At 38.7% G+C, this 140,370-nt stretch overlaps 24 protein-coding genes across 24 annotated transcripts; 9 read left to right on the top strand and 15 right to left on the bottom strand.

The window, feature by feature from the left end:
- Positions 1-65,822: 65,822 nt before the first annotated feature.
- Positions 65,823-68,143, bottom strand: K441DRAFT_49422 (HET-domain-containing protein). The gene is made up of 2 exons (XM_067641993.1): positions 66,188-68,143; positions 65,823-66,128 (listed from the first exon to the last, which is right to left on the bottom strand). The coding sequence occupies exon 1, from the start codon at positions 67,962-67,964 to the stop codon at positions 66,321-66,323; it is 1,644 nt and encodes a 547-aa protein (XP_067506050.1). The 5' UTR covers positions 67,965-68,143; the 3' UTR covers positions 65,823-66,128; positions 66,188-66,320.
- A 19,108-nt stretch (positions 68,144-87,251) lies between these two features.
- On the bottom strand, positions 87,252-88,670 carry K441DRAFT_657238 (uncharacterized protein). Its single transcript, XM_067648144.1, has one exon. The coding sequence runs from the start codon at positions 88,618-88,620 to the stop codon at positions 87,508-87,510; it is 1,113 nt and encodes a 370-aa protein (XP_067506049.1). The 5' UTR covers positions 88,621-88,670; the 3' UTR covers positions 87,252-87,507.
- A 203-nt stretch (positions 88,671-88,873) lies between these two features.
- K441DRAFT_657237 (uncharacterized protein) lies at positions 88,874-89,668 on the top strand. Its single transcript, XM_067648143.1, has 3 exons — positions 88,874-89,111; positions 89,176-89,287; positions 89,383-89,668. Exons 1-3 carry the CDS (start codon positions 89,046-89,048, stop codon positions 89,568-89,570), a joined length of 366 nt encoding a protein of 121 aa, XP_067506048.1. The 5' UTR covers positions 88,874-89,045; the 3' UTR covers positions 89,571-89,668.
- A 323-nt stretch (positions 89,669-89,991) lies between these two features.
- K441DRAFT_49265 (uncharacterized protein) lies at positions 89,992-91,389 on the bottom strand. The gene is made up of 3 exons (XM_067641988.1): positions 91,157-91,389; positions 90,693-91,097; positions 89,992-90,593 (listed from the first exon to the last, which is right to left on the bottom strand). Exons 1-3 carry the CDS (start codon positions 91,170-91,172, stop codon positions 90,109-90,111), a joined length of 906 nt encoding a protein of 301 aa, XP_067506047.1. The 5' UTR covers positions 91,173-91,389; the 3' UTR covers positions 89,992-90,108.
- Positions 91,390-91,449: 60 nt separating this feature from the next.
- On the bottom strand, positions 91,450-92,806 carry K441DRAFT_657235 (uncharacterized protein). The gene is made up of 4 exons (XM_067648142.1): positions 92,712-92,806; positions 92,642-92,659; positions 92,384-92,587; positions 91,450-92,326 (listed from the first exon to the last, which is right to left on the bottom strand). The coding sequence occupies exons 1-4, from the start codon at positions 92,754-92,756 to the stop codon at positions 91,706-91,708; spliced, it is 888 nt and encodes a 295-aa protein (XP_067506046.1). The 5' UTR covers positions 92,757-92,806; the 3' UTR covers positions 91,450-91,705.
- A 54-nt stretch (positions 92,807-92,860) lies between these two features.
- Positions 92,861-94,005, top strand: K441DRAFT_632972 (augmenter of liver regeneration). Its single transcript, XM_067646364.1, has 3 exons — positions 92,861-93,051; positions 93,136-93,836; positions 93,900-94,005. Exons 1-2 carry the CDS (start codon positions 92,951-92,953, stop codon positions 93,602-93,604), a joined length of 570 nt encoding a protein of 189 aa, XP_067506045.1. The 5' UTR covers positions 92,861-92,950; the 3' UTR covers positions 93,605-93,836; positions 93,900-94,005.
- On the top strand, positions 93,937-94,937 carry K441DRAFT_675947 (uncharacterized protein; the record flags this gene model as incomplete). The annotated part of the gene is made up of 3 exons (XM_067650899.1): positions 93,937-94,334; positions 94,640-94,743; positions 94,861-94,937. 3 exons carry the CDS (start codon positions 93,937-93,939, stop codon positions 94,935-94,937), a joined length of 579 nt encoding a protein of 192 aa, XP_067506044.1.
- A 422-nt stretch (positions 94,938-95,359) lies between these two features.
- On the bottom strand, positions 95,360-96,645 carry K441DRAFT_686028 (putative mitogen-activated protein kinase; the record flags this gene model as incomplete). The annotated part of the gene is made up of 5 exons (XM_067651945.1): positions 95,360-95,388; positions 95,440-95,787; positions 95,840-96,221; positions 96,274-96,469; positions 96,539-96,645. 5 exons carry the CDS (start codon positions 96,643-96,645, stop codon positions 95,360-95,362), a joined length of 1,062 nt encoding a protein of 353 aa, XP_067506043.1.
- A 315-nt stretch (positions 96,646-96,960) lies between these two features.
- Positions 96,961-98,274, bottom strand: K441DRAFT_714467 (uncharacterized protein; the record flags this gene model as incomplete). The annotated part of the gene is made up of 4 exons (XM_067653959.1): positions 96,961-97,496; positions 97,603-97,885; positions 97,993-98,191; positions 98,221-98,274. The coding sequence occupies 4 exons, from the start codon at positions 98,272-98,274 to the stop codon at positions 97,241-97,243; spliced, it is 792 nt and encodes a 263-aa protein (XP_067506042.1). The 3' UTR covers positions 96,961-97,240.
- Positions 98,275-99,231: 957 nt separating this feature from the next.
- K441DRAFT_657223 (uncharacterized protein) lies at positions 99,232-99,969 on the bottom strand. Its single transcript, XM_067648141.1, has 2 exons — positions 99,344-99,969; positions 99,232-99,267 (listed from the first exon to the last, which is right to left on the bottom strand). The coding sequence occupies exon 1, from the start codon at positions 99,641-99,643 to the stop codon at positions 99,347-99,349; it is 297 nt and encodes a 98-aa protein (XP_067506041.1). The 5' UTR covers positions 99,644-99,969; the 3' UTR covers positions 99,232-99,267; positions 99,344-99,346.
- A 295-nt stretch (positions 99,970-100,264) lies between these two features.
- K441DRAFT_551412 (mitotic spindle assembly checkpoint protein-like protein MAD1) lies at positions 100,265-102,482 on the top strand (the record flags this gene model as incomplete). Its single annotated transcript, XM_067643098.1, has 2 exons — positions 100,265-100,582; positions 100,638-102,482. 2 exons carry the CDS (start codon positions 100,265-100,267, stop codon positions 102,480-102,482), a joined length of 2,163 nt encoding a protein of 720 aa, XP_067506040.1.
- A 610-nt stretch (positions 102,483-103,092) lies between these two features.
- K441DRAFT_657220 (flap endonuclease 1) lies at positions 103,093-105,043 on the bottom strand. The gene is made up of 4 exons (XM_067648140.1): positions 104,820-105,043; positions 104,764-104,768; positions 104,152-104,713; positions 103,093-104,097 (listed from the first exon to the last, which is right to left on the bottom strand). Exons 1-4 carry the CDS (start codon positions 104,916-104,918, stop codon positions 103,582-103,584), a joined length of 1,182 nt encoding a protein of 393 aa, XP_067506039.1. The 5' UTR covers positions 104,919-105,043; the 3' UTR covers positions 103,093-103,581.
- A 348-nt stretch (positions 105,044-105,391) lies between these two features.
- On the top strand, positions 105,392-107,048 carry K441DRAFT_632962 (glutaryl-CoA dehydrogenase-like protein). Its single transcript, XM_067646363.1, has 4 exons — positions 105,392-105,672; positions 105,726-106,641; positions 106,692-106,801; positions 106,857-107,048. Exons 1-4 carry the CDS (start codon positions 105,465-105,467, stop codon positions 106,901-106,903), a joined length of 1,281 nt encoding a protein of 426 aa, XP_067506038.1. The 5' UTR covers positions 105,392-105,464; the 3' UTR covers positions 106,904-107,048.
- A 531-nt stretch (positions 107,049-107,579) lies between these two features.
- Positions 107,580-108,870, top strand: K441DRAFT_49102 (ubiquitin-conjugating enzyme E2-16 kDa). Its single transcript, XM_067641981.1, has 5 exons — positions 107,580-107,723; positions 107,868-107,913; positions 108,024-108,053; positions 108,160-108,343; positions 108,402-108,870. The coding sequence occupies exons 1-5, from the start codon at positions 107,680-107,682 to the stop codon at positions 108,539-108,541; spliced, it is 444 nt and encodes a 147-aa protein (XP_067506037.1). The 5' UTR covers positions 107,580-107,679; the 3' UTR covers positions 108,542-108,870.
- A 328-nt stretch (positions 108,871-109,198) lies between these two features.
- Positions 109,199-110,905, bottom strand: K441DRAFT_695034 (cytochrome P450; the record flags this gene model as incomplete). Its single annotated transcript, XM_067652777.1, has 2 exons — positions 109,199-110,635; positions 110,690-110,905. 2 exons carry the CDS (start codon positions 110,903-110,905, stop codon positions 109,199-109,201), a joined length of 1,653 nt encoding a protein of 550 aa, XP_067506036.1.
- A 281-nt stretch (positions 110,906-111,186) lies between these two features.
- On the bottom strand, positions 111,187-113,440 carry K441DRAFT_632957 (uncharacterized protein). Its single transcript, XM_067646362.1, has 3 exons — positions 112,655-113,440; positions 111,845-112,601; positions 111,187-111,794 (listed from the first exon to the last, which is right to left on the bottom strand). Exons 1-3 carry the CDS (start codon positions 112,993-112,995, stop codon positions 111,501-111,503), a joined length of 1,392 nt encoding a protein of 463 aa, XP_067506035.1. The 5' UTR covers positions 112,996-113,440; the 3' UTR covers positions 111,187-111,500.
- An 858-nt stretch (positions 113,441-114,298) lies between these two features.
- K441DRAFT_49003 (glycosyltransferase family 20 protein) lies at positions 114,299-118,042 on the top strand. Its single transcript, XM_067641971.1, has 5 exons — positions 114,299-114,397; positions 114,543-115,013; positions 115,225-117,163; positions 117,228-117,509; positions 117,599-118,042. Exons 2-5 carry the CDS (start codon positions 114,567-114,569, stop codon positions 117,811-117,813), a joined length of 2,883 nt encoding a protein of 960 aa, XP_067506034.1. The 5' UTR covers positions 114,299-114,397; positions 114,543-114,566; the 3' UTR covers positions 117,814-118,042.
- Positions 118,043-118,839: 797 nt separating this feature from the next.
- K441DRAFT_551731 (uncharacterized protein) lies at positions 118,840-119,198 on the top strand (the record flags this gene model as incomplete). The annotated part of the gene is made up of 2 exons (XM_067643115.1): positions 118,840-118,867; positions 118,984-119,198. The coding sequence occupies 2 exons, from the start codon at positions 118,840-118,842 to the stop codon at positions 119,196-119,198; spliced, it is 243 nt and encodes an 80-aa protein (XP_067506033.1).
- A 3,415-nt stretch (positions 119,199-122,613) lies between these two features.
- K441DRAFT_714450 (ankyrin repeat protein) lies at positions 122,614-122,997 on the bottom strand (the record flags this gene model as incomplete). The annotated part of the gene is made up of 1 exon (XM_067653958.1): positions 122,614-122,997. A coding segment is annotated over one exon (384 nt), but the record flags the coding sequence as incomplete, so codon positions are not given.
- Positions 122,998-124,465: 1,468 nt separating this feature from the next.
- On the bottom strand, positions 124,466-125,347 carry K441DRAFT_552209 (RmlC-like cupin; the record flags this gene model as incomplete). Its single annotated transcript, XM_067643134.1, has 2 exons — positions 124,466-124,974; positions 125,032-125,347. The coding sequence occupies 2 exons, from the start codon at positions 125,345-125,347 to the stop codon at positions 124,466-124,468; spliced, it is 825 nt and encodes a 274-aa protein (XP_067506031.1).
- A 374-nt stretch (positions 125,348-125,721) lies between these two features.
- Positions 125,722-127,154, bottom strand: K441DRAFT_714436 (uncharacterized protein; the record flags this gene model as incomplete). The annotated part of the gene is made up of 2 exons (XM_067653957.1): positions 125,722-126,347; positions 126,398-127,154. 2 exons carry the CDS (start codon positions 127,152-127,154, stop codon positions 126,130-126,132), a joined length of 975 nt encoding a protein of 324 aa, XP_067506030.1. The 3' UTR covers positions 125,722-126,129.
- Positions 127,155-128,444: 1,290 nt separating this feature from the next.
- K441DRAFT_552032 (Coatomer, alpha subunit) lies at positions 128,445-132,835 on the top strand (the record flags this gene model as incomplete). Its single annotated transcript, XM_067643127.1, has 11 exons — positions 128,445-128,471; positions 128,526-128,575; positions 128,635-128,766; positions 128,845-128,872; positions 129,017-129,048; positions 129,108-129,178; positions 129,235-129,254; positions 129,312-129,342; positions 129,433-130,756; positions 130,810-132,235; positions 132,299-132,835. The coding sequence occupies 11 exons, from the start codon at positions 128,445-128,447 to the stop codon at positions 132,833-132,835; spliced, it is 3,678 nt and encodes a 1,225-aa protein (XP_067506029.1).
- A 2,805-nt stretch (positions 132,836-135,640) lies between these two features.
- On the bottom strand, positions 135,641-136,702 carry K441DRAFT_675933 (uncharacterized protein; the record flags this gene model as incomplete). The annotated part of the gene is made up of 1 exon (XM_067650898.1): positions 135,641-136,702. One exon carries the CDS (start codon positions 136,700-136,702, stop codon positions 135,641-135,643), a length of 1,062 nt encoding a protein of 353 aa, XP_067506028.1.
- A 1,343-nt stretch (positions 136,703-138,045) lies between these two features.
- On the bottom strand, positions 138,046-138,663 carry K441DRAFT_657209 (uncharacterized protein). Its single transcript, XM_067648139.1, has 2 exons — positions 138,191-138,663; positions 138,046-138,139 (listed from the first exon to the last, which is right to left on the bottom strand). The coding sequence occupies exons 1-2, from the start codon at positions 138,393-138,395 to the stop codon at positions 138,054-138,056; spliced, it is 291 nt and encodes a 96-aa protein (XP_067506027.1). The 5' UTR covers positions 138,396-138,663; the 3' UTR covers positions 138,046-138,053.
- Positions 138,664-140,370: the final 1,707 nt, after the last annotated feature.

Raw genomic sequence — 140,370 nt, 5'->3', positions numbered from 1 at the left:
CTCTAAATTCTTCTATAGTTTCTTTCTTTTTATATCTTATAAGTAAATCCTTAAAGTCTTCTTACTTCTTAATCTTAGTATTAACTTTTTAATCTTTAGGCCGAACACTATATTCCCTTAGTAAGTCCTCTAGGTTTATATATCTATCTTCTAGTTTAACTGCCGTTTGTATTATAGATTCTCTAATCTATAAAGAAGCCTCTTACCTCTTATTTATGGGTGTCCTTATTCGTACTCCGAATTTTTAACCCTTTTAGATTTATAATCCTAAGCTTGCTTCTGTCTTAAGCTTTACTTTAGCCTTAGTTTAATTAGACTTACTTAGTGTTCTTATCTCGTCTTAAGAGTCTTAAATCTTACTTATCTTATCTTAAGAATCTTATATTTATAGGAAACTTTGTCCTAAGCTTATTCGTATATCTTTAAACTAAGCTACTGCTCTGCTTTATCGGTTATTATCTATTATAGGTCCTTAAGCTTGCCTTATCTTATCTTAAGAATCTTAGTCGTCTCTTATCTCGTCTTAAGAATCTTAAGCCTTTAGCTTTTTGCCTTTATTAAGTGCCGAAGTGGCTCGCTATCCTACTTCTCTTGCGTCTTATAAAGCAATAGACATCGTGTCTAGTGGGGTCTTAATCCCTACTAATGTTCCCTATTCTATAGTGGAATTATTCTCTACTTTTGGTATAATATTTCTAAGGTCTATGTGCTCCTAGTAAGCCGCCTTTATTGCCTTATTGTTATAAAATATTTCGCCTACGTTAAATTTATTGTCTTTAATATCCGATCTGCGAACTAGTTTATTAGTTCCTTTATATTCCGCTAAATATAGCTCTTATAGCTAGTAGCTTACGCCATACTTAGCATTCTTATAAATTTGGTATACGTTGTTATAATAAAACATAAAACTTTTAATTAAATATTCTTTTGTTCCTTATAGTATATTATTATCCCTCTATATATATATATTGTCTGCTAGTAGTTAGGTTCCCTTTATTATATAGTAACTCTAACTATCTTTATAATCCCTTGCGAAATAACCCTATTTTCCGCAATTTATATAAGCTCTATCTTTAAACTATTAACTTTATTATAGAGTCCGCCTAAACATCTTCTACTATTAAGATTCCTAGTTTAGCTTCTACTCCTTAGTCCTATAATTACTAGATCCTTAACCTCTAGGTTTTTACAGTTTTTTACTTTATCTCTTATAGGCTTCTTTAGTACTACTTAGGTCTATTAGCTCTGCGCNATANNATAGTTTNTAACTTAGCTTTAGTCGNTNNNTACTNTANNCCTTATATAACTATANAACTNTATCCTANCCTCTNTTAGCCTNTTCCCTTTAGTAGATCTAATTATTAATCTTAATCGCTTAATCTATTAGTTCCCTTAGGGTATCCGCATCTTTTATTAGGATAATCGTGTCCTAGACTTTAGCCTTAAGTCCTTATTTATACTGTGCCATAAGCACCCTATTATTCCACTCTACTTATATTACTAACGTTTAGAACTACGTTATATACTTAATCGCTAAGGTTTATTATATAATGTCTTAGAGTTTTCTTTCTACTATAGTTACTACCTCCGGGTCTCTAAATATCTATATTAGTTATTCCGTAAACCCTTTTTAGCTTATAAACATAAACTATACGTCTTAATTAGTAGTTATTATACCATTTGCTTATATCTCCGTAAGGTAAGGCTTAAACTACTTAAGTGCCCTTCCTAATAGGAATAATCCCGCATACGCTATTCAATCTATAGGTATTAGTAGCTTAGCTCCTTCTTACGCAACCTTAAAATACATTTATATAAGGAATCCTTTAAGCTTTAATCTTTCTCCTAAGAATCTCTTAATTAATAGTAGCTTAACCCTTACCGCTTTTATCCTATTAACCCTTTCTTCTAGCGCCGCATTATTAGTTATTAACTGGTTAATTACCTCTTATAACTGTCCGACCGTTATAGGTTGCTATAAGTTAGTGTTTACTATACTAGTGTTGTTACCTAACCTTAAAGTAGTTACCGCCGTTAATAGCGTTATAGTTAGTGCTTTTAGTGGCATATTGTTTAACTTTTTATATTTAATACCGTAACTAGGTAGTAATTATATAACAGAACCTTATAGTAGGAACTATAATAGGCTTATTAATAGGCTAGGTATATAGGTAATATAAATTAAAGTTAACAACGTAATAATAACTAGTGGAGTAGTTGCCTAATAGATTAACTCTAATTATATTCTAAGAATTATTATAAAGAAGGAACTATCTAGGTAGGGACTAAGGATCCTTAAATACATAACCGTACTTCTATAAAATCCTCTTTATACGTAATATACGTCTTATATATAAGGTACGTAAGTTCCTCTTATTCCTTTTATTTAATACATAGCATATTATATAACCTTAGTTACTATTCCTCGTTATATAGTTCTACCGGCTCCATTCTAGACCGTGCCTAAATTAACTAACTAGCTTCTTCCGACTCCTCTTCTAATAGTTATAACATCGTACTTAAAGCGTCCGTAACACCTCTGTTAACTTATTACTGCATTAACTTATTGCCGTAAAGACTGCTAGCGCCTATACGTTGCCTACTAACCTCTAAAGCTTAGGCTAGATTAATATAGCAGCTTTAGAAGTAAAAGAGAATAGGCTCTAGTATAGAGGCCGCCTATTTATTCCTAACTTAGAAAATCTACAACAGCAACTAATNTAAATGGCNTACGACCTCTNATTAAGCGGCTACCTAAGTAGAGGAGGAACCTACGAGCTTCTTAGCCGATACTACTTCTGGCTAAAAATAATAGACTTAGTTAAACGCTTTATAGGCGCCTACTACGGTTATAAGCGCGCTAAGGCCTTTAATATAAAGTACTAAGGATTACTACACCCTCTACTAGTACCTATATAATAATGGGCAGATATCGCTATAGATTTTGTTATTAACCTACCACCCTATAAACGACATGGCTGTACCTATAAGAACATCCTTATAATAATATACCGACTTATAAAAGAGCGCCACTACGTCCTAACCAAAGGCGTAGCCGTTAGCGACGTTACTAACGCCTTTTTCCGCGAAGTTTACTAACTATATAGGTTACCTAACTTAATTATGTCCGACCGAGGCATATAATTTAACTCTGATGTATAGAGACGAATCTGCTAACGCCTTAGTATCTCTATTAAGATATTTATATCCTTCTATTATAAAACTACTGGGTAACCGGAAAACGCTAATGCTAGTATAAAAGCGTACCTATAATAGGTAGTCGCCTATAGTTAAGATAACTGGGTAGATTACCTCCTACTAGGTAAATTTATAGTAAATAATTATATCTTAACTACTACAGGACTTACCCCGTTCTTTATACATAAGGGTTATTACCCCTAATCTGGTATAAAGCTACCAGAACCTATTGATAAGAAACTACTATATAGAAAACGCCTTAAGATACTACTTGCTAACTAGTATACAGACTGTATAAAAAATCTACTTAACTACTGCAAGGGAGAAATGGCCTAGGCTTAAGTAAAGTAGGCCTACTTTGCTAACTGTTATAGAACGCCACCACCAGAGATGCGTGTTAGTAATTAGGTATAGCTAAATATACATAATATCTCTACGTAGAGGCCTATAAAGTTACTTAATTATAAGAACCTCGGCCCCTATTTAATTAAATAAGTTATTAATAGGGGAGCTGTATATAAGCTAGAACTCCTACCTACCCTAGCTACCCACGGGATATAGCCCGTATTTTACTTATAGCTACTATACCTCTATTAGCCTAACCCCTTATAGGGGCAGATATAACTAGAACCCCTACTAGTACTAATCCGAGATAAGAACGAAGATAAGAACTATAAGGAGTGGACCGTTAAACAAATTATTAACTCTAAATACTTTGGCAAAGGTAGAGGACGATAGCTCTACTATAGAGCTTTATATATAGGATTCGATATAAATTAGCCAGAATAGCAACTATAGAAAGACTTTAAAAATGCAAAGGATCTAATTAGCGACTTTTACTACGCGAACCCATAGAAACTAGGCCTAAGTAAAGACTTTATACCTAATCCTCTATAGGAGCCCTTATAGAGTTAAACTGTTATACATTACTACGTAAGGGTAAATTGCGGTTAGATTGCGGTAAAGTGTAATTACGTAACCGGAATATTGTTAAAATATCTAGGAACTTTAACCGGCGGTTAAAGTTATCTAATTAGTCGGATTCTTAGATGCTCAGCCCTATTATATAACGTTGTTTTAAGCCTTTAGCAATACCCCCCTTTTTCTTCTTTCCTATACCTTAAGTGTCTCTTCTATATGTATATAGTAACTATAGCGTCGCCGGAGCTCCGCCTTTATAAAAAGGGGGGTAGTGTTATAGAACCCTACCGTAGGGGCCTCTATAGGAGAGCCCCGTACTTTTACATACACCTCACGTATAGCTTATGTTAGCTACGCGTAGGTATATCACCTCCTTACGCCCTCGACCCTTACGATCGATTGCGTAACGTCTTATAGACTCCTTAAATATATACGCTTTATAGCTACTGCCCCCGTCCCGTAACAAGGGTAAAGGGTACTTATCCTTTTAAGTAATGCTATTTAACTATTTATAGTTAATATATAGCCTAAGTTTCCCGTTTTTCTTTAGTATAAATAGTACTAGACAACCTACTAATAATTATAATAGTCTAATATATTCCTTTTATAGGTTTTCCTAGATAAACTCTTTAAGCGCTTTTAACTTCTCTTAAGTAAGCTTATAGGTTAGAAAGAACCTTAGACTTATTTCTAGTTCTAACTCTATTTTATAATCCTATACTATATAATCTACTAGCTTTTTACTTTCTAGACTCTATAACTTCTTACCATATTTATAGTATCTTTTTAGTACGTAACTTAAGCCTCGCTTAATCTCTTTATATATTACTCTAACTTAGTACTATACTAACTTGGTTTATTATTACATCTTATATTATTAAGTATCTTTAATATTAACCTATCCTATAATCCAATTAATTCTTAGGTTATATTTTTTTATAACTAAGGCATTCCTAATACTGCCTTATCCCGTCCTAATGGTAGGATATTAAAAGATATCTTAATTTATCTTTCTTTAATGGTTATCTAAATAGGTCCTATTTTAAGGTTAATAATACCTCCTCTATAGGCTATTGGATCTCCTAAAATCGTAACTAATAAGTAAGGTTACTTCTTTTATCTATAAGGTAATCCCATTTTTTTTTAACTACTACTAGTAAGATATGGTTTTATATTGCTCTATTATCTATTAGTACTTTAAACTGTTAATCTTACTATTTAACTTATAAATTTAAATATTGTCCTTAAATTCCTTTAAGGGTTTAAGGCTCTACTACTAGCTTCCTCTAGTCCCGTAGGCCTCTACTTTTCCTAACTATTAGCTATTTAATCCTATTACACTTAGCTTATTCTTTGGCTAATGCCTAGTTCGTTTTTTATCTTTAATATACTATAAACACGTATTTTCTAGGTATTCCCACTACTATTATTTGTCTAAGTATTCTTCCATAAGGAATCTTTCTAGTTAAAGTATTAAGTCTCCTAATTCTTAAACTTTTATTAGATGCCATCTATGCATATATTTAGCATTTTTATACTATTACTTATCTAGCGCCTAATATATCCTTATAGGGTACTTCCAATTTTTTTCTTTTAAATTTTTGTGTATTTTATACATATTATCTACGTATATAATCTATAATAGCGTATAGTATACTAGGTGCTTTAGGTTAACTCTTAACTTATTTTTATCTTTAAGTTTAAACCTTTACCGTATTAATCTAAACATTATAACTTTATTTGTAGGTATTAAGATACGTCTCTTACTTTTCTAGTCCTCTAATTGTTTCTCTAGATCCTTTAACATTATAATTAAGGCTCCTTTAATATAAGTTATGGCCTTCTTTGTAATTGGGTAGTCCTAGATAACTTATTTATCCAACTATAAATAGAAATCTTCCTACTTATCGTTATATTGTTGCCTATACTACTTTTAGTATAGCTACTAGAGTATATACAGCTTATTTATAAGGAAGTATCTTCTTATTACTACGTCGTAATAGCCCTTTATATATTGCTCTTTAAACCTAGTAGGGATCCCTAGATCCTTTTTATTTTCCAATTTAGTAAGCCACTTAGTTCTTAGTATGCCTACTCTAGGCCTATTAGTAATTCTTTATACTAGTGCTTTGTCCCTTATACAACCTATTATACTAGATCTTTTATCTAGTTTTTGTTCTTACTATACAATAATTTTTTATCTAAATTCTTCTATAGTTTCTTTTAGTTTACGTGTTATAGATAAATCCTTAAAGTCTTCTTACTTTTTAATCTTAGTATTGGCATTTCAATCCTATTACTAAGCCTTACTCGCAATTTCTTTAATAGTCCTTATCCTATTACTAAAATCTTAGTCCTATAAGATTCTTAATCCTAAGCTTGCTTCTATCTTAAGCTTAGCTCTAGCCTTAGTCTAACTAGGCTTTTATAGTGTTCCCTTTTTATTTTAAGAGTCTTAAGTCTTACTTATCTTATTTTAAAAGTCTTGTACCTTTAGGAAACTTCGTCCTAGGCTTATTTATATATTATTAAACTAAGCCGTTACTCTACTCTATTGGTTATTATCTATTATAGGTCCTTAAGCTTGCCTTATTTTGTTTTAAGAATCTTAGTTATTTTTTATCTTATTTTAAAATCTTAAGCCTTTAGTGTAACGGAACCTTGTAGTAAGTACTACAATAGGCTCGTTAATAGGCTAGGTATATAGGTAATACAAATTAAATTAACAACGTAATAATAACTGGTGGAGTAGTTGCCTAATAGATTAACTCTAATTATATTCTAAGAATTACTATAAGGAAGGAACTATCTAGGTAGGGATTAAGGGTCCTTAAATACACAACCGTACTCCTATAAAATCCTTCTTATATATAATATATATTATACGTATTATATATACGTCCCCCTTATATACTGCGTATACTGCGTATAACGTTATATAACCTTAGTTACTATTCCTTATTATATAGCTCTATCGGCTCTATCTTAAACTATACCTAAATTAACTAACTAGCTTCTTCTAACTCTTCTCTAAGTAGTTATAATATTATACTTAAAGCGTCTATAATACTATCTCCCTCTTCCTTATCTTTATCCTTAAAGATCCTAAATATCTCTAAGTTATTTACTAGAAGTGTAATATCCGTCTAATTAATTTAGTTAATATTATTACTTATTATACCTAAAGCTCTTTCTTCTTTATAAGCGCAACGTCGTGCTTATACTATTGCTGCGATATTATCTCTTAGTAAGATTATACTATCTCTATATTCTTGCTGTTTAAAAAAGGGGTTCGTTTATATTGCGTTAGCAAACCCGTTTTTACGATAACTATCCTTTTACTTAGAGTGCACTAAAGCGAATATTTGCTTATCCTATAATATTTACTCTATCTTTAATACTAAATATACGCGATTTATTACCCTTAATAGTTATCTAGTTCCCTAATTAATTTATTTTAGGGTTTTATATTTAATTTACTACTACATAGCTAGATAGTAAACTATTTTAGGCTTTTATTAAGCTAGAATATTCTTATAATATAGAGCAGAAGGCCCTTAAAGCCTATATTACAGCGTCTACTTAATTACTTTATCTTAAAAAGGTTTATAAGAAGGTCCGTTTTAAGGAGTAGAAACTTATAGAATAAGATCTATAAGAACTTAGTAATAAAAAAACAGATTCTCTTTTAACTAAAAAGGAAATAGATCTAAGTAGTTCGGCAACTACTCTTCTTAGGTCCCCTTTAGGTAGCTTATTTTTTAGCGATCTTTTTTTATTAATACTGCCTAACCTAATTTCTTTTAATACTCCTATACCTTTTTTATAGTATTCTTTAAATTTTCTAATAGTTTCTAGGTAGTTTTGTTATAGCCTATCTACTTTACCTTACACCATATTTTATTATTAATGTCCTTATAACTAACGATCTTTAAAATTTACTATTTATTTTCTTCCTATTCTTTATATATATTTGCTTTATAGACTAATAGCTTAATATTTTTATATACCGGCTCTAGTATCGCAATATGCTATATAGGGTAGATTTTTATCTTAGCTAGTAGGTTTAACTTAAATATAACCGGTAAAATCCTTTATTTATTTTTAAAAGGTCTTAGTCTAATATAATCTAACTTTTTACTTAGTTGTTAACTCTTAAAAATTTTATATAGTAGCCATACTTTATCTCCCTCCTTAAGATCTGGCCCCTTAGATCTTTTAGCATTATAGTACTTTTTTATTCTCTATTATACTGTTTTTACTATTTCTATAAGGTCCTTATAAAGATTTATTAACGTCTCTATTCTCTATTTAGCTATAATACTTATTTTCCTTACTTATTGTGGTAACAATAATATCCTTAGCTTATATCTATAATTCGCCTTAACTAGTAATATGCCCATTCCTTTTTATAGTGTTATATTATATATAAACTATATAACTAATAATAGTAATACCTAATTATTCTATATATAGTTAATATAGTGTTTTAGATACTATTCTAGTGTTTAATTTAATCTTTCTGTTTAACCGTCTATCTGCGGATAATATATAGTAGAAGTTACTACTCTAACTCCTTATTCCGCTAAGAATACCTCCTAAAATACTGCTATAAATCTTAGATCTCTATCCGATATAATCTTACTTAGTGCTCTATATCTTATAAATACTTCTTTAATATAGATTCTAGTAATATCTTCTGCTAATATTTCTTCTATATATACTATAAAGTATCCCTACTTTATAAGCTTATCCACTATTACTAAAATTATATTATAATCTTGTCTAGTAATAGGATCTTTTAATTTTAGCAACTTTATAATAAAGTCCTATAATATAACTTCCTATAGTCTCTCTAGTATTTTAATAGGTTGTAGCCCTCTATATAGCTTATACCTTATTAGTTTATTCCTTTAGTAATCTAAATACTCTTTTATAACTTTTTATGCTAGGCCCTGGATTCTATTAATAATATACTCCTCTTAAAGTCTTAACACTAAGCCTATAGCTCTATTATGTTCTTAAGTTATTTCCTTATAAAATTCTTCTATAAAGTATTCTGCTATACTTCTTAGGATGTACTTTACCTCTCTATACTTATATAGTATTTCTTCTTTTAGATATTCTAATTATTCTTTTAGCTATATTTTAAAAATCCTTTATACCTAAAAGCTTTTTAGTAACTTATAAACTCTATCTAGTTCTTCTTAAGTTGCTATAATGTTTAGATAATTATACCTAATTAGTCCATCTATATCTTTTCGCAGTAAAGCCCCTAATGGCTTTTTATTATTTTATAGTTTAGCTTTTTAACTTAGAGCATCTACTTATATATTATCTGTACCCTTAATATACTAAATCTTAAAATAGTATTCTATAAGCATCTCTACCTATTTAACTTATCTTTAGTTAAGTTCCTTTATTATTAGGAATCCTATTAGGTTTTTATAATCCGTCTTAACTATAAATAGTTTTTTTTATACCTTATAAAAATGCTCTTTATTTTTTTAATACTATAACTATACCTAATAACTCCTTATTATAGATGTTATAGTTTAACTCTAGTAGTATTATTTTTTAACTATAATATACTACTAGGTACTACCTATTTAAATATCTCTATATAAAGTATACCCTTAGTATAAAGTTTAATACATTTATTTTTACAACCGTCTTTAGTTTTAGTGTCGGAATGTTAGTTATGTAACGTGGTTATAAGACTATAAAGCGAGACTAGCTAATCTAACCTTGGAGCAAACCCCTATTTCTAGACATTATTAACTACTAACTTTAATACCGCATACGTACCACTACAAGTGATATTCGTGCACGTTGATAAAGCGAGTATACCGACACTAATTAGTAGACGTATAGATTAGGAAATACGCAATAGCAAAGCTCGAAACCACACATTAGCTTAACTACTAACGCGTTAAATCGCAAAGCTATCGCCCTATTTTAGTTAAAGGAGAAAACTATATTACCCTCGAAGCTCGAGACTACGTATTAGCTTGCTAATGCGTTAGATCGCCTAGAGAATCGTATTTTTACTTAGAGAGAGCTACGTTATCCTTAAAGCTCAAAACCACGCATTAGCTTAACTGTTGACGCGTTAGATCGCCTAGAGGACCCTTAAAGCTTGAAACCACGTATTAACTTAACTGTTAACGTATTAGATCGCCTAGGGGACCATATCTTTACTAAAAATCGTCTATAGTTTCTAAGAACTATAGATTCGTCAATAGGACATATATACACCTTTACATCCTTACCTTAAACCTTAACTTCTTTAAACCGACAACTACCCTTATACCTACCCTTATACCTACCCTTATACACAAAGACACGACAATATAGAAATTGACTAGAAGGAAAGAATTACTAAATACGGCTACAGAATCAACTTGGAGACGGCTATAGATAACGACCTAACGGAGTATATAGAGACTAAGATGCACCTATATATACGATCTAACCTTACAAACTTTACATTATAGATGGTATTTTAGGAAGACTTTAAGAACTTTACGCTAGAGACCTTTAAATAAGTATAATCTAATATTAGAATAGAAATCCGTTAATACCTAGTTAAGAGAGGAGTATATATTATTAAGCAAGATAAGAGATACTCCCTTAGCAAGGTGCTAACGGACATCGCTAATAAAGAAGAGTTTTATAAATGGACGGATAAGGAGCTTATTGCGGCCCTTACAAAGGTAAAACTAATAATTACAACAACTCTGCAAGACCGACTTAATTCGACCTTAAATAAGCTTGCTACATCTCTAGCCCTACCACTAGCTACTCCACTAACTCCACTAGCCATCCCAGCTGCCGTACCACTAGCTACTCCGGTTACTGCACCGCCAGCTACTCCAATTGCTACCCCCGCTACCCCTACTACCCCTCCCGGTCCTTAATCCTCTAATTATAACCAAATCTATACTCTTATTGACCAACTGCTATAGATAAGAGAGTAGTAGCCGCAGTAGCTATAGTAGCCGCAGCAGCCACACATATATATACCACCTAAACTAGCCGTGCCTAGTATGGAGCAAGGACCTAGATACAGTAAAGAGGTGGCTATAATTACAAAGATCTACACAGACGACTAAAAGTACGATGGAGTTAATAATAGCTTTAACTTTAAGCTAACCATCTTCTATAACATCTATAAGAGATCTGGCTTACCACTAAAAGGCTATATAGTAGCATTCCCTAGTATATTAAAAGGGCTTACTTAGGACTACTACTATAATAGCAACCTTAAGTTAAGACCTTTTACGGAAGCCTATAACTATATATAACAGTTCTTTAAAGGGCCAGAATACTACCGTAAGAACCTTATAGAGTAAAATAGTATGACCCTCTAAGGAGTTATAGACGAGAACCCTAATAAGTTAATTTATTAAAACTTCTAACTACTTATAGATAAACTACTAAAGCAATATTATAAACTACACCTAGACTTTTATACGAACCGCATTTTTATAAATAAGTTGGTTACTACTTACTAGGGAGTGCTAGTATGCCGTATTGCTGTCTCTAACCCTTTAGAAGACCTCTCTTAGTTAATTAGTAAGCTATAATCCTCTATTATTGCGTAGGAAAAAGAACACCCCCTATAGGCCTTAATAAGATCGTCTTACCAAGCCTTTTTTACGGATTAATGTTACTATTAAAATGACCAAAATTAAGACCAAAACACTAATTGCTATAGTAGCAATCGCACCTATAGAACTAACGGCAGACTAAAGGCTAAGTACTATATCTACAAGAAGGAGGACTGCCGTTTATAGAAATATATAGAGGAGGAGCGTAATCGATCCAGAGACGACTATAAGAGACGTTTTATTGATATTAAGGGCCGCAATAAGGGCAACTTTAATAACCACTTTAAATAATACGTCGCCGCCTACGAAAGAGATAAAGAGGATAACTTAGACTTTAAAGCCTATATATAAGACACTAATAACTCTAGGAGCAATGCCGGAGAACCTAACAATAGTTCTGCCTATATTACCACCTTCAGAATACTTACTATAGAGGAAGCAACCTCTATAAGCGTAGAGCTAGCTAATAAGGCTTATATATACCTACTTATGGCTTTAGAACTTACTATAGAGTCTGCTATAAAACCTTATACGGAGACTAACCCATTTACCTGTAATACGACCATAACTATAGCGTTATAATACACCTCGACGGTCTTTATAGGAATTATAATCGATATAGGTGCTTCGCATAAGTCTACGGCTAGCTATAGCTAATTTTAAGCCCTATAGGCCGTAGATAAGTCTATAAGTCTTAATATATTAACTAAGGGCTAAGTAACTATCTAATTCGGGATTAGAGCCTTTACGTCTATTAGAACTATAGACGTTAATAGCCCTATAGGCAAGGTATAATTCCATATTATTAAAGCAGATACTCCTTTCCTACTTTGCTTAGTAGATATAGATAGACTCTATATTAAATACGATAACCTAAAGGACGTCATTATCACTCGCACTAAAAAGGTGCTAGTAGTTAGATAATTTAGCTACCCGTTTCTTATATAGAGCTTCTCTTTATAGTCTTATCTGGTTAAGTCCTTTAATGCAAACCCTTGCTACTTAACTAATATAAAGCTACAACGTCTACACCGTTAATTTGGTTACCCGTTAGTTAATAAACTGCAAAAGCTTCTTAATAAGACTAGCCACGGCCATAATACTAATAGATCTACTATTAAAGAGCTAACTAGACTCTGCTACTACTGCTAGAAGTTTAGCAGATCTCTAAGTAGATTTTACTTTACTTTACGAGACGATGTTAATTTTAACTATAATATCATCGTCGACGTTATGTATATTAGCGGCTCCCCCCTACTACACATAGTTGACAAAGTAACTTAATTTTAAACTGGTAGATAGCTATAAGATATTAGCGCTAAGCATACTTAGGACGTTCTATAAATATGCTAGATTAACAGCTATTTAGGACTACTAGACTTAATTACCACAGACGCTAAGAAGAACTTTATTAGTAAGGAGTTTAAGCACTACGCTACTACTATAGGAGTAACTATAAAGTTAGTTCTAGTCGAATCACACAATTCCATTAGAATGGTAGAGCGCTACTATGGTCCGCTATAACGAGCCTACTAAATCATTATATCTAAAATCCCTAAAATTAGCAAAGAGATGGCCCTATAAATAGCTTTTAAAGCTATTAATAACACGGCTAGCCCAGAAGGCCTAGTCCCTACACTTTTAGTCTTTAGAGCCTACCCCCAAATAGTTAAATTGGACGCACTATTACCTTTAGTCGCATAGCGAGCTGCGGCCGTTAAGAAAGTAATGGTGGAAATTTAGAAGCTATAAGCTAAACGATAGATCGCTAACGCTCTTAATACGCAAAATGGATAACGAACTAACGCTATTTATAGCCTCCCACCTAGTTCGCCTGTCTTAGTCTAGAGAGAAGGCAATACTGGCTAAAGCGGTTATTGGGACGGGCCATATATACTGCTTACTGTTAACGGTGAGACCTGCACCGTAAAGCTACTAAATAGGCCTACAACCTTCCGCTCTATAGTCGTAAAACCTTACCTACTGGACCTATAAGACTTAGTTAAACTACAAAAGTCTATTAAATTAGCTGAACTAGTACCTATACCAGCTAAACCTTAACCGTTACCTAAAGCTGAACTATAGCTACCGCCAAAGCGAGGTAGAGGTCGCCCCCGCAAATACCTATTACTTATAGCCGTCGTAGACACAGCTGTTACGGACGCTACAATAGATATAGATGCCCTTACGGGTAATATTGCAGATATAGCTGATATCGCTATCTACTTACAGGATAACGATACCGCAGATATAGCTAACACTACTATTTACTTATAGAACGATGGCAATACCCAGTTTAGCGCTTTATGGCAAAAGGAGGTCATAGGCCTACTTAAGAAAGGCGTCTTTAAGATTATTAAGCTACACGATATACCAAAGGGGGTTAGACTTTTTAATTTATAGTTTATTAATAAGATTAAGAATAAGGGAACCAATAAAGCCTTTAAGAAATTACGACTTGTCGTATAGGCCTATAACGATTTAGAGAAAGAGCTAGTCCTTACTTAGTTACTAACAATTTAACGAGTTAGCCAGCGGCTAATTCTCTATATCGCTGCTACGCTACTGTAGACTCGACTCTACCTCTAAGACATCTTATAAGCTTATATCCAGTTTACTACGAACCTAAACCGTAAGTTCTATATATAACTACCACACAAGCTAAATAAATAATTGGGAATTGATAAGGACTCCGTTCTAAAGGTTATAAAGCTACTTTACGGAGTGCCTAAAGCTAGAAACCACTAGTTTAAGACCTACCATTTATACTACGTTAATTAGCTGCGAATGGACCAGTCTATATACGACCCTTACTTGCTTTACAGTAACAAACCTTTTAGAATCGTCGGCTTATAGACTAATAATACGCTATTCCTTATAGATAATACCTTTATAGAGGCTAAACAAAGCGAACTATATAAGGCTGAATTTATGGCTAAGGAGTAAGAGTAACTGACCACTAATATACCAGTTAAGTTTAATAGAGGACTTATTTAATTGGTATAAGACGAGAGTATTACGCTAACATAAAAGCGCCAGTGTAAGAACCTTAGTATGGTTAACACTATACTAGCAGATAGCACTAGCTCTAGAGGAATTACACGCGGCCTACTTACGCTAAAGGACTAGTATATCGCTTAACGCGCTAGAGGAGCCTATATTGCCTTAGTCTGTTAACTAAAAGCTTTATTTAACTTATCCTTTACTGCCCAGGTAACTAATCCTAAAGAGGCAGACATAAAGGAGTTAAATAAGCGCCTAAGTTGGCAGATTTAGAACTTATATAGAGGTCTTAAGTTTGTTAAATTAGAGGCTAAAACCCTATAGCTCTTAGTCTTTACGGACGCTTCCTTTGCTAATAATAAGGACCTCTCTTTATAAGTTAGCTATGTTATTATACTAGCTAACATAACTAAGAAGGCTAATATTATCTATTAGAGCTTAATTAAGTATAAAAGAGTTACTAGAAGCGTTTTAGCTTCTAAACTCTACAAAATAGCTTATAGCTTTAATATCGCCGTCGCTATTAAGTCTACGGTAGATAAGGTCCTATAGATTAACCTCCTACTTATACTTTATACCAATTCTAAGTCACTATATAACTATCTTATACAACTTAGAACCACATAAAAGAAGCAATTAATAATTAATATAATGTGCCTATAATAAGCCTATAAACGTTAGCAGATTACAGAGGTTAAATAGATTAATAGTAAAGCTAACCCTACAGACATGATAACTAAGGGGAAGCCTTACGTCGCCTTATAGCGACTTATTAACACGAACTAAGTCGATATATAGGCTGTAGGTTAGGTGGAGCGTAAGGAGTAATAGAAGGTAGTTTCTAGGTCGTGACGGTGCTAGGGTATACTACCCGCTATATTCTACGGACCCTAAATTTAACCAGCTAATTAGGATTTTCTATCCCCAGAATAGAAAATCGCTATTAGCTCGCTTACTACTAGCGCCTTAGCGGCCCTTGCAATATATTAACCTGCTACCCCTAACAATTCTTCTCCTTCTTTTCCTTAGCTTAGTGTCCCCGTAATACAGCATTCTACAAGCTTTAGTTTAGAGGTATTAGTATAAGCCGTAATACTAGTTATATAATTACGGACCTATAAGAGGAGCGTAGAAACTATTGCGTATTAATTAGATCTTTAGCTATTACGTATATACTACAAATAGTCTAAAAACAGACTTAGCCTTAGAGTATAGATTAGCCTTCTTCTTAGAGTTGCTCTAGTGTCGGAATATTAGTTATATAACGTAGTTATAAAACCACAAAGCGAGACTAGCTAATCTAACCTTAGAGCAAACCCCTATTTCTAGACATTATCAACTACTAACTTTAACACCGCATACGTACCACTACAAGTGATATTCGTGCACGTTAATAAAGCGAGTATACCAACATTTAGTTAATAGATTTTAAGAACTGGCTCCTAGGTAAATAACTCTTTAACTTTTTTTTTTTTAAATAATTTTCGCTATTCCTCTCCCTATGCCTATAGTTCTTCTTTCTTTATTAATTGCGTAAATGGTTTAATATCCTTTAACTATTATGCTATAAACCTTCTGCAGTAATTATAAAACCTTAAAAACAATCTTAGCTGCGTAATATTCTCTAGTTCTTACTAATTTAATATAGCCTTAATCTTTTTTAGATCTATATTAAGTTAGCCTAGCTTAATAATAAATTTAATAAAATTAGTCTTCCTAGTAAAGAATTTGTATTTCTTAATTGCTACTAATATCTATTCTTTTTATAGTCTCCTTAAGACCTATTTAACGTGTTCTCCGTACTCTTCTTTAGTTATTAAGTAGATAATAATAATATTAAGGTATACTATAATAAATTTATCTAAGTGTTCTCCTAATATATTATTAATATACTTTTAAAAGGTTGCTAGTGCGTTTATAAGCCTAAATTATATAACTAATAGTTTATATAGTCCTTCCTTTAACTTAAAGGCTGCTTTTTATTTATTGCCTTCCTTAATCCTAATCTAATAGTATACCTATCTTAGATCTATCTTTATAAAGATTTATACATTACTTATCCTATCTTAAATTTCGCTAATTAAGGGTAAAGGATACCTATCCTTTTTAGTAATGCTATTTAATTATCTCTAGTTAATATATAGCCTTAGTTTACCGTTTTTCTTTAGTATAAATAGTACCGGATAACCTGCTAATAACTGTAATAGTCTAATATATCCCTTTTATAAGTTTTCTTAGATAAACTCTTTTAATACTCTACCTTCTTCTTTAGTAAGCTTATAGATTGGAAAAAACCTTAGACTTATTTCTGGTTTTAATTCTATCTTATAGTCCTATACTATATACTCTAATAACCTTTTACTTTTTAGTAACTATAGTTTCTTACTATAATTATAATATTTCTTTAGTATATAGCTTAATCCTTTTTCTATTTCCTTATAGGTCGCTCTTACTTAGTACTATACCATTTTAGCTTATTATTATATTTTACGTTATTAAGTATTTTTAATATTAACCTAACCTATAATCTAATTAATCCTTAGATTATATTTCTATAACTAAGGCATTTCTAATACTGCCTTATTATTTCCTAATGGTAATATATTAAAAGATATCTCGACTTATCTCCCTTTAATAGTTAACTAAATAGGTCCTATTTTAAGATTAATAATACCTCCTCTATAGGCTATTAGATCTCCTAAAATTGTCACTAATAGGTAAGGATGCTCCTTCTTTCTATACGGTAGCCTTATTCTTTTAACTATTATAGGTAAGATATAGTTCCTTATTGCTCCACTATCTATTAACGCCTTAAACTATTAATCTTGCTACTTAACTTATAAGTTTAGGTATTGTCCTTAAATTCCTTTAAGGGTTTAAGGTTTTACTACTAGTTCTCTCTAGTTCTATAGGCCTTTACTTTTCCTAATTATTAGCTACTTAATTTTATTTATACTTAGTCTACGTTTAGCTAATATTTAGTTCGCTTTTTATCTTTAATATACTATAGATATATATTCTCTAGGCATTCCTACTACTATTATCCGTTTAAGTATTCTTCTATAAGGAATCTTCCTAGCTAAAGTATTAAGTCCCCTTAGCTTTACACTTCTACTAGGTGCTAACTATATATATACTTAGTATTCCTATATTTCGCCTTATCTAGTGCCTAATATATCCTTACTAAGTACTTTTAGTGTTTCTCTTTAGGTGCTCTATATATATTACACGTATTATCTATATATGCAATTTATACTAATATATAATATACTTAGTGTCTTAGGTTAACTCTTAGCTTATCTTTATTTTTAAGTTTAAACCTTTTTTATATTAATCTAAGCGTTATAACTTCGTTTATAGGTACTAAGATTTACCTCTCGCTTCTCTAGTCCTTTAATTACTCCTTTAAATCTTTTAACGTTATAATTAAGGCTCCTTTAATATAACTTATAGCCTTCTCTATAATTAGATGGTCTTAGATAACTTTTTCATCCAGCTATATATAGAAATCTTCCCACTTATTATTATGTCGTTGCCTATACCACTTTTAGTACAGCCCCTTAAGTATATACGGCTTATCTGTAAGGAAGTATCTTCTTATTACTATATTATAACAGCCTTTAGTATATCGTTCTTTAAATCTAGTTAGAATCTCTAGATCCTCTTCTTATTCCAGTTTAGCAAGCTACTTAGCTCTTAGTATACCTACCCTAGGCCTATTAGTAATTTTTTATACAAGTGCTTTATCCCTTATATAACCTAGTATACTAAATCTTTTATTTAGTTTCTAATTTTGCTATAAGGTAATTTTTGCTCTAAACTTCTCTATAGTTTCCTTTTTTTTTATATCTCGCGAGCGGATCCTTAAAGTCTTCTTACTTCTTAATCTCGTTAATAGTCCTTATTTATATCTTAAAGTCTTAGTCCTATAGGATTCTTAATCCTAAGCTTGCTTCTGTCTTAAGCTTTACTCCTACCTTAGTCTAACTAGGCTTAGGTGTTCTTATCTTATCTTAAGAGTTTTAAATCTTACTTATCTCTTCTTAAGAATCTTATACCTGTAAGAAACTCTATTCTAAGCTTATTTATATATCCTTAAACTAAGCTATTACCCTACTCTATCGGTTCCTATCTATTATAGGTCCTTAGGTATACCTTATCTCATTTTAAGAGTCTTAAGCCTTTAGCCTTTTGCCTTTATTAAGTGATAAATTAGTACTAGTAGTTGTCTGCTTATTTAATCTCTATAAGATACTCTTCCTTTTATCTTATAAAGCGATAGATACCGTATCTAACGGTATTATAATGCCTATTACTAAACCTTACTCTATAGCGGTTTTAGTCTCTACTTCTAATATAACTTCTTTAAGGCTTACACGCTCCTAGTAAGCTGCCTTTATTGCCTTATTGTCTATAAATATTTTACCTATATTAAACTCGTCGTCTTTAATATCCGATCTACATAATAGTTTATTAGTTCCCCTATATTTTAAGGATTTTGGCTCCTATAGCTAATAGCTTATACTATACTTAGCGTCTTTATAAATTTGGTATACGTTATTATAATAAAACGCAAAACTTCTAATTAAACACTCTTTTGTTCCTTATAGTATACTATTATCCCTTTATATATATATATCTTCTACTAATCTAGTTCCCTTTATTATATAATAACTTTAACTATCTTTATAATCTCTTATAAAGTAACCTTATATTCTATAATTTATATAAGCTCCGTTTTTAAACCATTAACTTTACTATAGAGTCCGCCTAAATATCTTTTACTACTAAGATCCCTGGTTTAGCCTCTGCTCTTTAGTCCTATAATTACTAGATCTTTAACCTCTAGGTTTTTATAGTTTCTTACTCTATCTTTTATAGGCTTTTTTAGTACCGCTTAGGTCCATTAGCTCTACGCTATACTATAGTTTTTAATTTAGCTTTAGTTATTATATATTTTACGCCTTATATAACTATAAAACTCTATCTTACCCTCTCTTAGCCTGTTCCCTTTAGTAAATCTAATTATTAATCTTAATTACTTAATCTATTAACTCCCGTAGGGTATCCGTATCTTCTATTAAGATAATTACATCCTAGACTTTAGCCTTAAGTCCCTATTTATACTATGCTATAAGCGTCTTATTATTCTACTTAACTTATATAGCTAACGTCTAGAACTGCGTTATATACTTAATTACTAAGGTTCGTTACATAATATCTTAAAGTTTTTTTTTACCGTAGTTACTGCCTCTAGGTCCCTAAATATTTACTATTAGTATAACTTTTACAATGTGTAGAATATATATATTACAATAATATGTACTATACGGTGTTGTAAATAGATGATTAATTCTCTAAGATCTACGCGTCGCGAGAGGTAAGGCTTGTCGCGTGTTCTCCTATAACCTCTATTAACCAATTACGATTTTCTATACCCGGCATGGAAAATCGCCATTAGCTCGCTTACTACTAGCGCCTTAGCCGCCCTTACGATGTGTCTAACACTTCTAGCTACACTGGGAATACTTTAGAAAACGTGAAGATCCGGTATCCTACAACTGTGCAATTTAAAAATCTATATACGCACTTCTCCTTCCTTCCTTGCTATTATAGTATAGGTCGCGATAGTACTAGGTAGTATTACAGGTACAGGCAGATTGCTATAGGTTGCCGCAGATTGCCGTAGATTGCGGTTATATAGCATAAAGATCGTATATACCCTCTTTACCGTATTTACACGTTAATTAACTAGGTCGCTAATATAGTACGTTTTACCTATTCCACTGTCTTTAACTCGATTCGGTTTGTATCGATAAGTCGCTTAAGGGCTAATAATGGTTTACTTTTAGTCATAGCGTCTATAAAATTACTATCTCCGTTAATCCATTTAACTTCTGCTATTTTGCGTCTTTTATATAACTGGCGTAGGCATATAACATTAATTATAAGTCTCTTTTTTTATATAGTTCCTAGTTTAACAAGGCATTTATAAATTAACTTAAAATCAGTATAAAGAATAAGCGGGAGGCTAATATTAAGTTGCAATTTAACTATGGCTTTAATTGCAGCGCCGATGTTAAAACTATGGGCTATAGTATATAATTCGGAGGTTAGTATACTTCTGGTAATTCTCTTACACTTAACTAAGGACCAGTAGACAATATTCGCCTTATTTAATAAGTCTGCTAGTACTAGGATATATCTAATCTATAATAAGAGGTCCTTATTATTTGCGAATAAGGAATTAGTAAATATAAGTAGTTAAAGTGTTTTTATGTTAAGCTTAACAAAGCTTAAGCCTCTTATTAAGTTCTCAATTTGCTACTAAATTCTCTTATTAAGTAATTTTGCGTCTTTCTCGTTAGGGCTAATTACCTAGGCAGCGTAGAATAAATTAAAAGAAGCTTTAGGCTGGCATACGGACGCAATAAAAGCTCCTCTTACTTATTGGGCGATATATTAGTCCTTAGGTATAAGTACTATATAAATAGTGCCTCTAGAACTAGTTATTATAGTAGCTTCCTTAATATTAATAAGGGTTAGGTTCTAGCATTGGCGCTCTTATATAAGCGTAATTATATAATCCTATTATTGGACAATACCTCCATTAAACTTAATTAGGTATTCCGGTGTAAGTTACTCGCATTCTTTAATTAGGAACTTAGCTTTTTTAATCTTTTTCTATTCCAAAGCTGCAAAAACTAAGTTAGCTAGTAGGAGGGTATTATTAGTCTATAAACCAACTATTCCGAAACTTATAGGGTTATTAAGGTAAAGTAGGTAGGGGTTATAAGTGGATTGGCTCATGTTTAGTTCTTTAATGTAGTAGTTATAGTAAGTCTTAAACTAATAATTGCCTACCTTAGGAATGCCGTATAAAGGTCTAATAACCTTTAGAATTATGCCTTGTAAGACTCTAAGTACTATACTAAGTTTAAGAGGTGCTTTAATATAAAAGTCTTAGTTTAGTTTCGTAGTTAATTATATATAGGCCTATAAAATATCTCGTAAGTAAAGATATATACTATTGTTCTAAGTTATAGCTGTAATGCAAAGAATAAGGCGTTGGCTGACTTATTAAATTATAGGTAATTAGGTTAGTATAAGGTCTTTTTTTAGGTCGTTATAGGCCTATATAACTAGTCTTAACTTCTTAAAGGCTTTATTAGTGCCGAGGTTCTTAATCTTATTATCAAATCTAGAGTTAAATACTCTATTACCTTATGGTATATCTTTAGGGTTAACTAGTTTAAAAACTCCTTTCTTAAGCAATCCCTTAATCTCCTTCTGGCGTAATGCTGCAAACTAATTAGGATTTATAAGTTAATCATTATCCTTATCCTATAGATAAATTGAGATGTTCACGGTATTTATTTTAATAGGGTACTTACGTAGTCTACCTCTTCCGCGTTTAACGGGTTAAGGTCTAGGCTTAGTTTAAGGTTAAAGTCCAGGCTCGGTTTAAGGTTAAGGTTTAAGTAGTTTAATATCGTTATCTTCTAGTTACGTATCTTCTGTGATTTCGGGGTCTACCATATATAGTTTTACAACTATACTGCGGAAGTTAGTGGGTCTGTAGGGAAGTTATATAGTATAGGTCTTATTTTTAATGCTAAGTAGGTTATATGGACCAGACTAGTAGCCGGGTTGGCCTATAGGTCCTTCTCTCTATACTAATATAGGTGAGTTAAGTGGTAAGTTATAAATCGCGGTTGTCTTGGGTCTGTTGCATATGTTAAGGGCATTTACTACTTAGCGCTTAGCTCTAAGCTTCTTAACTTCTTTTATAGCCTTTTTAAGAGTTACTGCTCGTTTTATAACCGTAGAATTGGGTATATTAGATTCTACTATATATAGGTAAGCTCTAAATACTAATAAGGTAAGTATAAGACTATTAGGGCCTGCGGAGTCGTTAATTGCTTTAAAAGCCATTTGCAAAGCTATATCTTTATTAATATCCGGTAGTTTTGTAATAATAATATAGTATATGCGACGGAGGGGGCTATAGTAACATTCTACTATTCTAACTAAATTATAGGCTTTGACGGGTATGCCTTTTATAACTATTCCAAGTATTATAGCGTATTGTTTAAATTCTTTACTTATAAAGTTCTTGCCTATATTATATGTGATAATATTAGGGGGTCCTAGGTATGTGTTAATCTAGCGTATTCGTAGTATATCCCGTATATGCTTGGCGCTAATACTTTACAGCTATCCACCGGCTTAAAATCGTGTTCCTTTATTAATAATATACAGTAGAGGTATGCCATTAATATACATAATATTAACCATAATTAAGTAGTTAAAATTAATATTATTATATAAGGTAAATCTGAATCTACTAGGCGACTTTCTATGTTTTTAATAATAGTGGCAGTAACGTATAAGATAGTCTAAAGTCTTGCTATTAATGTTGTACCTTAAGCGTTTAAGTATCCGTGCAAGATATTTAACTAAAGGGTGGCCAAAGCGACAATATAGTCGTCTTAATTTAATATTAGTTAAGTAGTAAGGGTTTTAATTAAATAATATAGTTAAGTAGTTATATAGGGATGTGTTTTAAAGGAGGAATAAATAGCTAAAGCAACGTATAACTGGTACTTCGCTCTAAGGGGTAATTAGCATATTTTTTAGGTTATTAAAGTATACTTATAGTTAATCTATATCTGCCAGGCAGAGCAAAAATAGGGTGTTGACTTTAATAATATAAAACTCGATTATGCTAATTAGGGTAGTTACTTTAGTTAATCTAATTAATAAGGTTGGTCTAATACCGAATTGTATATTAATTATGCCTTATATAGTGGTATTAAGTTATACACTAGTATCAAGTCTTTAAAATGCTAGGAATTGGCCGTATCCTACTATAGATTGTTTAGATGCTCCTATATTAATTATTATGCCTATAAAGTAGTCTATAGTATAGTGGGACGTAGATATAGTTGTATTATAGGTAAAAGGGTCCTAGTTAGTCATAAGAGGTGTTATATTATCTATAGTTGTAACTAAATAGCTAAAGGCTTTATTAGCTAGGGTAGCAGCTATAGAAATTACTTTATACTATTCTACTAGGCCGAAAGAGGTATAGAAGTAGTTAATATCTAGTTAAAAGTTCTTATTAGTTGCCTTATAATTTGTGTTAATAGTTAGTGCTTAGAAAGCTTCCTTAAGCTCTTTTTTTAAGTTAATATCGTTATTCTTGTAGTCCATAATATATTAATTAAGTTGTTTATTAAATTAGTTATTAAATTTACTAAACTTATCTCTGTTAGCGGTTCTAAACTTAGCTTTAGACTCTTCTTATTCTTCTTAGGTATAGTTCTATAATTAGCAGCCTTCCTTATTATATATAAAGCAACGTAGTTTATAATATAGAGAGAAATATGGGCGGGTGTGGTCGCGGTTATAGTTTCGATTATAAGTTTGGTTTTAATATTAGTTATAGTTTTAATACTAATTATAGTTATTCTCCCTTCTAAAGTACTAACGATCTATATAGTAAGCTTAAGTTTAAGCTTACTCTAGGTTCTGTTTTTTATAAGCCGTAATTAAGAACTGTAGTTTATTAATAAGGGGGCCTAGTCCTTAAGGTGGGTCTAATATAGCGAATTAGTATATATAAATTCCTTAGTAAGACGTAACAAGTTTATTAGTTAGGAATAGTATTATTTATAGTTCTGGGGTAAGGCTATGCTATAGTTGGGAGAGTGTATTAATTAATATTTAGAGGCAATCGCTAGTCGATTTATCTGTATTCTTGTCCATTATTATCCTTAATAAGATTATATTCCATTTACTAAGGTTCTTGCGTTCTAAGCTAGGGCCTTTAAAGAAATTGCGAAGGTGCCTATAAGCGTCTTTAAATACAAGATTACTAAGTCTACTATTAAAGTACTGGTTTAAGGCTAGACCTATTAATATAATTGGTAAAGCTTTATTATAAGCCTCTTGTAAAACATTAGATCGGCTATAAATACTATAGAAGATGGTAAGTTTATAGTCGAAGCTACTATTTATACTATTATATTTAAGTTCCTCTGTATATATCTTTACTGTGTTAGAAATCTCCTTACCCTATCTTAGTATAGTTAATATCTGTAGGAGGGAAGCGGTTTAGGGTCGTAGGGTTACATACGGTGAAGGTCCTACTAGTATTCCTCTAAATAGTGGTAGGGTTATAGTCTAGATACTTAATAGTTGTTATAGTTAAAATGGGGTTATATAAACTATTGGGTCTTATAATACTTTATAGTTAAGACCGCGCTTAAGTATATTATTTATTTTATTTAACTAAAACCTGTTTCTATCTAGCTTATTATATACCTTATCTAAGTTCTCTTAAGTCTAAGAATATTAACGTTCTTCTTAGGTTAATTTGAATAAGAGTTACGCATATATTGTGCGTTTCTCCTTTATATATATATATTCTCCTTTATATATATATATACTCCTTTATATCGCAGGAAGGTATATATACTTTAAAGGTGCTATACATTTACTTTTAAAAATATATTAACACTAAATGTTTTAAAATTGTCTTGGAAGGAAGACCAAAGTCCATTATCTATTAGTTTGTACTCGTTATATTCCCATAACTTAAATAATATAAAGTCTATAAGGTCTTTACTAGTTACCGTTTATATATTAATCCCATTTCCCTATCATTCTGCTTCTACCTTCTAGTCTATAGGTATAGCCATTTTAAAGGGATAAGGAGGGTATATAGGATGGCGGTTTAGGGTGTAGTTTAGGTGGTCGTTTTAAGGGATAGTTAGGGTAGTCGCGTTCTTAGTATGGTCGCGTTCTTAACGTAGTCGCATTAACTACTAGTACAGTAGTCAATATCTCTGGTTAAGGTGGAGCGTTAAACGTCTTCCAAAACCAGGGTAGATTTAAGGTATTTCTGGGTAAGGTAGAGCGTTAAACGTCTTCCAAATCTAGAGTACTTTAATTCTCTTTAACTGAAATAGTGCCTTTACAAGGTAGAGCGTTAGACGTCTTCTAAGTAAGTACGTATCTCCTAATCTATGCGCGCTCACTAATTAGTATTAGTATAACTTTTATAATGTGTAGAATATATATATTACAATAATATGTACTATACGGTGTTGTAAATAGATAATTAATTCTTTAAGATCTACGCGTTGTAAGAGGTAAGGCTTGTTACGTATTCTCCTATAATGTTATAGACGCTTTAAGTACAATGTTACGACTACTAGGAGAGGAGTTGGAAGAAGCTAGTTGGTTGATTTAGGCACGGTCCAAGATAGAGCCGATAGAACTATGTGACGAGGAATAGTAACCGAGGTCACGTAGGGTAATCTGTATAATCTGTGGGATCTATATAATCCGTAACAAAGTAGATAGAGTACACGTATATTACGTACAAGAAGGATTTTATAGGAGTACGGTTGTGTATTTAAGGACCCTTAGTCCCTACCTAAATAGTTCCTTCCTTATAGTAATTCTTAGAATATAATTAGAGTTAATCTGTTAGGCAACTACTCCACTAGTTATTATTACATTGTTAACTTTAATTTATATTACCTATACACCTAGCCTATTAATGAGCCTATTGTAGTTCCTACTATAAGGTTCCGTTATATAATCACTACCTAGTTACGGTATTAAATATAAAAAGTTAAATAATATGCCACTAAAAGCACTAGCTACGACACTATTGACGGTGGCAACTACTTTAAGATTAGCCAACGACACTAGTATAGCAGATACTAACTTATAGCAACTAGTAACGGTTGGATAACTATAAGAGATAGTTAACTAGTTAATAGAAAATAATACGACGCTAGAAAATAGGATTAATAGGATAGGCGTAGTAAAGGTTAAGTTACTATTGATTAAAAGATACTTAGGGGAGAGATTAAAGCTTAAAGGATTCCTTATATAAATGTACTTTAAGGTAGCATAGGAAGGAGTAAAGCTGGCAATACCTATGGATTAAATAGCCTATGCGGGACTGTTCTTAATAGGAAGAGCACTTAAGTAGTTTAAGCCTTATCTTATAGAAATCTAGGTAAACAGAATAACGACTATAAACTAAGAGGTACGGTTTATGTTCTTAAGCTGGAATGGATTTATAGAGTAACTTATATAAATATTTAGAGACCCGGAGGCAGTAACTATGGTAGAAAGAAAACTCTAAGACATTACGTAATAAACCTTAGTAATTAAGTATATAACGCAGTTCTAGACGCTAGTAATGTAAGTAGAGTAGAATAATAAGGCGCTTATGGCATAGTATAAATAAGGACTTAAGGCTAAAGTCTAGGATATAATTATCCTAATAGAAGATGCGGACACCCTAAGGGAACTAATAAATTAGGTAATTAAGATTAGCAATTAGATCTACTAAAGGGAGTAGGCTAAAAAAGGCTAGGATAGAGTTTTATAGTTATATAAGGTATAGGGTATATAACGACAAAAGCTAAGTTAAAAACTATAGTATAGCGCAGAGCTAATAGACCTAAGTAGTACTAAAGAAGCCTATAAGAGATGGAGTAAGAAACTATAAAAACTTAGAGGTTAAGGATTTAGTAATTATAGGACTAAGGAGCAGAGGCTAAACTAGAGATCTTAGCAGTAGAAGACGTTTAGGCGGACTCTATAGCAAGAAAAATAGTTTAAAGATAGGGCTTATATAAATTGCAGAAAATAAGGTTACTTTATAAGGGGTTATAAAGATAGTTAGAGTTACTATGTAATAAAGGGAACTAGACTAATAGTAGAAGATATATATATATATAGAGGGATAATAGTATACTGCAAGGAACAAAGGAATATTTAATTAAAAGTTTTGCGTTCTGTTATAATAACGCATACCGAATTTATAAGGACGCTAAGTATGGTGTAAGCTATTAGCTATAGGAGCTAGTACCTATAGGATATAGAGGAACTAATAAACTAGTTCGCAGATTAGATATTAAGGACGATAACTTTAATATAGGCGAAATATTTTATAACGATAAGGCGATAAGGGCCGTTTACTGGGAATAAGCAGACCTTGGAGATATTATACTAGAAGTAGAGGATAATTCTATTATAGAATAAGGAATATTAGTAGGGATCGAGACCCCACTAGATACGATGTCTATCGCTTTATAAGACGTAAGAGAAGTAGGACAGTGAACCACTTTGGCACTTAATAAAGGCAAAAGGCTAAAGGCTTAAGATTCTTAAGATAAGATGCAAGATAACTAAGATTCTTAAGACGAGATAAGGTAAGCTTAAGGACCTATAATAGACGATAACCAATAGAGTAGAGTAACGGCTTAGTTTAGTAATATACGAATAAGCTTAGGACGAAGTTTCCTAAGGGCATAAGACTCTTAAGACGAGATAAGTGAGATTTAAGACTCTTAAGATAAGATAAGAACACTAAGTAAGCCTAGTTAGACTAAGGCTAGAGTAAAGCTTAAGATAGAAGTAAGCTTAAGATTAAAAATCTAAAAGGGGTAAGAATTTAGAATGCGAATTAGGACACCCATAAGTAAGAGGTAAGAGGCTTCTTTATAGATTAAAGAATTTACAGTATAAACAGTAATTAGACTAGGAGACGAATATATAGATCTAAAGGACTTACTAGTAGAACATAGTATTCAGACTAAAGATTAAGATGTCGATACTAAGATTAAGAAATATAAAGATTTCGAGGATCTAAGCATAAGACGCAAACCAAAAGAAACCATAGAAGAATTTAGATAGAGAATTATCGTATAGCAAGAATAGAAACTAGATAAGAGATTTAGTATATTGGGACGTATAAAGGATAGAGTACTAGTACGAAGAATTACTAATAGGCCTAGGGCAGGCACACTAAGAGCTAAGTAGCTTACTAAACTGGAGGATAAAGAGGATCTAGGGACCCTTACTAGGTTTAAAAAACGACACATAAAAGGCTATTACGACGTAGTAATAAGAAGATACTTCCTTATGGATAAGCCGTATATACTCTAGTAGCTGTACTAAAAGTAGTATAGGCAAAGGCACAATAATAAGTAGGAAGATTTCTATATATAGTTAGATAAATAAGTTATCTAGGACTACCTAATTATAAAGAAGGCCATAATATATATTAAAGGAGCCTTAATAATGACGTTAAAGGATCTAGAGGAGTGTTTAGAGGACTAGAGAAGCGAAAGACGCATTTTAGTGCCTATAAACGAAGTTATAACGTTTAGATTAGTACGATAAAGGTTTAAACTTAAGGATAAAGACGAGTTAAGAGTTAACCTAAAGTACCTAGCACACTATACGTTATTATAAATCGCGTGCGTAAACGATATATATAAGATATATAAGAATCTAAAGGAAAAGAATTGGAAATACCCTATAAGGATATATTAGATAATAGATAAGTAATAATATAGGAATGCTAAATATATATATAGATAGCATCTAGTAGAGGTCTAAGAGGAAGGAAGTTTAGTACTTTAACTAGGAAGATTCCTTATAGAAAAATGCTTAGACGGACGATAGTAGTAGGAATGCCTAGAGAATATATATCTATAGTATATTAAAGATAAGAAGCAAACTAGGTATTAGCTAAAGAGCGAGCTAAGTATAATAGGATTAAGCAGCTAATAGTTAGGAAAAGTAGAGGCCTATAGAACTAAAGGGAGCTAGTAGTAGAGCCTTAAACCCTTAAAGGAATTTAAGGACGATACCTAAATTTATAAGTTAAATAGTAAGATTAGCAGTTTAAAGCGCTAATAGATAGTAGAGTAACACGGAACTATATCTTATTAGTAGTAGTTAAGAGAATAGAACTACCTTACAGATAGAAGGAGTAACCTTACCTATTAGTTACGATTTTAGGAGATCTAATAGCCTATAGAGCAGGGATTATTAATCTTAAAATAGGACCTATTTAGATAACTATTAAAGGAAGATAAATCGAGATGTTTTTTAATATCCTACTATTAGGACGGGATAAGGTAGTATTAGGTATACCTTAGTTATAGGAATACAATCTAAGGATTAATTGGATTATAGGTTAGGTTAATATTAGAAATACTTAATGCCGTAAAACGTAATAGTAAGCTAAGTTAGTATAGTACTAAGTAGGAGCGACCTATAAAGAAATAGAGAAAGGCTTAAGTTATATACCAAAGAGATACTATAAGTATGGTAAAAAACTATGGTTACTAGAAAGTAAGAAGCTGTTAGAGTATATAGTATAGGATTATAAGATAGAATTAGAACTAGGAATAAGTTTAAGGTTCTTTCTAATCTATAAGCTTACCAAAGAGAAAGGTAGAGTACTAAAAGAGTTTGTCTAGGAAAACCTACAAAAGGGATATATTAGACTATTATAGTTATTAGCGGGTTATCCAGTACTATTTATACTAAAAAAGAATGGTAAACTAAGGCTATATATTAACTATAGATAGTTAAATAGCATTACTAGAAAGGATAGGTATCCTTTACCCTTAATTAGCGAAATCTAAGATAGGATAGGTAATGCGCAAATCTTTATAAAGATAGATCTAAGATAGGTATACCATTAGATTAGAATTAAGGAAGGCAATAAGTAAAAGGCAGCCTTTAGATTAAAGGAAGGACTATATAAGCTATTAGTTATGCAGTTTAGGCTTATAAACGCACTAGTAATGTTCTAGAAGCGCATTAATAATATATTAGGAGAACACTTAGATAAGTTTATTATGGTATACCTTAATAATATTATTATCTACTTAATATCTAAGGAAAAGCACGAGGAATACGTTAAATAGGTCTTAAGGAGACTATAGGAAGAATAGATGCTAATAGTAATTAAGAAATATAAGTTCTTTATAAGGAAGACCGATTTTATTAGATTTATTATTAAACTAGGCTAACTTAGCATAGATTTAAAAAAAATTAAGGCTATAGTAAATTAGCAGAAACTAGAGAACGTTATACAGTTAAGATTATTTTTAGGGTTTTGCAATTACTATAGGAGGTTTATAGCGCAGTAGTTAAAAATATTAAGCTATTTACGCGATTAATAAAGAAAGAAGAACTATAGGCATAGGGAGAGGAATAAAGAAAACTCTTTAAGAAAGTTAAGGAGTTGTTTACCTAAGAGCTAGTTCTTAAGATCTATTAACTAGGATTAGAGATAGTTGTAGAGATAAATATATTAAACTATATACTAGGGGTATACTTTATGCAAAAACATTAAAATAGATAGCACCTAGTGATATATTATAGTTAAAAGATAACACTACTAGAGTTAAACTATAACATTTATAATAAGGAGTTGTTAGGGATAGTTATAGTATTAAAGGAATAGAGAGCATTCTTATAAGGTATAAAGAAACTATTTATAGTTAAGACGGATTATAAGAACCTAATAGGGTTCCTAATAATAAAAGAACTTAACTAGAGATAGGTTAGATGGGCAGAGATGCTTATAGAATACTATTTTAAGATTTAGTATACTAAGGGTACAGACAACATATAAGCAGACGCTCTAAGTTATAAGGCTAAACTATAAAACAATAAAAAGCTATTAGGGGCTTTACTACAAAAAGATATAGACGGATTGATTAGGTATAATTATCTAAAAATTATAGCAACTTAAGAAAATAATAAGTTAAAAAGAGTCTATAAGACACTAGAAAGCTTTTAGGTATAGAGAATTCTAGAAGCATAACTAGAAGATTTATAAATAGATATATACGAAAATTAAGAAGCGACGTATATCCTAAAAAGCGTAGCAGAACAATTTATAGAAGAATTCTATAAGGGAATAACTTAAGGATATAACGGAGCTATAGGCTTAGTGTTAAGACTCTAGGAGGAGTATATTATTAATAGAATCTAGGGCTTAGCGCGAAAAGTTATAAAGGAATGTCTAGATTATTAGAGAAATAAACTAATAAGGTATAAGCTATATAGAGGGCTATAACCTATTAAAATACTAGAAAGACTATAGGAGGTTATATTATAGGACTTTATTATTAAGTTGCTAAAGTTAAGAGACCCTATTACCGGATAAGATTATAACGTAATCTTAGTAATAGTAGATAAGCTTATAAAGTAGGGATACTTTATAGCATATACGGAAGAAATCTTAGTAGAAGATATTACTAGAATCTATATTAAAGAAGTATTTATAAGACATAGAGCACTAAGTAAAATTATATTAGATAAAGATCTAAGATTTATAGTAGTATTTTAGGAGGTATTCTTAGCGGAGTAAGGAGTTTAAGTAGTAACTTCTACCGCATATTATCCGCAGATAGATAGTTAAACGGAAAGATTAAATTAAACGCTAGAGTAGTATCTAAGGTATTATATTAATTATATATAGAATAATTAGGTATCGCTATTACTAATTATATAGTTTGCATATAATATAACACCTTAAGAAGGAATAGGTATATTACCATTTAAGGCAAATTATAGATATAAGCTAAGGACATCGCTATTACTATAATAAGTAAAGAAAACGAGTAGCATAGCTAAAGAAAGAATAAAGACGCTAATAAATCTTTATATAGACCTTATAGAATTAGCAAAAGGAGTATAAGAAAAAATAAAAAAGTACTATAATATAAAGAGATCTAAGGGACTAGATCTTAAGGAGGAAGATAAAGTATAGCTACTATATAAAAATTTCAAGAGTTAACAACTAAGTAAGAAGTTAGACTATATTAGACTAGGACCTTTTAAAATTACGTAAAGGATTTCACCGGTTATATTTAAGTTAAACCTACTAGCTAAAATAAAAATCTACCCTATACAGTATATTATAATGCTAAAGCTAGTATATAGGAATGTTAAGTTACTAGTTTATAAAGTAGACACGTATAAAGGACAGGAAGAAGATAAATAGTAAGTTTTAAAGATTATTAGTTATAAGGACATTAACAATAAAATATAGTATAAGGTTAAGTAGATAGGCTACACTAAGACTACCTAGGAGCTACTAGAAAATTTAAAGAATGCTATAGGAAAGGTATAGGAGTATTAGAAGAAATTAGGTTAAGTAGTATTAAAAAAAAGATTACTAAAGAATAAGTTACCTAAGGGGGACCTAGAAAGAGCAGTTGCCAAACTACTTAGATCTATTTCCTTCTCTATTAAAAGAGAATCCGTTTTTTTATTACCAAGTTCCTATAAACCTTATTTTATAAGTTTCTACTCCTTAAAACAAACCTTCTTATAAACCTTCTTAAGGCGAATTAACCGAGCGAACGTAGTAAAATAGGAATTAAGGGCTCTTTACTAAGCTTTAGTAGCCTTATATTCCGCGTTATAAAAACGGCATAACTTTACTAGAGTAATAGATGGTTTATTATCTAGCCGCGTAGTAGCAGATTAAATATAAAACCCTAAGATAAATTAATTAGGGAACTAGACGACTATTAAGAGTAATAGGTTATGTATATTTAATATTAGAGGCAAAGTAAACGTTACAGGACGAATAAATATTTGCTTTAGTATACTCTAAGTAAGAAAATGGTTGTTGCGAAGATAGGTTCGCTAATATAATATAGACTAACCCCTTTTTTAAACAGTAAGAATATAGAGATGGTATAATCTCACTAAGGGATAATATTATAGCAATGGTGCGAACATAACAAGCAGTTAAAGAAGAAGAAATTGCTTTAGGTATAATAAGTAATAATATTAACTAAATTAATTAGACGGATATTATACCTCTAGTAAACAACTTAAAGATATTTTAAATCTTTAAGGACGAAGATAAAGAGGAGGGAGATAATATTACGGACGCTTTAAGTACAATATTACAACTACTAGAAGAGGAGTTAGAAGAAGCTAGTTAGTTAATTTAGGCACGGTCTAAGATAGAGCTAATAGAACTATATAACGAGGAATAGTAACTAAGGTTATATAGGGTAATCTATATAATCTATAGAATCTATATAATCCGTAATAGAGTAGATAGAGCACACGTATATTATATATAAGAAGGATTTTATAGGAGTACAGTTGTGTATTTAAGGACCCTTAGTCCCTACCTAGATAGTTCCTTCCTTATAATAATTCTTAGAATATAATTAAAGTTAATCTATTAGGCAACCACTCCACTAGTTATTATTACATTGTTAACTTTAATTTGCATCACCTACACACCTAGCCTATTAATGAGCCTATCGTAGTTCCTGCTATAAGGTTCCGTTATATATGACCTCTATTAACCAATTACGATTTTCCATACCCGGTATGGAAAATCGCCATTAGCTCGCTTACTACTAGCGCTTTGGCCGCCCTTACGATGTATCTAATACTTCTAGCTATATTTATATAAGTTGCTCTATAAACCCCTTTTTAGCTTAAGAATATAAACCATATCTCCTAATTAGTGGTTATTATTCCGTTTACCTATATTTCTATAAGGTAAGGCTTAAACTACTTAAGTGCCCTTTTTAATAGGAATAGTCCCATATATGCTATTTAATCTATAGGTATTAGTAGCTTTGCCTCTTCTTATATAACCTTAAAGTATATTTATATAAGAAATCCCTTAAGCTTTACTCTTTTTCTTAAGAATCTCTTAATTAATAGTAACTTAATCTTTGCTACTCCTATCCTATTAATTCTATTTTCTAGCATTATATTATTTTCTATTAACTAGTTAACTATCTCTTATAACTATCCAACTATTATAGGTTGCTGCGAGTTAGTATTTACTATACTAGTGTCGTTTCCTAACCCCGAAGTAGTTGCCGCCGTTAATAGTATTATAGTAGCTGCTTTTAGTGGCATATTATTTAACTTCCTATATTTAATACTATAACTAGGTAGTAATTATATAACAGAACCTTATAGTAAGTACTATAATAGGCTTATTAATAGCTAGGTATATAGGTAATATAAATTAAAGTTAATAATATAATAATAATTAGTGGAGTGGTTGCCTAATAGATTAACTCTAATTATATTCTAAGAATTACTATAAGAAAGGAACTATCTAGGTAGGGATTAAAGGTCCTTAAATATATAACCGTACTCCTATAAAATCCTTCTTATACGTAATATATGTGTTATATATATTGTATGTATATCCCCCTTATATACTATATATACTACGTATAACGTTATATAACCTTAGTTACTATTCCTTATTATATAGCTCTATTGGCTCTATTCTAGACTATACCTAAATTAACTAACTAGCTTCTTCCGACTCTTCTCTAAGTAGTTATAATATTGTACTTAAAGCGTCCGTAACATTTAGCCTTTTGCCTTTATTAAGTGCTAAAGTAGTTTACTGTTTTACTTCTCTTATATTTTATAAAGCGATAAATATCGTGTCTAGTGGGGTCTTAATCCCTACTAATATTCCCTATTTTATAGTGGAATTATCCTCTACCTCTTATATAACATCTCTGAGGTTTATATACTTCTAGTAAGCTACCCTTATTACCTTATTATTATAAAATATTTCGCCTATATTAAATTTATTGTCCTTAATATTTAATCTACGAACTAGTTTATTAATTCCTCTATACTTTAGTAATTCTAGTTCTTATCCCTTAACCCGCCAACGTCCACAAGGTAGGTGGTCCGTGCGGAACAACAGAATTAAAAGTACGCGTATGGTCACGGAGCCTTGATCTTATTAATTCTATTAGCTAGCCCTTATCGATAACGTGTGGACGAATTTTAGCGGGTTAAGGGATAGCTAATAGCTTGCGCTATACTTAGCATCCTTATAAATTTAGTATGCGTTATTATAACAGAACGCAAAGCTTTTAATTAAACATTTTTTTGTTCTTTATAGCACATTATTATCCCTCTATACGTATATATTGTCTACTAATCTCGTTCCTTTTACTATGTAGTAACTCTAACTACTTCTATAGTCTTTAGCGTAGTAACCCTATTTCTTATAATTTATATAAGCTCCTTTTTTAAACCATTTTTCTTGCTATAGAGTCCGCCTAAATGTCTTCTATTACTAAAATCCCTAGTTTAGCCTTTGCTTCTTAAACCTTTAATTACTTAATTCTTATCCTCTAGGTTTTTATAATTTCTTATTTTATTTTTTAAATTCTTTAGTACTGCTTAGGTCTATTAGCTCTACGCCATACTATAGTTTTTAACTTTAACTTTATTATTGCGTATTCTACGCCTTATACGACTATAAAACTCTATCCTAACCTTTCTTAGTCTGCTCTCTTTAGTAGATCCTATTATTAATCTTAATTACTTAATTAATTAAATTCCTAAGAGTGTCCGCATCTTCTATTAGGATAATTATATCCTAGACTTTTACTTTAAGTCCTTGTTTATACTATACTATAAGCGCCTTATTATTCTATTCGACCTATATTACCAATATTTAAAACTACGTTATATACTTAATTACTAAAGTTCTTTATACTAGATTTTAAAGCTTTCTTTCTACTATTATAGTTACCTCTGGGTCTCTAAATATTTATATTAACTATTCCGCGAACCCGTTTTAACTTAAGAATATATACCGGACCTCTTAGTTAGTAGTTATTATACCATATTCTTATATTTCCGTAAGGTAGGGTTTAAACCACTTAAGTGCCCTTCCCGTTAAAAACAATTCTGCGTAAGTAACTTAATCTATAGGCGTTTCTAGTTTAACTCCTTCTTACGTGACCTTAAAGTGCATTTATATAAGGAATCCCTTAAGCTTAGACTTTTCTCCTAAGAATTACTTAATTAAGGGTAACTTAACCTTAGCTACTCCAATTCCACTAATCCTTTCTTTAAGTATCTTATTATTGTCTATTAATCGGTTAACTATTTCCTATAGCTATCCAACGGTAACTAACTAAGAGTTAGTGTTTTCTGCTATACTAGTATCGTTACCTAATCTTAATATAGTTGCTGCCGTTAACGGCGTCGTAGCTAATACTTTTAGTAGCATATTGTTTAACTTCCTTTACTATAACCTTGGTAGTAAATATATAACAAAGCCTTATAGGAAGTACCACGGTAGACTTATTAATAGGCTAGGTATATAGGTATAAATTAGTTAAATAACGTAAATATAACTAGTAGAGTAGTTACCTAATAGATTAACTCTAATTATATTCTAAGATTTACTATAAAGGAGAGAACTATCTAGGTAAAGACTATAGTCCTTTAAATACACAACCTTATTCCTAAGAAATCCCCTTTATATATAAGGTACGTATTATATATATTATATATACGTTTCCCTTATATACTGCGTATACTACGTACAACGTTATATAACCTTAGTTACTATTCCTTATTATATAGCTCTATCGGCTCCATCCTAGACTATACCTAAATTAACTAACTAGCTTCTCCTAACTCCTCTCTAAGTAGTTATAATATTGTACTTAAAGCGTCCGTAATAATTATATTGGTTTCTCTAATCTTTAACTATTTTACTAACGTTAGAGATATTCTTAAAGATTAATATAAATGCGTCCTTTCCTAGAGATATTTATAGTCTATTATTTTAGTTAATAAAATTAACTACTATACTAGTAGTATCTATATAGTTTTCTTATAAGAGCAAAATCTTATTATAGATTTGGATAAGTATTACTTAACACTAATTAACCGCGAAGCCTTTAACTTCCGCTAAGACGGTACTAATTTATTGCTTAGCTTTTTTATAGAGAACTAGTAGTCTACTATATCGGAAAAATATAGTACCCTACCAATGGCCTCAATGGTTGGTGGTTGACGCAATTGGCGCGCAGTTGAGGGCATTTGGCAACTCGACCGACTAGCCTATGTCGTGTTTTTTTGACACGCAGCCTGCGCGCAGCCTGCGCATTTGGCAACCACAATTGTATTTACCTCTTTTAAATAAATAAAGGCTACTTCAAGGCTATTTATAAGGCTAGCAAAATAAATATTATTATTTTAGATAATTTAATATAATATAGCGATGGTTCTCTTCTACCTATCTACCTACTGACTTACCTACCTGCCTATCTACCTACCTGCCTGCATCGCCTACCTGTCTACATCGCCTACCTGTCTGCATTGCCTACCTGTCTGCATCGCCTACCTGTCTGTATCGCCTACCTGTTTGCATCTGCCTACCTGTCTATATCTGCCTACCCGTCAGCATCTGCCTGCCTGTCTGCATCTGCTTGCCTGTCTGCATCTGCTTACCTGTCTGTATCTGCCTACCTGTCTACATCTGCCTACCCGTCAGCATCTCCCTGTTTGTGCCTACCTGTCTGTGCTGCCTTGATTCGATCGATCGATCGAATCGTTTATAGTGTTCGCTGGCTAGTCGTTGTCGTCTGGCTCTGGCGACGGTCGTCTGGTTCTGGTAACGGTCGTCTGGTTCTAGCGACGGTCGTCTGGCTCTGGCGACGGTCGTCTAGCTCTGGCGACGGTGGTCTGGTTCTGGTAACGGTGGTCTAGTTCTGGCGACGGTGGTCTGGTTCTGGCAACGGTCGTCTCCTACCTACCTACCTACCTACCTACCTACCTACCTGCCTGCCTGCCTGCCTGCCTGCCTGCCTGCCTGCCTGCCTGTGTCAGTATATGATTCAATTTGGGGAGGGTCGGCCCGATTGAAGGCCCTGATTACATTCGAACGGTGGTCGTCTAGGGTGCCTCCCTAGGAGGCCTTGATTCGATTCGGTGACGGGCCAATATCAAAGCTCTGGTTCATTCGATCAATCGATTAATTGAATCATTCGTGGTGTTTGCTAGCTGGTCATTCAAACGGTCGTCGTCTGGTTCTGGCGACGGTCGTCTAGTTCTGGCGACAGTCGTCTAGTTCTGGCGACGGTCCTCTGCTGGCTGCCGTTCTGGTGCCTCCCTAGGTAGGGAGGATGTAAGGAAGGAAGGGTAAAAAAAATAAGGTGGCTACATAGGGCAGAGGTTATCTCATGAATCAGACGCTCCGCAAAAGATTTGTTCCGTGACACGGGATAACGCATAGACCCTCTTGGACCAATTAGAACTGCGCACTAATTTCAACCCCCTGCGCACCCCTGTCACCTGACAAAATCTTCTGCGGAGCGTCTGAGAGCTTATGGGCCTCGCTTTGGTGCGAAATGAATTAAATTTTGTGTATTTCTACGAGCGACGTCTTAACCACGAGAGTTATAATATATATATTTGATGTAATGGATTCTTTAGGTAATTATATCTTTATAAATATATACTATAACCCTATATTTAGAATACTAAGGGGCGAGATACATCGTCGCAAAACGTAAGTTAGATTTTTAACGGAATCTTCACTAAAACTCAACTAACTACCTATATCCAACTTTTTATATAATAAAGCTATAATATTACCGCAACGTGGAGGCGATAGAGAAGACAAAGAGCTTTTACTTTGTAGTATTTTAGAGATAATTAGACCTAGAGAAGTACGTAAGTTTTAGCAGTGAGGCAAAATCGCGATAAAACTAGACTAAAACTAACCGACTACTTATCTCATAAATCAGACCCCTAGGGAGAAATTGCGCCACGGCGCAGCGCTACTCCTTAGCACCACACCTGCGAACTCCTGAGCCAGTTAGATAAGCGCACTAACTCCTACCAAGTCCTGCAGGCTCCTGGACCAATTAGATCACACTAAGAGGAATTTCTCCCCGAGGGTCTGAGAGCTTATAGGAGCCCTTTATATGCGAAATCATTGTTTCTTATTAGGCGATAACTCTTCTATTATAACGCTCTATCTTAACCCTTTTATAATGTCTAGTTATTATAAAAATACTATAAGGTAGAAGCTCTTTAATTTCTCTATCTATTGCAATAAATAACGACGTCGTATCTATATTAGTTAGTCGTATTTTCGTTGGTTGTATTTTCGTTGGTTGTAAAAATCGTCAGTCGCAAAACTCGTCGGTCGCAATCTTACCTCACTGCTCTGCTCGAAGCTCTGCACGAGGCTCTGCTCGAAGCTCTGCTCGAAGCTCTGCTCGAAGCTCTGCTTAAAGCTCCATACCTTATATACTTCTCTATGTCTAATTATCTCTAAAATACTACGAGCTAAAAGCTCTTTTTGTTCTCTATCGCCTCTATATTATAGCGATATCGTAGCTCTATTCTACGAGAAGTTAGATATAGGTAGTCGGTCAGTTTTAGTCTAGTTTTATTGCGATTTTGCCTTACTGCTAAAACTTACGTACTTCTCTAGGTCTAATTGTCTCTAAAATACTATAAGCTAAAAGCTCTTTGTCTTCTCTATTACCTCTATATTATGGCAATATTATAGCTCTATTATATGGAAAGTTAGATATAAGTAGTTAGTTAAGTTTTAGTAAAGATTCCGTTAAGAATCTAACTTACGTTTTACGACGATGTATCTCGCCCTTTAGTATTCTAGATATAGGGTTATAGTATATATTTATAAAGATATAATTACCTAAAGAATCTATTATATTAAACATATATATTATAACTATTGTGGTTAGGATATAGCTCATAGAAATATATAAAATTCGATTTTTAAAACATTCATTTCGCACTAAAGCGAGGCCTATAAGCTCTTAGACGCTCTATAGAAGATTTTATTAGGTAATAGGGGTGCGTAGGGGGCTGAAATTAGTGCGCTGTTCTAATTGGTCTAGGAGTTAGTAGGAGGGTCTATGCGTTACCCCGTGTTACGGAACAAATCTTTTGCGAAGCGTCTGATTTATAAGATAACCGACTACCTATATCTAACTTCTCGTAGAATAGAGCTATAATATTGCCATAATATAGAGGCGATAGAGAAGAAAAAGAGCTTTTAGCTTATGGTATTTTAGAGATAATTAGACGTAGAGAAGTATATAAGGTATAGCAGTAAGGTAAAATTATAACCAATAAGTTTTGCGACCGATAAAAAGGTAACTAATAAAAATATGACTAACAAAAATATAACTAACTAGCTATAATATTATTATTTAAAGCAATAAATAGAGAAATTAAAGAGCTCCTACTTTATAGTATTTTTATAATAACTAGACGTTATAAAAGGGTTAAGATATAGCGTTATAATGGAAGAGTTGTTGCCTAATAAAAAATAATGAGTTTGTATACAAAGGGGGCCCATAAGCTCTTAGACCCTTAGGGAGAAATTCCACTTAGTGTGATCTAATTGGTCTAGAAGTCTATAGGACTAGGGTAAGGTCCATAAGCGTAGTGCTAGTCCTTCTACGTCGTAGCGCAATTTCTCCCCGGGGGTCTGATTTATGAGATACTAGTGGTCCTGGGCTTAATGCAACAACCGAGCTTAATGCAACTTTTATATTTGTATGGCGTCTTATACAAAATCGACCTTTTTCTAAGTTGAATAACTTAATAATACTACATAGAAATTATATAAGAATTTAAAGGCTTATATATAATCCTTTAAAAATCAATAATATAACTTATTTAAAGCTGATATTTATTGTATTTATTGTATTTCTATACTTTTTATTATTATATTTTATTTAAGGCTAGTAAATACTAAAACTTCTATAAAATAGAAAATTAATATTAAAATTAAGTTTCTTTATACTTATTTAGGTATAAAAAAAAGAAGTATATATATTTAATAATTTATTATAGCGTTNTTGTTNAGTTATTNAACTTNGAAAAAGGTTNATTTTNNATNAGACGCCATACAAATATAAAAGTTGCATTGAGCTCGGTTGTTGCATTGAGCCCGGGACCACTAGTAAGCGCTGCTTACTAGTGGGTGCCACGAGTAAGGCATGTGTAGAGGCTATTGGGAATATAGCGGGGACCCGATGCAGAGCTTTGTGTAGAGCCTCTGTACGCAGAGCTTTACGTAGAGCTTCGTGCAGATCCTCTATGCGCAGAGCTTCGTGCAGAACCTCTATGCGTAGAGCTTCGTGCAGATCCTCTATGCGCAGAGCTTCGTGCAGAACCTCTATGCGCAGAGCTTCGTGCAGAACCTCTATACGTAGAGCTTCGTGCAGAACCTCTATGCGCAGAGCTTCGTGCAGAACCTCTATACGCAGAGCTTCGTGCAGAACCTCTATGCGCAGAGCTTTGTGCAGAACCTCTATACGCAGAGCTTCGTGTAGAGCCTCGTGTAGAGCCTTATGCAGAGCTTCGTGTAGAGCCTCGTGTAGAGCCTTATGCAGAGCTTCGTGTAGAGCCTTGTGTAGAGCCTTATGCAAAGCTTCGTGCAGAGCTTCGTGCAGAGCTTCGTGTAGAGCTTTGTGTAGAGCTTCGTGCAGAGCTTCGTGTAGAGCTTCGTGCAGAGCTTTGTGCAGAGCCTCTGTACGCAGAGCTTCGTGTAGAGCTTCGTGTAGAGCTTCGTGTAGAGCTTCGTGTAGAGCTTCGTGTAGAGCTTCGTGTAGAGCTTTGTGTAGAGCTTTGTGTAGAGCCTCGTGTAGAGCTTCGTGTAGAGCTTCGTGTAGAGCTTCGTGTAGAGCTTCGTGTAGAGCTTTGTGTAGAGCTTTGTAGAGCTCGTGTAGAGCTTCGTGTAGAGCTTCGTGTAGAGCTTCGTGTAGAGCTTCGTGTAGAGCTTTGTGTAGAGCTTTGTGTAGAGCCTTATGTAAAGCCTTGTGTAGAGCCTCGTGCAGAGCCTTATACAGAGCCTCTAAGTAATAAAACTATATAAGATTGTATAAGATTATATTAGATAATATATAATAGTTAAATATATAGTATATAACTTTACCTTAATTGTATATTAAGAAATATGTAGTTACCTTTTAAAGTTGCTAAGTAGGTTAACTGCGTGTTAAGGAATATACAGTTAGCTTTTAAAGTTGTTAAGTAGGTTAACTGCGTATTATTTAACTTTTAAGTAGGTTAACTGCATGTTAAGAAATATATAGTTAGCTTTTAAAGTTGTTAAGTAGGTTAACTGCGTGTTATTTAACTTTTAAATGTGTTAAGTTGGTTAATTGCGTGTTAAGTTAGTTAATTGCGTGTTGAGTTAGTCAAATTGCATGTCAATTACGCGAAACGCGAAAACCAAAGTCTACTTAAATCTCATCCTGCGAATATTTTCCTAATGTAGATAAAGATATAATAAGTATACTATTATTCTTAATTCTGCTTAGTTTATACTTTAGCTAATTATAACTATCTCTAAGGTTTATTAAGGGTAAAAAGGTAAAGTTCTAAATAGGGTTTTCTAATCTACATAGTTTAGTAAATCTGGGTGGTGGTATAGAGTTTTACTAGCTTTAATTATTAAATAGACCAATTATAATTCCCCATGCCGGTATAGAAAATCGCTATTAGCTTAGTAAAGGCGGTAAGCGGAACTAATATCTTTATAGTAAATAATACTAGATAGTTATACGCAAATATTTTTCTACCCTTACTACATCGGGAAAATATTCGCAGGATGAGATTTAAGTAGACTTTGTGTGGCGCGTTTCGCGTAATTGATATGCAATTTAACCAACTTGATACGCAATTGACCAACTTGACACGCAATTGACCAACTTGATATGCAATTTAACTAACTTAATACGCAATTGACCAACTTGATATGCAATTTAACTAACTTAATACGCAATTAACTAACTTAATAACTTTAAAAGCTAACTGCATATTTCTTAACACGCAGTTAACCTATTTAACAACTTTAAAAGCTAACTGTATATTCCTTGATATGCAATTAAGGTAAAGNTATATGCTAATTACGCAATCTTATATAATCTTATATAGTCTTATTACTTAGAGGCTCTGCACAAGGCTCTATATAAGGCTCTATATGAAGCTCTACACGAAGCTCTATACGAAGCTCTACATAAGGCTCTGCACAAGGCTCTACACGAAGCTCTATATGAAGCTCTATACGAGGCTCTGCACAAGGCTCTACACGAAGCTCTATATGAAGCTCTACACGAAGCTCTACACGAAGCTCTATATGAAGCTCTACACGAAGCTCTACACGAAGCTCTACACGAAGCTCTATGTACAGAGGCTCTGCACGAGGCTCTGCGCGAAGCTCTGCGTACGGAGGCTCTGTACGAAGCTCTACGTAGAGGCTCTGCATGAGGCTCTGCGCGAGGCTCTGCGTACGGAGGCTCTGCACGAAGCTCTGCACGAAGCTCTGCACGAAGCTCTGCACGAAGCTCTACGTATAGAGGCTCTGCATGAGGCTCTGCGCGAAGCTCTGCGTACGGAGGCTCTGCACGAAGCTCTACGTAGAGGCTCTGCACGAGGCTCTACGCGAGGCTCTGCGTACGGAGGCTCTGCACGAAGCTCTGCACGAGGCTCTGCACGAGGCTCTGCGCGAAGCTCTGTGTTACGGAGGCTCTACACGAAGCTCTGCACGAGGCTCTGCGCGAAGCTCTGTATACGGAGGCTCTACACGAAGCTCTACACGAAGCTCTATAACGAAGCTCTACGTATAGAGGCTCTGCACAAGGCTCTGCGCGAAGCTCTGCGTACGGAGGCTCTACACGAAGCTCTGTATGGGTCCTGCTATATTCCCGATAGCGTCTACACGTGTCTCTGCCTATGTAGCCGCCTTATTTTTTACCCTTCCTTCCCTCCTTACATCCTCCCTACCTAGGGAGGTACTAGAACGGCAGCCAGCAGAGGACCGTTGCTAGAACTAGATGACTATCGCTAGAACCAGACGACCGTCGCCAGAACNAGACGACCGTTACCAGAACCAGACGACCGTCGCCGTCGCCAGACGACCGTCGCCAGAACCAGACAATCGTCGTCAGAGCCAGACGACTATCGCCAGAGCCAGACAACTGTCGCTAGAATTAGACGACCGTCGCTAGAACCAGACGACCGTTACTAGAACCAGACGACCGTCGCCAGAGCCAGACGACCGTCTCTAGAGTCAGACGACTGTCGCCAAAACCAGACGACCGTCGCCAGAGCCAGACGACCGTCGCTAGAACTAGACGACCGTCGCTAGAACTAGACGACCGTTACCAGAGCCAGACGACCGTTACTAGAGCCAGACGACCGTTACTAGAACTAGACGACCGTCGCTAGAACCAGACGACCGTCGCCAGAACTAGACGACAACGACTAGCCAGCGAACACTATAAACGATTCGATTAATTGATTGAATTAAGGTAGCATAGACAGGTAGGTATAAACAGGGAGATGCTGACGGGTAGGCAGATGCAGATAGGTAGGCAGATATAGATAGGTAAGCAGATGCAGACAGGCAAGCAGATGCAGACAGGTAGGTAGATGCTGACGGGTAGGCAGATATAGACAGGTAGGCAGATGTAAACAGGTAGGCGATGTAGATAGGTAGGCGATGCAGATAGGTAGGCAATGCAGACAGGTAGGCAATGTAGGCAGGTAGGCAATGCAGACAGGTAGGTAATGTAGACAGGTAGGCAATGCAGATAGGTAGGCAATGTAGATAGGTAGGCGATGCAGGCAGGTAGGTAGATAGGCAGGTAGGTAAGTTAATAGGTAGATAGGTAGAAGAGAACCATCGCTATATTATATTAAATTATCTAAAATAATATTATTTATTTTGCTAGCCTTATAAATAGCTTTAAAATAGCTTTTATTTATTTAAAATATGCTATTAGTATAAAAGAGGTAAATATAATTATGGTTGCCAAATGCGCAGATTGCTGGTAGGTTGCGCGCAGGTTGCGCGTAGGTTGCGCGCAGGCTGCGTGTCAAAAAAACACGACATAGGCTAGTCGGTCGAGTTGCTAAATGACCTCAACTGCGCGCTAATTGCGTCAACCACCAACCATTGAGGCCATTGAAAGGGTACTATATTTTGCCGATGTATACTGTTAATATATATTAGATTCCTATAACTAAAAGGTAGATAAAAAGGCGTAATAGAAAGAGCTTTAGGAAATATAGTAAATAAATAGATAGACTACACGGCTGTTATCTACGTCTCTTCCCCCACCTTAGAACTTAACTATCCCTTAGTTAAACATTTTATACTTAGTTTTATTAAACAATCTTTTTAAATACATACTTTTTAAAATACGCGGCGTTGTAATACTAGTGGATCTTATATAACATTTTCTTTAGGTTTTAGCTCTGCTATTATTTCTTATAGTATAGTTCCGCCTAACTAGTCGGGCCTATCCTTTTAGCGGACTTTAGATATCTATTATTAATATAACCTCTTTAATCTATTCCCTAGAGTTTAATTATAAAATGGCGTACTATTAAGATCTCTAATTAAGTACTATCCTTTATAAGGGTAACTCTTACGTATATAGAACAGGCCTAGCCCCTTTAGATATAACTTATAACTACTAAAATAGTCTTATTTAAGCTGCGTATTATAAAGTATAACTATATCCCTAACCTTAAATACGTCCTAGTAAATACAGCAGATATTATTAAAATATTCTTTATTTACCTCCTATAGTCGTTTTATGCGCATAATAGCCTCTTTTATATCTACGTCTCTTTAGTTAAACTGCTTTATATAAAGTGTTAGCAGCTCTATAGTAGTCTAGACTGTTTACTAGGGCAGTATTTGTTAAGTAGGTATATAGAGTTTAATAAGAAGGATATGCTTATATCCGCATATAACTCTTACTGGCGTTATTCCCGTAGGTTGCTTAATAGTTATTTTATCTACCCACAAAACAGTATAGAGATTATCCTGCTATAAGCCATCTATCTTTACTAAAGCGTCTACTATAGGCTTATATCCTTGCTCTATTAATCTTTATCCCTGCGGGTAATATGCGGAAGCTATAACCCTTTTAATATTATAAAGCTCCGCGAGCGTAGCGGTTATATTAGTATTTTCTCCGCCACTATCTATAGAAAGCTGTCTAAATACTCCCTATCTGTAGATAACGTCTTTATAAAGGAACTTCGCCATACTTTTTATATCCTTTTTCTAAAGGGCTTAAGCTTCCACCCATCTAGATATATATTCTTAAGTAGTAGCTAGGTATTAAAATCTAAGACAAGTTATTAGCATAAACGTAATATCTACGGTTACTTAGTGCTATAAAGTGGACTCCTATATAGGGTACATTGCTTCTTCTTTTTATCTTAGCTATTATCCCTAGTATTATAGGCACGACTTAATATACTATAATATCTAATCCTATAATCCTAGCCACTAATATTAATTTAAGATGGGGGGTAAACACTCTAGGGCTCCGAGAAGGCCTAACGAAGGCAGAAAATACAATGGCAACACTCTTAAGAACAGGAATAATAGGACTAAAAGACTGGCTCTACTGGGTAGGTGTCCCAGTAGGTAGCCCGAGATGCGAATGTGGCTGGCCAAAATAGACACCAAAACACGTAATACTATTATGCCCCTTACGCACCAACCAAGAAGCAATGCTCTTAGTAGCTGGCATAGAGAACTATAATATACTGCTCTTAATATAAAAAGGCCTTAAGGCGGTTACCTAGTGGCTTATTAGCTAAAATATACTAAACTAGTTCTGGGTTATAAAGGAAATAGTAATAAAGGGTAGGGGGGGCGAGTAACGGGCGCCCCCTAATGACTCTACAGTAGTAGAGTAAAGTTTGCGATACTAGCGCGTCCGTAGGCTTATTACGGCAGCAGTAGTTCCTAAGGAGGTTAAAAAGTAAGGTAGTAAAGCACTATAGGTAACTCGCAGGCGCCTTATAGGCGNCTTATAGGCGAGTCCTAAAAGGTGGGGAGATAGATTACGGGGTTTTCTTAAATAGAGTTTTCTCCCCATATGTATATAAGGAGTAGTCCGCGTAGGCCTAATAGGGATCCGAATTGGACGTTAAGCAATGAATAATATTAATATTAATATTAATATTAATTTAAGACTCTTTAATATATTCCTTCTTATCTATAATATCCACTCTAATTATAAAGGTTCTTAATAATCTCTTACTAAGTATTTTCGTTATTAATTACCCTTTATATTAGTATATATTTTTTAAACTATCTATAAAAAAGAGCTATTAATTGCGCACTAGGAATTTTAGTATATATTATTTAAACTTTTTAAACTCTTTAGTATTTATTTCTTCTAGACATTATAAGGTTACTAACTATTTTATAATTTTTTAAGATTCCTCCAAATATAAGTCCTCTAGTAGTAGATCCACCTCTATTTTAACTAGGCTAGCCGTATATTCTAAAGCACTTAGCTTATAGTTAATAAATTCTTTAATATCCTTAGTCGGCTTATTAGGCTATTTACTATCTAGTAGTTATTATAACAGTCTATTAGCTAAGCTATTTTTCTTCCCTAGTATATATCTGATATTAAAGTCCTATAGCTAGATCTATGCTAGCTATTGTATTATTAAGGCTCCTAGTAAATTAGTAGCGGCACGATTTAGTTGCGCGACTAAGGTATTTATATCTATTTTAACCGTAAAGTGGACGCCGTATAGGTATACTTAACACTTCTTTAATATATATAGTAGTGCCCGATATTTAAGCTTCCCTAAATTATACTTCTACTTCGCTTAAGACTAAATACCGCTCTTATATTAATATAGGTGGCAATAACCTTATATATCTAGTTATATAAGACCGCATCCTTATCTATTCTTATACCTATTAACGGCGAGAATAATTAACCTAGCCCCCTTACTATAATCTAGCTAAAGTAAAGCGGGTACTATAGTAATTGCATACTTTAAAGTCTCTATAGCGGTTATCTACTCTATACCCTATATAAACGGAGCGTTTACTTATAGTAGCTAGAAAATTAGCTCTGCCTTTATTGCGAAGTCTTTTACCCATATTCAGTAATATATAATAACTCCTAGGAATACTTAGGCAGACGTAACGTCTTTACAGTCTCTTTAGTAAATAATCTTTATAACTTTTAACTCTTTTAAATATCGTCCCTTTCTTATAAAAATAAGACTTTACGCCTAAGATTGTATACCTAGCTCGTTTTAAATCGGTAAGTACTCTGTCTAGCCATATAATATATTCTAGAATATATCTACGTACGCCTAAAAGGCTCTCTTCTCTATTATATATTATCTATCGTCCTTTTACTATAATATTATCTAGAAACGGTAAGGTATAATATAGGATATGTCGCTTTAGAATTTTAGTAATTGTCCTTATAAACTAGGCTACTAAATTTATTCGTTTTATAGGTACCGTTATTTATTATAAAAGTCCTAGAGGTATTATAAAGGCTATTAAGTTCCTGCTTTCTATATCTAGCTCTAATTAGTTATATCTAAAGAAGAAGTCTACTAGAGATATAACCTTATACTCTATAAACTTCTTTAAAAACTTATTAGTATATAGTGGCAGATTTGCATCCCTAATAGGTACTTCTTGTATTCCTTTTTGCTTATAAGAAACCATAGATTTCTATATAGGCTTTTGTAATATTCTAGAGTCCCTTAAGCTAGTCGTTCTTATAATATATTTATTACTTTCCCTTATAGGGCCCTTAGTATTGGAAAGTTTAGCACTTATTATACTTTATATGGTATAGTCTTAATCTTTAATAGCGGAGTTATATCCCTACTAATATAACCTATCTTAGAGAACTCCTATACTAGAGCCTCTTCTTAGTTAAATAATATAGCCTTAAAGATTTTTTGTTCTCTTAGCTAGAGGTCTCTTATAATTATACGCTTTAATTATTCTAGCTTTAGTTATATACTATAGGCCAACTTAGTATACCGCGGCTTAAGGAAATAATTATATAGACTAAGGGGTAATCCTTAAATGGACGCCTTTTGCTAACGCAAGGCCACTTTTCGCTACTTTATTATTCCTTCTATAACCGTTCTATCTAGTACTAACAAATTAACTAGGCGGACTTTCTCTGCCTTTTATTTATATATAGTTGCTATACTTATAGCGTTCTATTAGGCCTTACTTCTATAGCCTTCTATTTATATTATAAATAGATTTATTATCTTTTATATTTAATATATAAGGGATTTAGCCTTTGCTTTAAATACTAGCTTCTACCTTCCTTTTAGGTGCTTCTTTAGGACTTCCTTTAATATTTTACTGTAAAGCTCTCTCTATCTAGCGTTATGCTCTTCTTTCTATTAATAGCCCTATTTAGCGGATATTTAAAATAGTAAATATCCTTATTAAAGTCGCACCTTATTACGAACGCTTTAAGTATAATATTACGACTACTTGGAGAAGAGTTGGAAGAAGCTAGTTAGTTAATTTAAGCACGGTCTAGGATAGAGCCGATAGAGCCATGTGACGAGGAATAGTAACTAAGGTCACGTGACGTAATCTGTATAATCTGTGGGATCTATATAATCCACGATAGAGTAGATAGAGTATACGTATATTATATACAAAGAGGATTTTATAGGAGTACGGTTGTGTATTTAAGGACCCTTAATCCCTACCTAGATAGTTCCTTCTTTATAGTAATTCTTAGAATATAATTAGAGTTAATCTATTAGGCAACCACTCTACTAGTTATTATTATATTGTTAACTTAACTTGCTTTACCTATACACTTAGCCTATTAATAAGCCTATTATAGTACTTACTATAAGGTTCTATTACACAATTACTACCTAGTTACGGTAATAAGTATAGAAAGTTAAATAATATTCCACTAAAAGCAGCCACCACAACGCTATTAACGGCGGCAACTCCTTTGAGGTTAGGAGGAGACACTAACTCTTAATAACCTATAATGGTTAGACAGCTATAAGAGATAGTTAACTAGTTAATAATAAATAATACGGCGCTAGAAGAAAGGGTTAATAAAATAGGAGCAGTAAAGATTAAGCTACTATTAATTAAAAGGTACTTAGGAGAGAGATTAAAGCTTAAAGGATTCCTTATATAAATGCACTTTAAAGTTATATAAAAAGGGGTGAAGCTACCAATACCTATAGATTAAATAGCCTACGCGGGACTATTCCTGTCAGGAAGAGTACTTAAGTAGTTTAAGCCTTACCTTACGGAAATACAGGTAAATAGAATAATAACCACTAATTAAGAGGTGCGATTTATATTCTTAAGCTAGAAAGGGTTTACGGAGCGACTTATATAAATATTTAGAGACCTAGAGGCAGTAACTATAGCGGAAAGAAAACTCTAAGATATTATATAATAAACTTTAGTAATTAAGTATATAATATAGTTTTAGACGCTAGCGATATAAGTTAAGTAGAATAATAAGGCGCTTATAGCATAGTATAAGTAAGGACTTAAGGCTAAAGTCTAGGATATAATTATTCTAATAAAAGATACGGATACCCTAAGGGAGTTAATAGATTAAGCAATTAAGATTAATAATTGGATCTACTAAAGGGAATAGGCTAAGAGGGGTTAGGATAGAGTTTTATAGTTATATAAGGCGTAGAATACGCAATAACTAAAGCTAAGTTAGAAACTATGGTATGGCGTAGAGCTAATAGACCTAAGTAGTACTAAAGAAGCCTATAAGAGATAGAGTAAGAAATTATAAAAACCTAGAGGTTAAGGATCTAGTAATTATAGGACTAAGAAGTAGAGGCTAAACTAGGGATCTTAGTAGTAGAAGATATTTAGGCGGACTCTATAGTAAAGTTAATGGTTTAAAAATAGAGCTTATATAAATTGTAGGAAATAAGGTTATTTTATAAGGGATTATAAAGATAGTTAGAGTTACTATGCAATAAAGGGAACTAGACTAGTAGTAGAAGATATATATATATAGAGGAACGATAGTATGCTATAAGGAACAAAAGAATATTTTATTAAAAGTTTTGCGTTTTATTATAACAATATATACTAAATTTATAAAGATGCTAAGTATGGCGTAAGCTATTAGCTATAAGAGCTATATTTAGCGGAATATAAAGAAACTAATAAACTAGTTCGTAGATTGGATATTAAGGATAATAAATTTAATAAAGGCAAAATATTTAGTAACAATAAGGTAATAAGGGCGGCTTATTAGGAGTATATAGACCTTAAAGATGTTATAAAAGAGGTAGAGGATAATTCTACTATAGAATAGGGAATATTAGTAGGGATTAAGACCCCACTAGATACAATGTTTATTACTTTACGAGACGTAAGAGAAGTAAAATAGCGAACCACTTCGGCACTTAATAAAGGCAAAAGGCCAAAGGCTTAAGATTCTTAAGAAGAGATAAAAGACGACTAAGATTCTTAAGACGAGATGAGGTATACCTAAGGACCTATAGTGGATAGCAACTGGTAGAGTCGGGTAGTAGCTTAGTTTAAAGATATATAAATAAGCTTAGGATAGAGTTTCCCATAGGTATAAGACTCTTAAGATAAGATAAGTAAGATTTAAGACTTTTAGGACAAGATAAGAACACTAAGTAAGCCTAATTGGACTAAGGTAGGAGTAAAGCTTAAGTTAAAAGCGAGCTTAGGATTAAGAATCCTATAGAACTTAGACTTTAAAATATAAATAAGAACCATTAATAAGATTAGAGAATCTGCGGTATAAATAGTAACTAGATTAGGAGATATGTATATAAACCTAGAAGACTTACTAGGGGAATATAGTATTTAGCCTAAGAATTAAAAAGTTAATACCAAGATTAAGAAGTAAGAAGACTTTAAGGATTTACTTATAAGACGCAAAAAGAAAAAAACTATAGGGGAATTTAGAGCGAGAATTACCTTATAGCAAGAGCAGAAACTAAATAAAAGGTCTAGTATACTAGGCCGCATAAGGGATAGAGCACCTATATAAAGAATTACTAATAGGCCTAAGGCAGGTATATTAAGAGCTAAATAGCTTACTAAACTAGAAGATAAAGAGGATTTAGGGATTTTAACTAGGTTTAAAGAACGATATATAAAAGGCTATTATAATATAGTAATAAGAAGATACTTCCTTACAAACAAACTATATACACTCTAGCAGCTATACTAAAAGTAGTATAAGCAAAGGCATACTAATAAGTGGGAAGATTTCTATATATAGTTAGATAAGAAAGTTATCTAAGACCACCTAATTATGGAAAAGGCGATAAGTTATATTAAGGGAGCCTTAATTATAATATTGAGAGACCTAGAGGAGCGTTTAGAGGACTAGAGAAGTAAAAGATATATCTTAGTACCCGCGAATAAAGTTATAACGTTTAGATTAATATAATAGAGGTTTAAACTTAAGGATAAAAATAAACTAAGAGTTAACCTAAAGCACTAAGTATACTATATATTAGCATAGATCGCATATATAGATAATGCGTATAATATATATAAAGCACTAAAGGATAAGTATTGGAAATACCCTATAAGAATATATTAGTTAGTAGAAGAATAAAAGTATTAAAACATTAAGTATATATATGGCTAGCATCTAGTAGAAGTTTAAGAGTTAGGTAACTTAATACTTTAGCTAGGAAGATTCCTTATAGAAAAATGCCTAGATAGATAATAGTGGTAGGAATGCCTAAAGAATACGTATCTATAGTATATTAAAGATAAAAAGCGAACTAAGTATTAGCTAAAGATAGACTAAGTATAAATAGAATTAAACAGCTAATATTTAGGAAAAGTAGAGGCCTACAGGACCAGAGGGAGCTAGTGGTAGAGCATTAGACCCTTAAAGGAATTTAAGGACAACACCTAAATCTACGAGTTAAATGGCAAGATTAATAGTTTAAAGTATTAATAGATAGTGGAGTAATAAGGAACCATATTTTACTAGCAGTAGTTAAAAGAATAGGATTACTATATAGAGAAAAGGAGTACCCTTACCTATTAGTAATAATTTTAGGAGATCCGATAGCCTATAGAGGAGGTATTATTAACCTTAAAATAGGACCTATTTAGTTAACTATTAAAGGGAGATAAATTAAGATGTCTTTTAACATATTACTATTAGGAAATAATAAGGTAGTGCTAAAAATACCTTAGTTATAGGAATATAATCTAAGGATTAATTAGGTTACAGGTTAAGTTAATATTAAAGATACTTAATAACGCAAGATGCAATAATAAGCTAAGTTAGTATAGTACTAAGTAGGAGCAACCTATAAGGAAATAGAAAAAGGACTAAGTTACATACCAAAGAGATACTATAAGTATGGCAAAAAATTATAGTTACTAGAAAGTAAAAAGCTATTAAAATATGTAGTATAGGACTATAAAATAGAGTTAAAACTAGGAATAAGTCTAAGGTTCTTTCCAATCTATAAGCTTACTAAAAAAAGAGGGTAGAGCATTAAAAGAGTTTATCTAGGAAAATTTATAAAAAGGATATATTAGACTATTATAGTTATCGGTAGGTTATCCAGTACTATTTATACTAAAGAAAAATAGTAAACTAAGGCTGTGTATTAACTATAGGCAGTTAAACAGCATTACTAGAAAGGATAGGTATCCTCTACCCTTAATTAGCGAGATTTAAGATAGGATAGATAACGCGCAAATCTTTATAAAGATAGATCTAAGATAGGTGTACTATTAGATTAGAATTAAGGAAGGCGATAAATAGAAGGCAGCCTTTAGGTTAAAGGAAGGACTATATAAACTATTAGTTATACAATTTAGGCTTATAAACGCACTAGCGACGTTCCAAAAGCGTATTAATAACGTATTAAGAGAATACTTAAATAAATTCGTTATAGCATACCTTAATGATATTATTATCTACTTAATAACTAAAGAAGAATATAGAGAGCACGTTAAATGGGTCTTAAAGAGACTATAGGAAGAATAAATGCTAGTAGTAATTAAGAAATGCGAATTCTTTACTAGGAAGACCGATTTTGTTAGATTTATTATTAAACTAGGCTAACTTAATATAGATCTAAAAAAGATTAAGGCTATAGTAAATTAGTAAGAACTAGAGAATGTTACACAGTTAAGATTATTTTTAGGGTTTTATAATTACTGTAAAAGGTTTATAGCATAATGGTTAAAGGATATTAAACCATTTATATAGTTAATAAAGAAAGAAGAACTATAGGTATAGGGAGAGGAATAGCAAGAATTATTTAAGAAAGTTAAAGAATTGTTTACCTAGGAGCCAGTTCTTAAGATCTATTAACTAGGACTAGAGACGGTTATAGAAATAAATACATTAGACTATATACTAGGGTATACTTTATATAGAAATATTAAAATAGATGGCACCTAGTAGCATACTATAGCTAGAAGATAATACTACTAGAGTTAAACTATAACATTTATAATAAGGAGTTATTAGGTATAGTTACAGTACTAAAGAAATAGAGAGCATTTTTATAAGGTATAGAGAAACTATTTATAATTAAAACGGATTATAAGAACCTTATAGGATTCCTAATAATAAAGGAACTTAACTAAAGATAGGTTAGATAGGCAGAGATGCTTATAAAATACTATTTTAAGATCTAGTATACTAAGGGTATAGATAATATAAGAGCAGACGCTCTAAGTTAGAAAGCTAAACTATAAAATAATAAGAAGCTATTAGGGGCTTTACTATAAAAAGATATAGACGGATTAATTAAATATAATTATCCGAAAATTATAATAACTTAAAAAGAACTAAAGAGGATCTATAAGTTACCAGAAAGCTTTTAGGCACAGAGAATTCTAGAGGCACAACTAGAAGATCTATAGATAGATATATATAAAAACCAAGAAGCTAAATACATCCTAAAAAGCATAGCAAAGCATTTTATAGAAGATTTTTATAAGGAAATAACTTAAGGACACAATAGAGCCACGGGCTTAGTATTAAGACTCTAAGAGGAGTATATTATTAATAGAATTTAAAGCTTAGCGCGAAAAGTTATAAAGGAGTATTTAGATTACTAAAGGAATAAACTAATAAGGTATAAGCTATATAGAGGGCTACAACCTATTAAAATACTAGAAAGACTATAGGAGGTTATATTATAGGACTTTATTATTAAGTTACTAAAATTAAGAGACCCTATTACCGGATAAAATTATAATATAATTTTAGTAATAGTAGACAAGCTTATAAAGTGGGGATACTTTATAGTATGCATAGAAGAAATATTAGCAGAAGATATCGCTAAAATCTATATTAAGGAAGTGTTTATAAAATATAGAGTACTAAATAAGATTATATTAAACAGGGATCTAAGATTTATAGCAGCATTTTAGGAGGTATTCTTAGCGGAATAAGGAGTTAGAGTAATAACTTCTACTGTATATTATCCGCAGACAGACGGTTAAACGGAAAGATTAAACTAAATACTAGAGCAGTATCTAAGGCACTATATTAATTATACACAGAATAATTAGGTATTATTATTACTAGTTATATAGTTTATATACAATATAACACCATAAAAAGGAATAAGCATATTACTATTTAAGGCAAATTACGGGTATAAGCTAAGAATATTATTATTACTATAATAAGTAAAGAAAATAAGTAGCACAGCTAAAGAAAGGATAAAGATATTAATAAATCTTTATATAGACCTTATAGAATTAGTAAAGACAATATAAAAAAGTACTATAATACTAGGAGATCTAAGGGACTAGATCTTAAGAAGGGAGATAAAGTATAGCTACTATATAAAAAATTTAAGAGTTGACAACCAAGCAAGAAGTTAGACTATATTAGACTAGGACCCTTCAAAATTATATAAAGAATTTCACTAATTATGTTTAAGTTAGACCTACTAGCCAAGATAAAAATCTACCCTATATAGTATATTGTAATGCTAAAGCTAGTATATAGAAATATTAAGCCACTAGTCTACAAAGCAGACATATATAGAGGATAAGAAGAAAACAAATAGTAAGTTATAAAGATCGTTAGTTATAAGGACGTTAATAATAAAATATAGTATAAAGTAAAGTGGATAAGCTACACTAAGACTACCTAGAAGCCACTAGAGAATTTAAGGAATACTATAAAAAAGATAGAGAAGTATTAGAGGAAATTAGGTTAGGTAATATTAATAAAAAAAGATTGTTAAAGAACAAGTCACCTAAGGGGGACTTAAAAGGAATAGCTACTAAACTACTTAGATTTATTCCCTTCTTAGACAGAAGAAAGTCTATTTTCTTATTACTAAGTTTTTATAAACCTTATTTTATAAGTTTTTACTTCTTAAAACGGACCTTCTTATAAACCTTCTTAAGACGGATTAACTAAGCAGACGCCGTAAGACGAGACTTAAGGGCCCATTGCTAAGTATCAGCAGCCTCCTATTTAGCGTCCTAGAAATAGTATAACTCCGCCAGAGTAACAGACAGTTTATTATCTAGCCGTATAGCAGTAGATTAAATATAAAACCTTAAGATAAATTAATTAAGGAACTAGACAACTATTAAGGGTAATAAGTTATATATATTTAGTATTAAAGATAAAGTAAACGTTATAGAACAAACAAATATTCGCTTTAGTGCACTCTAAGTAAAAGGATAGTTATTATAAAAATAGGTTCACTAACGTAATATAAACTAGCCCCTCTTTAGAATAATAGGAATATAGAGATAGTATAATCTTACTAAGAGATAGTATTGTAGTAATAGTACAAGCACGCCGAACAGTTAAGGATAAAGAAATTGCTTTAGGTATAATAAGCAATAATATTAACCAAATTAATTAGATAGATATCACACCTCTAGTAAACAATTTAGAGATACTAGAAATCTTTAAGGACGAAGATAAAGAGGAGGGAGATAGTGTTATAAACGCTTTAAGTACAATATTATAACTACTTAGAGAAGAGTTAGAAGAAGCTAGTTAGTTAATTTAAATATAGTCTAAGATAGAGCCAATATGTCACGGAGTAAGTATAAGTGGTAATAATATATAACGAAGTAGATATTATTAAGCTATGTACATAAACTATATGATAAGGTTAAGACGTTACGTAAGGAGAGAAGGTAGGAGATCGGGAAGAAAGGGTATATATCGTTAACTAGGTTGCTTAGTTAATACGTATATAGGGCAGAATAGGGTTTAGGTTGTAGTCCTGGCAGAACTTAGCAGAATTTAGTGGAACTTGGCAGAATATAGCAGAATGCCGTAGATTGCCGTTAGATTGCCGTTAGATTGCCATTTTATAGTTGGTCTCTAATTGCTAAGTTAGTAGAAATAGGTAGACGTGTGCAAGGTGTCGCGGGGGTATCCCGTAACAGTACCCCCCCTTTAAACTCGAGCTTCTGCGAGATAGGGCTGTGGTAGTTCTAGGTAGAGTTTGTGAAAGTCTTCTACGGCTTATATAAGTCCTATAGAGTTAACGGGTTCCTATAAGGACTTAGTAAAGCCTCTCTATTTTATAAGATATATATATTAGCGTTTCCGTTTATTATACTTAATATTATTAATTCTTTTAACAAAGTACTCGTTCTTACTATCTACTTTAACTGGCGGGGGAGGGTCCTATATTTGTCTAGGCAGGGCGTCTAATACGGGGGCAGTAGGATAGAGGACTGACGTGTGGAATACGGGGTGGATTTTAACTGTATTAGGGAGCTTCAATTAGTAGGAGTAAGAGGAGACGACCTTCTTAACCTTATAAGGGCCAGCGTTCTTCTAATTAAGTTTCTTAGTAGGTCGTTTTATGTTTAGATTTCTTATATCTAGCCAGATAAAGTTACCAACTTAGTAGGCCGGTGCTGGGGTTTGTTTCTTATTCGCTGCGGCTTTATAGACAGATTAGGCCTATATTATTTCGTTAGTAAGGAACTATTGCAGTTCCTCTATCTTTTCTACGAATTTATTTGCTTCTGTAACTTATAAGGCTTAATAAGCGGGACGAGGAACGTTGCTAAAGGGTTTAAAGCCTATTTGTGGATGCTGGCCGTAGTTAGCTAGGAACGGGGAGACCTTTATAGTTTCCGAAATGGAATTATTTACTATAAACTCGGCGAATACAAGCTAGTTAATCCAGTTATCCTATAAGTACAACGTATATATCCGGATATACTATTCCATTATAGCATTTATATATTCCGTTTAACTATCCGTTTCTAGGTGGTATGCTATAAACAATAGTGCTTTAATATAGAGTTGGGTAGTTAGTTCTTCCTAAAATATAGAGATAAACTAGCTACCTTTATTAGAGATAATCGTTTCGGGGAGTCCGTGGAGTTTCTATACGTAATCTAGGAATAGTTAGGCGATGGTAGGTATTAATATATTGGGGTAGGCGATTAAGTGTCTTATTTTGGATAGTCGGTCTATAACTACTATAATATTTGTATAGCCTTTACTTACGGGGAGATTAACAATAAAGTTGATTGAGATATCCTTCTATCTTCGGTCTGGAATAGGTAGTGGCTTTAGAAGGCCGTTATACGTCTTATGTGAAGCTTTGGCTCGTTAATAGATATGGCAGCTAGAGACGTGCCTTTATATCATGTTATATATATTCGGCTAATAATACTCCCGTTAGAGTAGTTCTAGGGTCTTTCCTTGGCCCGGGTGGCTGGCGATAGGTAGATTATATACGTATTTAAGGAGTTTAAGCTTAAGCTTATCGTAATTAGGGATAACTAGACGGTTCTGGTAATATAAGCGGTTTCCGCGGGCTTTGTATTTACTTAGAGAAATCTTTTTAAAGCGTCTAATGCTATCTTGCATTAGCTTAAGCGTCTCTTAAATAAACTCGTTATTTAGGTATTCGTTAACTATAATCTATTTAATTAATTAATTAGTTATTTTAAGGACGAGTACCGTAAGATCTTTAGTAGGAGGGTTAAATAGTTTAGGGCGAAGTAGGGTCTGATTTTGGTAAGAGTACGCTTCTTCTAGGGCTAGCGCGTCTTGCGAGCGTTAGGTTAGGGTATTAGGCTTCTAACTTTAGACGCCTAGGCGGTATATAATTAAGAATTAAAAATGAGATAGATATTCTAACTAGCGGGCCTGATAATAACTTAGCTGTTTTGTGGTTGTAAAGTACTGTAGGTTCTTATAGTTGCTAAGGACCTTAATTGGAAATCTAGCGCCTTCTAGTTTGGGTTGCCATTATTTAAAACATCTAATAATAGCTAATAATTCCTTATTGTAGATCTCGTAGTTGCATTCGGCTAGGCTTAGTTGTTTTAAGAAGTATACTATAGGGTGCAATACTCCATCTTTGTTATATTAAGACAGGATACCTCTAGTAATATAGTTAGATAAGTCGGCTTCTATAATACTTATTTGATTTAGGTTAAAGTGTTAGAGTACGGGCGTAGTAGTAAACATGACCTTTAGATAGGTAAAGGCCTTCTTATATTCCTTGTTAAAGATAAAGACTTTATCCTTTTAGGTTAAGGCTATAAGGGGTAAAACCAGGGCAGAGAAGTTATTAATAAACCGTTGGTAGAAATTAGCAAATCCTATAAAGGCTCTTACATCCCTAACGTTCTCGGGTTCTTACTAGTTTATAATTACTTTAACTTTCTTTAGGTCTATTTATATACCGTTTATAGAAATAAGGAGTCTAAGGTATAGGACTTCCATTTTATGGAACTTATATTTATCTATATCTAATTATAGACTAGCTCCGTGTAGGGCTTATAGGATAAGGTTAACGTATTTCCGATATTTGGTTAGGTTATTACTATATATTAGGATATTGTTAATATAAGTAGTATAGAAGATGTCTAGGTAGGGGCGCAGGGTATTGTTTATATAATGTTGAAACGAGCTTAGAGCGTTTATAAGGCCGAAGGGTGTTATTAAGTATTTAAATAATCTATATCGGGTACGAAATGTAGTGAGCTATTTATCCCCTTTTGTAATACGGAGACGGTTGAATGTAGAGATGATATTGAGCTTCGTGTAGTAATAAGCCTTACTTAGTTAGTTTAGCGTCTCTTATATTAACGGGATTGGATATTAGTTCTTAACGGTAACGGCGTTAAGAGCTTGGTAGTCTATATAGAAGCATAGACCGCCGCTAGGTTTCTTAATAAAGATTACTAGTGCGGCTATAGGCGATGAGCTTGCTCTAATAAATCCTTTACTTAGGTTCTCGTTTAAATACTTTTATAGCACTTAGAGTTTATTTTGGAATATTCTGTATAAGGGTCTAAATCTAGACTGCTTTCCTTTTTTAAGTACAATCTTATGGTTATATGGTCGGTATTCTAGTAGCTTATTGGCTTCTTTTTGTAAGAATGCACCTAGGAGATAATAATACTCTATTAGTACCTTCGTGGCAGGGTCGGTGTGCTTCTTTGGTACTAAGGCCTTCTTAATATCGGCTATTGTAACAGCGAAGATTATATACTTGGGTTTTTTAGCAAGTTGCGCTAATAGGGTAGCTCTAATTATATAAATATCTAGGGTGCTGAGCTTGCTCGGATTGCTTATAGTTTCTTGCTTAGGTTTAGGTTTAGTATTAGATATAGAGTTAGTATTAGATTTGGGTTTGGGTTCTTTAAGAATCCTTTTTATAGTAGAATACTAGTCCTTTTAGTATTTTTGTGTATTAAGCTTAAGCTTCTGCTTAGCTCGGGGTGGTATAGTACTTAGGGTCTATTTATGGGGTTTAGTGGAATTTTTAGATCCTTAATAGATATTGGTGGAAATCTTACGTTGGTAAAATTTGGTGGAATTCCTGGGTTAGTGGAATCTGGTGGATTCTTTAGGCGCGGGGTAGACAGTTGTGGAAATTTTAGACTGGTAGATTCTGGTGGATTTTTTAGATTTTAGTTTTGGGTCTAAGTAGCGAGTTATAAGGCACTTCTACTTGTAATAGGAGGCGGTAAATAGAAGCTTAAGGTTGTCCTAATTAATAGTTACCTTATATAGCTTTATCTAGGGTTATTTAAGGATTACTAAGTGACCTAGGGTGGTAATAAAAAGTTTAATTAATTCTTTATGGTTTAGGTATTGGAGTCTTAGGAATACTATATGGGTAATACAGCCTAAGACGGTGCGTTTACCGTTAAATTTAAATACGTTAATGTGCTGGTTAAGGGGGGTTAGGGTAAAACTATTATCTTATATAAAGATCTTATTAATAAATCCTATGCCGCTAGCTCCTATGTTAATTAGGATTTAAGCGTTAGCCTATTAACTATTCTACCAAAGACGGCAGTTAATGGTTATGCTATGGTCCCAAGAGTTGGAGTTTATAACGTTAAATGCGTTTAATAAGATCCTATAGTAGAGCCGTCCTAGAGAGCGACTTAGCTCTAGGACCTTCCTTTTGGAGGTAATTAGGGTAGGGTTCTTATAGGACGTCGGCTATAGCTTCGTCCTTATAAATAGTGCTTACTAGACGCGGGGCTGGAACTAGGTGGAGATTGGGGACGGTAACCGGAAGATTAATGCGGTAAACGGCTGCTAGTATTGGCCGTTCGTAAATCGTTTTGGGGCGTAGGTAAGGGGATGAGATAATATTTTAAGATATGGTCCTTACTTCCGTACTTAAAGCAGAGGCCTAGCTTAATGCGTCTTTCTTATTTAGGGGACCCTAGTAGGGCGTACTCTAGGGTTCTAGTGTTAATATCTATAGCGTTAGGGTGCTTAGGCTGAGACGACTTAGTAGACATTTGCGGGGCTATTGTATTATATTAAGGGGCGTGTTTCGGTGTTAGGCGTAGTATATTATTATACTGTTTGTTAATAACGTTTACATAGGCGTTAAGGGCTCCTAGTAGGTCTACGCCTATTAGGGAGGTTTTTAGTTTAGGGCTTAGAGATTTAACGAGGCTGTTAATTAGTGCGGAGTCGTTTTAGCCTGTTTCCCTTGCGTAACGGTTGAATTTAGAGAAGTATACTAGGAAACTTTTTGTTCCTTAAGCCATGTGGTTTATCTTTCTTTAGGTAGTAGCTTAGCGGTTTAGGTTACCGTATAAGGCTTTAAGAAGTACAACTAGGCTTTATACTAAGGTTGGCTAAAGAGGTTTAATAAGGTTAGCTGCCTCTCCTTCTAGTTAACTTAGGGCGTAACAGAGTCGGTTGGCTTCGGTTAGGTAACGGTTGGCGTTACTGGTTAGCTTATTTTTTAGCTGGCTTAGGAATAATTAGAGCTCTTATTGTTTACCAGTAAATACTAGGGGGTTAGGTAACCGCTTGGATTATTATAATATAGTAGTTGGTTTGGGGTAAATAGCTACTATAGGTTCGGGACTCGCGTTTTGCGTATTTATCTCCGGAAATAGTGTTTAGTCTTGGGGTTTTGGCGTAGGTATCTTAAGGGTACGGACTTTTTCTTAGAGGGCTTCTATTATTTTCTAATGTTGTGCTTCTTATTTGGCTTATTATTAAGTTAGGGTAACTTATTGTTGTTTAAGGGCCTCTATAAAGGACTTCTGCATGCTTGCTATTTGTTTTTAGAGGATGGATATAATATTGGCGGCTGTTACGGGGGCTTTAGGTGCGTTTTTTATTTCGGGTAGTAGTGGTTAACGTAACGTAGTGTTACGGAGTGAGTATAAGTGGTAATAATATATAACGAAGTAGATATTATTAAGCTATATATATAAACTATATAATAAGGTTAAGACATTACGTAAGGAGAGAAGGTAGGAGATTGGGAAGAAAGGGCATATATTGTTAACTAGGTTGCTTAGTTGATATATGCATGGGGCAGAATAGGGTTTAGGTTGTAGTCCTGGCAGAACTTGGCAGAATTTGGTGGAACTTGGCAGAATATGGCAGAATGCCGTAGATTGCCGTTAGATTGCCGTTAGATTGCCATTTTGCAGTTAGTCTCTAATTGCTAAGTCGGTGAAAATAGGTGGACGTGTGCAAGGTGTCGCGGGGGTGTCCCGTGACACAATAGAGCTATATAACAAGGAATAGTAACTAAGGTCACGTGACGTGATCTATATAATCTATAAGATTTATATAATCCGCGATAAAGTAAATAAAGCACAAGTATATTATATATAAAGAGGATTTTATAGGAGTATGGTTGTATATTTAAGGACCCTTAATCCCTACCTAGATAGTTCCTTCTTTATAGTAATTCTTAGAATATAATTAGAGTTAATCTATTAGGCAACTACTCTACCAGTTATTATTATATTGTTAACTTAACTTACTTTACCTATATACCTAGCCTATTAACGAGCCTATTATAGTACTTACTATAAGGTTCCGTTATACACCTTATTTCCCTTCTCTCTATCCTTAACGTCCTTTTTATTCTAATACGCCGGGTTATAAGTAACCCTAGATATAATCCTAGCGGTTATACTAGTTATACGTTTCCTAAACTACTACCTATACTAATTCCTTTATTTAGTTTAAGGAATATTGCATCTTTATAAAATATTAAGAACTTTATTTTAACTTTAATATCTTTTAATTAAATAATATAAGATACCTAGCTTATTACAGTTTACTATATTACTAGTCTAGCCCTTACTAACTATAGCTTACTAAGTATTACCTTATATAGCATTTCTCCTATAATAATAAAATATATAAATATTAAGATATTACCTATAACTATAGGAGCTATATATACTAATCTAATAAACTTAAACTAAGTCCTATTAGTAGATATTAAACGTACGCCCTATAACTGTGGGGGTAGACTTAATATTAGTAAGCTGTATTATAGAGCCATACTTTTCTTAATAAGGTTAAGCTCCGCTCTAAAGTTAATTAAGTACTTAAACCTTTTATCTCCTATTTATACTTCTACCTTTAGATATTATTATTAAAACTAGGTAAATCCTACTTCCTATTTAATCTAGTCTACCTCTATAGTTATTAGGCCAGCTTAATTAGTATAAAATATTAAGTATGCCAATAATATAGATGCCTTAACGCCCTCTTGCTTTTATTAGTAAGACTTTATAAAAGGTAATAAAAAAGGCTTAAAGAATAACCTTATAACTTTAGGCATATATATAAGGCAGTTACTAATAATAACTTTAATAGTTTTTAACAAGATCTTATCCGCTATTATAGTTAGGCTTAGGACGTTCCCTTTTAGTATATCTATTATTCTAACTCGTTAGGGAAGTAGTCTATATTAACTTTAAGCTTATCCCGTAATTAAAGCTTCTAATTATTAAATATAGGGTTAGTTCTATCTATAAGTAGTAAGGAATCCGCGACCTTTGCCGACCGATTTAGTGCTATATAGGCCTTAGTGGATCTACTAAGGCGCTAGGATAGGGCCTAAAGGACTATAGCAAGTCTTTAGTTGTCTAATAATGACTTATTATTAGATATAGGGGTATCTCTAGCTTTAAGCAGCTCTTATAGTTGTTTAATTTCGGTATTAGTAGCCGCAAGCTCCGCCTAGGGGGTTAAAACGTTAATTATTTCTTCATCTAAAGTATTTAAGGGTCCTACAGCTGCTTTACCTACTACTATGTTTTATGGCATAGTGGTAGGGGTATTAGGTAATTCTAGGTAATTTCTTTAGGGGTTCTAGTCTATGCGTATCTTATAAGTCCTTTCCTTATAGTTCTATTCTTTTCTTTTAGGTCCTATCCTTATGTTCTTATCCTATTTATATTCTTTTAGATATTTTTAAGTTCCTTCTTAGGAAGAAAGAGTAGAGTAAGCTTTAGATAATGTTAGCGACTCAGTTAATTAAGGTATAGGTACGGCAAAAGGGACGCGTAAGCCTATACGATTGGATTGTCTATAAACGAGAATCTAAAGCTAAAGAAAGGAAAGGAGAAGAAGGGGAGCGCCGCTCGAAGCTATATACGATCCTCTGGTCACGTGATTGCAACTATATGAAACTGTCTGAAATTGTCCGCCACAATCCACCGTTTTCCATCAGTGCCGTAACATAAGGGGCGTCCGGGGTTTGTCCTAAGGGCAACCTAAGGTGTCCGCGATAATATCCCTTAAACTATACAGCTAAGGGGGTATTTTAGACTTGCTTACTATTTTTAGCTACTAACTCTTATATATCTTACTACTTAGCTACTTACCCTTATAAGTCTTACTGTCATGGAAGTGGGCACGAGCTGGAATACAATGTACTAAACGGGGTAGTAATTGAAGAAGGCTACGTACGCGTAACTATGCGTGGTTGATATAAAGACATTTGGATGCAGAACAGAACAGAACAGGTCAGGTACGGGTATAAATAGGGGTTGTAGGGGAACGTGCGTAGGTGTCTCGGGACGAACGTGAGCACGGGTCAAGAACGTCAAAGCGCGCAGAGACGTGAGAACGTGTGAGTCCCGTGACACTTACTACCTATCTCTATTATATATACCTACCTTATATATATAGAGGCTATAGAGCTATATTTAATAGATAGAGTTCTTATTCCTAATCGTCCGTTTAACATTCGATCTTATTATTATATTTACCTATATACCTAGCCCATTAACAAGTCTACCGTACTTTCTACTATAAGGCTTTGTTATACTTATAACTATTAAACGGATAATTAGGAATAAGAACTCTGTCTATTAAAGAGGGCTTTAGAAGCTCTCTATATATATATATAAGGTAGGTCTAGGCAACTAAGATAAATATTATAGGCAATTAAGATAAAATAGAAAATAGAAATAGATGGTAAGATATAGGGTACTAGGCATCAAAAACAGTAGTAAGATAGTAGCAATGAAATCCGATTCAGGTTGACACGAAGGCCTTAGTATTAGGACTCTGTAAGGGATCTTTCTCTCTTAAAGGACAATTATCTATACCTGAGACTCGTTGTATTGGTTTTGTACCTCTACATATAAATGCAAGAGTGGGCTCGAGCCTAGTAATAGTAAGTATCAAATTTTTTGAGGAATCAGCACTTTAATAGAGCTAACTAACCTTCTAGTAAAGCCGGTGTGGGTACGAAGGCCAACTTGACGTTAGAAAAAGAGTAATTTTTTCCAAATTCGAAATCAGTCTATCGCACGATTGTTTCCAGCGTTATGGAGGTTTCCGGCTATAGACTCCATTATCATCTGTTCTGAAACGTACGACTCTTCCTGTGCTCGACTAAAACGGATTTCAGGATCAGAACGAATACTCGTTGATCAAACCCCATTCTTTCCTTCAATGAAGCCGTAATTCGAACAAGTGACACCGATTCATCATCATGGGGTACCCACGCGCTCACTGAATCTTCTCTGGTTCGGGGCGTGGCTTTCGAAAGGTCCAAACCACCACTCACGAGAAAGTAAGAGGCCTTATCTTGCCCCGAGATGGCTCGAATGCCACAAACTTCGTCCGTTGAGAATCTGGAAAGAGAGAGTACTACTAAAACACAGGGTCCTTCAACTAGACTATGAGTCAACTCGACACACATAAGCTCGTTCCCACTAAAGATGACAGTTTGTGTCTCCGGATCTAGCTCCAATGGTTGGAGAGGAGTGTCCGCAAATACTCCTCCGACATTCAAGCTGTGGCGTTGTAATGTATTGGATACCACATGAACAATCGGAGAATAACCTGACTCTAAATGCCATAAAAGAGGCACCCTCTCGAGACTCAAATATACTTTTTGCAGAGGTTTGTCCACGGCGTTCTCAATGGGAATGTGGAATGGCGTTCCACCAAAACCCCACAAACGCATGTAGGTATCCCGAGGCCCAGCCTGGAAAAGAGGCAGTGCAAGAACAGTAGACTCTTGTCGCTGGTCCTGGCAATCCAGAATCGCCAGCACCCGGCGGCCCGAGCTCGAGGAGGGGGGAGGGTCCCTTAAATCTGGAATAAGTGGAAGCACCAGTTGGATGCCTCTGCTGGTAATTAAGTTGAGGGAGGAGTCCGTGTTATATGGCAAAGGCACAACATCTTCAGAGCCCTCAAAGTCGGAGGGGTCATCTGCTAGGATGCTCCCCGCGTCTATGGAAATCTCGCTATAACGCGGTGCTATACGAGATGCAAATAGGGAGTGATCTCTTGAACTTTTCCAGATCTCTTGTTCCAGCCTCTGGAAGGCGGCATTCCCCTCTCCGTAAAGCAACGGCATCGTGACACCAAAGATGCCCAGAAGGGAGTATGCTCGATCTTCAATTCTTGTCGTTTGTCTTTTTGCCGCCCATGACATACGGCGGGCGACGCTATGAGCTGATAGACCATAATGGCGATAGAGAACGGTCTTCGGTATTCCAGTGATTCGAGAGATTGGGCCGGCTAGATCGTGCTTGTAGCCAATACGCCACCAGCCGGATCCAAAGAGATGAACCGTAATCGGAGCTATCAGCTCTTGCAGTGTCCATCCTCGCGTAAACCACCTACTCTTTTCTAAATCCGTTTCAGAGGAGACATCCTGCAGGTAGGCGTAGCACATCAGCGACTGTTCGTACCACTTGTACATGGAGTTGATCGCCTCGGACAACTCGGCGCTACTACTTTTGTCGATACAGCAGGTGTCAACCCATAAGTATTCATGCCCATCCTTGAGAGTTTGATCTTTTGCAAAATTGATTTTCTGGTAGCCCGCTTTTTTGGTATACGGCTTGCTTCCTGGCTTTGCTGTGCCTTCGAGATCGGAATAAGTTACCTCTTCTTCACCCCATGTGTGCGAAAGGATGCAATAAGCCGGAATGTTGTCTCCGAAAAACTCTTTAAGCTGATGTGTCTTGACATTAATGAGGCGCATCTTGGTTTAAGTCCCACCGAATGTCAGGTGTGGACTAATTGTATGTACTTTGGGTTGAATAAAGTTCGTATTGCCGATAGCTGGAAGAGAGGCCGCAAAAGCCGCGGGGCATGCAAGATTACCATATAAACACCCCATAAATACCAGAGAGCCTATTCCGAGGGGGCGCTGGGGTTGTTCGCGCCAAACGAGGTCCTCCAAAGGCAAACATCCCTTGCCTGCCTCCGCTGGCCCACGCGCTAACTAAATCGACGCCAGCATGCTTCGCGGCTAAGCCCGGTAGTGTGCGAGGGCTCACTCTTTGCACCAGCTCAGAGCTTCCTGTACTCTGTGCTGTGCCCCCCCTCGGACTGTTTTAACCAGTAAGCAGTGATGTAACCGGTTTGGACCGGTTCTAGAATTTGCTCTAAAACCAATCCAAAAATCAAATCAAAGCTCCAAACCGGTTCTAGAACCGGTTCAACCAGATAAACCAGATAAAATAGTATATATTTAAGTATAATATAGTATATAAAGTAGTAGAGGAGTATAAGGGAAGGAGTAGTTAAATAGAGTTATAAAACGGTTTAGGGACCTATATAGCTTAAGCAACGTCAGCAGCTATTACTAGTCTTGGCATAGTGTTGAGAAGCAGCTTAGTTGTTAATAAGCGTATATTTAACAGTGTCGCTCTTAGCTTCCTTATCTTCTATATCTTCCTTACTGCTATCCTTATCGCTATCTTTATCTTCCTTATCCTTCTGCTTATCCGCTTCCTATATATTTACTACCGCATCGTCTTTTACTTAAGCCTTTCCTTTGGCGGCAGCCCTAGCAGCAGCCTCTTCCTTATATTGCTTATTAATATTAGGATCTACGCCTTTTATAAAGGCCTTTACTTAAGGGCGCCCAAACTAGGACTTAAGGCACTTGTTTGTGTAACGGAACCTTATAGCAGGAACTATAATAGGCTTGTTAATAGGCTAGGTGTATAGGTAATGCAAATTAAAGTTAACAACGTAATAATAACTGGTGGAGTAGTTGCCTAACAGATTAACTCTAGTTATATTCTGAGAATTACTATAAAGAAGGAACTATCTAGGTAGGGACTAAGGATCCTTAAATATATAACCGTACTCCTATAAAATCCTCTTTATACGTAATATACGTCTTATATATAAGGTATATAAGTTCTTCTTATTCCTCTTATTTAATATATAGCATGTTATATAACCTTAGTTACTATTCCTCGTTATATAGTTCTACCGGCTTTATTCTAGACCGTGCCTAAATTAATTAACTAGCTTCTTCTAACTCCTCTCCTAGTAGTTATAATATTATACTTAAAGCGTCTATAATACTATCTCCCTCCTCTTTATCTTTATCCTTAAAGATCCTAAATATCTTTAAGTTGTTTACTAGAGGTATAATATCCGTTTAATTAATTTAGTTAATATTATTACTTATTATACCTAAAGCAATTTCTTCTTTATATGCCCAACGTCGTGCTCGCACTATTGCTATAATATTATCTTTTAGTAGGATTATACCGTCTCTATATTCTCGTTATTTAAAAAAGGGGTTAGTTTATATTACGTTAGCGAACCCATTTTCGCGATAACTGTTTTTTTACTTAAAGTGCACTAAAGCAAATATTTATTCGTTCTATGACGTTTGCTTTACTTTTAATGCTAAATATATATAACCTATTACTCTTAATAGTCGTCTAGTTCCCTAATTAATTTGTCTTAGGGTCTTATATTTAATCTACTGCTATATAGCTAAATAGTAAATTGTTTTAAGCCTTTGCTAAGTTAAAACGTTCTTAGGGTGCGGAATAGAAAGCCTTAGATACTCGTATCGCGGCATTTACTCGCCTACTCCGTCTTAAAAAGGTTTATAAGAAGGTCCGTTTTAAGGAGTAGAAACTTATAGAATAGGGTTTATAGGAACTTAGTAATAAAAGAACGGATTCTCTTTTAATAGAGAAGGAAATAGATTTAAGTAGTTCGGTAACTGCTCTTCCTAGGTCCCCCTTAGGTAACTTATTCTTTAGCGATCCTTTTTCTTTAATATTACCTAACCTAATTTCTTTTAATACTTTTATACCTTTTCTATAGCATTCTTTAAATTCTCTAGTAGCTTCTAGGTAGTCTTAGTATAGCCTATCTACTTAACCTTATACTATATTTTATTATTAATATCTTTATAACTAATAATCTTTAAAACTTACTATTTTTTTTTCTTATCCTCTATATATGTCTACTTTGTAAACTAGTAGCTTAATATTCCTATATACTGGCTCTAGTATTATAATATGCTATATAGGGTAGATTTTTATCTTAGCTAGTAGGTTTAATTTAAATATAACTAGTAAAATCCTTTACGTAATTTTAAAAGGTCCTAGTCTAATATAGTCTAACTTCTTACTTAGTTGTTAACTCTTAAAATTTTTGTGTAATAGCTACACTTTATCTCCCTCCTTAAGATCTGGTCCCTTAGATCTCTTAATATTATAGTACTTTTTTATTCTCTTTTATACTTTCTTTACTAATTCTATAAGGTCTATATAAAGATTTATTAATGTCTTTATTCTTTTTTTAGCTATACTACTTATTTTCTTTACTTATTATAGTAATAATAATATTCTTAGCTTATATCCATAATTTGCCTTAAATAGTAATATGCCTATTCCTTTTTAAGGTGTTATATTATATATAAACTATATAACTAGTAATAACGATACCTAATTATTCTATACGTGATTAATATAATGCCTTAAATACTACTCTAGTATCTAATTTAATCTTTTTATTTAATNGTCTATCTACGGATAATATATAGTAAAAGTTACTACTCTAACTCCTTATTCCGCTAAGAATACCTTCTAAAATACTACTATAAATCTTAAATCTCTATCTAATATAATTTTACTTAGTGCTCCGTATTTTATAAATACTTCTTTAATATAGATTCTAGCGATATCTTCCGCTAAGATTTCTTCTGTATACGCTATAAAGTATCCCTACTTTATAAGCTTGTTTACTATTACTAAGATCGCGTTATAGTCTTGTCTGGTAATAGGGTCTCTTAACTTTAGTAACTTAATAATAAAGTTCTATAATATAACCTTCTATAATCTCTCTGGTGTTTTAATAGGTTATAGCCCTCTATATAGCTTATACCTTATTAATTTATTCCTTTAGCAATCTAGATATTCCCTTATAACTTTTCGCGCTAAGCCCTAGATTCCGTTAATAATATACTCCTCTTAAAGTCTTAATACTAAGCCCGTAGCTCTATTATATCCTTAAGTTAATCCCTTATAGAAATCTTTTATAAATTGCTCTACTATGCTTTTTAGGATATACTTTACTTCTTAATTTTTGTATATATCTATCTATAGATCTTCTAATTATACTTTTAGAATTCTCTATGCCTAAAAGCTTTCTGGTAACTTATAAACTCTTTTTAACTTATTATTTTCCTAAGTTGCTATAATTTTCGGGTAATTATATCTAATTAATCTGTTTATATCTTTTTGTAATAAAGCCCCTAATAGCTTTTTATTATTTTATAGTTTAGCTTTATAACTTAAAGCGTTTACTTGTATATTATTTATACTTTTAGTATACTAAATTTTAAAATAGTATTTTATAAGTATCTCTACCTATCTAACCTATCTTTAATTAAGTTCTTTTATTATTAGGAACCCCGTTAGGTTCTTATAATCTATCTTAACTATAAATAGTTTTTCTATAACGTATTCCACCATCGAGCCGGCAGAACCATCGAGCCGGCAGATCCATTTCCCCACCAAAAATTATAAAAATCACAATATAATATCTTAACAACCACTTAATAATAAATTCTAATAATTTAGATTTAGACTTTTATATACACTCTACAGCTTCTATTAAAGTTGCATAGTAAATAGTTTAGTAGTTTTTAAGATATAGTAATTTGGCTATATTTTGGCCCCCAAATTTTAATACCTTAAAAACTACTAAACTATTTACTATGCAACTTTAATAGAAGCTGCAGAGTGTATATAAAAGTCTAAATCTAAATTATTAGAATTTATTATTAAGTGGTTGTTGAGATATTATATTGTGATTTTTACGATTTTTGGTGGGGAAATGGATCTGCCGGCTCAATGGTTCTGCCGGCTCGATGGTGGAATACGTTACCTTATAAGAATACTCTTTATTTTTTTAATACTATAACTATACCTAATAACTCCTTATTATAAATGTTATAGTTTAACTTTAGTAGTGTTATCTTTTAACTATAATATGCTACTAGATGCTATTTATCTTAATACCTTTATATAAAGTATACCCCTAGTATATAGTCTAATATATCTATTTCTATAACCGTTTTTAGTCCTAGTTAATAGATTTTAAAAACTAGCTCCTAGGTAAATAACTTTTTAACTTTTTTAAAGAGTTTTTATTACTCCTCTCCCTATACCTATAGTTCTTCTTTCTTTATTAATTACGTAAATGGCTTAATATCCTTTAACTACTGCGCTATAAACCTTTTATAGTAATTATAAAACCCTAGGAATAATCTTAACTACGTAACGTTCTCTAGTTCTTACTAATTTACTATAGCCTTAATCTTTTTTAGAACTATACTAAGTTGGCCTAGTTTAATAATAAATCTAACGAAATTGGTCTTCCTAGTGAAGAACTTATATTTTTTAATTGCTACTAGCATCTGTTCTTCCTATAGTCTCTTTAAGACCTATTTAATGTGTTCCTTATATTCTTTCTTAGTTATTAAGTAGATAATAATATTATTAAGATATACTATAACAAATTTATCTAAGTATTCTCCTAATATATTATTAATATGCTTCTAGAACGTTACTAGTGCGTTTATAAGCCTAAACTGTATAACTAATAGCTTATATAGTCCTTCCTTTAACTTAAAGGCTGCCTTCTATTCGTTACCTTCCTTAATCCTAATCTAATAGTATGCCTATCTTAGATCTATCTTTATAAAGATTTACGCATTGCCTATCCTATCTTAGATTTCGCTAATTAAGGGTAAAGAATATCTATCCTTCCTAGTAATGCTGTTTAACTGTCTATAGTCAATATACAGCCTTAGTTTACTATTCTTCTTTAGTATAAATAGTACTGGATAACCTGCTAATAACTGCGATAGTCTAATATATCCCTTTTATAGGTTTTTCTAAATAAACTCTTTTAGTGCTCTACCTTTCTCTTTAGTAAGCTTATAGATTAGAAAGAACTTTAGACTTATTTTTAGTTCTAACTCTATCTTATAGTCCCACGCTATATATTTTAATAGCTTTTTACTTTCCGGTAATTATAGTTTCTTACCATACTTATAGTATCTTTTTAGTATATAACTTAAGCCTCGCTTAGTCTCTTTATATATTGCTCTAACTTAGTACTATACTAACTTAGCTTGTTATCGCAACTTGTATTATTAAGTATCCTTAATATTAACCTAACCTATAATCTAATCGATCTTTAGATTATATTCCTATAACTAAGGCATTTTTAATACTGCCTTATCCCGTCCTAATAGTAGGATATTAAAAGATATCTTAATTTGTCTCCCTTTAATAGTTATTTAAATTAGTCCTGTTTTAAGATTAATAATGCCTCCTCTATAGGCTATTAGATCTTCTAAAATTATTACTAATAGGTAAAAGTGCTCCTTTTTCCTATGTAGTAAACCTATTCTCTTAATTGCTACTAGTGAGATATAGTTTCTTATTACTCTACTATCTATTAATGCTTTAAACTATTAATCTTACTATTTGACTTATAAATTTAGGTGTTATCCTTAAATTCCTTTAAGGGTCTAAGGGTCTACTACTAGCTCCCTTTGGTCCTATAGGCCTCTACTTTTCCTAACTATTAGCTGCTTAATCCTATTTATACTTAGTCTAACTTTAGCTAATACTTAGTTTGCTTCTTATCTTTAATATACTATAGATACGTATTCTTTAGGTATTTCCACTACTATTATCCGTCTAGGCATTCTTCTATAAGGAATCTTTCTGGCTAAAGTATTAAGTCGCCTAACTCCTAAACTTTTACTAGATGCCAACTATATATATACTTAGCGTTTTAATACTTTTATTCTTCTGCTAACTAATATATTCTTATAGGGTATTTCTAATACTTATCCTTTAGTGCTCTGTGTATATTATATATATTATCTACGTATATAATCCACGTCAATATATAATATACTAGGTGCTTTAAGTTAACTCTTAACTCGTCTTTATCCTTAAGTTTAAACCTCTCCCTTGTTAATTTAAACGTCGTGACTTTATTTATAGGTACTAAGATATATTGCTTACTTCTCTAGTCCTCTAAACGCTCCTCTAAATCCTTTAATATTATAATTAAGGCTCCCTTAATATAACTTATTACTTTTTCCGTAATTAGGTGGTCCTAGATAACTTTCTTATCTAACTATATATAGAAATCTTCTTACTTATTATTATGCCTTTGCCTATACCACTTTTAGTATAGCTGCTGGAGTGTATATAGCTTATCCGTAAGGAAGTATCTCCTTATTACTATATTATAATAGCCCTTTATATATCGTTCTTTAAACTTAGTTAGAATCCCTAAATCCTCTTCTTATTCTAGTTCGGTAAGCCACTTAGCTCTTAGTATGCCTACTCTAGGCCTATTAGTAATTCTTTATATTAATACTCTATCCCTTATATATCCTAATATGCTAAATCTCTTATCTAGTTTCTACTTTTACTATAAGGTAATTCTTGCTCTAAATTCTTCTATAGTTTCTTTCTTTTTATATCTTATAAGTGGATCCTTAAAGTCTTCTTGCTTCTTAATCTTAGTATTAACTTTTTAATCTTTAGGCCGAACACTATATTCCCTTAATAAGTCCTTTAGGTCTATATATCTGTCTCTTAGTCTAACTACCATTTATATTATAGATTCTCTAATCTATAAAGAAGCCTCTTACCTCTTATTTATAAGTGTCCTTATTTATACTCTAAATTCTTAACCCTTTTAGATTTATAATCCCAAGCTTACTTCTATCTTAAGCTTTACTCTAGCCTTAATCTAACTAGGCTCACTTAGTATTCTTATCTTATCTTAAGAGTCTTAAATTTTACTTATCTTATTTTAAGAATCTTATATCTATAGGAAACTTTATCCCGAGCTTATTCGTATATCTTTAAACTAAGCTACTACTCTACTTTATTGGTTATTATCTATTATAGGTCCTTAAGCTTACCTTATCTTATCTTAAGAATTTTAGTCGTCTCTTATCTCATCTTAAGAATCTTAAGCCTTTGGCTTTTTGCCTTTATTAAGTGCTAAAATAGCTTACTATCCTATTTCTTTTATATCTTATAAAGCAATAGATATTATATCTAGTGGGGTCTTAATCCCTACTAATGTTCCCTATTCTATAGTGGAATTATCCTCTACTTCTAGTATAATATCTCTAAGGTCTACGTGCTCCTAGTAAGCCGCCTTTATTGCCTTATTATTATAAAATGTTTTACCTACGTTAAATTCATTATCTTTAATATCCGATCTACGAACTGGTTTATTGGTTTCTTTATATTCCGCTAAATATAGCTCTTATAGCTAGTAGCTTACGCCGTACTTAGCGTCCTTATGAATTTAGTATACGTTATTATAATAAAACGCAAAACTTTTAATTAAATATTCTTTTGTTCCTTATAGTATATTATCGTCCCTTTATATATATATCGTCTACTAGTAGTCGGGTTCCCTTTATTATATAGTGATTTTAACTATCTTTATAATCCCTCGCGAAATGACCCTGTTTTCTATAATTTATATAAGCTCTATCTTTAAACTATTAACTTTATTATAGAGTCCGCCTAAACATCTTCTACTATTAAGATCCCTAGTTTAGCCTCTACTCTTTAGTCCTATAATTACTAGATCCTTAACTTTTAGGTTTTTACGGTTTCTTACTCTATCTCTTATAGGCTTCTTTAGTACTACTTAGGTCTATTAGCTCTGCGCTATACTATAGTTTTTAACTTAGCTTTAGTTATTATATACTTTACGCCTTATATAACTATAAAACTCTATCCTAGCCTCTCTTAGCCTATTCCCTTTAGTAGATCTAATTATTAATCTTAATTACTTAATTTATTAGTTCCCTTAGAGTGTCCGTATCTTCTATTAGGATAATTACGTCCTAGACTTTAGCCTTAAGTCCTTATTTATACTGTACTATAAGCGCCCTATTATTCCACTCTACTTATATTGCTAATATTTGGAACTACGTTATGTACTTAATTGCTAAGGTTTATTGCGTAATATTTTAGAGTTTTCTTTCCGCTATAGTTACTGCCTCTAGGTCTCTAAATATCTATATTAGTTATTCTATAAACCCTTCCTAGCTTATAAATATAAACTATACGTCTTAATTAGTGGTTATTATACCATTTACTTATATCTCCGTAAGGTAAGGCTTAAACTACTTAAGTGCCCTTTCTAATAAGAATAGTCCCGCATACGCTATTCGATCTATAGGTGTTAGTAGCTTAGCTCCTTCTTATATAACCTTAAAGTGCATTTATATAAGGAATCCTTTAAGCTTTAATCTTTCTCCTAAGAATCTTTTAATTAATAGTAGCTTAACCCTTACCGCTCTTATCCTATTAACCCTTTCTTCTAGCGCCGCATTATTAGTTATTAACTAGTTAATTACCTCTTATAACTATCCGACCGTTATAGGTTGCTATAAGTTAGTATCTGCTATACTAGTGTCATTACCTAACCTTAAAGTAGTTGCCGCCGTTAATAGCGTTGTAGTTAGTGCTTTTAGTAGTATATTGTTTAACTTTCTATATTTAATACCATAACTAGGTAGTAATTATATAACGGAATTTTATAGCAGGAACTATAATAGGCTCGTTAATAGGCTAGGTGTATAGGTAATATAAATTAAAGTTAATAACGTAATAATAACTGGTGGAGTAGTTGCCTAATAAATTAACTTTAATTATATTCTAAGAATTACTATAAAGAAGGAACTATTTAGGTAGGGATTAAGGATCCTTAAATACACAACCATACTTCTATAAAATCCTCTTTATACGTAATATATATCTTATATATAAGGTACATAAGTTCCTCTTATTCCTCTTATTTAATACGTAGTATGTTATATAACCTTAGTTACTATTCCTTATTATATAGTTCTACTGGCTCCATTCTAGACTATGCCTAAATTAACTAACTAGCTTCTTCTAACTCCTCTCCTAGTAGTCATAATATTGTACTTAAAGCGTCCGTAATAGTTTGCTTTAACAATATTGGCTTTAAGGCGGTTTTAGGGGTTAGTAATAAGGTGCTTGGCGGAGCTAAATACGCGTTTATATTTAGCGCTTATTAATAGTATAGCTAGTATATTAAGGGCGAATCGAGTAAGGTTAGGCTGTAAGAGGTAAAGGCTATTCTAGTAAGCTAGAGGATCGTCGGCTTCCTTAGGGTCGCTTTTAATATAGGTTTAGTAGGCGTTAGTTCTTCTAAGAGGTACTAATTTAATCTGCTTATAGCTTTCTAAGCCATTAAATGTCTTACTATGTATAAAGGGTATTAGCGGTAGAAGCTTAATAACTACGGGAGTACTATACTTGCCCTTATACTCCTCTAGCTAGAGGTCCTTTACTAGGCCCTAAATTCCGCGATCCTCTAGATCCTTAGGATTACTACTAAGCTAGTTCGTCTTGTTCTTATTATAATTAAATCTCTAGTAAAACTACTACTACTTCTTGTCTGGTAAAAGCACCTATATAGTATAGTATGCGGCGCTATTATCTGCAAGCTTATAGTACTTCTTATACTTCTCCTATAACGCGTAGGCCGCTGCCTTAAGATAGATGTATTCTTTATGGTTGCTATATTTAATATAAAGTTCTTAAAAATCGATCTAGGCATTATAGGTATAGTTAAAAAGCTAATTTATAGTAGTAAACTAGCGGTAGAGTATATACTTATGGCCCTAGCTATATATAGTAGCTTTATAGAATGGTTAGAGGATAGAGGAGAGCTTTTTAAGTAGAAACCAGTGGTAGGTAGTAAGTTAATTGTTTTTAATACCCTTACCGCGTTTTAGTATATAGCTGTTGTAGAATTATTATATACGGGGCCTATAATTAATAGCTTGTATAATAGAGCTAAAATATAAATTCCATTGCGTCGTATTGCTTTAGATAAGCTAGTAGAGAAGTTAGTAAAAGGTTAAATATTGCGACTATAGGGTGGATATTATAAAATCCGACGCCGTAGCTAATTAGACCTGTGTAATTTAATATTACTAGGTGGTGAATATCGCCAAATCTTATCTAGAGCCTATATACTTACCTTAAGCATATTAAATTCTAACTACTCCCCCCCTACTATAATCCTCCGAAACTCCTCCTAACGCTATAGCGATATCCAGATATACCGTATAATGTTGTATAGACGTCTAAGAGCGCCCTACTTCCTTTAGATCTTCGCGATTAACTTAAAGTTGTGCCTACTATAAGCCAGCTTAAGCTCCTCTAGTGTAGTGTCCGCCTTCTTACCTAGAAGAAACGCCTGCGCATATAGGTTAACTATATAGCTAAGACACCGTAGTTAATAATATTTCCGCTGCTTTTCTAATATCTTTAGATAGAGCGTTTTAAGTATTAAATCTATAGCCGTATTATTGCTTAACGCGTTATTAAGCATAAAATATCCTATTCTTCTACTAATCTTATACTTGCTGATTATATCTAAAACAATCTAGGCTTAGTTCGCGCCGCTATATTCGCCCTTAAGGCGTTATATAGTAAGAAGCTTTATCTATTAGAGGCTGTTTTTATTAATATAGTAAGTAACTATCGCGATAATTATGTAGTAGTTTGGTGACGTCTAAAGGTTAAAGGATAGGTAGATATTTAATCGAGCGTCTTATAAGTTATCTTATAGCTGTCTTTTCTACTTCCTAAACTCGCTTACTACCTAGCTGCGAATTATAGTACGTAACGGGATTAACTTCGCTAGGCCCTTATGCATATACTAAACCATTTCTAGGAAGTAGGCATTTTTAATTTAGTAGTAAGCAATATAGCAGTATACTAGCTAGCGAATTAGCATAAGTTTAAAAGCTTTAAACTATATATTCTAGATATAGTCTTACTGCTTAATATACTGCTTAATTATTCCTTTAGGCTTAATTAAATTGCCTTTTTTATTAAGTTAGTAAGCCCGTTTTTAGTGGCTAAGAATAATAGAGTTGCTATTAAGCGCTATTTACTAATTAGTAAATAGGTAGTATAGAGAACGGATTCTCTTACTAAGCGGCTTATACGTTATATCCTTCTTCTTATCTAAACACTGACAGCAATAGTAGTATTTAACTCCTGTAGTCTCATGGATGGTCGCGAAGCCTTTTTCCTTACCCCATATATATAAGGACTTTTTTTACCACGCTTCTGTCTAGCGATTTTATTAGTCCTTTAGTACTACTAGCTATAGAGTTTAATTTGTTTTAGCTTAGTTGCTAGGCGTAATAGCGGAGGCTCTGGCTTAGATTTGGATTTAGATTCGTAATAGGTAAGAGATTCTAGTTTAACTGTATTTATCTTTATCTTCTAGCGCTTCTACTTTCTACTACTAGAGGCCTTACTAACGCGCTTTTAAGGAACAGTAGGAGCCTTACCCGTAGCACGGCTACTACTAGTATAACTACTACTACCTCCACGCGTTGTTCGGCCGGTTGTAGTAACGGAGCTCTTTATAGGATTTGCGGTATTAAATAATAAGGGCAGCAATGAGGGCGATAATAGGGGTGACGCGATAAGGGCGACGCGATAAGGGCGACGCGATAAGAGTAATGTAATAAAAGTAACGCGATAAGGGTCATCTATAAGGCTTTAGCGGATTAAATTGGGGTGTTACTATACTATAAAACAATCCTTAATATATAGCTTGGTAAGTGTATAGCGGATTTAATAGGCTTAACTCCTTATATAGCGTCCACCCGCTTATCACTAAGGCTCTATACTACCTCTAGATTTAGTTTTACTGGTTAAACCGGTTCGCGCTAAACCTTAAAACTAATCCAAATTAGACCAATCAAAGCTCCGAACCGGTTTAAGATTTAAATATTAGAAAACCGAACCAATCCAAAATAGAACCGAACCATCTGCATTACTGCCAGTAAGGCAACCCCTAGACCTAGGTTAAAGCTAACTAGCTCTTGCTCGCTCTAATAAACGATGGTCGTCGTCAGAACTCCCACAGACATTCTACCCGGACATGAGCAAGATTGCAGGACTGTAGCAACTAATGTCATAACTAATGTACTAATCGTCACCTAATTACGGACTTCCCGATACAGCCTATCCCATAAGCTAGTGGATTAAGGCCACTTTTAACCGAGCCAATTAGAACCTTCCAAATCGTCTTCCTTATTATCACAATTAAGCTTTAGATTAATCGCGACTTTAAAGCTTAATATCGCCTGAATAATGTAAATATTCAATTCTATATTCACGGTATTTAATTAAAGGTATTATTATTAGTAGTAGGTTCCTTTTATATAGAGGGCAGCCATTTCTAATGCTTAAAGGATGCTTAAGTCTCTTCTAATCCTTACTATCACGATACTTCTTTATAATGTTTATTAAAAGCTCTATAAAAGGCTTTTTTAAATATTTAGTATTATTTAACTTTCTATTAGCCGTAATATTAGCTATATAGCCTCTATAGTTTTTAAATAATATAATAGTATATATAACAAAGCCTTATAAGAAATACTAGGGTAGACTTGTTAATATGCTAGGTATATAGATATATAATAGTTAATAAGCTTAACGTATAGACCTAATAGATTAACGCTAAGTAATTCTAAGATTTACTATAAAGAGAGATATTATAGAGTAAGTATAAGTGATAATAGTATATAGCGAAGTAGATATTATTAAGCTACGTATATAAACCATATAAAAAGTAGAGAATTTATATAGGAAAGAGCCCTATTAGACCCATAAGTATATAGATTAGGGGTGTCTCGGCTATTTCACTTAACTGTATATATTAAGGCTTATAACTCTCTTATTAAGAAAGTGTTAAAAAAGGAGCTCTTGCTGCACCCGGCCTAAAAAGACCAAAACCAACCAAAAGAACCCTGAAAAACACCTAGAGAATCCCCCTAAGATGCATATATCGCAGGGGAGGCATATATTAAGCGACGGTGGTTTATATTCGCGCGCGTCTACTAGAACCACGCCTAGCAATAAACCTCTATAATAAAAACAGGCAAATACCACACTATAAAGCGGGAAGACCTTTATTAAGAAGGCATCTAATAAAATATAAAGCCTATTAGACGCGTCTAGTATCTATAGTTATAGGGGAATAACCGTTAGCTATAATAAACTAATATAGCTAGTAGAATAGCTCCGCTAGTCTAGTAAACCTTAGGCGCCCCTTTAGTAAACCCTTAATTAAATCCTCTAACGGCTAAGCAAAATTAAAAATAAATAAAACCCCTCCTTACCGGTAAACCGCACCTAGGCTACTATAGCTATACTTCTATAGTATAGGGTATCTACCCCCCTAAAGATAATAACCGAGTATATAATTATAATATAACTAAATATAGAAAAAGTAGAGGGGCTTAAGGGATAATTAGAAATAGAAGTCCTTATAAAGATTTATAAAAAGGTTTATAATACTGTTATAATCTAATACCTTAAAAGCGGAAATATTAGAGTTACCCTAAGGGACTAATAGGCAAAGGAATGAGCCGTAAAGGTAGGGGATAGGCTAAGAGAACGTATTAGTATAAAAGTACTCTATAAAAACTACCCAGTTAAAGTCCTAGTAGTCCCCCTAAGCCTTAGGGTAAAAAAAGGACATTAGGCGGATAATATAGCAACTATATATAAGATAGTAAAATAAATGGAACGCCTTATACTAGGACTTAAGATTACCTAAATCTAATAGCTTTAATAGGAAAATATAAACTAAGTATATAATAAGAATAATAAGAGAATATAAGGGTCGCTAAAGACTTATTAGGGAGACGCTAGTTAAACGCATAGCTCCCTTATTATTAGCACATACATATTAGGGATATAAAAACTCCTTATCTAAAAAAGTATTATTATAAATAGCTTTATATATAACGTAAGGCTTTATAACTATAAACTCTACCTAGAATAATACTATCGCTATATATAATAGGGACACACCTAATCTATATGCGTAGTATAGGTATACTACGGCTACTATATAGGCCTCCATAATATAAGATACTACTTAAATTAAGACTAAATAAAATGCGTAAACTGCTACTAAAGTATATATAAGGCGTAGGAAAGAGAAGACTGCATTAAATATAGGAGACGGAAGGTAAGGGCTTAATAGCTATAAAAATAACTATATACTAGGTTATATAAATAGAAACAATAGGCAATAAGCTAGGGGGGCGTAGGTGCCTTTTTAGCGTTTCCTACCTTTAATACTAGGGGGCTAGGCTAGCTATCCCAAGCCTTAACGGGCTAGAAGCGACGCCGTGCGATATTACTAGACTATATAGGGATATAAGGGTTATAGGGGATATAAGGGAGAAGATACTCTATAGGAAGACCTTTATAGACAGCTATAGCAAGCTTAAGACTAGGATAATTAAGAATTAGACTTAACGCGGTAAATATAATATTTATAGCTAACTCTTAAAGGGTATATAGCTAACTAGTAAGAATAGGGAAAGAACTAAAGATAATAATAGATTTAAATATAGAAGCGCTAGTAGGAATATAAAATATAGAAATAAAAAGCTTTATATAAAATAAGTAGTAACTAGGGTGTAGATATAAGAGATAGAAGTTCTAAATATTTTAAAGAAAGTGGAAATAGGAGAAGTAAGAAATAAAGGAGAGGTAAAAGACCCTTATTAGGGGTCCGCTACCTATTTATTATATAGTATAACTACGGTAATATAAACCACCGTCTTATAAGGCCCTTACTAGATAGCCTAGACCTAGAGAAACACTATATCCTTACTATATAAGAGCCGTATTATAATGCCTATATATAATTAATATACTGCCCCTAAGGATTCCAGCTCCTATATAAACCAAAAGCAGCTATATACATATGCTTTATAATTAATAAAACTATTAGCCTATCCTTATAGTTATAGCAGGTAGTTAACCTAAATATTATAGTTATAATAATATAGACATATAAGGGACTGGTACAGATTATTAACGTATATAACCCTAGGGTTAAAGGAATCCTATAAATAGAGAATATTATATTAGTAATAAGCTTACTTAAAACTAAAGGTATAGAGTTTATCCTATTAGGAGATATAAACCTCTACTACCTATAGTAGGGGGGTAACTATATTGCTACTAAATAATAGGTAAAGTACCTATTAAGAGCTATAGACACCTAGGGCCTTAAGCTAGCTACCCCCCTAGGGGCAATTATATGGCAATAAGGCACTACTAGAAGTATAATTAACCTTATATTTATAGACAAAGGCCTATACTAAAGACTTAAAAGGTATAACCCTAAAGAAGAATAGGTATTTACTTTAAACTATATTCCTATCCAAATATAGCTAGATCTAGATATTAAGGCGTAACTAAATAGCAAAAGATATATAATAAGAAAGCTTAAGATAAATAGCTTCCTTAATATAGTTAAACAATAACTTTAAGACCTAGAAGAAATCTACCCAATACTAAATAAGCGAGGCTTATTAGCTACCCCTAAGGAAATTAACTGAAGACTAAAAAGGATCTAGGTAGCAATTAAAAATGGGCTAAAAAGCACTACCTAGTCTCAAAACCGAGCCCCTATACGCGATACGTATAGTCTACATAATACGCGGTTCTTATTACTAGCTAATAATAAGTAAAAAGAAAATATATAAGTAGCTATAATCCTAAAGATAAGAGATAATACAAAGACATAAGAAACCAGCTAAAGAATACCCTAAAAAAAGAAGTAAGGGATAGCTAGAGACGATTTATAAATAAGTATACTATTAACCTAAGCCTCCCCTATAATAAAGGTCTTTAAAAAATAATAAAATAGGTAAAAAGAAAGATAGGACGTTTAGTAAAAGATCTATACCTTCCGCCCCTATAAAGACTAGGTAAATTACTAGCTATAAGTAACAATAATAAAAAGGCAAAGATCCTTATAGAAAGATTTTTCCCTTAACTAGTTTTAGTAAACTTTAGCAATATTTATAGGCGAAGCACTGGTAACTCGCCTAAGGTTAACAGCGATATAATAACCAAAGAAATGGCCAAAACTATTAGCCGCCTTTTAAATAATATAGTACTAGAACTAGATAGGATTTTAAATAAAGCCCTAAAGACCTACGGATTACTAATAGCACCTTAGCTTACAGATATAGCTAAAGTATACTTTATAATAGGCTACTACCTAAGACTTAAAAGAGCTATAATAACGTTTATCCTATATAAAGAAGGTAAAGCAGACTACTTATTTCCAGGGAGCTACCACCCTATTACCTTAGAGAATACCCTTAGTAAGATTTTAGAAAGGGTAATAGCGGACTATATAGTAGATACGGCTAAGGAATATACCTTACTATTATAAAGCTAAATAGGGGTAAGAAAGAACCGCTTAACACTATTAGCACTTACGCTACTTACTACCACTATTAAATCTATATAGGCGATATAAAGGGACTTTATAGTATTAATACTTAGCCTAGATATTAGTAGCGCCTATAATAATATACCCTATAAGCGTCTCCTATATATCTTTAGGGCAAAAGGCTTCCTAAAATAGATTATATAATTTATTTAAGGGTTTATAGGTTAAAAAGAAATATTACTAGTCTTTAGCGGATACTAAAGCCCCCCTATTATAGTTGCAATAGGAATACCATAAAGATTACCCCTCTTGCCTATACTCTTCCTTTTCTTTATAAGCAACCTACTTAACTTCTTTAAGTAAGGGGCGACCTAGGGGATAGGCTTTATTAATAATATAAACCTAATTATATACGGGCTAATAGCTGTAGAGAATTATAGAACACTAGAGAAAGCTTATAATACCTATATAGAATAGGTAAGGCAATATAAAGTCTAATTCTTATTAGAGAAATACTAGCTAATCTATTTTATAAGAAAACGTAACCAATCTATAGATCTCTAGCATATAATTCGCATTTAAGGCTTTAAGGGTTAACTAGTTTAGGGCCTAAAAGTATTAGGAGTATAGGTAGACAGTAAGCTTTGGTAGAGTATATATACGGCGTAAGTAGCCTATAAGGGCTAAGTATAGCGCATTATCTAGGATTATTAATTCTATATAATGTCTATACTTTTAGAGGTTACGCCTACTATATATAGTAGTTGTCTAGCTAACTATAACATATAGGTCCAGTATTTAGGCTATTAGAGAATCTAAGAAAGGCCCCCCTAAATCGCTCCTTAAACCACTCTAAAAGGTCTAAATAGCCTACCTCTAAAGTATAATAGGTAGATATAAGCAAACGGCTATAGTACTGCTTAAAAAGGAAGCTAATATTCCCCCCTTATAACTATATATTAAAGCCGCTGTAATATAAAGGGTATTAAAAAAATATAACTTTAATATTATAAAGTATATTAAGACACGCCTAAATAAACTATAGAGGGACNCTAGGGCGCCTTATAGGAGAATAAACTAATAACCCTAAAGTAGGGAAGATATATTAGAGAAACAGGTAAAGAAAGCAGAAGAAGAATAGTACTACTTTAGGGCCTAGGCCTATATAGAGGAGAAAGGAAAACGTATAAGAGGCTAATAAGGATAACAGTAAAAGAGAGAAAGGAGCTAAAGTAGAGCATAAAAGAACGCTAGGAAACTATCTATAGTAATATAATACTAGCTAGACCAACGCTAGAAAGGTATAAAGGCTAACTAAGGTAAAAAGAACCTAAGCCGTAGTATAGTTAATGCTATAGGGGGTAAATACTTTAGGGCTTTAAGAAGGCCTAATAAAGGTAGAAAATATAATGGTAATACTTTTAAGAATAGGAATAATAGGACTAAAAAATTAGCTCTACTAGGTAGGTATTTTAATAGGCAGCCTAAGATGTAAATATAGCTAGCTAAGACAGACACTAAAACATATAATATTATTATGCCCCTTACACACTAACTAAGAAGTAATACTCTTAGTAGCTAGCATAGAGAACTATAAAATACTACTCTTAATATAAAAAGGCCTTAAGGCGGTTACCTAGTAGCTTATTAGCTAAAATATACTAAACCAGTTTTAGGTTATAAAGGAAATAGTAATAAAGGGCGGGGGGGTAAGTAACGGGCGCCCCCTAATAACTCTATAGTAGTAGAGTAAAGTTTATAATACTAGCGCGTCCGCAGGCTTATTACGGCAGCAGTAGTTCCTAAGGAGATCAAAAAGTAAGGTAGTAGGAGCACCATAGGTGACTCGCAGGCGCCTTGCAGGCGCCTTGCAGGCGAGTCCTAAAAGGCGGGGAGATGGATCATGGGGTTTTCTCAAATAGAGTTTTCTCCCCACATGTACATAAGGAGTAGTCCGCGTGGGCCCAATAGGGATCCGAATCGGACGTTAAGCAATGAATTATTATTATTATATAAACCATATAATAAAGTTAAGACGTTATATAAGGAAAGAAGGTAGGAGGCGGGAGAAAGGGGTATATATCGTTTACTTAGTTGCTAGGTTAGTAAGTGCCGTGCTATATATAGGGCAGGATAGGATTTGGGTAGCGGTCCTAGCAGAACTTAGCAGAATTTAATAGACTTTGTAAGCTTTGCAGTGTGTGGAATTGAACGAGCAACTTGATTGTAAATCTATGGAAATCAAGTGGTATATATACATGAAAGTAGACCCCTAACTCCGAAGCCCATGACTCATTTCAAACGTATCCGAGACATACGAGGGTAGTGCTGACGCAGGTGAAACAGGGTAATATGCAAGGTCCGGTAGTCGGTTACAGACTTAGTAGATTGCGGTAAAGAACGGTAGATTGCCGTCTCGTAATCGGTCTTTAAATACTAAGTTAGTAGAAATAGGTAGAAATATATAAGGTGTTACGGGGGTATCCTATAATAGTACCGGTGCAAGGGATATTGCAATGCAATGCAGAAATTCAAAACATCACTATCCAAATCTGCCGGAATCGAAGTGTCAAGACATAATCTTGGTGGATAGTTGAGATACTCAGATTTCTGCCATGGGAGTTTCGGATACGAAAGCCCTGCTTGCCCAAAATAGCTTATTTGAGGGAGACCGACAATAGCCAAATTGGCAGAATATGGTAAGGGCCTAGCCATTTATCAGGGGAAATATTAAATATTTTCCCATTACCCGCAGTTAGAACACCATCTGGAAATGAGGCAGGCTTGCTGCCAAGGAAGGATCTACTACCCTCCCTATCCTGAAAAATCTTTAAATCTGCAATTATTCTACTTCATACAGGAGCGGTGCGACATGACGGCATCGGAGGGAGGGCCGGCGGCTAAGTAAAAATCCCACACGGCCTTCATCTTCGTCTAGTTCTGGATTGCATCTTCCTCCTTTTCTCGAACCTCTCCCCCAACTCAGCACCCGTGCCTCTGGGTCCGTCTTGAATTGGACGCTTACGACTTCTCTCCAGCGCTCCGGACGTGCCGCCTTTCTTCTGCGTCAACATGTCAATCCTGTCTAACCCTGCACCCAACCCCCTCCATTCCTCACCACCATACCCTCCGTCACGGTTCCGTTGGCCTTTCTTAGCGCGGTCCTTTTTGCTTTCATTTGGCAGCCGTACGAAATTTGCCTCCTCATATGTTCGTCGCTCTGCCTCCTCTTCTCGCTCCCTTTCTGACTTTGTGTGTCGGCCTCCAGAGACTATCGTACTCCCAATGCTAGGCTCAGCGACTGGCGCTGCTGAAAGCTCCGTAGCAATGAACTCATCAAGAGTTGCCGATTTCGCAGGCCGGCGAGCTTCTCTCTCTTCCCGACCTCTGGTAGTCGGAAGTGCTGTCGGTGTAATACGAGGAGGCTTGTAGATACCATCATTAGCTGAGGCATTTGGAGTCGCCTTAGCTGTAGGTTGCTTTGTTCGAATAAAAGCAGCAGGATTTGGCCGGAACGACAGTTCATTAATCTCTTCATCTGATGATACCGAGCCACTAGACTCTTCTCCTATATGGTCGACCTCCGAGGCCTCTGGATCTTCATCCTGTTTTTGTTTCGGCGCATGATGCGATCGCTGGCGGTGCTCACTGGAGTTCCGCACTGCAGATCGGGCTGCATCATCTGCTGCACGTATGACCTTGTCGATCTGGTATTTTAGGCGGCCTTCAAGAGGGCGAACACCTTTCTCTAGATAAACCCGTAGCTCCACAAGTTTCTTCACCACCTCATCATGAATATCCAATGGCTCATCCTTGTTTTGCTTCTCTGATGCTGGAAATATGAGCTGTGACCTGAGCTTTAGGACGATGAGGAATACTAGGTTTTGTAGATAGGAGAGTAATAATTCGTTCTTGACGTCAAGTAGGGATATGCCTTCCTTGGGTGGCAGGATGGCAGTCTCATCAGGTAGAACAGTGAGTGCAGAATCGAGGGAAGTCGTCAGAGTAGACAAAAGCGCTGGCAGTGAATCGTCCATTGTGGAGGGCGGATGCGTAGCGAACCTCTTCGACGGTCTCTGAACTTAAGGTTGTCAAAAAAAAACCATCAAGCTTCGCGAGCGATTGATCCGAAGTTTTCGCCTAACTGACTTGGAGGCAGGCGCTAAACCAAACACGGATGATTCAGTACAATCCGCACCTTAGAAATACTGTAAAAATCCAAAAGGCATCTTTAGCTAATTGATAATATCTATCTGCTGTTTTAACATAGCCTGCTCTAGACATTTGTATTTTTAATTCTTAAATCTTACTTCTAACTCGTTCTACTTGCCCGAAACCTCGGGGCGACTATAACTCTACCCGGCCTTACCCCTCGATCTCCAACAATAATCAGAAAATACTGTTTAAGGTTTGCTTGAATTACTCAAGACGCTTAAATCAATTCTTAAGTCAACTCTTGAACATGNCTCCTAACAAACTGCTCCAAACAGCAGCAATCGCGCATGTCTTGGTCTCACTTGCTCATACTGTTAGTATCTTCAACCTCCTCTTTAATCCCGGTGATCACTTTTAATTTTAACTACCGCCATCAGTTCAAAGGTATTCCCATGTTTCAAGAGCCTGCCTTCCGTCGCCTGCCACCAATTCTTCTAGGAGCGGCAAGATCCAGTTGGTACCAGGGGAGTGTGTTTTTTGCTATGATGGGTGAGCTTGTTTCTGTCTCCTTTGTTAATTGGTCATACGCATTCGATTGAAACCAGGCGGTCTGAGCGCATGTCAGCTAATTTGACTACACTTAGGTCTGGTAAATTGGAAGTGGGCTACTGATGGCTTCAATGATTCGATTGATTTGGCGATCGCGTCCTTGATTAGTGTTATCTATTTCGGGAGCAGCGGATGGTATGTTAGGGCCGGTGATAGGCCCGCAGCAGGTATTTTAGGTCTTGTAGGGCTGCTGCAGGTTGCTGGTGTAAGGACTGCGATGTAGGCTGTTGTTTTGAGTATGTACGCAGAACTGGAAGCAAAACTGTTTCTCCAGGGTAATGACAATAATTTGAATGTTGAGTTCTCTCCACAGCTTATCCAGGATATTATTTTATATGTAACTACGGTCTCGTGAAGGAAACTTAAGCTATGAGTTCGAACGTACATAACGCTAGAGACGGGCGGGTAGTCAACATCTCGGCTTTCTCTCATTGGGCTATGCTTCTCCGGTATGCTTCTCGCACCAAGGGATATGTCTTCGATTGCCCAATGATAGTCGTTACGCCTCGCCGAAGTCGTACACCTCATATCCTAGTATTGCCTGCTGACGAGCTGATAGAAACGAGCACATGTGAAAGGGGAATGAGCACACGTGAAAGGGAAACGAGCAAAAATATTGTCAGAAAGCAAATGATTGGCCATGCTTAAGAGTGAACCGGCGACCTGCCCGGCGGGTATTAAGTATGGAACATTTCTGAAACACCTGATCCAACTCTGATAACCGCCATTGCCTTTATCCTCTTCGCGTTTTGTGATTAGCATCAAGTTTTCTCAACATACCCCTTCATCAACTCTGCCATATTCTTGCCTAAATCAACCAATTCCTCATCGCCACCCTTTGCAAGTAGTGTTAGTAAAGTGGTAAGCACAGATTCCACATCACCAACCTTCCTCTTCAGGATCTGGAACTCGTAATTTGTGACCATATTTGGCTTCACTTTAGCTAGGCTGCCGCGCTCCGCCATAGTGGAGACGACTGCCTCACCCAGCTCTGTGATTATATACTTTCGATTCGAATTTGACAGCAGTTTTAGTAGCCTCCGATGATAGTGATCTGCAGCTGTAGTACTCGGGTCTCTCTGGAAGTCGTCATTCGCTAGATTTGCTAGTCGCACGAAATCCCTATCGAGGTCCCCCTCAATATTTTCATGCCAATCAGAGTGTTCTCTCACATTATCCAAATTCTTGGCCGGATTCTCCACTGTAAGCGGAACATGGACTGGCGTTATCGTGTCCGGACGTGAAGCTGCTAGTAGTGAGCCTATGGTTGCCTTGTCGGAGAGATTGACATTGACAAATTCCCGGGGACTACCAAGAGCAACTGAAATAAGGCCGAAAGGCTCACCTTGTTCACCCGCAATCGAGGAGCGTGGTGAGCGCGAAGTGCAGCTTGTTGGGCTCATCACCGCCGGCGGCAGATTCTCCAGCTTCTCATCAATACTAGGTAAATTGTGAAAAGTAGCGCGAAGGTGAGAATTGGGTGTCCCGTGGCAAGGTGTGTTTTCGGGCACTCTAGGAGGATGATCATCATCGGCTGCCTCATTGTGGACTTCCTGCACAGCGTCCAAAGTTTGCGTTACGGCTTGGAGGTTCACTGATGACTCTTGAACATCGCCGGCTAGCGAGCAAGTGGTAGGGGTGTTGTAGGGTACAGGGAGAAAACTGCTAGGTACGCTTGCAGAACTGTCGGCACAAGAGCGAGAAGTCTTTGGATCAACCGGAGAGGGCGATGATGGAGTGTTCTGGCCAACTTTGACAATGTCAGTACGTATTCCAGTACGCGCACCACTAGGCGTTATTGCGATTTACCTGCGTGAGGAGACATAGCGGCTGTGGGTTTCACACAATGGAGAGTTCTATTTATGATACGATGGACCTAAGTTGGCTCTTGATGGGTCGATTCTGTAGATTGTATGGAGGGGCGAAGATGGGCTTGAGGATTTGGGGTTTATTGCGTGACCGTGATGCTACAAATGGAAGGTGAGAGTGGAGGTTCAGGGAATAATGACAAAGGAGGCGGAAGAAGGAAGGGCAAGATAAAGCAAAATGAGGTTCTGCGGTTCACCCCAACTTATAGTCACTGACAAATAGCAAATTATATCAGCGTTTTCGCTTAGGTGAATAGACAACTTAAATGATCAAAGTATGAAGCTCAGCACAGAAGCAACTATGATCGTACCTGATTAGATGCAGACAGCATCTCAGAATCCCTATAGAGCACGCTACAAATACCTTACCGATCCAGGCTGACTGGAAGTCCGAAGGACACTTAGAATGCAGGTGATGCTTCTGGTCATTAACGTATTTTCTCTTGGCACTTTCGGATTTTCTACAGTCTGCTTGCTGTGGAGCAAGCACTCAGTCCGCGGCTCCCTCAGTAGTTGTCACCCGACTTTCGCTGTCATCAATGTTTGCTCTTCTAGAAACACTAGTTCTAGCAAGTGCAGCCGCAATTTCGCCGGAAGGGGTCCGAAATATCGACGTTGACGATGGTATATCGTGTAGGGCGATTTGTTCAATGCCTTGACTACGACCTGTAATCCTCGGAGAAACGTTCGCCAATATATTCGACTTTGATGTCTCCAATTTCTTTCTCGCCCAGGGCACAAGATTGAAATATCCACCGCAGGCAAATACCCCTATCCACAATGCAAGCTCTGTACCATAGATAACAAGTCCGAGGACGTCAAGGGTTGGCTGGAATAATACGGAGACAAGAGAGAACAAGTCGCCTGCTGCATCGATAGCGACGAAAATAAAGGATATGCCACGAACGGTACGGTGAACATAGATATCCCAGTAATGACGGAGCACTCCCGCAGCGAGCAGGCTGGCCGATAGCACCGCCATCAAAATTGTTGGCCATTGAATATGCTCGGAGCGAGATATACGTAGCGCAATGATGAGTGCTGCTTGTATTCCGCCCATAAGTGAAGCGACTGGGACGACCACGGCTAGAGCATGTAATATTGACCAGTGCTTTTAAACAATCAGCAATTACTTAAATTTGTATTTATGGGGGCAAAAATAACAAACCTTCTGATAGTAAAAACACTGAATCCATGTTATCAGACTTAGAAAAGTCAGGATCTGGGGCTGAATGCGAAGAGCAATATTAAAATTCTCAACAATGTTGTAGACCCCTAAAGGAACTCCCGCCCAAGCCCATAGCATCATCATCGTGGGCTGTAGCCCGATTGCATTTTGCCTCCGGTAATTAATAATAATTTGTGGTATGAGCTAAACAGTATTTAGTCCAATTGCTTATTCGCTCATCGGCGCGCTGTGGCATACTTGAACCGACCAACATATCTGTGCCAAGCAAACTCAGTGACTGTTTCGATTTTCGAGGTGTTTTACATACTGCACCAATCGTGCCTAGTGCATTAGCTGCAATGGGTACATTCATAGCGTTGGTAGTTGCTCTTGAAGAGATTAGTGGTGGTTAGCATCTTCGTCGGGATGAAGTGATGACGGAAGAAACCCTAGTTCCTCAAAGCCGGGCGAAAGCACAGACTACAAAAGTCGAAGCCTTTGTAATCCACTGAACTGAACTCCCACATTTCTCTGGCACGATAGAGAGGAATATAGAGGACTACAGTAATGCCAGGACAGCCTTTGGAGACGGTAGAAAGTGGTGATCATGCTAATTCGCCGCTTAAGAGATTCCCCAAAGGCGTTGTTCTGGGCGCAGATGGCAAGCCGTGAGTTTCTCGAGCCACGAGAACACTTTTAGATGTGTGGGTGTGTTAATCCCTATGACCGTGCTAACAAGTTCTGTATCGTAGGTGCCGCTCATGTACATCCTTTGCATCGTGGGCAGCGATGACGAAGCAAAAGACTCAAGATCCCACTTCGGCGACTACGGCAACTCCGCCGGCCGGAGCCGTCTCAGACCTTCAGCAGCCTTCAGACTGTCCGCCAGACGTAGAACAACTGGGCCACTCATCTTGGACACTCTTACACTCAATAACTGCAACATATCCAGTTCGTCCATCTCAAGAACTGCAACAAGAAACAACGCGATTCTTATCCACATTCTCAAAACTTTATCCATGTTGGACATGTGCGCAAGACTTCCAACAGTGGCTCAAAGAGGACCGCAATGCGCCTCGAGTGAGCTCGCGTGATGAGTTTGGCCGCTGGATGTGCGAGGCGCACAATGCTGTTAATGTTAAACTCGGAAAAGAGAGGTTTGATTGTGATAGATGGGAAGAGCGGTGGCGGACGGGTTGGAAAGATGGGAAATGTGATTGAAAATTCTCTCGTTAGTGTATCTGTATTATTATCTAAAACTATGGCGGCGTTACGGTTAGCATCTTTCTGGCATAGAATTTCCACTCACGCATTAAGGGGCGCCGAGAAATCCTCCGCACGAGGCAACCTGTACATAGGTATGTATAATATCATACTCAACTTAAACTTCACAAACACTGTTCTCGCAAATTTGCAACAATAAGCATTCATACTCCTTAAACTTCCCGACAAGGTAATAGTGCTCCAAGCAACCCGTCGTGTCAGGGTAAATAGGTAAACTTTAAAGAACCCACAGATATATTACCTCATACTCCAATATCCTCCAACCAAACATGTCTCGAAGACAGCTAAGTAGTATCACCTCTAACCAGGCTGGCCGCGAAAGCACAACTAGTCGCCAGATAGTCAGATTACCTTCTAACGCGATGTCGCTCTTCCCGCCGTATTCATTCCCGATACAGGACACTGCCGGCGCCAGGTCGCCCTTTCAATCTCAATTCAATCAGCTGTACCACCGCGGCATAGCCGGCCAACCACACTCTTCCAACCCCACTGCCTCTCGTCTCCCTGTCACCCACGGCGTTAATCATGATGAGATAATAGCAATTGTGTGTATTGTCCTCCTTACACTCTCCATGCTTGCGTCCATGGGTTGGAGCCTCCACAAAAGACGACGAAAGGAACGCTCTATGGCATCCCAAAACAACAATCGGAAACTGGATATAGAGAGGTAATGGCCAGGCAACTTGCAGGTGTCAGATAAGCATTGGTAGGGTAGCGTGGCGCGGACGGGCTGTGCCCAGCTGACGGACAGAAAGTAACGGGCCAAGGGATGGGGATGAGAATGGAGGCCAGGGTAAGTTGGCATGAGAGGAAAGACAAGAGAAACTTTAGGGGGTTTAGGCAGGTGAGATGGGAAGAGAAAAACCAAAGATGAAGATCGGTGGCATGGTGAAAATAGAGCTGGGGGGATGATTTAAGAGCCAGCTGTTCAAAGCTTAAGACTTGGGAAGATGGATAAACTTTGCCTTGTAGACTAATCAATCAGGAGAATGGATTCCGACCGGTACTGTTCGTTATAGTTGATTTAGTGGAAGTAAGGGACCCGGGGCCAATGGGGAAAATCGGACGCCGAAAGCGTAAGTACCGGAAGCTATTACAGCGCTTTCTTATCTGTTGGATTGGAATTTTCGTTCTGGCTACAAGTCAATATTTTTAGATGTGTAGATTAGCTGACTTTCTATCCATACTTATAGTCAAAGACCCACACGTCTCATCACAAAGCAAGAAATCCAGTTCAATTACCACACTCTATTCCTTTTGCCGAGAATGAAACGAGATGAACCACATAGGAGATTCAGCAATGCATCCCCGCTCTCCACCTACATGTCCTAATACCCGACATCGTAAGCTTCGCCTCTCTTCCCTCAGAAGGCGCGTGCGCATATCGTAGCAAAAACCAATAGAGAAGCACCCAATGAAACACATTTGCCGATTGATTGGAGAAGGACTCCTCAACCCGTAACCACGCCAATGCAAGAGATATTTATGGCGTTATTCCCAACCCAGCTGCCAGCTTTCACCAATTTAATCATCATACGACCCTTAGTTCCAATATGAGAAGGGTTAAGTGCACCCAAAATCTTTAAAACAAGTCGTACGGCCGAATAAAAATTGTCACCCATTACCAATTGCCCAAGTTGATGCCAGAAGTATCCAAAGGCATAGCCGACTAGGGCGTGTTGAAGGGCGGATTTATCGCATAATCTCCTGGTAGATGAGGACTGTTTAAGTTAGCGGTAGTTTGAATTAAAATAGAATTAAGGATTACTCACGCTTCAGCTGCTCCTTGGTCAAATTGTCCTTGTTCTTGTCGAAGTCAAAGAACTCCTCTGGGATAGGGTCTGCTGTAGGCTCATCATCTGGGTCGTGGTATGGCTCCAGATATGGATGCTTGAGAGCATCCTCAACTGTAATGCGCTTGACTGGGTTGAACGCGAGAAGCCTTTCTAGCAGATCGAGCGCGAGGTCGGAAGTCTTGGGGAACATGGCTTTCCAGGGGATTTTTTTCTTAAACGGCAGTGAGCGAATGTATTCGCGGGCACGGCGTGATTTAATGCCATAATAATCTTCCATAGTAGGCGTGCCCAAGACATCAAGAATTAGGGTAAGCTGGTGATGATCTAGGGGATTAAATGAGTACAAACTTCGGTTGATCGGTTTAACCAAACTCACAGTCCTTGCCTGGGAACAGCGGCTTTCCACTTAACATTTCTGCTAAGATGCATCCCACGCTCCATACATCAATTGCCTTAGTGTATTCCTTGAAAGTGAGCATGATCTCAGGCGCACGGTACCAACGGGTAGCGACATACTCCGTCATGAAACCGGAGTTATCTTCAGTTGAGGCTGCGGATCTTGCAAGTCCGAAGTCGCATACTTTGAGATCGCAGTTTGCGTTCAGGAGAAGGTTGGAGGGCTTGAGATCGCGGTGCAGGACATTTGCAGAATGCATCGCCTTTAAGGCGCGTAAAGTCTGATATATGAAGTATTGGCAATGGTCATCGGAGAGTTCTTGCGTTCGGATAACTCGATGCATGTCAGTCTCCATTAGTTCCTTTGTGCATCATTAGCTCATTTCTCTGCCGGAATGGTCGAGTCGCTCTCACTTGAATGAGATAGACCTCTGTGAAGGTCTCATAGTTGCGTGGCTTTTGGATGTCAAGAATGGAGATGATGTTCTCATGATTAAAGTATCTCAAAAGCTTCATCTCTCTGAGTGTCCGTAGACAGAACATTGAGTGGTCGAAAGGCGTAATCTTTTTGATTGCAACTTTCTGCCCTGAAGGCTTGTGGAGTGCAGAACTGAGAGATCTGTCAGTTATGGCCTTCGTTGATGCATTAATCGAGCCAATTCCTTCCGTGAAGACTGACCAGACAACTCCATAAGCTCCTTCTCCCACCACGTCTTGGATATCGTACTGCTCAGAAACATTGAAAGAAATTTTCCTCGAGCTGCCCGAGGCTGGTGCACGAGACATTTTGTCGGTCTATTGGTGAAAATATGCGCGTTTGCGCTATCTTGGCTTTCCCAAGGCCGACAGCTCAGCGCGTTGTCTGATTTTGCTTGACTGAAGTGGATTCGCCGATCCAACCAAGGAATTTGTAGTCAAGATGATAAAAGTTGGTGCTGAAAGGAAATTCGGTAAAATCTGCAATCCATTGTCTCGTCAGTGAAGGTCAGATCATAAAGCTGAATAAACGAGATTATCTTAAAGCCGACATGAGAATGCAACACCACGCAGAGCCCAGGTGATTCGACCCAAAGGATGATCTTCTCGGTAAAAAAAACACATCTTCTAAGTTTTGCCTACTCCTTGCAACGAGCAAGATTAAAGACGTATGACACGTACGGCGAAGCTGAATTGAACTAAGAAATTGCGCTTCTTGAATTGAATGCCGTTTTTAGTCGTAGTGTATACCCGACAACCATAGTAAGAATGACGTGTGCCGCTTCCTGGAGAAGGTATTCTCAGAGCACACCGCTTTCCACGTACCAGATCAAGGCTGGAAGTTGACACTTCCTTTCCAATACGGCGAGGCCTTCGAACGAGTCCCCTCAATTCAAGGCTCTCTCTACTCCAACGCCCTTATTCTTTTATGTATTCGAAGGGAATCGGTGCGGTATGCGGTGGGTGGCAGGCCTCGGTGATCTAAATGGTGACTACTTTGCTGGACCTCGTTCGACTCGGCAGACCTTTCTTCACGTTTGCGCGTGCACAAGGCAAGCGCTACGAAAGGATACCGGCGTGGTATGCAGCCAGCCGGTCCGTCCGCGTAACGAGTCTGCGCAAATGGGTGGAATAGATGCGGGGCAGGGCGCTGTGGAGGTCTACAAAGAAAAGTAGGTTAACAACCGAGTAGATTTACAAGAACAGCATAGGCAATTCTTATAAACGACCAAAACTATTACCAGCTGTCTGCAGGTCACGACATACCTAGGTTGCTTGCAGTTGCTCTTGGGAGGTGTTATCACTAGGAGTGGACCCCGGGCGCGGCGGGATGGCGGGGTTGATTTTGAAGCGGAACGGCGTTTGGTCTCGACGTATGCGCGACAGCGGGCAAGGACGGGAGGTGGTAGGCGATGGTATGAGGATATGTCTTTCGAAAAGATCTTTTTAGTTCGGTTAGGCACAGCTTTGGATACAGAAGAGGCAGGAATTGGCAGTGGGGAGCTTGCCCTCCAAGCGCTAGCCGCTGGGATTCTGGGATTCTGGGATTCTGTTCCACAATTTGACTACACCCGACTCCAGCCATTTCATTGGTGTAACCGTCTTGCATGTCTCACACTGCAGAAAACCTCGCCTGGCAGTAGCACTGGGGCTCACCCCTGTTATTTCTGTCCGTGATCTGTGAAATTCGAGTAGCCTTGCATGTTGCGCTGGAGTTGAGGCCTGACATAGCGAATGCGCCTTTGCCATAGCCGGTCTTCACATTACTCTTTGGCGACGCGAACAGGGCAACCCGCTGTACCAGCAAGAAGCCATCCCCCCAGAAGAAGCTAATAAACCGTGGAACGCCGCGTATCTAGTAAGCCAAGCTTTGTAGGGCAGTACCTGAAACACTGCTTGAGGAACTGCTGAACCAGCCACCAGCTGTTGCAGGGGCATTGAGCCGTTCCCGTTTGACCTTTGTCCCGTCTATACTTAGCTGACCGAAAGGGCCCATTGTTTGGCCTCTTGCCGCAAAGCGGATGTATATCTGCGAAATCATTGGACAGCACGCTGCATATGGTGGGGACGCGACATCAACCATCACCCCAAGAAATGCCTGCTATACTACATTAGGCGCTTAATGGATTTATATTATCCATCACGTTGCGAAGTTGACCGTGCGGTGCCGCGCGAAGCTTGATACAGTCGGAGATAAGTTGTCGAGGGGTATGCACTCTCTAGGATGCATTCTTCATGGCCGGGGTGTGGTGTGATTGCCAATCAGATTTAAAGGTTTTTGTAGTCTAAAGAGAGAGGCGTGCTTCACCCGTGCCCACAAGTAGTAGATTCGCCAATGGCGGCAGCTAAGTGAATTATAGATACAAAAATGAGCATAGTCGTTGCCACTTGACCCAGTGTCTAGACACTATGAAGAATCCGTGTGCTTAGCTAGTGCATCCTAAAAACAAACCTATTGCCTGACTGTGAGATAACAAGTCTCTCGCAAGGCACGGCCTCACCTGTAATTTCGCTGTTACTAATAGGGATTATGCCGTAGTCTTGCATAACAAGCTGGAATAAGCAAGCGACAACAGTCTGCTCACACTCGCGCCATGACCTAAGGCAGAAACATATATCTTAGAAGTAATCTCCTTGGGGTCACTTGAAGAACGCACTTGATACTGCCAAGTAGCCGGGATCCGCTGATCACCTGCCATTTTGCATATCAGCTAGAGTATTGATGCCATGCTAGCAGAATTCTGGAATCCTTTAGAATGATTTGAAGGTATAATATACGACATATAACCCGAGCCTTCCATATGAAGCACTTGATTCCCAAGCATCAGGCATCGAAATATCCTCAAAAATGCCTGTAGCTTTTCATTATGACTCCCTGATGCCTGCAAGTTCAAATAAAAGAATGAAAATCATGCTCATCCTGGCGAGCATCTAAGATATGGTTTAAGCGTGATTGGAAGGTTTTCATCTATGAGTTTGGGGAGGGTTGAGAAATGAGAAGACATACTGTTCAGTCCGTTTTATTGGATCTTGCATAAGTCTTTTGCGATCCTGTAATGACAGAGCTATGCATCTCGGCGCTCCTTCTTGCTATCCAGAGAGTCTGGCGAGGAAGCAGGTTAGTGGCCGCCGTAAAGAAGAACCTGAAGAAAGAAGAAAAGCATACATCTTTGATCAAAGGCTTCTCTAATCTTATCAGGATGGCCTCTCTGTAATTAGATCCACTAAGCCTTAATAGGTTGTCTGAAAATACTCCAGAATCAAGCACATAACTTGATGCTTCGACTATGACATGAAGAGACCACATAGGATTTGAGAAAATCTTTAGAGAACGCGAAAGAAGAGGGTTGCTACGTGTCAACAAGACATACTACTCTAAAGCCTAAAGTGGGAGAGAATTAGTGAAAATGAGTTCTGATGAGTACTAATTATGGCTCGTTCTGCATCTAATGAATACTTTAGTATCTCATCGTTGCCGCTGATGTTCTCGGAAGACATTAATGAATTCCTGAAGGCACTCCTGCGAAGAGGTATTCCATGCCCTCTCTTGCCCATCTTCCGCCCCATATTTATATAACAAAGGTACTAAAAATCTTGTGAAGTCTCATGAGTGTCCTTGACAGAGACATGCGCTGACTATCACGTCGACGAAACTTGCCTGGGTTCTTTCGATGGAAGAGGTCCGTTCTCAGAGCTCACGTGCCACGCGGAGAGTTCGCGATGCTGTCCGCTTTCAGCAACCTCACCGAATCGATTATTTTGGTGACAATACGGACGCCATTGTTTCCATTGTGACGCTATCAACTCCATTTCACTGTACTGCTTGAGACGTGTAGCGTTTCGCTTCCTCATGGCATGAGAGACTGCCTCGATTTCTCTTTTATCTCTTTTACCCCGATTAAGCTATCTTCAAGTTTGATCTTTTGCGATGGCGGCGGGTCGAAATTCAACCCAACCTACCTATGACTTCCTTACTGGCGCCTCCTCCCCCCCTCCGCCGCCTTTTCGCGAAACCCTACGAACCTCTCATGCCGTCCGATCAGGTCAGTTATCCTTGTACCGTTTGCGCAAGCGCATCGTTAACTTTTGCGCAGACCCTGGCAATGAAGACCTTCGAGCACAAATAAACACACTCCAATATGAGTTAGAATCTCTCAAGCAGGAGCGCGAAGTAACAAATTTGCGCCACCAGAAGGAATTGCGAGAAGTTCAGAACAAGGCTGAGGCGGACTTCCGGCGGGCACAGGTGAGCTGAGTATGGGCGGAGATATCGTAAAACTTACTGACTGATTATTTCCAAGGCGTCCGAGACCTCTAACAATGCGGCAACTGCTAAATACAACGCGTTGGTGCGGGAGTTGCAAGACACGCAGGATCGGAGCGTAAATGAGAAGCTCGAATCGGAGCGCAACCTTCGTACTGCGCAAGACAAAAGTCAGACCCTACAGGAGGAACTTGATGAAGCACAAGGGGAGCTATTGTCTATAGAGAGGCAGAATAAGCATCGTTACAATGAATTGGAAACCCGTTACAACACTTTGCAGGGATCAGTCGAAGGACTTCGGGCGGATCTGGACGCCAAAGTCACCGCACTACAGACTACACAACAGAAATTATCCCAGCGTGAGATTGAGATTGGACGTCTAGAAACCGATGTCTTACAACTCAAGGCTCAGACGGGAGATACCGATACGCTAGCTGTCATTAAGAGAGAGCTTTCGGAGCAGGTGGCGCATATTAAGAAATTGGAGGCCTTGAATCGCGAACAGCATGCGGAACTCAAACAATACCGGAAGATTCATAAGAGCATTGAGGTTGTGGAGGAAGAGAAGAGGACATTAGAGGGCAGGGTTCGCATGATGAATGACCTACGGCGGGAGCTGAGCGAAGCACAACTGAAAAGACAGTTACTAGAAGACGAGAAGAAGTCGTGGACAGCGTACCTCGAGAGTGAGACGTCGACTAAAGGGGAGTTGCAATTCGACTCTCCCGAAGATCTTGCACGAGCCTTTGTCCGGGAGCGTATTGAGAATGCTTCACTTTTGGAGAGGCTAGGAGCAGTTCAGCCCGAGCTATCCGTGAAAGATGAAAACATCAAAATACTCGAGGATGAGAAGGCCAAATTATTAGGAGAGCTCCAGAAATTGAAAACATCAGGAGGTGGTGGAGACAGCAAAGTTCGCGCTAGGCTCGAACGGCAGAAAGCATTAGCTACGAAAGAGGTCGAATATCTCCGCGCTCAGCTCAAGAATTTCGACATTGAAGAAAGCGAGATGCAACCGGAGAATTTCGACTCACAAAAAGCTCAACGGATCCAAGAACTGGAAGATCTTGTCGACGAATACCGTAAAGAAATCCAGACCCTACAAGCAGATTTTACCGCTGCGAAACAACGTCAAGAACAGGCCCCGGCCACTACCGCTGGAGGCAAAAAGCGTCCTCTCGACTCGGAGGATGATGAGCGCTTGGGCGAGCTACGCCGCAAGAATCGGCAACTACAAGAAGAGTTCACGCAATTACAGACACGCAACGCAATGCTCGAAGCGGATGTAAAAGCACATATAGCGCAACTTAGCTCCCTCAAGGCTTCCTCACGCACCCGCATCCTCGAGCTCCGCTCCAACCCCACCGCCGACGCCGAAGCACTCAAGCTCAGCACCGTGAAAAATCTCCGAGAGGCAAACGCTGCTCTCCTTGCCCGCCTCGAAGGTGCGGAACCAGCGCCCGACTCCGTCCCTCTAGCTACACTCGCAGCCTCGGGCGACGAAATCGCTGAGCTGCAACACACAGTCGCTGAACGTGAGAAACGCATTAAACGCCTTAAGACCATCTGGACAGCGAAATCGCTGGAATTCCGAGAGGCTGTGGCATCAGTCCTTGGGTGGAAGATGGATTTCATGCCAAACGGCCGTGTTCGCGTGACTTCCATGTTCTACCCTGGCGACGAAGAGACGGGGGAGAACAGTATTGTGTTTGATGGTGAGAATGGGACTATGAAAGTAAGCGGGGGGCCCCAGAGTGTGTTCGCAATGGAAATCAGAGATTTGATCACGTTTTGGGTGGAGGAAAGAAAGGAGATTCCGTGCTTTTTGGCGGCGATGACGCTAGAGTTTTATGAAAGAACTACACGAGCCGTAAGGGCATGATACTTTGTAATTTAGGGGTGTAAGGACTATGGTTCAATGCTGGTGTTTGGGTTTGGCTACGGAGGCCGGTTTTCTGGTTTCGCGTATGGAGTCACTAAACTCAGGATATTTGGAATCTTTATTCTATATGCCTCTGAGGCGTACACTTAATATGGTCTCTTATACATGCCGTCGTGAATGACTTTAGATATTTATGAAAAGCATCTAAATATCTTCTTACCTTCAACTCTAAAGCCCCCTAGATTCCCATCTCAAACCGCATGCCTAGCAGAGAATATACAGATAACGCCTACATGTATGCTTCTATTAATGGCGTTCGGGATATATGCCTGAGTGAAAACATTATCCTTCGTTTGGTTACTTAAAGCCTTTGAACGTTCACAAGTCCCTATCTTCTTTTTTTCTTTTTTCTTTTCTTTTTTACAAAAGCATGGTTTTGGATGTTTAAAAATGTATGGTTCCATGGAACTTCTGTACTCTCTCCGCCTCACTTGCGTCCTAAGATCAAGTGGTCCCTGCAAAACTAGAATCACACAACGCGTATAGCATTTTTAATTGATTTAATTGGCTAGTTCTTATCGATAACGGTAGGACGCAAACCAACGTGTTAAGGGGTAGTATTTGGGGCAGTATGGTAACTACTGAACAACACTTACGGAAGAGACCCATATCAATCATCATCATCCCTGGGGCCACTAACTTGGGCTAGTAGTGAATAGCTAGGGAATGTCGAGTTCCATTTGAGCTTGTCAAATGTGATTTAGAGACCGGGTAACCAATCACATGCCGTCGAGTTTACTAAGGATATTATATTCGCCTTCCCAGCAAGAGCGTTATAAGAACTCTATCGTTGGAACTTCTTGACCCATGCCTATTAGGCTAATATTGTAGATTCCGTAGCGGGATATCTTCATTAAGCTATTTCCCGCATAAAGCTCTCGCCGTTGAAGCCACCCAGAGGGGTGATTAGGCCTAACACGACGTAATACGCTGTACGCCAGCTCTCATGCCGCCCATCAGCGACTATACAGCCCCACAAACGCCGTATTCCCAGCCATCCTTTTCTCATCCGATCGACCACCCTGATGCCACGCACGAATCAAGCAGCTCCTCTTGGCTTCGATTTCGCTTCCTTCCTTTCCTTAGCACTTTGCTTCTGCTTCTTCTTCTTTTCGCCCATCTTCGCCTCATTCTTCCTCTTCAAGTTGGCCTGCTGTTCTGCCGTCTTGGCAACTGGCTTGAAGAAGCCCTCCAGCCGACTCTGCTGCGCTGTCTTCAGATTCTTCTGCAGTCGAGTGGCTCCGCTTCTCACCCTATCTTCGTTGAAACCCTTCTCTTCGACCAAGAACTTGATGAGTCCGTCCACATCGGGGGCGTCCCATTTGAAGTCGCATTCAGGATCATCTGCGGAGCGGACATCAGGTTCAAGGAAGAGAAGACGCGCATCAGCGTAGGGCCAGTCCTCTGGGATGGTATATTTCGAGGACTTGGAGATGGTATCGACAACGCCTTCGAGGTTTTTATGCTCACGGATGAGTTTGAGAGCAGTGCTAGGCCCAACGCCCTTAATAGGGTCAAGGTAGTCGCATCCAAGGAGGATGCAGAGATCGATGAACTAGAAAGGAAGTAAGTAATTGCTTGATTTGAGAGCAAGGGTCTGAGTGCGTACTTGTGTCCTATCCATTTCTAGTCCCTCTAGGACTTTGTCTAAATGAATCTCCAGGATCGGCTCCTTTCGCTGCTCGCTGAAAGTGAGATGGCGTAACAGTACCGGAGAGTCAAACGTCAGTGTATCCATGTCCTCCGATGCAGCAGCATACACCTTCCCCGCCCGGGCCAGCACAGCACACTGTGCCTCCGCCTCTGTCGGTGCGATGATATACGGGATGCCCATAAGCTGTAGCAATCTCTGGCACTCCGCATTGTGCTCTCTGGTTACCCTCACCGTCCTCCTTGAGAACTTCTCCACATCTTCTGCGGTTCCCGTCTCTTTCGCCTCTTCGTGCGCTTGCTGGGCCTCTGACTTCCGCTGGAATCGCTTGGCGAGCTCACCAGACTTTAGTTTTGGTGGGGCACCATCAAAGACATAGAGAGGCTTGATGCCGTTGTCAACTATGCGCAGTGTGCGGTAGAACATACCCATCAAATGAGAGGTTGTTTCGCCAGTTTCACTCATGAGCTGCTGGCCGTCGGAGCGGACAGCTATGAGGAAGCTGTAAATGCTCATGGAGCTGGGGCGGATGTTAGATAGGTATATACTTGGAGGTTATGAGGAACGTACGCATCCTGCAAGTGTTAGTGAGCTTCGAGTTACGCGCAAGAAAGTGAAAAGCCCACGATTGCGACCTTGCGGCCAAATTGATTCTTGATTTCTCCCGTCTTGATAGCATCGGGGGCGTTTTCATTAATTAGTTGAAAGAGAGATTTGATTCCCATCTTGACGAGATGGTTGGTATTAAATGTGAAGTTGAATGGAATTAGAGAAAAAAGAGGTTGGCGAGATGGTGCGGATCGTTACGACGTTGATGAGCGAAAGTCCGTCACCCCAGACAAAAGAGTGGTGCTGGATGCGAGGAAGAGCCTCTGGCGTCACCTTCGCGATTCCATTTACGCGTGCTCAGCGACTAGCGTGCCTCTCAGCCCTACCTATAGTGACGGCCGTCAATAAATGTAAAGCACTTCACCGCCTTCGCCGCCTTTATTATAGATATTTGAATCCTTAAAAACTATTCGACATACATGCTCTCACTATTTTCAACTGGAGAGTAATGTTAACATTTCACTTAAAGAAGCCGCATTCGGCGTGGCAGAATTCGGTGAAAATCCGGGCCGCGGTTCCAGGCACTATCCGCCGGCATTACGTCTGCCGATCCGTGGGGTATTATATCTTTACATATTTCACTTGGATCGGCTCAACACCTTTCGCTCCTTTCAATTTTATTCTATTAGAAACTTTCCATTGCATTTTAGACTTGCTTCACAATGCTCAAACCCGCCTGGAGACATGCCGCTAGGCAATTGAATGCTTCCGCGCGTTCTGCGGCAATTGGAAGGCGATATGCTCATACACCAGCACCATTTGACTGGAAAGATCCTCTTGGATCGAATAGTTTGTATACTGAAGAAGAATTGGCGATCGCCGAAACCGCCGAGTCCTACTGCCAGGAATGCATGCTCCCAAGGGTATTAGGTACTCTTTCCTGCAGTCATCTATTGGAGCACACCATTAATTTCCGTTTCCAGAGGCGTACCGAAATGAAGATTATGACCGAAAAATTCTCGAAGAAATGGGACAGCTGGGCCTTCTTGGTTCCACGATACAAGGCTATGGATGCGCCGGCGTAAGCAGTGTGGCTTCAGGGCTGATCACAAGAGCTGTGGAGAGAGTGGATTCGGGCTACCGATCCGGCTACTCGGTTCAGAGCTCACTGGTCATGGGCGGCATAGATGAGTTTGGTACTCCAGAAATAAAGGACAAATTTTTGCCTGGGATGGCAAAAGGGAAGCTCTTGGGGTGTTTTGGTTTGACAGAGCCAAATCACGGCTCGGATCCGGGATCCATGGAGACAATCGCAAAGCCACATTCATCGAAGAAGGGTTATTACTCTCTATCCGGCTCGAAAACTTGGATCACGAATTCGCCCATCTCTAACTTGCTTCTTGTATGGGCGAAACTAGAAAGTACCGGAAAGATCCGTGGTTTCATGATTGAGAGAGATCAATGCCCGCCTGGAACCCTCGAAACACCACCTATAAAACATAAGAACGGCCTCAGGGCGTCCATTACCGGCATGATCCATCTAGATGAATGTCCCGTGCCAGAAGCAAATATGTTCCCTGATGTTGAGGGCCTGAGGGGTCCCTTCAGCTGCTTAAATTCTGCGCGATATGGTATTGCTTGGGGGACCATGGGCGCGCTGGAAGATTGCATCTCGAGAGCGAGGGAGTACGCTTTACAGAGGAAGCAGTTCAAGGGTAACCCGATCGCAAAATACCAACTAGTTCAAAAGAAGCTCGCGGATGCTACTACGGACGCCGCATACGGTATCTTGGCCGCAACTCAGGTTGGACGACTAAAAGACGAAGGCAAAGCCGCTCCGGAGATGATTTCAATGATTAAGAGACAGAATTGCGATAGAGCACTAGTCAACGCTAGAGCGTCAGTCACCATATATTCTTCCAGATTCCACGGGCTAATCCAATATCTAGATTACAAGAAGTGTTTGGCGGCAACGCAGTCAGTGATGAGTATGGAATCGGTAGACACGTAGCAAATTTGTTTGTGACTCAGACTTATGAAGGGCAAAGTGACATTCACTGTAAGTCTCGCTCGAGTTAGATTGTTGAGACTCAACTAATGTAGTCACGCACTAGCTCTCATCCTTGGAAGAGCTATCACGGGGCTGCAAGCATTTTGCTAGGTGTTTACCAAGTGTTGAAATATAATTCATGTATATAGGACCTTGTAGATGGAAAATGTTCAAAATATGTAAATATGAGATAGTAGGGAATGCAGGGAACACGGATAGTGGCACTTGTTAATACACCAAGAATGCAGTCCCACGTTTCATAGCTTTAACGGCCTCACGGCTGCTTGCAGAAGTGTGCTCGAGACTCGGTGTTTTAGGGGAATCTAGCTTTGCTGCGGGGTCGAAGGTGCTCGATGCTTTGTCACGGCGTTGTCACGGCCGGCTGCATGGCGACCAATATATTAGCGATTATTGGTGAGTATTGGTGAGTATTGAAGGGGGCTGAGGCTGATGATTCGGGGGACTGAAACCTTTCGTTTGCCACCAGCCTTGATAAGATTTTCGGTGAATGTCTGGATCAGTCAGGTTTTCAGCCCTGGTGCAGAAATAAAACCTACTTCTTTCCACGGCCTGCCCCAGCTGTCCATCCTTCTACTCTTTCCCGCATCCAAAACCTTCACCTGCGCCCACCGCGAGACCCGCTGCTGTTCTCTTACTGCCGTTCTCTTACTGCCGTTCATCCCCTGACATACTTCGGGCCAGGTACGTTGTTGGGCCTGCTCATTCTTGCCAGTGATGCGCCACAGGCTTTCTTTGGGGGCGATTCAAGGCGCTAACCTCGAATTCTGCCGCAGCCCACTTCTGGTTCAATCCTCCAACACCACTCGATCACTCACGAGCAATCTTGCCCACGCCCACCAAAACCACTTTCACACTCTCTAGTCGACATGGCCCTCAAGCGTATCAACAAAGAACTCACTGACCTTGGTCGGTACGTTATAACCCTGTTCCCTCGCCCATCAGGCCGTATGTTTACTCGCATGACTGGCTATGATGCGGGGTGCAAGGCCGTGGGTGCTGCAGAGCCTTGCGGAACTCTTTGTTCCCCGAACTTTTGCTGACGATGTTTTTACAGTGACCCACCCTCATCATGCTCTGCAGGCCCCATCGGAGATGATTTAGTGCGTATCTCCCGCTTCAGAAATACAGGCGGCAGGGGCGGCAACCATACCTCCAACCTGTAACGATATGCCATAAGCGGGATAGTGAGCTGACTGAATTTCTGTAATAGTTTCATTGGCAGGCAACGATTATGGGTCCTGTAAGTTCTTCCCAGCGATGAAAATCTTGCTTCTGCTGTAGACATTTACCCCACCTCATCAGCAAGTCCGTTGCGAAATCGGCAAGGCTGACAGACCACACAACAGGGTGACTCTCCATACTCGGGCGGCGTCTTCTTCCTAGCGATTCACTTCCCTACCGACTATCCTTTCAAACCACCGAAAGTCAACTTCACAACCCGCATTTACCATCCCAACATCAACTCCAACGGCAGTATTTGCCTTGATATTCTCAGGGATCAGTGGAGCCCGGCGTTGACAATCTCAAAAGGCAAGCATTTCTTCGTGAAGCTACATCTTTGAAAGAACAACACTAATACCATATCTAGTGCTACTGTCCATCTGTTCCATGCTGACAGACCCGAACCCGGACGATCCTTTAGTCCCCGAGATTGCCCATGTATACAAGACCGACCGATCCCGCTACGAGTCCACAGCTAGGGAGTGGACTCGAAAGTACGCAATCTAGCCAGACAAAAAATAAGGGGAGGGCCAGTTCATGGCCTTTCACTCAGCGGTTCCTTTCCGTCAGTCGTCAAAGGGAGCAGTTTACGTAGGAATGATAGTGGGCAGAGGCTGTCTTTGTGGATTACGTTCAAGTGAGCATGGGTGGATAATGGAGAACTTATTGTTCAGAGTCTGCTTTCCAAAACCCACGATGACGGCCTGGTTATATTGTTATTACAAGTCGGAGTGGCTCAAAACCCACTTCAAAACACCTTTCTTTTTCCTTGCGGCTTTTGTTTATGATGCATATGCGGGTTTTTCATACACGGGAGTGTTTAGGGGTGAAATTTGCATTCTAGAATTTGCTTTATGAGTATTTTGCCTTGTCAAAACATGCTGTGATGGCCTCAGCCCTATGACTCCAAGCATCGCGTTTCCGCGGCCTTAGATTACGATCGGAGATAGTCCCGCGGGGGGGGTCTGCACCGCAGTATGGCGTGACTGAGTTTAGTATTTACTAGTAAAGAAAGCAACTAGATTGAAGTGGATACCGCATTCGCCAAGAGCAGAGTGAGCTAGAAATAACTATTTACATATACAAATATAATGTTTAACCGGCTGCTACAATTACTTGCCTCTGTCAGGTTCTGGCTGCCGAACCGAACCACTCAACACCCAACTATCTTTCCCCCTCCCCTTCCTCTTTTTCGTCCCCGTTGCTCCTCCTTTTCACCCAAACCGACACTCCATCAGGCGGCATCATCAAATCCGACACTATTATATTCTTCGGCCGCTCCTCTAGCCCCCGCACATCGTATCTAAGCACCAGCTCCGCAAGGAGCAGTTTCAGCAGCTGCGCAGCGTAGAAGCGGCCAGGACACGCATGNCGGCCGTGCGAGAAAGGCAAAAAAGTGTGTGACGTCGTAGTCATGGCGAGCTTGGACGCCTCCAGCGCCTTGGGCCCGCCCGACTCCGCCTGCAGCTTCTCCCGCTCGTCGGAGAAGCGGAACGGCAGGTACGCGTCCGGCTCGGGGTACAAGGCGGCGTCGTGGTGGATGGCCGCGACGGGCAGACCCACCCATACGCCTTGCGGGACTGTTTCGCCGCTGGGGAGCTGGATGCCGCAGGCGGGCGTTACTTGCCTCATGCTGCCTCGCCCGCCCATTGTGGTGTACCGCAGCGATTCGCGGATCGCGGAGTCGGCGCGGTGGAGCTGTGCTACAGCTGCGCTGGTCCAGGTGTTGTTATGCGAGTCGAGAATTACTGAGGCCTCGGCGCGGATATACTCAAGTGGAGAAGATGGGCCGGGCGAGTAGTGAGAGAGAAGGTCTAGCAGTGCGTGTACAATGGTCAAGTGCGTGGTGTGTGTTGCTGTATTATTGAGCATGGCGAGGTTAGCGGAGATGATGTGAGGGGAGCAGTGGAGATGTGATGGTGATGAATATACTGCTGATGTGATATGTTGAAGGAGATCGTTAGGGACAGGGTCGCTGCTTGAGACTAAAGTAAAACGACCTTCATCTGTTTTACTTAGTTGCATGTTCGCAGAGCGTGATTTGATTATTGGGACGAGATAACGATTGCACCGCCAGGCATACCAACGACATGGCAACGCAAAGATAGGTCCGAAGATGGGTTTCAGGACGTCGGGGATGAGAACGCGAATGATAAAACCGCAGATGGCAATGGCCATAGAATATTGGTAGGTTAGAGTCAGGTATGTCTTGTCTCTGCATAGAGGCAATCCGACGAAGGCCCGTGCATTGCTACGCATAACGATAGCCAGCATAGCACTAGATAGATTTACTTCAGTCCAGTCTTCGGTATTTGAGCCTAGTATTCCGTCCATAGTAAGGCGAAGCTCGTCAACCATAGAGTCTGTGAGAGCACCGAGCTGTCGTGTCAAAGCTATTCGAGCGATCTCAATGTGAAAATCGATCTCGAATGTCTGTCGCGGGAGGACATAGTCGGTTGCTAGAAGAGACTTCTGCACAGCTCTGGCGCTCAGGATATCATCAGGTTGTTTGAAGAGCCAGGAAGTCTGAGATGGTGGCAAAAGGATCTCAGGGCGTAGAGTAGCGTTCGGTGTTATGAATGATTTACCATCTTTGCTATACTATCATGCAGCTGTATAAGCAACTCATTTCTCGGTATGGGTTCGCTGACTGACTGTAGTATAACCCTCATCAAGGAACTGCAGTCCTTGCTTGTATTCGCGGAGGTTAGCTCTGAGCTTTGAAAACAATTCCTTTCGACAGCCAACCCATGGGATTGAATCAGGCAAATACGTGTAAGAGACAGCGCGGAAGGACAACGCGGTAACTGTGGCCACGCCAACGGAGACTATTAACAAAGGGTGGATAACTAGTTCGAATAATAATGGCATTTGGACTTGGAGAATATCGTTGAAAGCTGCAGCTCTGAGTGAAGGCCGTAATGAAGTTTTGACGCCTATTAAGCGCGTCTCCTAAAACCACGGCGTTCGTCAAATGTCAATGGAGTAAGAAACGGGGGGAAGAGTTTGGTTAGCGGGTGGTGTCAGATTCAAATGCTGTATATCAAGTCTCAAACGAGTGGTTGGCCTCTTTTACTGAGAATACGTAAAAGGGCGCGTGCAGGGCGTAGCAGTTTTATCATACTAAATGCAGCAACTTTTAGCGAGACGATCCCTGATAATTTTCTCAATTTAGTAGACCTTGCGAGAATGAGTCAGTCCATACTGGAACAAATATGCAGTCTCGTATTTACAAAACCATAAGTTTTGAGCTTCTGAAGCCCCCATTACTCTAGAGACTCTCTGGCTTCGCATTGGTTTTGCTGGGAAGCGGTGGGTTTTGTACTCCCCAGCACTATTAACCAAACCCTGTAACCTTTTCCAAAAAGAAATCGACCGATAGCAGATAGACGGATAGGCACCTAGCAAAGGCTTGAAGTCAATTCTCAAATCGCCAAGCTGTGTATTAGTGCCGTTACTCGCCCGGCTACTCGGCAGCCTCTGAATGCTGGTTTGTTTCTCCATAATCTTCCAACTTTTCTCTCCTGTCTTTGAACAATGCGTAACTACAGCCAACTAGCGGAGCAAGAAGAGAGGCTTTCTGATTATCCTGAATATTTTTTTTGAGCTCCTTTTCAATGGCTTGGAATGTCGCCTGTACATGTTTGATGCCAAAGCCCTTCTTACCAAGATCATTGGTTGCATCCGCAGGGTCTTGCAAACATAACAGATACGGTTGAGCAGGGTCGATTTGACCGATGTCTAGCCAACTTTGTTGTATCTTCGTAACTGGTTAGCAAATAACGGCTGCATAGAAAGTCCGGCACTTACGCTACTTAATTCCTCTAGTTTCTTCAGCTGTGCTGTGGTTGCTATTCGCTTCGAATTCTTTGCAAACGTTTCAGCAGGTTCGATCGAAACCCCGAGATTATAAGTATCAAAAGCAGACCAGAAGTTCAGAAATGTCATGAGTTGTTGAGAGAGATCGTTGGACCGAGTATGGGGCGTGTGCCTTAAACTAGCAACTACCATCATAAAAATGCTATATGATCCCAAGCCGCCACGAAAGACATCTGATAAACCTCTCACATCAAACATAACTTTGAGCGTTGTAAAGAGCTCTCGCAGCCCATGATACTCTTCGAGATATTTCCTGATATATAATCTGGAAATCAAAGTGTCGTTTGAGCTTACAACCTGAATATCAAGGCCAGATTTCTTATGTTGTAGGGTAATAAGTGGGTACCGTGCGTGTCGTAGATTGCACAATATATAGTGGCCGCTCTTTTGCAGTCCATCGTGTAATTTTGCCAATTTTTTTGTCATTTGTTTCCGAACTCGATAACGTGGTGCCATTTCAGGTAGTGTATCAGGGTCTGTTTCGGAAGTTTTAGAATATAATCGCAGATCAATGTCTGAGACGGCCAACGCCAAGCCAGTTCGTTCAGATCCGAAAACCTCGTATTGGTAACCAGGAAGAATTTCGCTAGCAAGTGCTTTCAATTGCCGAATGACATTTTCTCTGCCAGCCTGTTCCTTTGACGTTGGCATCATGTAGGAATGGAAAGCAGAAATTTCTAGAGACAGCCTAGGCCCCAGTTAAACAATGGTCGCACTCACGAAATAGGATGAATAACTAACCTCTCAGGGCCACTCGTAGATTGAGAGTCAAACGGAATTGTCCAAGGTAATGCGCTATCTGACACAACAGCCCCCAGTATAGGTAAAACATTCTGACCCTCATACTCAAGAACTCCAACGGTGCGTTTGAATGTCCTGCCAGTGTAGCTTCTCGGATGCAGTTTCCTTCGATCACGTTCTTTCAAATTAGCCTTGGAGCCCTCAGCAGCCAACATTGGATCCGGATTGTCACTCGTCTGGTTTGTTTCCGGTCCTGACTCCGCTGATTCGGCACCTGAACCACTGGGTTTTGCCTTAACATGCTCGAACATGCCTCCACTTCCCTTAGCTGCAGAGGCCATACTGCTAGTTCCATCGGTATGCGTTTGTGAGGCGTCTAGGGCGAGATCCTCGGCGTTTGGCCTGATTTTGAACCTAGGCGAGTCGGGTACTCTAGCTGGCCTCCATATATCTGGGCTCCCCGGATCTCTGATATGTTGACGACGGATTAGGGTTGCTCGATTCGAAACGCGGTGGGATTCGAGTGTAGCAGACAGGTCATCAGGATTTATATCATCGATTTGTCTTTTGTTGGCGGAGGAGATGCTTTCGGGAGGGGGATACTTTATTTGCTGGTCATCTGCTGTCCGAGACGGGAGGTTTTGAGCTTTCGAGAGAGATGCGGTTGAGGAATAGCGCTGATGCGAGAGGAACGATCTGTTTGGAAGGACGAATTGCTGCCATAAGACAGTCGCAGGCCTGAAAGCATTGTGGGCAAGGCATACGGAGCTATGCCGGGTAAGATGCATTGAGTGCAATGGCTGTGGGTGGTTGCATCGTGGTTTCCCGAACGTGTTTGAAAGTGTAAGGTTTCGTAGATAAATTACCACTAATCTACAACAGGCACAAAAAAACAGCACAAATTAATTCGAAAGGGGAGCAATCACATATGACCTCCGCTGACGATGGCAAGGAGTACCTAGTATGCACAGCAGAACTTGTAGGGCCCAACTCGAAATCAGTTCACTTTGCGTGGATAGCAATGCGTGGACGTCTTCGATGCCTCAATTGGAGGAGTATAAATGGGCATCATGTGAGTGGACGTCTTCGATGCCTCAATTGGAGGAGTATAAATGGGCATCATGTGAGTGGACGTCTTCGATGCCTCAATTGGAGGAGTATAAATGGGCATCATGCGAGACATCCCGAGGTGCTTGGCGAGCCTGTCTTGAAGCCCAATTGCCATGGTGAAAGCCATAGCAGCGAACAAACCACGTCGCAGATTTTCTCCGTCCCGGGAGAACGAGGAGAATTCAAGCGTCTATTCCAGCATCTTCATTCGTTTTCTAGCATACAGAGAAAGTGGTCGAATTTGGGCGCTCAAGACGCCTACGGCAGGTTGTCGGCGGGCTACCTCATCGGTGCAATGCGGGCAAGGACTCAGGCCGGTTGGAGCGGTTGTGGGCCAGATTTTGGTTTCAACCCAACTGCAAGAATGCGCAGGTGCAAGCTTGAGAGATTATTACTTCCTCCTCCCTTGATCCAATTGTTCCCAAAGCCCGCGCAACAATTTTCACAGACGGATACATATCGAGCAATTCCACCCTCCGGCCCGCCTTCAAAACCCCTCAGTGCCCCTCGACGCCCTTCATCGTAAAAGCATGCCTGGGCAGTAACGTTCACATTTCCCAATTCGGCTTCTGACATCAATCCTGATCAATCCTGAGCTGTTCTTCACAGCTGCTCTAACGACTAGACGAGAAGGTGAGACCTAGCATTTCGTAACACCTGCTGGTTAGACACGCGTGGTTGTCGCACAGAAGGCCTTGTTGCTGTCGTTTGCTCTACCAAAGTCCTATACCGTCCTCTCCTATACCAACTGCCTGCGAACTAATCTAACAAAATGCAGTGCGACACCCGAGAGAGTGAGCCCATGTCTCCCGCTGTGCGCCCTGCGCAGCTGGAGCAGGAACCTTCCACCCATCCTGCGCTCCACCCTTCGGTCACCTCTGTCCCTGTCACTCCTGGTGTCCATCTAGCTGGGCACTCTGCCTATATCGAGCCTGAAAGTACCCCACAAGACACAAGCCTACCTTTTGACCCCGCTCAGGTTGCGCCAGGCCCACAATGGAATGCGAATTCATACTTTGCACCTAAGGATGAGGCTAGACCAAGCTCTCCCACTGAAGCAGTGGCTGGCGCAAGAACAGGAGAAGAGCTTTTGCGCCGGCTGAGCCTTGTCGGAGATCCAACTTCAAAGCACGATCTCGCGGACGTAGATCCAAGGGCGGCACATCCTAGCCTGAACCTTAGTGGCGGAGTGATAAGTGCTACGTTCTGTGTACCGTACACTCTCGGATATTGTCCAGGTCTTGATTGGGTAGGTCAATGCTTTCCTCAATCGTAAAATCTTGTTTTGTAAATCCTTCTCATGGTTTGGATGCTGCAACAACAATTTTCTTTGCTTGGTTTTGAGGCGATATCCAGCGCCGAACGAGCTCCTGCGCAAGAGTAGTTTTATTTTCTACCAGCCGAACCGCTTTTTACTTCCAACATGACTGATACCTAGGCATGTTCTTGATGGTTAACAGGAGCTGAAATCGCGACGTGGGACATCAGCTCTTTTCGACTCTTTCTCGTATTTAGCCTCCGCTGCGTCACCATGGAACCATACCTTAGTAGGATGGACAGGTGAAATAACAGAAGTTCCGGGAGCACAGCCGGCCCCCAGTGCCTCGCTCAGTTCGGTACCCAATGCCTCTACGGCCAACAAAGCATCTGCGCCAATTCCTGTCGATGGGACTTCTAAGCCGCCTCAGCCTATGCAAACCGAAGGCATCAGAGTTGGTCGTGCTGACAGACAACGCTTGGAAAGGCAACTAGAACGGGATCATGGCGGAAAGATTGTTCCAGTCTGGCTCACAGATGAAATGAACGAGGAGGACGTGGCCATTATCAAGGACCAGTCCAGGTGGCGTCGGTTCGCTGAGCATGAATTATACACACTGTTCCATTATAAACAAAATGAGCCAGCGGACGGTCGTGCAGCACGTCGATCTTGGGCAGACTACTATCGTATGAACAAACTTTTTGCGGATCGGATTCTGGAAATCTACAAGCCTGGAGACATCATCATCATCCATGACTACTATCTCCTCTTACTACCAAGTTTACTCCGCCAGCGTCTTCCAAATGTATACATCGGCTTTTTCCTTCACGTTCCCTTTCCCAGCAGCGAGTTCTACCGATGCCTTAGTCGGCGAAAGGAAATCCTGGAGGGAGTCCTTGGCGCCAACATGGTTGGATTCCAGTCGTACAGCTACTCGCGTCATTTCTCTTCTTGTTGCACACGCATTCTTGGCTTTGACTCGTCCTCGGCTGGCGTTGACGCATACGGGGCTCATGTTGCCGTAGACGTCTTCCCAATTGGCATCAATGCCGCTTCGACCCAGCAACAGGCATTCGGTGATCCTGCGATAGAAGACAAAATCAAGGGGATTCACGAACTCTACGCAGGTAAGAAAATTATCGTTGGCAGAGATCGCCTCGATGCAGTCAGAGGAGTCGCCCAGAAACTACAGGCCTTTGAAATTTTCCTCGAGCGGTATCCAGAATGGCATGATAAAGTCGTGTTGATCCAGGTCACTAGTCCGAGCTACCTTCAAGAAGATCAGGAAGGCGCCGACAATAAGTTTGTTAATAAAATTGCGGACCTTGTTGCTAGAATTAATGGCTCCTTCGGGTCCCTCAGTTTTGCTCCTGTTCAGCACTTTCCTCAGTATCTGTCCCGAGAAGAGTACTTTGCTCTCCTACGACTTGCAGACGTCGGGCTCATCACGAGTGTCAGAGACGGCATGAATACGACGAGTCTCGAGTATGTCATTTGCCAAAAAGACAATCATGGGCCACTCATCCTTTCCGAGTTTTCAGGGACGGCTGGAAGCTTGGGAAGTGCTATACATATTAACCCGTGGGATCTTGGTGGCGTCGCTGATGCCATTGCTCAAGCTCTGACAATGCCTTTGGAAGAGCGGAAAGAGCAGCACGAGAAGCTGTACAAGCACGTGGTGGCAAACAATGTACAGTCGTGGACCAACAACTATCTCAAGCGGCTGATGACGAATCTATCCTCGTTCGACCAATCCTTCGCTACACCTGCACTGGATCGGGCGAAGTTACTTTACCAATTCCGGCAAGCAAAGAAGAGGCTGTTTATGTTCGACTATGATGGAACTTTAACACCCATTGTCAAGGACCCACAGTCTGCTATCCCGTCGGATCGCGTCATTCGCACTCTCAAGACTCTAGCTTCTGATCCATCAAACTCGGTATGGATCATTAGTGGAAGAGATCAGGCTTTTCTGGATGAATGGATGGGTCACATCTCAGAGCTTGGGCTAAGCGCTGAGCATGGTAGCTTCATGCGCCATCCGAGAAGCGACGAATGGGAGAATCTTACTGACAAGACTGACATGAGTTGGCAATCCGAGGTGATGAATGTCTTCCAGCACTACACGGAGAGAACACAAGGTATACCGTGCTTTTAGACATATTCATGTTTGGTTGGATGGATTCTGACAAATCTTGCTCTCAGGATCTTTTATTGAGCGAAAGAAGATTGCCCTTACCTGGCACTATCGTAGGGCGGACCCCGAGTACGGGGCGTTTCAGGCCCGTGAGTGTCAAAAGCATCTTGAGAATACAGCCGCGAAGAACTGGGATGTCGAAGTGATGACGGGTAAAGCCAACTTGGAAGTCCGTCCACGCTTTGTGAACAAGGGCGAGATCGCGAAAAGGTTAATTCAGGCATATGGTGACAAGCCTGGCGAACCCCCCGAATTTGTTCTCTGCCTCGGTGATGACTTTACGGACGAAGGTCAGTCTGCCCTTTCTCCTCATGCGCAGAGTGATCCTGGATACGTATGTTTGGTGATTAGAGAGCAATGTGCGGCTGACACTCGGCAGATATGTTCCGCTCTTTGCGGCAATCCAAACTGCCTCCAGACCACGTCTTTTCCGTCACAGTTGGAGCTAGCTCAAAGCAGACTCTTGCTAATTGGCACCTCCTGGAGCCTTCTGATGTCATCTCCGTCGTGTCGCTTCTCAATGGCTCTACTGATGCTGGAAATGTAGGAGCCGTTGCTGTAGTCGAGGGATCAGTGCCCGAATCGAGGCTTTAAAAGTCCTGAAAGCATGGCAGCGGCGTCAGGAGAGACAATTTTGAACATGGAGGCATCGAATGGTGAGTGAGATCAAACGCTGGTGGTATGAGCAATGCAGTGGGCTTGTTTTTATTCCTTCGCTGTAGATAAATAAAAAGACGTCTCGGACATTTTCATTTCGAAGGAAACCTCGGAAGCGGGGTTCAGCAAAGTAAAGATTATGTTTTATACGATATGTTGAGGGTCATGATTGATAAAGGTGCATAGATTCGGCAGGTGCAGCAGATGCAGCAGGTGGACGTTTGGCTTCGCCGTTTACGAATGACGGGTGGGATGGCCGGCGGGATGGCCGGTGGGATGGCGGCTCTCTTTCGGACAATGGCCAACGGCGGGTGCACTCGTTGCACCTTGCAGGGGCCGCTAACGATGGCGTAGACGTAAACGAGTCATGGTTTCCACGTTTTTTTCCTACCTGCATGGCACCTGCCCTCCCCTTCTTTCCCGTCCGTCTTCACCTGCCAGGGCACTGTGGACGCTGTGCATTGACGGATCAGCGACGGGTTTGCCCTGAGAAAACTGGCAATCAATGCCCGCCCTTGGCTTTGGTACCTCTGCGACGTCGTTTGCCTTGCTGCCGACAGGCCTGGCCTACCTATCCCGCCCAACCTTTCCTTAACTATCGCTTCCTTGGCGTGCTTCCTCCGTCCTCGATAAAGTTTTCCAGAACCCAGGCTTGCCCCGTGCATTGCAGCCGGCGAAGAAACCAACGAAGGCCCCTAATCAACGCTCTTCTGCGACACCTCCCTCCGAACTCCTCATATCTCCCGCCAGCCCGAGTCTTTCCAAGTGCTTTTCCAACTCTTTCCCCTCATTGCTACAAGCGCTGACTGCTGGCACCCACACTCTCTACCACAGAAGGGGAACGAGCGCCATTGCCTTCCCTTGGTCTGTAACCTTGTGATATCTTGGGATCGTCCGTCAGCAGGTTATCGCGACGTCCTCATTCAGTTAGAACTACCCTCCATCTTAATACACATATCCAATATGGGTTTAATAGAAAAGATCCAGGCCAGTAAGTTCTTCTACGCCCACACCTGTGTCGCCAAGTACTTTTATTCTCCGTCCTCAAAATCTTCGCAAGCTACTCAACGCCCCTCCACTTCGCCCTCTGTCGCTGACATTAATCAGAACTCGAACTCTACCGCCTCGAGCAGCGCTATACTCGCCGCGAAAAACGCACCACCTTCATTAGCGAGGCGCAATACGTGGACGGTGAATATATTTATACATCATCCCCAGTCTCCACCAAGTCCACCTCAACATCGACGTCCAGTCAACGCATGAGCAAGGGACCTGCTGTAAGAATAAGAGAGCTTGCAAGAGCTGGCACTGGAAGGTCATAAGCCATGCAACGCTATTCGCGCGAACCGCAATTGGATATGGGGAGAAATGTGTGGAGAGAAAGGCGAACCGTGCGTAGCCTACCAATTGTGGGCCGAAAGCGCCAATTGCTGTGCCTAGCGATTCTGCTTGAGGGCGTTCATGCGAGGTCGTCACGCCGCTGATCGACTAAAGAGCACTACCATTGGTGTCAGAGGGGTGAGGGCAGCAACCGGATTGGCTTGTCTGGATTGGAGCGACAAGCGGGGACCTGCTTACGACGAACCACGGCCACCGATATTTTCTTTCTCTATTCAATTTTTCGAAAACTGCATGCGTGGATGAAAAGTCCTGCATCTGCTGCATTCCTTCTCGGCTTTCCTTCAACTCTTCATTCATTTCACTGTCTATAAATTATTGCTCCTCCCACCCCTATTTGGTTGCGAGCCTATACTCTATACAGTTCCATACAGTTCCATACGGAGCTAGTGGCGGGTAGGATGGACCTATCCTCTTGCATATGTGTATGTATGTATTTACTTCATGTGGGATATTCTTAGGACCTGTTTTGTGCAAATACTGTCTAACTTCTAAGTTATGCGTACATGTATGTAGCGAGGCTAGCTACTTAAAGATTCGGGATCTGGAATACGAATGTTCTGTACGAACAGCCCTTTTAGCCGAATACTTTCACTAAGTCGTACCCTCTGTTTTACTATTGGATGATGCAGTGATTGATGGACTATGACCACAATACAACTAGTTGTTAGACGGGCAAAGAAAAGGTGTTGCGAGATCATTATATAATTTCATAGGGGCTCATCATGACAACTGCAGTTTACGAAGGGCATTTGCGCTGGACTTTGCGACAGCATAAGTATCATCAAATTTGAAAAACATAATTATAGTCAACCACCTTTACGTACATATAGGATAGGAGGTTCGTATAGGCTCCATTACCTTTTGAAGTACATGGTTAAGTGGCTGGATCAGTTTACAATAAATCTAGTCCAACAAGCAAGCTACTGATTTCCACAAATGACCATTATCGCCGAGACTCTAGCTTCTCCCAGTATATACTGCAGATCTTCGAGAAAATAATGGAATGTTAACATGCGGATCGTTAGTACCCCCCAACGAAAATTTTGACCCGAGTTTATAATTAATAAGCCGATTAATTAACCTAAAGCTTTAATTTAGAGCCTTATTGTATAGAGCTTAATTAGCATACACTAGTAAGTATGGATTTGTTTCGTAAATCCTATACCTCTATTATACTTTGTAGTAGGGGGTAAGCTTTGGGCAGAGCCTTATGCAGAGCTTTAATAGAGCCTTATATAGAGCTTTGGTAGAGCCTCGTGCAGAGCTTTGGTGGAGCCTCGTGTAGAGCTTTGGTAGAGCCTCGTGCGGAGCTTTGTGTAGAGCCTTACGCAGAGCCACGTGTAGACGTGCAGACGTGTAGACGTGCAGCCGTTTGTTCTGGCGATTAATTGCAGAGATATTTGTAGAGACGATTGTATAGGCAATTGTATAGGCGTTTGTGTGGGCAATTAATTAATTGATTAATTAATTATATAGACGTTTGTGGAGCTGTGCGTAAAGCCGTATATAGAGCTATTTATAGAGCTGTTCGTAGAGACGTTCGTATAGGTGTTTAGTTGATTAATTAATTAATGATATAGGCGTTTATAGGCAATTGATCGATTAATCGACTAATTATATGGGCGTTTATATAGGCGACTATATAGACGTTCATAGAGCCGTTTATAGAGCCGTTTGTGTAGACGATTATAGAGCCTTCCTAGTATATTAGTGCTGCATATTAGTAGAGCTTTAGAGCTCCGTATTAAGCTTTAAGTAGAGTTTTGAGTAAAGCTTTAAGCTTAAGGGGGAGACCCCCTTGGACCTCCCCCCCTGCGCACTACGTGCTCTATTTACCGCGTAGGTAGAGTTCTTGTAGAGGCTTTGGTAGAGCGTTTAGTAGAGCGTTTGGTAGAGCTTTTATAGAGCTTTTTATAGAGCCTTTCTAGAGCTTTTATAGAGCTCTGTGTAGAGCTTCGGTAGAGCTTTATGTAGGGCTTTGGTAGAGCTTTATGTAGAGCTTTGGTAGAGCTTCGTGCAGAACTTTGGTAGAGCTTTGTGTAGAGCTTCGGTAGAGCTTTGTGTGGAGCTTCGGTAGAGCTTTGTGTAGAGCCTTGTGCAGAGCCACATGCAGGCGTTCGCACGGGCGATTAACTGCAGAGACATTTGTAGAGACGATTGTATAGGCAATTGCATGGACGTTTAATTGGTCGTTCATATGGGCGTTTGATTGATCGATTGTATGGGTGTTTGATTGATTGTATGGGCGTTTATACGGGCGATTATGCAGACATTCGTAGAGCCGTTTGTAGAGCCGTTTGTAGAGCCGTCCGTGTAGACGATTATAGAGTCTTCCTGGTATATCAGTGCTGCGTGTTAGTAGAGCTTTAGAGCTCCGTATCAAGCTTCGAGTAGAGCTTCGAGTAGAGCTTTAAGCTCAAGGGGGAGACCCCCTTGGACCCCCCCTGCACACTACGTGCTCTATTTACTGCGCGGGCAGAGCTCTTGCAGAGGCTTTGGTAGAGGCTTTGGTAGAGCTTTTAGTAGAGCTTTGTAGAGCTTCGAGCAGAGCTTTGTATAGGCGTTCGTGTAGGCGTTCGTACAGACGTTCGTACGGACGATTGTATGGGCGATTGTAGACGTTTGTAGAGACGTTTGTAGAGACGTTTGTAGACGCTCGTAGAGACGTTTATACGGGCGTCTGATTGATTGTATAGGCGTTTGGTNAATNGATCGTATNAACGNTCGTANGGGCGATNGTGTAGACGTTTNTAGAGCCGTTCNTAGAGCCGTTCGTAGAGACAATTGTACGGCGATTGACCGTATGGGCGGTTATACGGCCGATTGCAGAACCTTCCTAGTATATTAGTGCTGCGTGTTAGTAGAGCTTTAGAGCTCCGTATAGGGCTTTGAGTAAAGCTTCGAGCAGAGCTTCGAGCAGAGCTTCGAGCAGAGCTTCAAAGGGGAGACCCCCTTAGACCCCTGCGCACAGCGTGCTCCATTTACTGCATGGCCAGTACACTAGGTGGGCAGAGGTGCTGCAAAGCCTTTGGCAGAGCTTTTGGTAGAGCTTTTGGTAGAGCTTTTGGTAGAGCTTTTGGTAGAGCTTTCGCAGAGCTTCGTACGGAGCTTTGTGCAGAGCGTTTGTAGAGCCCAATGTTTTGAAGTTCGTCACGTGGATTCTGCCATAACTTACCGCGCGCAACTTTTTTTCTAACCAATGAGAAGCCGGCTTTCTAACCAATTAGAAGCTGGCTTGGCGGGAGTTTGAATTCCAGGACCCCCAACCCGAATATATAGACCACTCGTACCTCGGGTCAATAAATGAAGTGACAAGAGACCTATTCCAGAAAAAACCTACAATTCTCCAGATGTTTCTAGCAGCCGCACCATACTCTTGTCACCTCGTGAACGCGCTTGATGCTCCACCGTCTCTTCACATTTATTCCTTACATAAATGCTGGCACCGTATTTGAGCAGTAGCCGTACCATATCCTCGCAACCCTCTCTCGCAGCCAAGAACAGTGGCGTCTCACCGTTATCATCCTTGGAGTTGATGCTGACTTTGGCATCTTTGTGCTCGAGTAACAGCTTTACCGTGGCTGCATGCATAGTTATTGCGGCCAGGGACAGCGCCGTCATACCGTCGTTATCCGTGGAGTCGGTATCGACGCCTTCTTGATCGAGTAGTAGTTGAACTACCGCTTTCTGCCCTCTACTCGCCGCCCAGAACAGCGGCGTTGCACAATTCTTGTCTTTGGAATTGGCATCGACGCCCCGTGCTTAAGCAGCAGCTTTGCCACAGCTTTTATTGCCCTTTTCGGAAGCCCACAACAGTGGTGTCCTACCGTCATGGTCCTTAGAGTTGGCATCAACACCTTCTTGTTTAAGCAGTAGCTGCACTACTGCTGCATGCCCTCCTTCCGCAGCCCGCGAGAGCGGCGTTTGACCATATAGAGACTCGTTGGAACAAGCATTTGCCTTAGCTTCTAGTAACTGCTTCACCTTCTCGTGACCGCAGTACGATGCCACATGTAGCGCGCTCCCATAATCCCCATTATGCTCACTAACAAGGGCCCCAGCAAATAGGGAGGGGACCAGCCGTACTGTAATTGTCTTTGCAACTCAAACTAAGTTTCTTGTCCAGGAGTAAATTGATAAATTCCCGACTATTGGAAGTGCGATATGGTCCTTGGAGTGCAGCATGATGCATGGGAGTAATACTATGGACGTCGCGGACGTGTGGATCAGCACCAACTTTAAGTAGGCGGATTATGAGTTCAAGGTTTATGATTGGAGAGATAAAGCCGTCTAAAATTGATCGATGAAGGATCGGGAGGTCGTCAACCGCCGACTCCAACAGCTGGAAGCTGGACAAACGTTGTGTGATGCTATCTGCGCAGCAATTTTTACTAAATTGGTGGTATAATTGCTATCCGGCAAATGCGAGGTGATGGCACGCATTGCAGTTATCTACAGTACCCACGTATGACATGATAGCCTGCAGCATAGTGTATGCAAGCTTGGATGAGGAGCCACAGTCGAGGGACTTTCTTACATGTGGGGCGACCCTAAGATCACAACGCCGATACATCTAAATGGGCAAACAGAAAGAGTTGACGGGAATGGGCCGTGGAAGGAGGAGTTTTTTCTGCTAGGTTGATTTTGAATGTTTGTAACCTTGGCATTTGAATACCCAAAATTGTAGGCGCAAGGTGGGAGTTTCAATCGATGATATTCGACTTTTAGGGGGTTAATTGAATTACTGGCCGTATGCTTGGTGCAGCTCCGGAAGATACTGCTCCGCCGTTTTCATATGCGCGAATGAGTACGTCTTTCTCGAAAGGTGCAACATCCTCTTGTATCCATTGCGGAAACAATCATTCGGACCTGCGGGTCGACGACTCTGCAATATAGGACTTCGTTAGATTTAAAATTGGACGAATAATAAAGCATGAGAATCGTTGGCGAGCAAGCCGAAACAACACAAAGGTTTGAAGGAAGGATATATTCTTATAACGAGAGTCGGGAAAGTTTTTGTGTATATGATCTCACAAAGGACGGAAAAAGGACGCATCAAAAGATAATAATTAAAAAGGAAACCCAAATACCAGCGCAATGCAATTGACATAACCATTAAAACACCATCGCTATGCTGTCCAAAAGGACCTCTCCAATCCCCATTATAAGCCATACTTTCGAATTACAATTATTTCTTGGGGATTCCGCACTTCGCCAAGCATGACTCAATGCCAAGGGCAATATTTGCGGGAATCATCTTGCGGAATGTCTCCAAGTCTTCACCATTGAGCGTCTGCGGGAAGCCGAGCGTAGCGTTGACAACATCCGAGTTCAGCCCGAAGAAGTTCTGGGCGACCTGGCTGGTGCCCGGGTCGTTGGAGTTAAGGGTAGCAACGAAAGTGGAGGGATAGCAGGTGGGGTTGACTTGGTAGTGGATGCTACCCATAGGGAAGACAGTGCCCTGGAACTTGTTCAGGTGGCCAGTGATTTCTGATGGGTTGGGAGCCCGGACGAGGCCATTCTCTAGGATGTAGCCGAAGTCTATCTCGCCTTCTACGACCGTAAGAAACTCAGTAGCACGAGGGTGGATGTGAGGCGAGTTCATTCCGCAGGGGCCAAGGAAGGCCAAAGTTGTTGAGATGCCGAGATCGGTAAGAATAGGGAAGTTCTCAATGGTAGCCGCCTTTGCTGCGCCTCCTACAGCGTTATTAGCACAGGTTTGCAGAGATTAAGAACCAGATTTGTATGACATACCTTTAGCGCCCGGGTTAGGTGTTGCGCCATTGAAGTCGAAGACGACAATCTTCTGGAGCTCAGCAGCGGAGAGAAGCTTCTGCCCAGCCGCGGTCAAGAGCTTCTGGAACCGTTTGATGGCCGTAGGGGCTGTCTCGAGCTCAATGATTAAGGCAGTGTTGTCTACAGGCGTTGCAGCAGGAGGCGCTACGGTAGAGGTGCTCGATGCCACAGCAACGCTGGAAGTTAATTGTGAGGCTTGTACAGGGTTGGGGAGAGCTTGGGCAGCGCCAAAAGCGAGAGCAGCGACGAGTACTTTAGTGATTATGGAAGACATTATTGTTGCTGGTGTTTGAAAGATTGTGCGTAAACAGCAAGGAAATAGTGACCACAAAGGAAAAAAGGAAATAAGGAAATAAGGAAATAAGGAAATTAGGAAAACCGGTCTTTGTTTTGATTTGATGTGATGCTGTGAGATGGAAGAGAAGTACACAGCGGTGAGAGAGGCCATCTTTTATAGCCATCAGGCGAAGCTGGACCGGATATGGTCGAAGCCGTTGAGCTGGCATCATGGCTGTGAGGCCACATGGTGAGAAGACTAATAATAAGCTTATGGTGGAAAGTAACCGCCTTGGGCAAGTTGAAACAGGATCGATCGGACGACGTTGGCGTTGTTTCCTGGCGTTCGGGAGCCCAGCGGCTTGGCTGGGGCAGCCTTGCAAGCTGTGCCACCACCAAGATTTGATTTTTGGGCATTTTCGCGCCTTTTTGCGTCGTCGGCTTCGGCACTTTGCGCAGTTGCCCAGGCACCAAGGGTAAGCGGCTGACCAAAATGCCCTCACCCTCTTGGCCTCGTAAGCGATCCATAAATAGGCAGATGTTTAGAAGCTGCTTAGAAACATTTGAAAAACATGGCTAAATCTGCAAATGCGGCACAAAACACCGAAACACGATCCCTCCAAAAACAACGCAACAGGGCCCTGAACGCTGGGCGCTTAGAAAAAGGCAACACTCCCAAGAAACAAAAACCCCAGTCGACAACTCAACCTCAAACAAATGCGGCGATGCTCCAGCAACAGTAGAAAATAAAGAAAGCCAATCTAATCTCGCCAACAATGCTTACGTCGCTGAAGGTGGGCGACCGGAATCCCAATCCATATCCATCGGATCGTCCAGGACCCAGAAAGGCAGGGCGTCAAGAGTAAATCCGTCATCTGAAGGAATCGACGGTGGCCCCTTCCTACTACCCACGTCATCTGGTTCTTCTACCTCAACGATGTTCGTGTTTGGAAGCTCGTCAAAGATCAGGGATGACTGATTCTCACCGGGGCCCCTCACTCTCCGCCGTAGTCGCCGGGCGCTTGAGCCGACATCATGTGATTCTCACCGGGGCCCCTCACTCTCCGCCGTAGTCGCCGGGCGCTTGAGCCGACATCATGAGCATCTAAGGCTTCGGAATCTTCGATGTCCGTATCGCTGCCTACACTTTGACTGTGGCTGCGTTTGAAAATCCCGGCGCTCCAGCGCTTCTTTTTCTTTCTGTAACTGGCCCTCTGCTCTTCTTCATCATTCAACTCTCCCGTGCAGTGTAGGCTTGAGAATTTACTTATGATTCCTGTGTCTGCTTCAAGTCGTTCTTCTGTTGCTCTCTCGCTGCTCGCATCCTCAAAATGGTCTGGTCTGACCACCTCCGTTTCGCTGTCATACTCTGGGTCGCTCTCGACTTCCTCCAGCTCAAAATCTGCCACTTCAACCCTTCGAGCGGCGGGCCTCTCTTCTTCGGTACGAGACTCTCCACTCTCCGAAAAGGAGTCGGAGTTGTCTTCTTCATCGTCGTCATCATCATCATCCGACCCTTGAGGGCTGGCAGCACATGCATGTCCGGAGTTACTTGATGGATGCGACGAATAGTCTTCTGATTGGGGTCGGGTGAAGTGAAACTGTGGACCATGCCCTATAGGCTCAATGAATTCAAGCGGCGGTGACTGCTTAAGCATGGAAAATCCCATCCGTTTGTACATCGGGGAGGTGTGGCTCGCCACCGAAGGAAATCGTGAGTGCGGGCGAGAGCCTGGTGTGGCAGGCGGCGATGAGGGGTGGCCGTGAGGGAAGGCGAAGGGTGGCGGCATGTTGGATGTCTCCATAATAGGGAATGGGTAAGGAGATATTGAACGATCTCCCACAAATTTTGGATGTATAGGTTAAATTTGCGTCGCAAACTGAGCGTTGAAGTGGAACTTAAGAGTCAAGGTATGAATATCCGACGCAGCAATTCTAATCTTGGTTTGTAAGGGGTGGTGTTCGTGAGCAATATCATTTTCTGGGAGTATTCGACGTATTTGACGGCGATGTCTGAGCGACGTTCGCAAGGCGGATAGGTGGAGTCTTTTTACAAGTCAGTCCCTGCAACGCTCTTGGCTTATCGTACGGCCTGAAATACTTTGTCCTATAGGCAGCAATGCAGGAATTGCAGGTCAGATCAGACGTAATTAGCCAGTGAGAGCTGGTCAATCCGGGGGTAGACAAAACGGATTGTGACCGAATAGGGTGCAAAAAGAGGGAGATGGACGGAGGAGACAAGCCTGCAATGCTCACGATCCCTTGCCTCGAGAATTGCGCGGGATGCCGCCAGATATTCAGCTGCGGTTTTAAGAGTGAGGTGGCCGCGGTGGGTGCGGGTCAATTTCGACAGGTGCTTCCTTGTCTTGACTCCGATAGCCCTCATGATATGTGTCGGCCAGCAATTAGCGGGAGGCTGTCGCTAGCAGTCTCCGGGCAATCTCACCATGCATCCTGATCGCATGGCAGCAGGCCAATGGCTGCAGCCCAATATTACCGTCAAAATGCTGCGCGTTGGCATGTTGGCCACCTTTACGAACAGCAACACAACGAGGTCATTGGTGACGGAAGCGCGGGGGAGCATGGATGTAATGGATTCGAGGGGCAAGCTTGACGTGGGAAGCCGAGAAAACCGATGACCTCAGCCGTAATTTTCTTTTCCGGTGAGAACCCTCTTAACAAGTTGGGCGTCAACGTGCATATTTGAGCCTCGGACCGCATTTGGCGCACTTCGAGGCGGTTCTGAGGGCTGAATAATTCTCGAGAGTGCTTTTAGGAATTATTTTTGATATGTCGTGGTGGTGAGCTGAGCCGGCCTCGCTATTCTGCCCTGGGCTAGTCCCGCGTTGGCCCTAGTGCCGTTCTCAAATAGACACATTGAACATTTGGCGAAACACCAAGGCGTGGGTAGAGAGTGGCCGCACCAATAATCCAGACCTACCCATACCTGTGTATACCTACCCATACCTGTGTATACCTACCCATAATACGCGTTTACCGACATACAGCCTCCCGGAGAAGGCCATTGCAGCTTGGTTTGGACGTTGAGCGCACTTCTGCGTGCCTGAAGCTGCGGCTTCTTCTACAATCCCACTATGTCCTCCCCATCCATGTTGACCAAGGTAAACTTCTCCCATACTCCGCACAAGCTCCTGCAGTCCACTCACCATTCCTAGTTCGAGTCGAAATCATCTAGAGCCAAGGGCATTGCCTTTCATCCAAAGAGGTCAGCGCAGCGAATTGAATCACTGTCCCTCTCACAGGCCTCCACTGACCGCCAGACAGACCATGGATTCTCGTATCACTCCATTCTTCGACCATTCAGCTATGGGATTACCGGATGGGTACGCTTATCGACCGCTTTGAGGAGCATGATGGACCAGTTCGGGGCATTGACTTCCACAAGACACAGCCATTGTGAGCCCCTCGAGAACATTGGAATAATGGCCCCTACAAAGGCCGCGTATATGGATATTGTGCTTATGGAGATGATAGATTTGTGTCTGGCGGCGATGATTATAAGGTGCGCAATTTTTAAAACCTTCACACATCCCTACCTCCCAAGCTTCGGTCTCTGAGCTGTCGTCATATCTCACACCTAACCTACGCTCTACGCACCTTAAATATCCCTTCATCCTAATTTCAGGCATAAACTAAGAGCTTCTAGATAAAAATCTGGAGTTATCAGAGCCGTAGATGGTAAGATGATTCTCCCAGAATCGCACTACGGATCCATATTCTGATGCACATTCAACTAGCTTGTTTACGTTAAATGGACACTTGGACTATGTTCGAACCGTATTCTTTCACCATGAACTACCGTGGATTGGTAAGTTTAGTAACTTTCTCAGCTGTGCGTTCCACCATGTTAACATAATCTTCCAGTATCATCATCGGACGACCAAGTGAGCAAGATGATGCCCCCAAACATGCGAGCTATATTCTGACAATTAAATTCATAGACAATTAGAATTTGGAATTGGCAAAACAGGTGTGTCTGAAGCTTTTACGACAGGAGATGAGAAAGTGCTAATAGTTCTTAGATCCCTGAGTATGCAGTTGTGAAGCGCATACTCTTTTAAGCTATAATTAACGACTCTACAGTTTGCACAATGACCGGACATAACCACTATACAATGTGCGCCCAGTTTCACCCTAAGGAGGACCTCATCGTCTCGGCATCCCTCGATCAGTCGGTTAGAGTATGGGATATATCCGGTCTGAGGAAGAAGCACTCGGCGCCAACATCAATGACATTCGAGGACCAGATGGCTAAAACGAATGCGAACCAAGCAGATATGTTCGGAAATACAGATGCCGTGGTTAAATTTGTTCTTGAAGGTCATGATCGGGGAGTCAATTGGGTAGCTTTCCACCCAATGTTGCCGTTAATTGTTTCTGCTGGTGATGACCGCTTGGTCAAACTTTGGAGGATGTCTGAAACCAAAGCTTGGGAAGTCGATACATGTCGAGGCCATTTCCAAAACGCTTCTGCATGTTTATTCCACCCACATCAGGATCTCATCCTTTCTGTTGGAGAGGACAAGACTCTCCGTGTATGGGATCTCAACAAGCGGACTTCCGTTCAGTCATTTAAAAGGGAAAACGATCGCTTCTGGGTTATTGCCGCTCACCCGGAGATTAACCTTTTCGCGGCTGGTCATGATAACGGCGTTATGGTCTTCAAATTGGAAAGGGAACGACCGGCATCATCGGTCTACCAAAACCAACTTTTCTATATTACTAAAGAGAAACATGTTCGCTCATACGACTTTGCTAAAAACCTAGAGTCGCCATCTATGCTTTCTCTCAAGAAACTGGGCAGCCCATGGGTGCCACCGCGGACTCTATCTTATAACCCTGCTGAGCGAGCAATCTTGGTTACCTCCCCCGCAGATAGCGGATGCTACGAGCTGATAAACCTCCCGCGTGATGCCACTGGCGCAGTTGAGCCGACAGACACAAAGCGTGGTTCCGGGAACTCGGCTGTTTTCGTGGCTCGAAACAGGTTTGCAGTGTTCACCCAGTCAAATCAACAAATCGACATCAAAGATCTCACAAATTCAACGACAAAGACAATCAAGCCTCCGCATGGCACAGTAGACATCTTCTTTGGCGGCACCGGGTGCCTGCTGTTGATCACCGCCACATCCGTTGTTCTCTATGATATTCAGCAAAAGAAGCACCTCGCCGAACTCGCCGTAAATGGTGTGAAGTATGTTGTGTGGTCAACCGACGGTCTCCATGCCGCACTCCTGAGCAAGCACAATGTGACAATCGTTACCAAGACTTTGGAGCAGGTCAGCACTCTGCATGAGACTATTAGGATAAAGAGCGCAACCTGGGATGACGCTGGCGTCTTACTTTACTCGACGTTGAATCATATCAAGTACACGTTGATGAATGGGTAAGGAATTGCCCGCCTAGAAATGTGGAATATCTTCTAATCGAAAGTAACAGTGACAATGGCATCGTACGAACACTTGAGCATACTGTTTATCTTGTTAGAGTCAAAGGCCGAAATGTGTACTGTTTAGATCGAGCGGCTAAACCCAAAGTCCTTCAGATTGATCCCACCGAATACCGTTTCAAGCTAGCTCTCGTCAAGAGGAATTACGATGAAATGCTTAACATCATTAAGACATCTAGTCTTGTTGGACAGAGTATAATCGCCTATCTCCAAAAGAAGGGTTACCCTGAGATCGCTCTTCAATTCGTCCAAGACCCACAGACACGGTTCGAACTCGCGATTGAGTGTGGAAATCTAGAAGTCGCTGTCGAGATGGCTAAGCAGTTGGACCGTCCAAAACTCTGGCAACGATTAAGCACCGAAGCACTTGCTCATGGCAACCACCAGGTCGTAGAAATGACTTATCAGAAACTCCGGAATTTCGATAAGCTCTCCTTCCTCTACCTCGCAACAGGCGACCAGGAGAAACTAAAGCGAATGGCCAAAATTGCCGAACATCGTGGAGACATGACAGCACGATTTCAGAATGCACTCTACTTAGGAGATGTGGAGAACAGAATTGAGATGTTCCAAGAGCTTGACTTATATCCTCTAGCGTACATGACCGCAAAGGCCCATGGACTCGAAGAACAGTGTCAATTGATCTTAGAGGCGAGTGGACTCACGGAGGACCAAATTAGCTTCCCAACGCTAGGCAAACCGTTATCACTACCAAAACCAATCGTACCCACATTCAAGAGCAACTGGCCTGTGAAAGGCACCTCCTCCTCAGTCTTTGAAAGAGCTCTAATGGGCCAGGTAGAGGGTATCGAGGATGAAGCAGTCCCAGCCACAAATGGTTATGGCGACGAAGAGCCTGAACCTGACGTCGATGCTCCCCGCAACGGCCATCTGGACGAAGCTGAGGAGGACGAAGACGTTGCTGGCTGGGACATGGGCGATGACGTCGATGTTGAAGCTGAGAGTGACTTCGTCAACGTCGAGAGTGCTGATGCTGGCGCGGGTAGCAGCGAAGCTGACATGTGGGCACGGAATTCACCGATTGCAGCAGACCATGTCGCTGCTGGCTCCTTTGAGACCGCTATGCAGCTCCTCAACCGACAAGTTGGTGCGGTGAACTTCAAACCGCTGGAAAGTCGATTCCAAGAGATATACCAAGCCTCGAGAACATTCCTTCCTGCAAATGCTAGCATGCCGCCTCTAGTCAACTATGTTCGGAGAACAGTTTCGGAGATTGACCCGAGGAAAGTTCTACCGATCATACCGCGTGACCTCGAATCTATCACAGCTGGTGAGCTGCCAGCTGGTAAAGCAGCAATGGTGAAGAACAAACTAGAAGACAGTGTACAAACATTCAAGAAACTGCTCCATTTACTCCTGGTGAATGCGGTGTCCTCACAACAAGAAGTCACCGAAGTAAGTCCAAACCCATCGATTTTCGTTCTAGTGACCACGTCATCACTAACTACTGGACCCTAGGCCAAAAAAGTCATCAAGTCAGCAGCCCAATACGCCCTCGCAATCTCCATGGAACTTGAGCGCCGCTCCCTCGTCAAGAACTCCCAGGACATTTCCTCATTCTCCGACGACATCAAGAAGCGCGCCCTTGAGCTATCCGCCTACTTCACCGTCCCAGAACTCGAGCCGCAGCACAAGGCGCTCACCCTCTTCGCCGCCATGAACTTCGCCAACCGCAACAAGCAGCACTCGTCCGCGCTTGGCTTCGCCAACGGCCTCATTGACCGCGGCAGCAATGCGAAATTCAAGGAGAGCGCGCGCAAAGTCAAGGCGGTTTGCGAGCGCAATCCCTCTGACGCGACGGAGATCGACTTCGACACTTTCGCCGACTTCGAGATCTGTGCGGCGAGCTATACGCCGATTTACGGCGGCAGCCCATGGGTCGCTTGTCCGTATGATGGTACAAAGTATCACGCCAAGTACAAGGGTACCGTGTGCAAGATTTGCGAGGTCGCAATGGTTGGAGCGCCGGCTAGCGGGTTGAGGTTGGTAGGTTGAGTCAGAGACGGAGAAGGAGCTTGGTGTTTTGAAAGCGAGAGATGAATTAAGGAGATATGTGTTGAGTCATGCTTAATGCGTGAGTTTGTGGATGTATTCCGCAACGAGGGCAACGGTGCTCTCGCTGCATTGGTTCGGTGTACTGTGGACAGGAGAGATTATCTTCCGAGCGACGAGTGTGCTGATGGCTGGTTGAGCTTCTGAGACGACACGAATGTAGCGGGCCCAATAAGGGTGGTTATATCTTGTTAAAAGTGAAATGAAAGACTGGGATTCTCTACCTTTTTAATATGGGCAAGGCTCCTAATGCATGTCTGTTTAGACTGATATTCATCACTACTTAGGAAGCCTTTGGTATTCTTACAGACTTGGGCGCTAGGGCACAGCGAGCCTCCACTATTCAGCCTGCGACCATTCAATCAATTAGGCACCAGGGTATCTATGCAGCGGTAATACGAATGTGGGGCCGCTTCCCGTTCCTATCCACACTGTCCTCCGGCCAGTCGCCTTCGTCAGAGCTCTCCTTTCTTTCCACACTCCATATTTCTCCCTCTCCTGTCTCAGATAGTGCTTTGAAGTATCTCGATACCCTTTACTACCTTAGCATCTTACTTCTTAGCTCGGCAATTTTATACGTAAAAAACACGGGCTTGGCGCTTTATAGTAAGCGCCTTATTATCCTAAAGCTTTTACTGCATTCTATTCCTACGCGTTCTTACCGTAGGTGATTATATTGATTATATAATCGTAACTATAATCATAAGAATAATTTCGACTACGATTAGCTATATTATATAGTAATTATAACTCACGTAACTAATAGAATAGTTATATGCATCCCTGCCCTCACGTAACCATCATTTCTATTTACTTTACGATTTTCAATGGTTTGGGAACGGCAGAAAAAAAACCCTTTCGAAATTAGTGGTGTAGATGTCGTCTGTCGTAATGGTAAGCTTCCAAGATTCGCTGGGTGAAATATTGCACGTGAACTTAGGGACGTGTATAAGGATTTATGGAAATCCAGCCTCTACATCGAGGGGTCTGCAAGATTGCTGTCTAATAGACCGGCTTTTGCTGTTTGCATGAGAGTGAAGACGGCCGTTGCCATTGAGGACAGGCGACTGGAAGACGGTGAGTATTGGTCAAAGGGAACCGACATGACCGTGGTTTATATGTTCCAAGTTGTGTTGAAGCAGCCTTCTTCTGCAGTGGAATCGGAAGTGTGAGTCTGCAGATTGATGACGAGATTCAGGGTCTGAATTGGAGGGCGATAAACCATCTATTGATCTTGTCAAGTCCCTACTCCATTTGAGTGAAGTTGTTGTACTTTCGGATTCGTTGGCTCTCAATTCACGCTTCTTTAAAGCCGGCGACAACTCACTTCCTCCGCCAATTGATCTTCAAGAGATGGGCCACTGTAAAGACCGGCCACGATGAACCCCTCGGTGAGCTGCGTGCATGGTGGCCAGCCGCAGGACAATAACGGAACTGCGTATGGAGGCGAAGGTTAGTTATAAGCTCTGGTTCCCTTTTGCTAAGATATAGTGACGAAGGTAGGGAGGCTGCGCCTGGTGGGCGAGAGAGCTTATAGCACGAAGCAAGAATTTGGATAGCGATTAGATGCAAAAATACTTCTGAGGGTTCTGAGGGTTCTGAATCCGAAGACGCAGTTGGTGAATGGCAGCGAAATGTGCTGCAATCTCATTGGGAGTTGGGAAGGCCTAAATGAATGTTTGCTATCAATATCTGTCCGGGGCAAAGATCAAACTTAGTAAAAATCCATGAATCATGCTGTCCCTTTAGCATGCTTTATCAACATACCCTCCATAAATGGCACCTCCAAATTGCCCACATATTATCGCGTTCATTGAGATCCAGCCAGTCTGCTACCTCACTTAAGATACCGCCCGCGATCCTCGAGCTTCTCTTTGAACTGGATGAACTTTCGGAAGACTCGCAGATAGTGACCGGTGGCGTGTCTTTCTCATCTGCGGGGCTGTGGGGAGGGTTTGAGCCTTCGAAGAGGGTATGTAGGTGGAGACGCTGGAACATGGCAGTAAAAGGCTGATCTGCTAATATTGTGGCATTAAGTTTCTCATTACGGCGGATTACTTTGCGTAGAGGGTAGCCATATGACATTATGCGATGTGTCTATTCGCGTTGGTTTTTAGCACTAGCGAAAGAAAGTGTACAATAAGAGTTTCTGCGAAGAGTAGGAAAGGACTGACTGCGTCGAACAGCAGATTGCATGCCATATACCAACCAATATGGGAGTGGTGGAGGCACACGAAATCTCCCTAGAAAAGCAAGCGGGTACGTTTGACAGTTCTCGGGAGGAACCACTCAACAACGTCCATCAACCTTGCATAGTTATACGGAAACACCAACACATGGCACTCTCAAATTCACTTTGACAAGTACTACAGCTAATGATCATAACGTGCAACTGGATTTTTGCGGAAATCCAAGTACGTCTCGAGAGGATTACGAATGTAGAAAGTATTCGAGGAATACATTTAATGAAGGTGTATAATTTACAGCTGTCAAATCTGACAGGCATGTTTGAGAATAAGGATGCTAAGAGATTCATGATTGCAAAGTGAACTCTTCAGCCGAAGGCTCCCAATGAGACCAATGTATATGGAGTAGACCAGTTGAGTGAATTAAATGCTTGGACATCAGAAGGGCATGGTTCAGAAAGTCTCGTTTGAGAGATGCTTTAGACCATATTCATCTGGAGACGCTAGGAGAGCCTTGCCGTGAGGTTTTATGCTCGTCCCGCTTGATATTTAATGATACTTCTCAAGTTGCAGGCTGGTCGTTAGATTCGCTCATTACTACATCATCTTCAGCTGAACGGCTTTGCACTGCCGGAAGGATTTCATCATGGATAGGCTGAACTCGGCCATTCGGTGGTTCACCCACTTCCACCATCTGGTTCACTAATGATGAAGGAGCTGTGGATGCGTCGTTATGATGACTGGTGCTGACGCCGGTATCAGTGCTATACCGTGTTCCACCATTCTCATTACCATCGTCTTGGCGTGCCTGAGGCCAGGCTGGTATCTCGTAGTCAACAAGTGTATCTTGCTGGTTGCCAGCTGCTGAGTCTTCACCACTTTGTATATTAGTCCCATCCGTTTCATCCAAAACAATTGTTTTCTTATAACCTGCTGCTGGAGCCCTGTCTTTTTCACCTCGCTTCTCTTTTGCAGCATTAAGACGGCTCAGAAAATTTAATTGATTATTCTGCGCTTTTAGAGCATCGTGTGAAGACGGGATATTGACGATGTCAGTCTCAAGAGGGTCATCGCCAATAGTATTGGCTTGGGTGGGCTCTGGGGCGGCCTTTTGTTCTTGCGTGCTTGGAGAGGAATAGCGAGGCCGAAGTTGTGTAATCGTTGCAATAAGCTTGGTTGAACTGATACCGAGAAGATCGAATGATGGCAAAGCCCGGAGAGGTTCAGGGTAAGATTCGCGATCCTGAGGCGCATCTGCAAAGAGAAGGTCTGAACCAATAGTGGAGGCCCAACGACAGCTTAACAGTTGGCCTTGGTAGGATATGAGCGGGTTGTGAGTATGCAGATCAAGGATTTGTATTGCATTCATGCCATTCGATTTGGCCAAATCGGGGTTGGAGTGGGTGGGGGTACTTGCAGAGTTATCTCTTCCTGAATGGAGGTCGCCAGTTGAATGTCGGGTTTGTCTAGCAGTGTCTGCGATGGTTTGGGTGAGCGAAGATACATCAGCTTTCCTCGGTTTTGAGGCTGGTGCGGCATTGGAAAGGTCAAGCGTTATGTAGAAGTTTTCAGTTTCGTTTTCGTCATACTCGTATTCCCATTCACCTTCTTCCGGATCATCCATTTTGGTTTTGCGCAGAGAAGGTTTTTGTGAGGAGATGTGGAGATGCTAAAAGAGGAAGCATCCGAAAACACAAGAGTTCGTTGGTGGGAGGCCATGACTGTCTGTCTAGGCGGGGCGTAAAGCTTCAGGCAATCATGCTGCACGCCATCACACCGTGACTGGGTTGCAATACAGAGACAGTAAACCAAATGGCATCCCAGGACATGAGATTAGGACATGAGATTAGGGGTATGAGATGGACATGAATTCTTGCGAAGCAGTTTAAGCATGTCAAGCCAAGGGCAGACGGCAACGCACTCTCCACTAGAGAAAAAGGTGGCCGATTTTGACGCACGGGCCAAAAACACCAAAAGCCTTATTATACTCTCTAATACTTTATCATTTGCCCACTAAGCCTAATACATTCGTGTAGTCTCTTTGTATACCACGTAAACTGCTTATTAATCTTCTCCTAATCTATATTCTCTCTAAAAACCTTTTCAAACCGCGCTAAGGTAGTGTTTTAGTGTTTGTGGACCGTGCGTCAAAATCGGCCACCTTTTTCTCCGGTGGAGAGAACGCATTATCTCAGCAAGCGACTGGCACGCGCGCCTCAGAAGCTCAGACTTACCTCAGCAAGCTCAGACGTGATTCCGTTGGTTACCTCAGCGAGCCTAGACGTGATTTTTTTGGCTAGCGTCGGAATAACGGTAGGGCCGTCCTCCTTGCAAAATCACGTGTGAGTTACCTCAGCAGGCTCAGACGTGATTCCGTTGGTGCGGATTTTTAATCGGTCCGCAAGCTGGCTAGCTACATTTGTGCGAAACCACCGGAATCACGTCTGAGGGACATTTCCAACGTTTCTTAGCAGCTCCGACAATATCCACGATTTTCCCCATACTCGCGGTTAAATCGCTCAACCACAACTACTTAAAATACTAAGAAAAGTTTATCGATTAAAGAGACGACCCGATATTTTATAGATATTAGGTCTAAATTAGCCTATAAGCCCCTAGAGCTATGCTTATTTTCGCCAAAAAAAAATCGTTATTAAGGATTGTAATATTACATATGTCGTCGCAAAAAGTATATATATAGCTCCCATACAAATTTAGACAATAGGTATAACGTCATAATAATATCGCAATAGGCCCACATATAAGGTCCAAAAGTTTATTAATTATAGAGCTGGTTCTATGAATTAATTTAATAATATTTATAAAATAATAGCTGCTACGAAGGCGCCGGCAAAAAGTAATCGGACACCGATACTTTAGCCGAAAAATACGACCTCACAAAGAAATTATCAATTCTAGCATCAAATTGACTAACTCTAGTACTAATTACAGTATAAAAGGTTTCGTGCTCGAAGTCAGGTCTCAATCGTTATTCTGCAAGCTTTAAAGCCTTCCTCTACGGCGACGTGGTGTTGCTGTTTCTTATAATTCTTCTTGTTGAGTGTGCAAACCTTAAAGATCTCTGTAACGTCGTTAACTAATAGAACTAAAGGTCTTCCGCTTTTCTCCTTCACAGAAACTAGATCTGGGAGGCTAGCAGTAAGGCGCTCTTCTTTAACTGCAAGAGATCGTTTCCATATATCGGCAGCTGTTGATTTTGCAAGATTGCAGAGCTTTACTACCTTTCTTCTAGTCTTTCCACACTCACAGTACGTCAAATATTGAGCTTTTCTAACATTAGAAGTGTAAGGACCCATTCTACTAAGTATTAACTAAGTGCAGTAGAAGTAGAGTTGGTTTTTATAGTGTAGGCGCAAAAAAAGTCAAATTTTGGTGGGGTTGGGTTTTCTCGCTAAGTAGCGGTGTCCGATTACTTTTTGCCGGCGCCTTCGTATAGGGGTGTAGATTAATTTCGTTAAAAAAGGTGACTGCTTTAGGGCGTGTTCGGTTGCAATCTGGAGCTTTTTCAATCTAACGTTAATCTGTGCTTTCGCCGGCGTCAATTAGTAGATAATTAGTGGCGCTTAATCTGGTAGTCGTACTTAATCTAAAATAAAGCCAACTGTTCGGTTAATTGTTCTAAAAAGGCCTTAAATAAGGCTTAAAATTAGCAACGTCTTCTACCCACATTAATTAATCCTCTACTAAAATATACCTACTACCGAACCTCTACTACCAGCTCCTTATTTCGGTATCTTATTACCATATTATTAATAACTGCTAACCCTACTCCTGCCACTAATACGCATACACTACGTTCCTTACGCCCTCTGCCCCTTTATATATAGCCTATAGCTTACTAAGCAACTGCAAAAAAATAGTGTATTAGCTAGACTTATAAAATAGAAGAAGCTATAATTAAAGGCCTAGTAGAGGCTATTTAAAAAGGGCTCCGCGTAGATAGCTTATATAAGAAGGAAGGCTAGCAGATAGCTCTAAACGCCGCATAGGCAAAGACTTAATATTTAATTACTATACGGCAGCTTAAAAGTAAGTATAATAGTTAAAAAAGGAATTAGAAGGCGTAGAAGGAGCTCTATAATTAATCTAGCTGGGGGTAAGATAATAATAAAGGTATACTAATTACCTCTAAAGACGTTATAGATAGATATTTTAAAGCTAATCCTAACGCCGCGAAGTTTTAAAACGCTCTACTGCCTTTCCTAAAGGAGCTTAATAAGCTATTTTAAGGCGTAGTTGCAACAGGTGACTACGCTCTTATAGTTAATAAAGCTCTTAATTAAATAGAGAATAGGCTACTAATTAATCCTACGCTAATAGAGGAGGAAAGTACTGCTACTATGCAGGACGGTAGGAGTAAGGAGGATAAGTCTTATAATAAGGAAGACGATAAGGTAGCTAATAAGGATAAACCTTAATCTTCTATAGAACAGCGTTAGTTAGCTTTATTAGCTAGTGATATTTCCTTAGATAATCGCTCTACTATACCTTCTAGTTAATAATTGTCGTCCTTAGCAGGCCCAAGCCTTTATTATACGCCTTCGTTAACGCCTACTTAAAAGTCTTCGCTAGCTATAAGAAAACATGCTACTAAATAAGCTGCTATATTAAATAAACTAGATGTAAAGCGTTAGCGACCTAGAGATAGGCAACGGATAGAGAACCTATTAGGAGAGACTATAGAGCTAGTATTAAAAGATATTAGAGCTACGCGGGAGCTTCTTAGTTAAAAGCTACCTTTAGAAAAGGCCTTAGTAGAGTTTCTTAATAAGTTTAACGATATAGACCTTAATAATTAAGTGCTTATTCTAGAAGCCTTTAAGATAGAATTAATAGTAAGAACCTTTTTAATTATATTAGGGGTGTTACGGAAGAGACTAATAGATAGAACTTTGGTAAAAATAAAGAAGAAGGAAGACGTTAAGGGTTAAAATTAGTAGCTGCTTTTACTTTACGTTTATAATTACTTTACTATTAATAATTTTATTTTTTAGTAAGGATTTTATATATAAATTAGTAAATCCTTAAACCTATTATAAATATACTCTATAAAATTAAAGCAACCGCTTTTCTATATGTAATTATTAGGAAGTTATTATATTAAAAGGCTCTTTTAAAGCGCGCTATATGGCGGTAAAATATATTAGTATATAATTTAGTATAATAATTTATCTATAAATTATATACCTATGCATTATAAAGGCCTCCTAATTGCCTAATAATAGCCTCTCCATATAAGCTCTGCAATTTCGCCCTATCTTTAATTTATAG

Source organism: Cenococcum geophilum, assembly GCF_001692895.1.
Source record: "Cenococcum geophilum 1.58 unplaced genomic scaffold K441scaffold_13, whole genome shotgun sequence".
Taxonomy (NCBI): domain Eukaryota; kingdom Fungi; phylum Ascomycota; class Dothideomycetes; order Gloniales; family Gloniaceae; genus Cenococcum; species Cenococcum geophilum.
The sequence above is the reverse complement of the archived record's forward strand: the minus strand, read 5'-3'. Positions and strand labels throughout refer to the sequence as shown.

Bases quoted from the DNA above. Each gene is read 5' to 3' on its own strand.
- K441DRAFT_632957 (XM_067646362.1), bottom strand. From the start codon at position 112,995: ATGGCCTCTGCAGCTAAGGGAAGTGGAGGCATGTTCGAGCATGTTAAG. The intron at 112,602-112,654 runs GTTAGTTATTCA...ACTGGGGCCTAG, and splicing joins TCTACGAGTGGCCCTGAGAG to GCTGTCTCTAGAAATTTCTG. The intron at 111,795-111,844 runs GTAAGTGCCGGA...CCAGTTACGAAG, and splicing joins AACTAGAGGAATTAAGTAGC to ATACAACAAAGTTGGCTAGA.
- K441DRAFT_49003 (XM_067641971.1), top strand. From the start codon at position 114,567: ATGTCTCCCGCTGTGCGCCCTGCGCAGCTGGAGCAGGAACCTTCCACC. The intron at 115,014-115,224 runs GTAGGTCAATGC...GATGGTTAACAG, and splicing joins ATTGTCCAGGTCTTGATTGG to GAGCTGAAATCGCGACGTGG. The intron at 117,164-117,227 runs GTATACCGTGCT...TCTTGCTCTCAG, and splicing joins CTACACGGAGAGAACACAAG to GATCTTTTATTGAGCGAAAG.
- K441DRAFT_657220 (XM_067648140.1), bottom strand. From the start codon at position 104,918: ATGGGAATCAAATCTCTCTTTCAACTAATTAATGAAAACGCCCCCGAT. The intron at 104,098-104,151 runs GTACGCACTCAG...CTTCCTTTCTAG, and splicing joins TAGAAATGGATAGGACACAA to TTCATCGATCTCTGCATCCT.
- K441DRAFT_657235 (XM_067648142.1), bottom strand. From the start codon at position 92,756: ATGAATGTACCCATTGCAGCTAATGCACTAGGCACGATTGGTGCA. The intron at 92,327-92,383 runs GTTTGTTATTTT...ATTGTTTAAAAG, and splicing joins AGTGTTTTTACTATCAGAAG to CACTGGTCAATATTACATGC.
- K441DRAFT_632972 (XM_067646364.1), top strand. From the start codon at position 92,951: ATGCCAGGACAGCCTTTGGAGACGGTAGAAAGTGGTGATCATGCTAAT. The intron at 93,052-93,135 runs GTGAGTTTCTCG...TCTGTATCGTAG, and splicing joins CTGGGCGCAGATGGCAAGCC to GTGCCGCTCATGTACATCCT.
- K441DRAFT_657209 (XM_067648139.1), bottom strand. From the start codon at position 138,395: ATGGGTCCTTACACTTCTAATGTTAGAAAAGCTCAATATTTGACGTAC. The intron at 138,140-138,190 runs CTTTAGTTCTAT...AGGTTTGCACAC, and splicing joins GAAGGAGAAAAGCGGAAGAC to TCAACAAGAAGAATTATAAG.
- K441DRAFT_49422 (XM_067641993.1), bottom strand. From the start codon at position 67,964: ATGCGCCTCATTAATGTCAAGACACATCAGCTTAAAGAGTTTTTCGGA.
- K441DRAFT_632962 (XM_067646363.1), top strand. From the start codon at position 105,465: ATGCTCAAACCCGCCTGGAGACATGCCGCTAGGCAATTGAATGCTTCC. The intron at 105,673-105,725 runs GTACTCTTTCCT...TTCCGTTTCCAG, and splicing joins CATGCTCCCAAGGGTATTAG to AGGCGTACCGAAATGAAGAT. The intron at 106,802-106,856 runs GTAAGTCTCGCT...GTCACGCACTAG, and splicing joins AGGGCAAAGTGACATTCACT to CTCTCATCCTTGGAAGAGCT.
- K441DRAFT_49265 (XM_067641988.1), bottom strand. The intron at 90,594-90,692 runs GTGAGCCTTTCG...CACTACTAGCAG, and splicing joins CTCGATTGCGGGTGAACAAG to CTTCACGTCCGGACACGATA.
- K441DRAFT_657223 (XM_067648141.1), bottom strand. From the start codon at position 99,643: ATGTGGTCTCTTCATGTCATAGTCGAAGCATCAAGTTATGTGCTTGAT.
- K441DRAFT_657238 (XM_067648144.1), bottom strand. From the start codon at position 88,620: ATGGACGATTCACTGCCAGCGCTTTTGTCTACTCTGACGACTTCCCTC.
- K441DRAFT_49102 (XM_067641981.1), top strand. From the start codon at position 107,680: ATGGCCCTCAAGCGTATCAACAAAGAACTCACTGACCTTGGTCG. The intron at 107,724-107,867 runs GTACGTTATAAC...ATGTTTTTACAG, and splicing joins GAACTCACTGACCTTGGTCG to TGACCCACCCTCATCATGCT. The intron at 108,054-108,159 runs GTAAGTTCTTCC...ACCACACAACAG, and splicing joins AGGCAACGATTATGGGTCCT to GGTGACTCTCCATACTCGGG.